Raw genomic sequence first — 142,862 nt, 5'->3', positions numbered from 1 at the left:
AACACATACATCTAAATGCCCTCATGAGCCTCCAGAACTATCTCAAGAGTTGGTTATTCTAACAGGAGGTTGCTCAGGCTTAGGGAACATTAGCACTCTGGTAGATGTCTTAGCTTCTCGTCACTGATACCTGAGGAAAACAGCTCAGAAGGGGAAAGCTTGATTTGTCACAGTCTCCGGTTTCAAAAGTTGGCCGCTTGCATGTGGCAGAGGCTGCCTGCCTCAGGGTGGAGAAGCAGGGAGAGAACAACCAAGGATAGATATATCTTAGGTATATATCTTGGGTATGCCTGCTGACCTACTTCCTTCAACAAGAACCCATCTCAAATAGTCCATTCAACTTTGAATTCATCAATGGATTTTGCCATCAGTGAGCTTGGTATCCACAAGGTCCAGTCACCTGCCAGTAGCACTACCAGCTAGGGACCAGTCCCTTAACACACAATCATTGAGAGACATCCTAGATTCAAACAATACAGTTGTCCAACAAGGATGTGGCAGAGCCAGGACTACTCTACCAGATATCAAAGCCTTGCTTGTAAGCACATCCTCCAAGGAACTACTTCTGATGCTCGCCAACTTCTGATAGCATGGTGTCACAACAGAAGACTCTATCCAGTCCATGATTACATGACTGAAGAACGTGTGTAATGTGGAAGGCTACAATGCAGCACGGCAGTATGAACTTATACTATGAGAGCTTCTCTCATAGATTAGTATTGGGCTACACATTTTCACCATTGGGTATACTATGCATTGGGAATATTCTGAGGTGATATGTTGTCTTAGTTAAGGTTTCTATTGCTGTGAAGAGATACCATGACCATGGCAAGTCTTGTAAAGGAAAGTATGGGTGGCTTACAGGTTCAGAGGTTTAGTCCATTATCACGGTGAGACATGGCGGCATGCAGGCAGGTACAGTGCTGGAGAAGGAGGTGAGAATTCTACGTCTTTGATCCTCAGCTAACAGAAAGTGAACTGAGACACTGGGTGTAGCTTGAGCATATGAGACCTCAATGCCTACCACCACAGTAACACGCTTCCTCCAACAAGGCCATACTTACCTCCAACAAAGCTACACCTCCTAATAATGCCACTCCCTATGAGCTTATGGGGGCCAATTACATTCAAGCTAGTACATATTGTTAAAACCAGAAGAGCACCAAACGTTTTTCAAAATTTGCTTAATTTTATATGTATGGGAATTTTGCTGGCATATATGTTTGTATATCATGTGCTTACAGTGCCTAAAGAGACCAGAAGAGGACATTGGGTCCTCTGGGACTAGAGTTACAGATGGCTGAGCTGCCATGTGGCTGCTGAGACTCAAACCCAGGTCCTCTGGAAGCACAGTCAGTGCTCTTAACTGCTGAGCCATCTCTCCAGCTCCCAAAACAGTGGTTTTTTTTTAGCAAAATCAAAGCATGATAAGTACAGATCTTTGAGGAAACTTGGTGCCATGGATGGAGACAGATACTTTGACTGCAGACAAGCCTGTACTTCTGTAACTTTGAGTTCCCATGTGCAGGAATGGAAAGAAGGCAGTCTCCATGGGGTAGTGTGAAAAGATAAGAACCTTCGCACATGGACATTTCAGTTAGTAAAAGACTGGATTTGTTTGTGGGGTTTAGGCTTAGATGGACATTATCACTGTCCTGGTTAAACTTAGTTCTTCATGTATTTTCGTAGTATTTGTACTATATTTTCTCTCAATATTTCATGCATGTTGTATACATACAGTATGTATATTAATCATATCCACCACCAATGCTTCTTTTTCAGCTTCACCCAGAACCCCCAAATCATTTCCTCCTGGCTTCATGTTCTTCATTATTTATGTTACTAATGCTGACCTCCTTGCCATTTTCCAGCTCTCACATTCTTCACCCTCCCTTCTGAGGACTGAGAGCCTTCGATGGAGGTGGCGGAAGGCTGGTATAGATGACCTGTTCTGCCACTGACCACTCAGTCACTTAAACCCAGCTTTGACCAGTTAGTTATCAAGGCCCTGCATTAGCCATTATCACTGAAAAACAAGCAGACAGACCTCTGGCCAAGGTTGAGAGCAGCAGAGTTCTGTGGGTGCACACATCAATTTTAGAATGTAGTTTCCTTTTCTTTCTGGATGGAGAGGAATACAGGAAAATGATATAGCAGAATGGCATGAGACAGCTAGCAAGTAGGATCACTGTTGTCACACTGTGAAAGGCAAACAGTCTAATTGTTCTCAACATTTGTGATTGCAGTTGGCAGGAAGGGATTCCCCAATAAGGCCAGAAATGCCAGGAAATCTTCAACACTACGGAAGGTAGGACTTTCATTGTTTGGTTTCATTATCTCTTCTGGTAAAGATAAAGTCATGAGCATTGAATTGCCCTACCAGCAATAACACAAAAAGGAAATTCTATTGTCTCCAGTGACATGAAACTGTTCCTTTATTGTATTCTGATTTGGTGTTTACCAATGGCATCTAGCATCAACAGCACATTGATAGCCTTTGACTAGGAATGTGTTCTATTTATGTTGTGTTTACAGTTTACCTCATTGAGTTGAGTCATCTCTGTGTTTACTTTTAAGATTTCTTACTGGACCCTTGAACCTTAATGATCCAGAAGCAAAATGCAGATTCCCCAAAATTTTTGTAAATACAGATGACACTTATGAAGAGCTCCATTTAATTGTTTATAAGGTAACAACTGTTTTCCCTCCAGTGTTACAGATGACTACTAAAGCAAACCTCCTTTGCATGTGTAGACCAGCACCACGTTACACCTCTTAAATGTTTCTTGGAAAAGGGGTTGCAAACTCTGATTTCTGTAAAACTCAAAACGGGTGCTCTTCTGCAGTAGGAAGTTTGCTTTCAGTCCTTTTAGACGATTTTGCTACTAGTGAAAGAATTTCTGGCTAAGGTGGTATATTCAAGTTTCCAAAGTCCCGAATGCCCACAGACCAAAGGCTGTGAGAGGTGGTGCCCACGGAGCACAAATGCCTCCCATCTGTTCGCTGTGGCCGTGCTCCATGAATTCTGCTTTTGCTCCGAAATCTAAAGCTTTAGGCTGACTGATTGTAAGGGCAGTATTTTGTTTTATGATACTTCCTTGTGAGAATATGTGTGTATGTTAGGTTGAGTTTTCTTTTCACTTTGGAGTGAGGCTTTATTGTTTGCCCAGTCTGGTCTTCATCTCGACTCAAGCAGTCTTTACTTCTGCCTCTTGGTAACTGGGACTGCTGGTGTATGCCACACCTGGTTAGTGCTTCTCCCTGCCTCCTTTCTCCCTCTCTCTCCCCCTCCCTCCCCTCCCCTTCCATCCCCTCTTCCTCTATCCTCCTCTCTCTCTCCTCCCTCTAGTCAGTTGTGGTACAAGAAAGAAAACTGGTCACAGGTCTATCTTCTTCCATACCTGAAACTACAGATACATTTTCATTCAAAGGCTTAAAACTTATGACACAGGAAAACGGGAAAAAGGATGACCAGTTTGAGGGACTCCTGTCATTGTCTGGATAATAGAAAGATTAAAAGCAATGTCTGAGCCAGGTGGTAGTGTGTGCCTTAAATCCCAGCACTCAGGAGGCAGAGGCAGGTGGATCTCTGTGAGTTTGGGGCCAGCCTGGTCTACAGAAGGAGTTTCAGAACAGCCAGGACTACAGAGAGAACCCGGTTTTGAAAAACAAAAACAAACAGCAACAACCAGAATCCTGAGAGAATTCTGAGAGGAGAGGAGGCTCCAGTCTGGGCTGGTGCAGGTGAGCACTGTTTTCGGAGCACACAGAACCCCCAGCTCAGCAATGGCCTGCATAAGCCAGGTGTGGGAAGTGGGCTTGGAAAGAGAGAAGTAGGGCTGTTGCCTTTGTTAGTAGATCCTCCCCTTCCTGTCCTTGCTCACAGCTGTAGCTGAACCTGCAGCAGGCTGAGACAGAGTCTGTTTAAAAGACAGTACTGGTTCGAGACCAGCCTGGTCTACAAGAGCTAGTGCCAGGACAGGCTCCAAAGCCACAGAGAAACCCTGTCTCAAAAAAACCAAAAAAAAAAAAAAAAAAAAAAAAAAAAAAAAAAAAAAAAAAAAAGACAGTACTGAAGGAGAGACAAGCTGGCTGGGTGAGCATGTGTGCCAAGAAGCCGGACTCACCCTGGAGTCCATCCCATGGCATGGCCGCCTCTCTCGTCCTGTACCACACAGAAAGCCGCCATCCCTCAGCAGCTTTGGGTCCTCTTACACTTAAGTATGACAAAAATCCCAAACCCCCAAAGACCCTACAAGCCCTAGAAGGGGAAAACTGATTCTGGGGATAGACGAGGACTTTAAGAAATTAGTATACATAAAGCTGAAGAGGCGACTCAGCGGCTTTGAGCCCTGGATACTCTGGCAGAGGACCTGAGTTTGGCTCCCAGCACCCAGGTTATACAGCATCTCACAGCTGTGTGCAACTCTAGCTCCAGGGGGCTAATGTCCTCTGACTCTGTGGGCACCAGGTTCACGTGTGGTGCACAAACATTCGTGCAGGCAGTAAAATAAAAGTGGCAGTGTGCAGTGATTAGAGAAGTTGTGTGCATTAAGGTGAAGCAGGATGATATGAAAGGGCCCAGGCAACCCAGTGGAATGGCTCAGGACTATAACTAGAGCATTCAGGAGGCCCAGGCAGAAAGGTCATAAGGTCAAGGTCATCTTAGCATTTAGAGTGGGAGTATTGTCCCCCTGACGAAAAGCAAAACAAAACAAAAAACCACATTATAGTAAACACAATTTAATTAAAGCTATCACTTAATTTTTTTTTTATTGTGGCTGAGTGTGGTGGTGCACGCCTTTGATCCCAGCACTAGGAAGGCAGAGGCAGGTGAATCTCTGAATTTGAGGCCAGCCTGGTCTACATAATGAGTTCCAAGCTAGCCGGAGCTACACAGTATGACTCTGTCTCAAAAATATTGTTTTATTGTGATAAAATATGCACTGTTAACAGCATCTCTTTCAAGAACTCTTTGTCCTTTATACAGTAACTCTCCATTTCTCTACCCTGAAAATACAATTTTTAAAAGGGTTTTAATTTTAAAAAGTTTCTTATTTATATGTGCATGTGTGTGTGTGTGTGTGTGTGTGTGTGTGTGCACGCGTGCATGCATGTGTGTGTGTGTACATGCAAGGGTACCTGTGGAGGCCATAGTAGGATACCAGAACCCCTAGAGCTGGAGTTAGAGGCAGCTGTGGGCCACCCAAGAGTGTTGGAAATTGAATTCCAACACTGCAAGAGTAGCTAATACTTTTAATTGCTGAGCCATCTCTCCAGACCCACTGAAAATATAGCTTTTAAAAGATGAAATTCATTAGAAGGGTCAAGGTAAGTTGCCCCATCCTGGGTATCTCCCAAGAGATATGCTCATGGGAGGAAGTAGCATGCACAAAGCCCTTGTGTCTTAGTTAGGGTTTTTATTGCTGTCATAAAACACTATGACCAGAAGTAAATTGGGGACGAAGGGTTATTTTAGCTTACAAGTCTATATCCCAGTCCATCATCCAGGGAAGTCAGGGCAGGAGCCGATTGAGGCCGTGGAGACAGCGGAAGACTTGCAGGGCGTAGCTCAGTAGAGCACGTGTGTGGCGTGTGTGACACCTGGCTTCAATGCAGTGTCTCCCAAGCAGTCTGAAGTTGTGAGAGGGAGTGGTTTTGGTGTAGGCATTGATGTTGATGATGATGACAATGATAATGTTTGTTTTTTTGGTACCAGGTCGCAAACCCAGGGTCTCGTGTACGTTAGACAAGGACCCGACCACTGAGCAGCATCCCAGCCCCACTGTAGATCACAAATGAAACAGAAAACAGACAAACTTAGTAGAGTCTCGCTGCACCCTGACATCCTCTTGGTGTACTGCATAGCTGTGTGGCAGCGGCCTGAGGAGGGTAAACTGCGAGAACACCCTAGAACCCACCCCAGCAGGTCTGACCCAGAGCGGTACTGAGGCCTACTTTAAGGCAGCAATTGGAGTAGGGGAAAGTCTGTCGTCTGCCAGACTAGAATCCTGGTGTGTTCACAGACAAGGGTTCGCTCACTGAGCCAACACTAACTGGCTTTCCACCTCTTGACTCTGTCTATAGATACAGTTTAAGGTGCGATGTTAACTTGTGTTGTGTAGAGCCCTTATCTTTTTAAATAGCCTTTTGGGGATGTAATTTATTCATTAGTGTAGTCAAGGGTCAGTTCAGTGGCCTCAGGAGTTCAGGAGCTCCCAGGACTATCTTCACTTTGGACATCAACTGCTTTTTGGGGTGACATTTAAAGTCATTAGTTCATGGGAAAAACAGAACCCTGAAAGGCCTTTATGTTTATAGGTTACCTTGTAACAGTGATGGAGCAGATAGATGGAAGTCAGTCCAGGACTGAAGTGGTTAAGAGCACTTGCTGCACAGGAGTGAGGACCTGAATGCTGACCTCAGCACCACCACAACAAGCATGGTCTCACATGCACCTGTGTCTCCAGCTCTGGGGGGAGTGCAGTGGGGTGTTCTGAGAAAGGAGGGTTGCTGGGGCTTGCTAGCTGCCAGTTTAGTTGAGAGACAACAAAACCCCATGAACTCCAGGTTTAGGAGAAGACCCTGCTTCAAAGGAACAGGGCAGAGATGATGGATTCCTTCCCCTGGTCTTCATGCAGGTGCACACACACACACACGTACACACACACACACACACACATACATACACAGTACACACAATCAAGAATCACCAGACTGGCACACTTCAGACAGCACAGCCCCGATTTCTGCAGTAACGAAGGAAGTGTGTGCAGTGATGCCCTCTAGGGAAGTTGTCTGGCTACCATGCCCAAAACTTTATCAGGGATTGGTCATGTTGACCTTCTCACCAGTCCTGCATCTGTCAGGCTGATTCCAGAGGATGCTTTTTTTGTTGTTGAGATTCCTGTGTCTAGTATAGGTGTGAGGGTAGTGCCATCATGGGATGATTTGAGAAGTCTGTTTTTGAAAGACTTTAGAGATTGGTGCTAACTCTTTAAATGTTTGCTGGAATTCCCAGTAGAACTCTCTGTACATGGGTGTTTTTGTGTGAGTATTTGTTTTTTTTTTTTTTTTATTTTAATGTAGTCCTGGCTGTCCTGGAACTCATCTATAGACCGGAATGGCCTTGAACTCACAGACATCCTCCTGCCTCTGTCTCCCAAGTGCTGGGATTTAAAGTGTGTGCCACCACACCTGACTTCGTGTAAGCTTTTGAATTATGAATTTCTTGTTGTCAGCTTATCTTGTTCCATTTCTTCTCGAGGGAGTTTCAGTAGTTTCTGTCTTCCTCGGCCATTTATGAATTCCAGTAAGCTAGTTAGCTTGTTGGCATACACATTTTCACGGTACTTATGTGTTGCTTTTTCCTCCTCTTCCTGTAGAGCCATGGTGATGTCTCCTTTTGATTGCTGATTTACCTGGAGTTCTTCTCTGTCATTTTTTTTTATTCCAGTATGAGAAGAGGGTTTGCAGTCTTGTGTTGTCTTTTTCCCTGGAAGCCAGTGCTGGCTTTGTGCGTTTTCTCTCTTGTTCCCTGTTGGGGGTCACTACTGCTTTGATTATTGCGACTCCTTCCTTCTGTTGGCTTCAGGTTCAGTGTGCCCCTTTTTTCCAGTATCTTCAGATGGGACCTTAGGCCATCAGTTTTAACTCTTCATTTTAATTTATTTGTAGTTATAAAGACTATCCGTGTAACACTGTGTGTGTGTGGTGTGTGCACGTGAGTACGGCTGCCTTTAGAGGTTGGAGCTGCCAGATTCCCCTGTGTCTGGAGTTTTGTGAACTGCCCAACCTGGGTGCTAGGAACTAAGCTCAGGTCCTGTGCAAGGGCAGTGCGTGCGCCTCACTATGAGCCATCTCTACAGCTCCTGTTTGGTTTCTTTTGAGACAGGTCTCAGGTAGCTCAGGCTGACCTTGAATTTGCTGTGTAACTGAGACTGCCCTTGAACTCCTGATCCTCTTTCCTCTTTATCTCCTGAGTACTAATATTACAAGCCTGTACCACTACACTTGGCAATTTTAGGGTTTTTTTTTGAGGGGGGGGCGGTTTTTGAGACAGGGTTTCTTCTCTGTGGCTTTGGAGCCTGTCCTGGAACTAGCTCTGTCGACCAGGCTGATCTCGAACTTACAGAGATCCGCCTGCCTCTGCCTCCCGAGTGCTGGGATTAAAGGCGTGCGCCACCATCGCCCGGCTGGCAATTTTAGTTTTACCTATGGTCTTGGTTGTTGTTACTTGCTGATGTCATAACTGCAATTATTTGGCAAGATTTTAGCAACATGTAGTCTCTTTTAAGTTGATTTTTTTTTTAATGGAAATTGTCAAGTGTACACAGAGAGACTAGAACAATGAAATCCGAGGCATCCATCAAAGTTGAATTAATAAGATGCCAAGTCTTATTTTTAAGGTAGGGTTTCTCTGTGTAGCCCTGGTTGTCCTGGAGCCCTCGCTATAGACCAGGTTGGCTTCGAACTCAGAGATTCAGCTGCTCCTGACTCCTGAGTGCCAGGATTAAAGCTTGCACCACCACGCTCAGCTTCAGATGCCAGCCTTTTGTCTGTCCATTGTGCTGTTTTGTTTTGAGAGCATTTTAAATTACGCCACTTCATCTTTAAATCCTTTGTGTCCCTGACTGATGAGGCCACGCACCATAGCATAAGTACCATACCATACCAAACAAGCCAGCCCCCTTCATATGAGCCTCCGCACTGTCTGGTTGACAGAGCAGTATCTTCCTACAGTTGGTTTGTTGAAATCAAGACAAGCTCACCACATTTGCTTACAGCCCTTATTCTGCCTCTCTGTACCAGTTGTAATCTCTGGTTTGTCTCCCCACAGGCCATGAGCGCAGCTGTGTGCTTTATGATTGATGGTAGGTGTCCTCGTGGGTCTGCTTGCAGCCTGTCTGGGTCAGATCTCTGCAGTTTGCTGGGTTCTGTCCTTAAATGATCAATATGTTGTCACAAGCCATGGAGAGGCTGTTTTAATCACTGCTCCCCATTTGGAACCTCTGCCACCTTCATTGATCCCTATTACATTTAAAGTCCAGCAGTAGGACCAGTGCCTTTCTGTGCTCACTGACTGTGGTGGGTGGCAGTGGTGCCTGCCCTCTAAGGACTCAGGATTAAATGAGGTATGTTTGAGATGAATCAAACAGCCGGTGACTCTGAGTGCTGTGTCCTGTGTGTTAAATAATACTTGACCTTGGGTATTTCTGGGGTGGGCAGCGCGTTTGCCACTACTTGAGGTATCTAAAGCCTCCCTCATAGTGAAGAGGCTTCCCTTTTCATGTTAGCTGTAACCAACTCTTTTTATTTCTGTTCAGTTTGGGAGGAAGGGGCATCTGATTGTTTTGTTCCCTAGTTGTCTTTATCTCATTCAGTTGGTCAGTAGATTTTTCACTGGAGACTGTCAAGTATTGAACTGTAGAATGAGTAGGAACTGTTGGACACAACGTACTGTAGCACTGAGTGCTGTTTCTCAAACTCCCGCCAGCCTCCACGCAGCTGACACTGGAGTTTTGCCGAAGATTGGACAGTATTGTTGGGCCCCAGCTTACAGTGCTGGCATCTGACATCTGTGAGCAGTTTAATATCAACAAGAGAATATCCGGGTTTGTATCTGTGTCATGTTTACGCTCATACACTAAGTGCTTAGGTCAAGTGGCAGTGGCTTTCACTGACGGGTGTGAGCAGTGTTAGCGCTGCAGCGTGTCCTGGAGCCTAGGAAGCAGTGTCTGCTGTTCCGTCCTATCTGTGATGTCCCGAGGAAAGGAGAAGGTATTTCCCCATTTGAGTTTCATCTTCAGTGGAAGAGGCTGATGCAGCTTGACAGATCTCACTGGGATAGTGGAAAGTTACATAGTGAGCTGCAGTCCCGTGACTACTTCACATGGAACACATTCATTCCCAGCACTGGAGATAAACGAAATGTTAGTCTCCTAAGTCGGGGCCAGCAGAGATCAGTTCTTTCTGTGACAGAACAGGTAGTAAGTCAGACTTCATGGACGATATACTTTCATTTAGAAAAAAATCACATAGCAGGGAAAATATTTTTGTTAAAGTAGACCAGCTCTCTGGAAAATTTTTATCATATTAGATATCATATGTTATTATTATTGGATGAAGCATTGGTTACAGCTGAGATTTTTTAAATTTGTATTAAAGGTTTATTTATTTTATGTACATGGGTGCTTTATCTCCATGTACATATGTAGGCCAGAAGAGAGCATCAGATCCCATTATAGATGGGTGTGAGCCACTATATGGTTGCTGGGAATTAAACTCAGGACCTCTTATCTGCTGAGCATCTCTCCAGACCCCCTCACTGAGATCCTTGACTTGAACACCCAGCCATGGAAAACACAAGACCTTTATACAGTGTGTCTAGGTCAGAGGGTGCTCTTCAGGAGGCAGTTCTCCTCTTCCATCACGTGCATCCTGGCTTCAACTCAGGTCTTCTTGGTGGCGAGTGCCTTTCCTTTCTGGGTCACCGTGCCAGCCCTGCCATACAGTTTTAGTTCACGAATGTTGTGTTCAAAATTCTTTTGGGTTTTGTTTGTTTACTGAGACAAGGCCACATGACACTTTGAAAGTTTCACACTGTGGCTGTGCAGTTGGGTAATTATTCTTTCAGATTGTTACACCGCGGTGTCTTGTTTGGACAGGTCTGAGAAAGAACCCCAGTTTAAGTTCATCTACTTCAACCACATGAATTTAGCAGAGAAAAGCACGATTCACATGAGGAAAACGCCCAGTGTGTCGCTCACGTCCGTCCATCCAGAGCTGATGAAGATTCTAGGTGACATCAACAGTGACTTCACCAGGTGATTCCAGCCGCTTCTCAAAGTGGTGCTGTCTTTCTGAGAATAGATTTGAAAGGAATTGTATTTGTTTTTTATTTGTTTGTTTACACAAATTTCACTCTGTAGCCTGGGTAGTACTCAAGATCCCCCTGCCTCAGCCTTCCCAGTGACGCAGATCCCCTGGGAAGGGCTCAGGCTCAACCCACTCATGGATGTTATTCCCACATCACACGAAGTTGCCTTCATTCACACATAACTCTTGACTGTTTGTGAAGACAGTTTAGTGCCATTTCTTGTCTTGAGTTCTTTTTCCCCCACAGTAGAGCTGAGTATATAAAACTATCCCATCTGAAACTCTTACAGAGCAGATGAAGATGAAGAAATCATTGTGAAAGCCATGAGCGATTACTGGGTTGTTGGGAAGAAGTCTGACCAGCGGGAGCTGTATGTAATTCTGAATCAAAAAAACGCAAACCTGATTGAAGTCAATGGTAACTAAGATTTGATATTTCAATGGAATTTTAATGCCACTGATATTTCAAAATGATCTTTTCCCTGTACTGAGAAATATTATAGAACCTGCACACGGTGGTTCACACCTGCAGTTCCAGCTCTCAGGAGGACGAGGCAGGAGGATCAGGAGTTCAATATCATCTTCAGATACATAGTGAGTTCGAGGTCTGCCTGGGCTACGGGTGACCCTGACTCAAAAAAGTAAATAGGGCCTGAAATGGCTTAGTGGGTGCAGGAACATGCTGCCAAGCTTGACGACATGAGATTGATCCCCGAGACACACAAGTAGTCCTCTGATCTCCACACGTGTGCCATGGCGCACACATACATGGCCATGTTCACGTACGCGCATGCACACACACAAATAAATAAATATGTAGTCCTAAACATAATAATGCCTTAAAAGAAAATTGTTTTTGCCGTGCAGTGTGGTGCACGCCTTTAATCCCAGCACTTTTTGGGAGGCAGAGGCAGGCGGATCTCTATATTCAAGGCCACTCTGGTCTACAGGATGGGAGCCAGGGCTACACAGAGAAACTCTTCAAAAAACCAAAAAAAAAAAAAAAAAAAGAAGAAGAAAGAAAAATAAATCAACACCCACAGCCCCACAGCTGTGCACACTGTGTACAGCTGTCCTTTCATATGTCTGTGATGAGAACACGTCTCTCTAAACAGGCTGCCAGATTGACACGCTACCTCCAGCTGTCACCCTTTGCACATGGGCTGGGTCTGGCTGTTTGCACAGTGTGTCCAGCAGCTGCTTTGTGGTCTTAATGAATGTTGTCCTGAAGCAAGGGTGGCGTTGGGCCTCTCCGGTGCTTAGCTGTAGAATGGCACTAGCAGCAGCACGGTTCGGGGACATAGCCCATTAAGCACACTGTAAAGGAAATTGAGGGGCTTACATCTTTACTTTTGCCTATTTGTTTGGGGGTTTTTGTTTTATTTTTTTGAGACAAGATCTCCTGTCTGTCTGGCCTGAAAGTTACTATGTAGACCAGTCTGAAGATGAACTGAAAAACCATCCTCTGGCCTTTCTCCTAAAGAACGTGATTACAGGCAGCCTCACCATGCCCAACCTTAAGACATTTTATATCTGTGTTTGTGTTAATATTTGTGTACTGAAAAGCATCAGTTAGTGCAGGCCTGAAATAAAAACAGGAATTTAGAGGAGTGGGCATGTAGCTCTGGTCCAGAGTTTGCCTGGCAAACTCAAGGCTCTGGGCTCCAAGTGAAGTGGGGGTGGAGTAGAGTCGAGGCCATGGTCTCTGTGAAGCACTTGCTGTACATCCCTAGTTGTAGCCAGAGTTTCTGTGCACCCCATCCGCTTCTACAGAGCGCCACCCTTCTAATGCCCCGACTGTGGGTGTCTCAGGCACTCCTCACACTGCTTCTTCCTGACCCCTAGAAGTGGTATTTCTAGTGTGCTTAGGAGTTTGTTAGTTGTTTCCCAGGCTGCCTTCCTGTTGGCTAATCTTGTTATTGCTTAGGCTTTTGGAATTTAAAGTCAACATTAGTGCAGACTTACTTATTTCCTAACTGTATCCCCAAAGAACCGAATGTCCTGACTAAACATCTAACCTTTAAGGAGAGAAGCTGTGTTCCTTGATACACCGTTTTCTGTTCTTTTGCAGAAGAGGTGAAAAAACTCTGCGCCACACAGTTCAACAACATCTTCTTCTTGGACTGACCCCGCTGGCTCCCTGGGGCCTCTTTAAAAGCCTCAGCAAACCTTTTGTTTACCGCTACAACTTACTGGTCATGACACTGACTGGATTAGTGACGAGAGTAAAGCAATACCTGCTTTGAAAAATCAATTTCTACTTGATCTGATGATTCCCTGAGGTTTTTAGATGCTGATTATTTATGTGGAATTAATTAAAGGTAGTCAGCTGAATATCATTCCATTCTTCTGACATTATGTGGATATTTTACTGGGAAATAAGACTAATAAATTGTTAAAGTTTTTAAAAATTCTGGTTTCCTGTTGAGTCTTCTGTTGCTGGTTGTTTGACTGCACTGGCCAGTGGGGCTCATGGTCAGGGTCCAGAGCCACAGCTTGGCTGTTAGGAGCACTGGCTGCTCTGGTGGAGCACTTTGGTCTGATTCTCAGCACCGATACTGGGTGGCTCCCAACCTCCTGTAACTCAAGCTCTAGGACAGTGGTTCCCAGGCGTCCTAATGCCACTCTCCTTTAGTACAACTCTTCATGTTGTGGTGACCCCAACCATAAGATTATTCTCAGTGCTACTCCCTCACTGTAATTGTGCTGTTGTTATGAATCATAATGTAAATATTTATATTCAGGATATCTGATGTGTGACCCCTGTGAAAGGGTCATTCAACCCACAGATTGAGAACCACTGTCCTAGGGTGGTTTCGGTCTCCTGGGGTACCTGAACTCACATGTACATATGTGCACATATACAGTTAAAAGCAAAAGTCTTAAAAAAAAAACAGTCAGTATTCTGACAGTGTGGGATGCTCAGCATTGGGGTCTGCCTGTTCATGAGAGCAGAACAGTGAGGTACTGATCACCCCAGAGTGGTCTAGCCAGAAACTGTTCCGCTTTGTCATGAGGCCCCCCTAAAAGCCATGACACCCTGCATCTCTGCACAGCTGGGGTGAAATATGGCTGAATTTGAGTGGTCTGAAAAACATAATCTTTCCCAGCCCCCAAAGCAACTCTGCAATCAGCTTATAACCTCCATGAACCTACTGTGTTTGGGGTGAGGAAGCAGCTTCATCAGTTTGTACTGGCCTCATTGTTCCTCGGTTCAGAATAATTCACAGTTGCCATTATGACTGGTTTTCTCTGCCCAAGCATAGCCTGAGACTGTGGGTTTTAGTTCCCCACCACACTAGGCTTTCCTGAGTGTCCCTGAAGAGATTGCGGTTGCATCTCGATTAGATCATGGTTGTCTGTGACGTGTTATTTCGAGTTGCACACGTTTGTTTCAGTCAGCATTTATTCTCTGTTGCATTCTGGCTCCAGAGTCTGTGTATTAATTCGGACTTCTAGTTGAGTTGTTTTGTTATTTTGCTAATTTCAGGTTTTTTGTTTCTCTGGTCAAGATGGTAATCTTCCCCGGAACTCTGTCAGTTTTGCAGGGCTAATATGTAGATTCAAATATGGAATACTTCCTTTGGGTCTTGACTCCTTTGCCATTATCTTAATTTGTGTGTGTATGGGTGGGTTATAATCATGGGTATGTATTTATGTTTATGCAAATGTGTGTGCAGGTGTGCAAAGCACATACGAGTGTATGAGTATGAAGGTCAGAGGTCAACATTGCTATCTTCCTATATTTCTCTCCATCCTTGTGTGTGTGCTTATGGTGTTTGGGTATATGTCTGTGCATGTGTGTGTGGTATGCATGTGTCTACATGTGGATGGGTATGCTTACTTACCTGTGTATGCTTACATGGAAGCCAGGGATAGATCTTGGATGTCTTCTATCACTCACTACCTTGTTTTTATTTATTCATTTATTTATTTTTGTGTGTACATGTTTCTCATATCCACAAATTCCAGAAGATGGTTCCAGATCCCTTGGAGCTGCAGTTACAGACTATCGAAAGCTGCCCCATTGTGAGTGCTGGGAACCAAACTTGGGTCCTCTGTAAAAGCAGCACGTGCTTTGAAGCACCGAGTGAGCTCTCTAACCCCTATTTTTGTTTCTTTGAGATAGGGTCTTGCTATGTCATCTGGCTGACCTGATCTTGCAGCAGTCTCCTGCCTGTATCTCCTGAGTGCTGGGATGGGCCTCTTGGTTCAGCTAACGTTGATTTACAAAAATATATTTAATACACATTTACTAATATATGCATGTCTGCATAGTCATTTAGTTTAGTTTTTGCAAATGCAACCATACAAGAAACTTCACATGTGGACCCAAGTAGAGCACCTCAGAAACTCTATCAGAAGCTAAGCTCAAACCCTTTATTTTATGGGACACTCATCACAGAGCTCATATGTCTGCTGTCCTTGCAGCTCAGCCTTGACTCCCAGTACCTTTACTTCTTCTTCTTCTTGCCAGGGCTGGTCTTGCTGGTCTGGGTGGAAACTAAGTCCTCTTTAGGAGGGCTGGGTGTGAGTGGTAGCGAAGATGGAGCTTCCAATGGCTCCTTTAACACAGTGATGTCAATATCGAAGTCTTGTCTCTTGGCCTCTTCTTCCCGTAGGATGTTCAGCCTAAAAATCAAAATGGGAACTTAGCTATTTTTTTTCTGTGACACTTGTGAGACAGGGTTTCTCTGTGCAACAGTTTGCTGTCCTGGAACTAGCTCTGTAGACCAGGCTGGCCTCAAAATCACAGAGATCCACCCACCTCTGCCTCCTAAGTGCTGGAATTAAAGGTGTGCACCACCACTGCCTGGCTGAAACCAGTTTTAGTTATTTATTTTTTTACTTTTTAAAAAATTATGTGATAGCTGGATGTGTTGGTGCACACCTTTAATCCCAGCACTTGGGAACAGTGGCAGGTGTATCCTTCTGAGTTCAAGGCCAGCCTGGTCTATATAGTGAGTCCCAAACCAATCAGAGAGCTATACAGTGAGACTCTGTCTCAAGAAACAAGCAAAATTATGTTTACTTGTGTGCATGGCGTGGGAGGTTATGTGCACACGTGTGAAGGCGCCTTTGGAGTCCAAAAAGTGTCTGATCCCCTGGAGCACAAATTGCAGGTGCTTGTGAGCCACCTGACGTGGTTGCTAGGCATTGAACTCAGGTCTTCTGTTAGAGCAGTACACACCTTTATCCCCTAAACTATCTAGCTAGCTCTAAAGCCAGTTTTCCTGCTGTTTCATCAGTGCTTGTAATAAAATGGTCTATTGTATTGAGAGTGCTCCAGGTAATACTTTCATGATGATCATGTGACCAGGGGGTGCTTTTCTCTGCAGCTAAATGTCGAAAGCCATGTCATAGGAACAGCAGATGACAATATTTAAGGCGTCAGCCCACCAGGAGGAAAACCCTCTGATGGGAAACCTCACTAAGGAAAGGCAATGAAACTGTAGACTCTGGAATATCTTTTGCTTCGGTCTGTAACTTCACATTTGCTATGCAGATTTCCCTTAGTGGCTATGGGGAGTTCCCCTCTGCCTGTGTTGTAGTGTGTTTATCTCATAGATACATCCCGATCTACTGGGCATTTGTGGATTGTCTAGAAGGTGACTCCTTCTTAAGCTGTACTGTCTAATTGATATCAAGAATCTTACCTTCTACAGTTTTAATATTTAATAAAAATGAATACAAAGCAATGCTACATAGTCCCATTGCCAGGACAGTTGTGCCCTATCTTCAAAGTAGCTTTAGACTAGACCAGGTACCTTGCTAATGGTTTTAAAGATAAATTATTCCCAGCTCACAAGGACATAATAGCCAGCTGTTGTTGACCTAAGACTAAAGGTGCAAAGCTGCCTAACTGCTGTGCCAGTCTCTCTTGCTAGGTCTGCCAATAACCCGGGACAGTGATTAATTCTCTGCACAAATTCCTAACCTCAGTTCTATGATACAGATGTGTAACCTGAAGACGCAGTGCTCAGCCGCTTATGTTGGGTCCTGAAATTGCTCAGAGGAAGCCTCAGACGTATGGGACACAGTACACAATTCCTTATTTTTCTTAGATGCCTTGCTGGTCTAGTGTTATAGCTCCTTTGAACCTTTATAGACTTCTCTAGATAGATAACAAAATGACTGATTCTTTCTGTGCAGCTGACTGAGAAAAAGTGTTCGTTCCTCGCTCTGAAACAAGTTACTTAGACTTATTGCATGTGAGTTGTCAGGGTGACATTATTATTATTATTATTATTATTATTATTATTATCATCATCATCATCATCATCATTTACTTAAGAAATGAAATGTGACCTTAAAATGTGACTCCTATACTGCCTGAAAGTTTTTGCTGGGTATTTTAAGCTGCAAAGAACGGAGAAAGATCGTGAGAACAACTTGAGAGAGTAAAGAAGGAATCCATCAGGAAAGTGTGTGAGTATCTTTCCCCATAATCCCCTCAGATAAAAAGGTCTCAGTTTGCACTGTGCTGTGGACTTTCCCTCAGCCCTGTCCGCAGTCTGGAAGCTGTTCTTCTGGGCTCTGATAGCTGAGCAGCTAGAAAGCAGCCTGTTGATGAGGTCATGATATCTCCTGTCCCACCTGAGTACTGAGCTTGTAGGCTTCATCATACTCAGCTGCACAATACACAAAAGTTTTCAAAGCTCTGGGAAGAGCAGATGTCTTTTTTAAAAATATTTTCCCAGTGCTAGGGACCAAACTCAAGCCTCACGTATTAGGTAAGCGTCTACCACTGAGCTACATCTCCAGCCCCCAGGTCTTTCCCTTTTGTGCCATTGGAGACTGGGGCATTGTAAGTTTCACAGTCAACCTGTGGTCCAAGGATAGTGTGCTTTACTGTAAGCCTGTGGTCCTGGGATACTGTGTCTCACTGTAAGCCTGTGGTCCTGGGATACTGTGTGTCTCACTGTAAGCCTGTGGTCCTGGGATACTGTGTCTCACTGTAAGCCTGTGGTCCTGGGATACTGTGTCTCACTGTAAGCCTGTGGTCCTAGAATACTATGTCTCACTGTAAGCCTGTGGTACTGCCTTGAGTAGCTCCTGAGACTTGAAAGAAACCCGAGCACGCCCTATGGAGGACAGGCGGGACCATGTCCTACCTGGCTTCCAGCTCTTCATCCTCTATCTGCCTCTGCTGAGCCAGTGCTGCTTGCTCCAGCCGGTTCTCCTTTATCTTCCCCTTGAGCATCTCCTCACGTTTGTAGGCGCTGAAAAGCACACTCACAAAGAAGACATAGAGGTTGTTCACCCATATGTTGAGTTTCTCTTTCTGTTCATCTTTGGGTTTTTCATATTTCTCTGCAATGGAGTGAGTTAATATAGACATTAGGATGTGTGCCGATGCAGAGCCATGGCACCAAGGAAACTGCAGAACGCATCTGCAATAGCTGGGAGGAGCAAGTCAAGTGCACAGCGGCCCAGGGCGACTGTCAGTCCTGCTTTTCTGCCACCTCCCGCGTCTTTCTTTTTCTTGAACAGCAGAAATGTGTTGTTGTTGTTTATTTTGTTTTGTTTGAGATTGAGTTTTACTGTGTAGCGCTGGCTGGTCTGGAACTCACTCTGTAGACCAGGCTGGCCTTAAACTCACAGGGATCTGCCTGCCTCTGCCTCCCAAGTGCTGTGGTATTAAAGGTATGTATCATCATGCCAAACACACACATACACACACACGATCTATACGGGGGAGGGGTGTGTGTACATGTGAGGGGCCTGCAGCGTACAGAATTGGGTGTAACAATCCCTGGAGCTGGAGTTACAGGCAGCTGTTTGTGGAACTCTACTCTGGTCCTCTGGCAGAGCAATATATGCTTTAAAACTTTTTTTTAGAAGATTTAATTCCTATTAGATTTATTTGTTTTATGTGTAAGTGTTTTATCTGAACGTATGTGCACCACATGAGTGTGTGGTGTCCACAGAGGTCTGAAGAGGGCTTTGCGTCCCTGGGGCTGGAGTTACAGGTGACTGTGAACCACCACGTGGATGCTGGGAATTGAACTCGGATCCTCTGTAACCGCAATAAGTGTTCTTCACCATTGAGCCATCTCTCCAATCCTGAGATGTGTGCTTTTAACCCAGGAGCTCTCCCTGCCGCTCCCCTGCTCTTTGGTAAGAATGTCTTCATCAACGTGTGGCCGGATCACTTTTCACATTCACTTTTGAGACTTTCCAAAAACTTTCCAGACCTGAGTTTGCACCAAATGCAAATGCATACTTCAGGTTACAACTTAGTAAGTTTCATATTTATGAAATTATTGTGTTACTCAAGAATAACAATGCATTCTTTTGACAACATGAATGCCATTTTTTTGTATCATCTATTGAAATGAAGACCTATCAAGTTAGACATGTAAAACATGTGAGAAGAAATCAGATTCCCAGACAGTACTCCTCAGCCCTCATGAAGTGAGCGGGCTGGACAGGCAGAACTGCGAGAGGCTCTCTAGTGGCACCTCCATTCTCAGCCAGACTGGCATTTAGATATCTGGGACAAGTCCACGATACCATCTGGTTCCCGCTTATTCAGAGCCTGAGTGTCACTAAGATAGGAACAGCTTTGTTTCCAAGTGAGCTCTGGCTTCTAGAGAACCGCAAACCAAACGCTTCCCAGGACCAGACATCTTTCTTCCCTTTCTTTCTAAAATAATATCTGATTCTTTCCGATCATCATAATTTTTCTGGTCTTTTTAGTGTGGGGTTGAGATGGTTGTGTAGGCCAGGCTGGTTGCAAACTCAGCGTGGTACTGCAAAGGACTGTGAAGTCCTGGTTCTCCTGCCCACATCTACCGAGTGCCGAGACCACAGGTGTGCCCCGCCATACCTGATCACTTTCATAGCTTTGAAACAATCCTAACTTGTCAGTTGGCAAATTTTAAAATTTAAAGAGTTGGTGCTGGGCTTATGGCTCAGTGCAATAGTAGGCATTTGCTAGCTCACATGACAGCTTGATCCCATCCCAAGAGTGGCAAAAACTAAAAGATAATGCAGAGAATGGAATTATCAAATTACTAAAGTCAAAACAAGTCTGAAAATGAAGAATTATTGCTTCTTATATTCCCACTCAACTGAGAAGCCTAGCTCGCAAACATTAGTCACAAACATGCAAATGAGGTCATCAGATGAAGTGGAATTATGTGGGCCAAGAGACTGCTTTGACAGCAGACAAACCAGTAGCCATACAGGAGCCGGCACACAGTGGGCAGAGGTGCAGGGCAAACCAAGACACAGCTAGAGCTGAAGACCAGTTGCCAGCAAGTACTATAGCAGTACAGAGCAGAGACACTGTTTCAAAGACGAAAAACCAAAGTAGATATGACGAGGGCAAAGATGCTTGCCACCTAGCCAGACAACTTCCGATTAATCCCTGGAACCTACACGGAAGGAGAGAGATAAGTCATCCTGACCTCCACACACACTGTGAAACACTCAGGCCTACATACACAAGATAGACACAAGACAAAATTTTTAAAAAGGCATTAATTAGGTTTCCCTTTAGAACTTTCTGTTCTGGAACTGTTTCTTGGTCTGGGAAAGGTTCTCACTAGGTATAGTCCTCAGAGAGGATGGTGACCACCATAGGAGAAACGTTTGCTGGCCTTTCTGGTTCATCCCAAAGACAAAGGAAACAAAGAGGGGGTGATGCCCAGAGGGCAGATTTCTGGAGGCTGCTCCGTCCCGAACACAGGCTTGATGGAGGCACAGAACAGCCACCATGAGGGCCAGCAGCAGGTGAGCAGCCGTGACCTAAGGGAGAGCACGGGAGGAGACGGGGCAGCCTTGCATCAGCAAACACAGAGGCAGCACCTGAGTCTGGGGGAAACACTTACTGGACAAAAGAGAGCACGTGTGACTTGTAGCAGGGGAGATGCGTGTGTGCACATGGCTGGGAATGAGTCATTGATGAAGGAAGAGACAGCCTGATCTCCACATATGCAAAGCCATAAACCAAGAGAACAGAGCCATAAGAGAGTTCCATGCGGTGTGCAGTCTGCTACAGAGTACAGTCAGGAAGGGAGGGACCGCAGGGCCTGCAGTGCCATGGGACCTAGGCTAGAGGCAGCTGTGTGGCTCAAGGACACAGTGGAAGAAAATCCTCAGAGCTGTGTCCACACAACAGAGCTAGGGAGGAGGAGGCTGGAAGCCCCCAAGAGTGCTTGTCCAGCATGCACGAAGCCCTGAGTTTGATCCTCAGTGCCACATAAAACAGGTATAGTGGCATATGCCTCTTAGCCTAGGAATTGAGAGATGGAGGAGGAAGAAGGGTCAGAAATTCAAAGTCATCCTTAGCTAGCTATAAGGTTAGAGACCAGCCTGGGGTACACAAAACCAACTCTCAATAAGTACATTTTAAAGAGGGTGCAGGAGGCTGTGGGGGTGAACAACCTTAATCAGAGCACTCAGGAGGCAGAAGCAGGTGGCTCTCTGTGAGTCTGAGGCCAGCCTGGGCTGCACAGTTGAACTCTGTCTCAGAGCGGGAATGGGGTGAGACTGTGTCTAGGGAGACAAGCTGACCGCTGTGGTGTAGCCAGCAGTGCAGCCCTGGGCTAAGAGGGAGCTTCTCAGGCCTGAGGAGGCCAGGAGGGAGCCGAACCAGAACCATAGAGCTGGCACTGTAGCTTGTGTTAGAGTATGTGTCCAGTTCACGTGAAGCTCAAGGTTCAATCCTGAGTATTGTCCCCTGACCCCCAGAGCCAGAAGCTGCTATTCCCTGCCCGCCCCCAGAGCCAGAAGCTGCCATTCCCTGCCCCCCCCCCCGCCCCCCCCGAGCCAGAAGCTGCCATAATGGTGCAACCGGGAGCAATGGGTAGTGAGCGCAATGTGCTCGGTTGCAGCACTCACCCTGCGGGGACATAAACACCAGCCCTCTTCCTTGGTTCTTGAGGTTCATTTTGGAGTCTTTGTCTTTGTCCTCACTTAGGGATTTCTTGAGCTTGGGCTTTAAAAAAAAAAAAAGAAAGAAAGACAGAAAAACTAGGAAAAAGTTATTCTGCAGCATTATACACTAAAACCAGTCTTCTATGTTGTACATATTCAGGGGACTATTGAGAGGCTCTTCCTATTTGCTTCTGCTGTGTTTAGAGGCATTCCAGACTAGCCCTAGACTTGCAATCCTCCCGCCACAGCTCGCAGAGAGCTGGGCTTCAGGTAGGCACCAACTCGCAGAGCTGTAGAGTTTTAGTCTCCTTTGTTTGCTCTCTCCAACTCAATACGACAGCCCACGCTAGGGTGAGGCTAATCTTGTTGCTGTGTTGAGCTAACTTAGCTTTTATTTTTTTGAGGCAAAATCTCAGTGTGTAGCCCCGGCTGGCCTTGAAATCTCTGTGCAGACCACTCCTCTCTGCCTCCCAGGTACTGGAGTTAAATGTGCGTATCACCACACCTGCTTCATCTTTTGTTTCTGAAATTATAAAATATCTTATTTGGGCTTGGGCTCTATACCAAGGTCAAGGTTCAACCTGGCAATAGTCTGCTTGTTGACAGAGTCTTAAGATGGCCTGGGCATCACATGGTGAGGGACAAGGAGCTAATTTGGCTGTTTTTTTCACTGAATAAAATATTGTGGTTTGGAGTCAGAGAGCTGACCCAAAGGTCAGGAGCACTTGCGGCTCTTGTGGAGGATCTGAATTTAGTTCTGAACATCATATTAGCTACAGGACATCCAGCACTCTCTTCTGGCCTTCCGTGGGCACCCACACTCACAAGTGCACACACACATAACTTTAAAATAGTGCATTTTGGGGTGGGGGTTGGAGAGATAGAACAGCACTTGTGAGTCTTTCAAAGGACTGAGCACACACTTGGTGCTCATAACATCTATAACTCCAGACCTAGGACTCCAGTTCCCTCTTCTGGCTTGTGTAGGCACCGAGAACATACAAACACACATGCAGGTGAAATACTCATACACATAAAAATAAATTAAAAACTTTCAGTTTGGGCAGGTGTGGTGGTACATGCCTGGACTCTAAGCATTTATTTGGGAGGTAGAGGCAGAAAGACCATGAGTTCACAACCATCCTTTCTCACATAGGGAACTTGAGGCCACCCTGGGACAGACCTTCTTGAGTAAATCAAACATACCTACTCACCTGTAGTGATGTTTTGTTTGTATTTTAACAAATAAAGCTTGCCTGAAGATCAGAGTGCAGAGTTAAACCACTAGAGGCCAGGTGATGGTGACACACACCTTTAATCCCAGCACTAGGGAGACAGGAGTGATATGGTTGGGTGGAGAGAGGAGTATAAGGCGGGAGGAGACAAGAGCTCAGTGCAGTTTGAGGACAGGATTGCCCCTTCGATATGAGCATTGGTAGAGGTGAAAGATCTTTCTAGTGGCTGGCCGCACCCTTTTCTGATCCTTCAGCTTTCACCACCTAATATCTGACTCTGGTTTTATTTATTAGGGCCAATTAGAATTCATGTTACACCCACCCCTATATAATATAGCTCAGTGGCAGAGTGCTTGCTAGCATGGACTAGGCCTGTGTTCAAGTGCCAGCACCACAAAATGAATATAAAAAGCATCAACAAATAATTAGGTAAAGTGAAGTGTTTAAGACAACCACACCGACCAACCAAACAACAGCTCAATTTGTATCTTTGAAGGAACAAGCTCAGTTCCAGCACCTACTGGAAAGTTGTGTGCACGTGGGTGGAGACCAGAAGACGCCTGGTAGGAATCATGCCTCTTCCCACCATGTGGGACTAGGGCAGCTCAGGCAGTTGGCTTGGCTGCAGCACTGTCCCTGCTGAGCACCCGCTCCCCAGAGTGTTAGCGGTCACATACGTGTGGGAGCACACATGCTTCTGTCTCCATCTAAAATTCACCCCTGCCCCTTGCTTGCTGCTGTGGTCGCTTGCGTGTTTTACCAGGCACTTGAAGCATGGCCATAATCAAGCTGTAACTTCCCCCTCCAATCTCAGCTCTGAAGAGTCTGGTCTTCAACATTATACTAAAGCGTAACTTTATTCTCCTAGGCATGCAAGCCAAAGCTCGCAGCTCACCCTCACCTTCTCTTTCCCTCCGAAGCCCCTTGGTCCCGAGCCCTCCTCCCATCCTTTACCATGATGCTTCTGAGAGCTTCCCAACTGGTGTGTCAACGGGGAAGCCAAAGAGTCTGCTAAAGGCTGTGCTCCTCCAATGGCTTCCCACCCATCTCACGCTGACCTAGCCAGACCTTTACATACTCCTGAGTGGGAGCCGTCCGGCTCACAATGACAGATACAGATTCTAGAATCAAACTGCTGAGGCACAAGCCCCCAGCTCCACAGCTTGCTGGGGCTGCGACCACAGGCAATGATGTAACCTTTTTCATTCCTAGAAGTAACAACCAGTCCAGAGGTTCATCTGAGGCTTCTAAGTGAGCTGATCCCTAGGAAGTGTTGGGCAGCTGGCAGGGCCCTGAAAATGAGGGTTGCTGCTATTCACTTCCTCTACTCAACAGCAGCCTGTGAGGTCAGCGGAAGATGGAATTCCTGCCCAGGGTTGTCCTCAAAACACGGAAGGGTGCTCTTCACATAATGGCCATGTGGTCAGGACATGGTAAACTGTAAATACTCACCTCTGTCTTCTTGATTTTACTGTCAGGCAAAACTCCTGTCTTGTCAGAAGACGACTTGGTGCTGCTGAAGTGGACTTCGGAATCATGGCTCGTGATCGCACTTGGGCTCCTGTGGTTGCTCTGAGGGAGGAGAAGCGTGTGAGCTTATGGTTTCCCTGGACGCGTGCACACAAGTGCACACATACACGTGTGATCCTTTAGTGAGGTGTCACTGATGCACCACAAGCTCACTCTGAGCATGTATCCACATCTGGGAAACATCACCTCAGACAAGACAGTGAACACACCCACCACATCCAACTTCCCGGACCTCACTCCTCAATCCATCCCATGACACTTGGCACTCTCTACTTTTATATAAATGTGATCGTACGTTATGCATGCTCTTCCTTTTGAGGCAGGATCTCATGTAGCCCAGGCTGATCTTGGACTCAATATATAGCAGAGGAGAACCCTGAAGTTCTGATTCTCCTGAATGTTGGGAATAGTCATGCTCCACCGTGTCTGATAATAGAAAGTGCTGTCAGCATGGGACACCAAGCCCTCTGCTTCCCCTTTCACCTATCCACATCTTAATAGTTATGGCTGGCTCACTGCTGCAGCATCTGACAAGGCTGGTGCGTGCCTCTGTCTGGGATGTGTAGGGTTAAGCCAGCCCCTTTAGGAAGCGGATTTGCCTCGGGCGAATGCATATGGATAAATGGGCGCATGCGCGCCCATGCAGAAGTCGGCTCCTCCCTTTTCTTTCCTACCTCCTGTGCTACGAGGGAACCTCGGTTCTGTAAGTTTTATTTAATCATTAAATTTGTATATATTCTTTAATATTTGCCTGCGTTTATTCACGCCAATACATTTGGCGCCCGCCCCGTGGGGCTTTGCGGATACCCGCCCCAACTCGGAGGCTCCTGGGGGCGACTGCTCCCAGTGGCTCCTCCCCCTGGAGGTCTCCCTGGGCGCACAGACTGTACCCTTTCAGCACTGCGCCTTTGCTGGTCCAACTACTACGACTGCGGCTGCGGACGCAGCTGAGATTCTGAGCGACTCGATCTTTCCCGGTGCCTGCTAAAAAGTCAAACGGGGACAGGAGTAGCACTCCCCAGCCCCGCCCTGCCTGACAGTGGCACAAGCGCCTCTGTAACAGCGTGATCAGTCTCTGTTTCCCTCCCACCTCCACCTGCGCTCGGGTCACATGACGGCGGCCCTGCGAGCCGGCTCAAACACACCGGTCCCTTTGATTTGTTCACTTTGGCGGCTTTCTCTCTGTTCCTTTTCCGGCCCAATTGCTATTAATCAGCCTGGTGTCTGCTGCAATTTTGTTTTTGAGTCATTTATTTCAGACTTAGGCCACGTGGACTCAAGTGGACTCTTTCGCCACCACTGGCAGGAACCGGTCATTGCAGGTAAAAGAATTTTTTCTTTTATAAATAAAATGTCTGAGAACGTGACTGTTTCAGATTTCAACAGCTTTTTTGAGTGTACCATGTGGGAGATTTTACAAGAGGTGTCTATCACTCCACATCTATGGATATTTCTGGGATTCTTAATTTTCCTTAGCACTATCTGGTTTGATAATAGGAAAATGATAAAATCTCTTAAGGCAGAGGTTGAAAGTTTGAAAACTATTGAGAATGACAACAATCTTCTCAAGAATCAGTTTGAAGTTCTCCAGGAAGAAAACAGATCTTTGTTTAACATGACTCAGTTAACTGAGCAAAATTTAGAAAAGGTACAGGCTGATGTTAAGGAGAAATTCATTACTATGGAAGAAGGAACAGCTGAATTAAATCGTAAGTTCCAGCAGTCCCTTTCTGTAGGAACTGAAACATTAACTGAGAGAATCAAAACTGCTGAATGTGACAATCGAATTTTGTCTAAAGCTTATGACAGTTTGGCGGAAAGATTATCAATATAAGAAGGCACAGTTTATGCCATAAAAATTATGTCCAAAGATGACAAGTTATCTCTAGTGGACAAATTTCATACTTTAGAATCCTCAATGAAGGCTTTGGAACATAATTCTGGACAGGAGATGGTGAATAGAATTGAAAAGATTGAGGAATTTCTAAATTCTGATGAAGAAGAGCAAAGGGTAGAAAGGCAAATTTTAACTACATCTGTGGATAAATCCCTCTGGGACAATTTCCACAAAGCTCTACCTACAGCTCTACTTGCCTTTCCAGTAATAACAACAGAAAAGGTGACTGGTTCCAGAAACCCTAGGGTCATCAAGGAAGATACATGGGAGCCTTTCCTTATGAATGATCTCAAAGAAATTAAACAGGCTGTCATGACTTTTGGGATGCATGCCTCTTTTGTTAAAGAGATGCTAAAATCTTGGGCCACAACAAGCAGAGCAACCCCCTCGGACTGGCTCCAGCTGAGCTCCGTGGTCCTTGAGAGTGGACCGCAATTGAAATGGAAATGCTTATTCAGGCAAGAAGCTAGACTTTTAGAACAGCAGGAAAAGGTGAAGGGAATTGACATTTCCCTAGATAAAATTCTAGGTGAAGGGCTCTTTTCTGACCCTCAAGAACAAGCTAATTTGGATGAAAACACACTCTCCATGTGTACTACAGCAGCCTTAAGGGCTTGGGACAGGGTACAAGACCCAGGACAGAGAATGGAATCATTTGTCAGAGTTAAACAGAGTCAGAGAGAAACCTTTAGTGACTTTTTGCAAAGACTAACTAAGGCTGTACAAATAGGGATATCTGACCCAGAAGCAAGACGTATAATGATTGAGTCTTTGGCTTACGAAAATGCAAATGTGGAATGCAAAAAAGATCTTGGGGCCTTTAAAGTTCAGATCAGCGCCCTTGGAAGAATGGGTCTTGCATACACTGAATGTTGACACATTTGACTATGGCACTGAAGCATGGGTAGAAGAAGCAATTTCCAATGGTAAAAGGAGACACCAGAATACCAAATGTTTTAATTGTGGCAAAACGGGTCATATGAAAAGGAATTGTAAACAACGGATTTTCAGAAATAATAATAATGCATCTTCTAGAAATAACAGAAATAGAAGGACTCAGCCTTCAGGTTTATGTAGAAGATGTGGAAAAGGCAGACACTGGACGAATGAATGCAGGTCTACAAGAGATAGACAAGGCAATCTGATACAGATGGGAAACGTGAGAGGGGGGGCCTCACAGGCCCCCATGGCAAACATAGTTCAGTCATTTCCAGTTTCTACAGAGAACATGCCTCATCAGGACAATTAGGAAGCCACATGCCTACTGTTACAAGCAATAGTGATCAGAAAGATGAGTTACGTGCGTTTTGGCAAACTTCTACAAATGATCAAAGACCTAAGCTGAGAGTGTGTATAAATGGCATTTTTATTACTGGCCTGCTGGACACAAAGGTGCTGATGTAAGTATCATTACCCCAGAATCTTGGCATCCATATTGGCCTCTTCAGAATGTAAATGTTCAGCTCCTGGGAATTGGAACCCTATCTCGAGTAAGGCAGAGCATGAGATGGGTTGAATGTATAGGGCCAGAGGGACAAATAGGAAAATTAAGGCCATATGTAGCCAATATCGCAATGAATTTATGGGGTCGTGACCTATTACAACAATGGAATACCCAAATTAACATTCCTGCTACTTCTAGAGCCTATATTTCTGAGAATAATATTAAAAGATATTACAAACGGAGAAAACCAGCCATTAGGGCTGTACAAGAACAAGCAATTGATGTCCCTTCAGAGATACCAACAGCCTTGCCTCTAAAATGGTTGACTGAGAAACCAATATGGACAAAGCAATGGCCTTTAGCTGAGGAAAAGTTACAGGCTTTACAATAGCTGGTACAAGAACAATTAGATGCTGGACATATAGAAGAATCTACCAGCCCTTGGAATTCTCCTGTATTTGTGGTTAAGAAAAAATCAGGTAAATGGAGAATGGTGACAGATCTCAGGGCCATCAACAAGGTTATTCAACCTATGGGCCCTCTGTAATCTGGAATTCCTTTGCCCTCTTTATTACCAAAAGGATGGCCTCTCATAGTTATTGATTTAAAGGATTGTTTTTTCACTATACCTTTGCAAAAAGAAGATAGAGAAAAATTTGCCTTCACAGTGCCTACTTATAACAATTCTCAACCTTTGAGGAGGTACCATTGGGCCGTCCTCCCCCAGGGTATGTTAAATAGCCCCTCCCTGTGCCAATATTTTGTGAAACAATCATTGCAAATAATATGCAAGAAATTTCCCAAATCTATAGTATACCATAACATGGATGACATTTTGTTATCCGATTCAAACATAGATACCTTGAACAGACTGTTTGAAGAAATACAGATACTTTTACCCAAATGGGGATTGCAAATTGCTCCTGAAAAGATTCAGAAGGGAGATTCTGTTAATTATTTAGGTTATAGAATAGGTTTGCAAAAAAATTAAGACACAAAAGGCACAAATTCGGAGAGATCGCCTACAGACTCTTAATGACTTTCAAAGACTGTTAGGAGACATTTCCAGTCTACGACCAGCTATTGGGATAACACCTGATCTAATAATTCATTTGAACAAAAGCTTGGATGGTGATAAAGATTTAAACAGTCCCAGAGAATTAACAGCTGAAGCAGAAAAGCAACTGACAATGATTGAGGAGAAATTACAACAGGCACATGTGGACAGAGTGAATCCAGAGCTCAATTGTATTCTCGTCATATTACCATCAAAAATTTCTCCTACAGGAATTTTAATGCAGAGAGATGATATTATCTTGGAATGGATCTTTTTACCACATAAACCAAGTAAGAAACTGAAAACTTATGTGGAAAAAGTCTCTGAGTTAATTATAAAAGGCAAGCTGAGACTTCGTCAACTAGCAGGCATAGACCCAGCAGAAATTATAGTGCCTTTCACTGCTGATGAACTAAAGAAATTATGGGAAGATAATGAAGCATGGCAAAGAGCTTGTGCTAATTTTTTGGGAGACATTAATAACAACTATCCAAAAAGCAAGCGGCTTAACTTCATAAAGAGAACTTCTTGGATCCTTCCTCGAATCGTCCGTGATGCTCCAATAACTGGAGCCCGTACATTCTATACTGATGCCAATAAATCAGGGAAGGCAGGTTACAAATCAGAAGACTTGGGTAAGATGGAACAAAGTCCTTATGATTCTGTCCAGAAGGCAGAATTATATGCCATTCTTATGGTACTAAGAGATTTTAAAGAACCTATTAATATAGTTACTGATTCACAATACGCAGAAAGAGTTATTTTACATATTGAAACTGCTGAATTTATACCTGATGATACAGAACTAACCTCATTGTTTATCCAGGTTCAAGATTTGATCAGGAACAGGCTTTGTCCTATGTACATAACACACATCCAATCCCATATGGGTCTGTCAGGTCCTCTAGCACAAGGTAATGCAGAAATTGATCAATTATTGATTGGTAGTGTGCTACAAGCCTCTGAATTTCATAAAAAACATCATGTTAATAGCAAAGGTTTGAAGAAAGAGTTTTCTATTACATGGCAACAAGCTAAGGAGATTGTGAAGAAATGCCCTACCTGCTCTTTCTATAACCAAACACCACTGCCAGCAGGGGCTAATCCGAAGGGCACTCATAGGAATGAAATCTGGCAGATGGATGTGTTCCACTTTGCAGAATTTGGCAAATTGAAGTATGTTCATCATACCATTGACACTTATTCAGGCTTTCAGTGGGCAACTGCTTTAAGTTCAGAAAAAGCTGATTCAGTAATCACTCATTTATTAGAAGTCATGGCTATCATGGGTATACCTACACAAATAAAGACAGATAATGGTCCTGCTTATGTCTCTAGGAAAATGAAACGGTTTTTTGATTATTACAATATCAAGCATGTTACAGGTATACCATACAATCCTACAGGTCAAGCAGTCATAGAAAGATCAAATCGAACTATAAAGGATATGTTGAACAAACGGAAAGGGGTGGAAAACACCCCCAGAAATAGGTTACATAATGCTTTGTTAACCTTGAATTTTCTCAATGCTAATGAGAAGGGAACGACGGCTGCAGAAAGACATTGGATAATGGAAAAGTCTGCTGAACTAAATCAACCAGTTTATTTCAAGGATGTGCTGACCTCACAATGGAAGCCAGGAGATGTGCTGTGTTGGGGAAGGGGTTTTGCTCTTATCTCCACAGGTGAGGAAAAATTATGGATACTGTCGAAATTAATAAAGGTTCAGTTTGAAGAAGAGAAGTCACTTGGAAAAGATAAATAACAATTCATTCACAAGGATGGCGAGCATACTGAGGGTAAGGTTTACAGATAGGTTGGGGGCAGGGTTCTTTTCTTATCTCCACAGGAAAATACTCATCTTCAAAGAATGTAAGGGACCCTGAATATTTAATTACTGATGGATGGAAAATAGTTATGACCCACTAAGTATCAACAATAAGATTCTATACATACTGTAAGTATTGATTTTTATATATATTTATATGTTTTATTGAACACTTCTTTATAAATGTGTAGAGCTGGTTTTGGAGTTGGACTATGGCTCAGTCCCTCTTCAATTCCAATCCTGTTGATAAGAGTTATTTCAGAGTTTCTGTCTCAGGTCAGGAGCCATGAAATGGGACAGAATAAGAATAATTTTACACTTGATAAACTTTCTTTGCCTTTCCTCATATCTGTGTCTTTCTTTATATGTCAGTATATGTCCTTGTTGTTAATGTTTAAATTTCCCATAACAAGCAACAAATTTTCCTACAGTAATCTTTGAAGTTTCCAGGATGAAGATGGGACCCCACAACATCAACTCAATCTGGTTTTTATGACGTCATGAATTTTTTTTTTAAGCGCTAATATTAGACCTGTTTTTTGGTACCAACTGCAGGAGACAATTTCGAATGATGCACATTTTTGACAACATTCTGGCCGGACCTTCTCAAAACGCTCAGAGACTAGTTATAATTTCTTAGGTCAAAGGTTAATTTGGGAATTTTACCATCATTTGCTTTCACAGGGGCCCCTAAGAAGAACGTCGCCCCCATGTCAGCTAGAAGCAATCTAAGAGGACGATGTCCCTTCTCCCAACAGAGTTTGCCCACAGGGTTAGGGACATCTTTTAGTGGTTGGTTTAGGGTTGAGGGGATGGGGAGATATTGTATGGAATTAGGGGTATATTAAAAAAAAGGGGGGGGATTAACTGGTTTGATGGGATGATTGGTATTTGTGACTTACTGTTTTTAGAAAATTATATTGGTACTGTTTCTTGTATATTGATATATTGAATATTGAATGTGAGTGTTCCTACCTCTCTTTTTGTATAAGAGTATGCTTATATTGTATTGATACATCTACCATATCACAATGTACATTTCTACCTCTGATACTATTTATGTAATAACATTGTTTACATTTGATATGTAAAGACATTGTTTACAGGTGAAGATCATTGTCTTCATATTTTGCACAGTTGTTTATTCTCTTAGTTTTCAAATTAGATAGGTATTGAGAATTTTATGTTTGTCATATTTATTTTTAGGTTAATCAGGTCTTTTAGATACATAGAGATTATTTTTAGTATAGATAGTATAATCTTCAGCCTCTTTGAAGATCTGTAGAAAATGGCCTTTAATCTAACCTAGAATTCTGTGCCAACGAGACACAATTACTCCTGGCAACACCACTCTACTCCCGAGAGAACGTTGAGCACCAAAGACACTCCACTGGGAGCTTGTCTTCTTGGCAGAACTGGCCTTTGGGTTAAGAAAATCCCATACCTCAACTACTAACTAAGATATGAAACAGGATTGTCTTATCTTGCCAAGACAGGGTAGGATAATTCTAAGAAAGTTCCTTGCATTTGATGTTAGGCCTTAGCCAAAGTTGGTTGATTCAACATTGCAAAGGAGACTTTGGGTGATTTTCCAGGTAGTCAGTTGTCTCTGTCATTTGTTGCACATTTTGGATATCTCTCATTTGTTAAGTAATATTTATTCCCTTCTCAGATTTTTGATGGAGTTGAAGATTATTTAATTGTAGTTACTCTCTACATTATTTAGACTCCTTGAGATAGAATGTCTAGCAAAACTTTTGTTCTCAATATTGTTTGTTATATTTATCATTTGTTATTATTGTTTATAGTTATATTTGGTTTACTTCTGTCTTATTTAGACAAAAGGGGGAGATGTAGGGTTAAGCCAGCCCCTTTAGGAGGCGGGTTTGCCTCGGGTGAATGCGTACCGATAAGTGGGCACGCGGGAGGCGGCTCCTCCCTTTTCTTTCCTACCTCTGTGCTACGAGGGAACCTCGGTTCTGTAAGTTTTATTTAATCATTAAATTTGTATATATTCTTTAATATTTGCCTGCGTTTATTCACGCCAATACAGGGATGTAGCTCATAGGCATTTGTGGTGATTAACTACATTCCGCTGTTTGTTCTGGTCTTGATTTTCATTTTCTTTTCTTGCCATCTTTTTTTTTTATAATTTATTTAACTTTATTTTATGTGGATTGTCGTGAAGGTATCTGGATCCCCAGAAACTGGAGTTACAGACAGTTGTTAGCTGTCATGTGGGTGCTGGGAATTGAACCTGGGTCCTCTGGAAGAACAGCCTGTGCTCCCAACTGCTGAGCCATCTCTCCAGCCCCACATCTTTTTAGATGAAGCATTTTTTAGAAGATTTATTTTCAAGCATGTGTGTACATGTCTGTGTTTGTACGTGCTGTGTCTATGAAACCAGAAGAATGTTGTAATAGGAGCGGCGGGGCTGAGTCCCCAGCACCCCGGCCACCTGCTAGCTTATGCCCCAAAATAATTACACGGACACTGTATTCTTTTAAACACTGCTTGGCCCATTAGCTCTAGCCCTTACTGGCTAATTCTGATACCCCGATCAACCCATCTCTAATAAACTGTGTAGCACTGTCTTATCGGGAAAGATTCAGCATGTCTGACCTGGCGGCTTGCTTCATCGCGTGCATCTGCCCGGGAGAGGGGAGCATGGCCTCTGAGCTCACTTCCTCTTCCTCCCAGCATTCTGTTCTGTTTACTCCTCCCACCTATGTTTTAACCTATGAGGGCCAGCCAAGCAGTTTCTTTATTTTTTAACCAATGACCTTCCTCCATCATTTCCCCTTTTTCTGTTTAAACAAAAAAAGGAAGGCTTTAACTTTAACATAGCAAAATTACATATAACAAAATGGTTATCAAGTAAAAATTACAATATTTACATCTATTTTATCTTTATCATAACTAAGGAAAACTATAACTAACTATTCTTCAACTCCATCAAAGACTCCAGAAAGATACAATATTACCTAAGCAAACAAGAAATACGCAACTTTCAAACTCTAGAAATGACAGAGACATCTCGCTGCCTGGACAATCACCCAAAGTTCCTTTGTACCATTGGGGTATCCATCTTCAGCCTTCAGGCCCATAGTATCCAGAGACATTTCCATGAAGCAGGAAATTTCAAAGTCAGTTCAGTCACTATCTGTTGTGTCCTGCAGAATGTCTCATAGACTCTTTCATGAATCAGGAACCCCGAAAGATCATCTCACCTTTAGGCAAGTTCAGCAGTCCTCTCTCTGCGGGTTCTCTGTGTCCAGTTTATGCAATAGTCCAGGCTAGAGCAGTTTCTTGCCCAAATGGCTATCAAACTCCATAAGGATCCTCTTCTATGCCTATCTTCCTCTTGAAATAGATTGGTGCTGCCAGGAGCAGAGTGTCTCATTGTCATGAAAAACCCTAAGCTATTAAAACATTTAAAATGCCAAATTCTCTAGCCTTTGAAAGATATGAAGAATGCCTATCTGAAATATATCCATGAACATCTAGAAAATCTAACTAACATGACTCCAAACTTGACTATTATTAATGATTATCCATTAACAACCTATATACATTACATTTTTAAATGAACTACACAATCACAATACCTTAATCAAGATCAGAAACACATATACATATAATAAAATTGACCTTAAATTAATATCAGTAAACCAAGATTCATATCAGTGCAAATTATTCACATCTATATCATCTCCCCCTTTAAATGTAAAAGAACATTTATAAACAATATTTGGGCATATGGGCACAGTTTTTTCTCTCCAAACTGCTTCCTGCTGTATGGGGGCGCTGTTAATCAGGTATTTCAGGGTATAACCTGTGTGCTAGATTCATCTCAGTCAGCAGTTGAGTGAAGTAATTTTTTGAAGGTTTTCACAGCAACCCTTCAGGAGGGCGTGGTCCATCATACCATATTAGGATAGAAGCAATCCACAGACTCTCACCCTCTATGAAAACAAAATAAGAAACTCCTTTCCAAAGCATCATGTCCTTAGATCCAAATTTCGAAGTCAAGGCATTTTTAAAATATCTATGTTAGATTAGTTCAGCAGCATTTATAAACAAATATCTTTTAGCAGCTGTTGCTCTTTTCTCAGCATTCAAACAATTCAAACAGAGCATAATAGCATACAGTATCAAAATTCTCTGTGTATTTTCCATCTTTGTGCGTTTTATTTTAACTTCTATTTTGTTTATTTTTATTTTTTGCTTTTTGAGACAGGTTCTCTGTATCTTCGACCTGGAATAACTCTGTAGACCAGGCTGTCCTTGAACTCTCAGAGATCCGCCTGTCTCTGCCTCCCAGGTATTGGGATTAAAGGCGTTTGCTACCACACCTAGAAGTCACAGAGGTCAATCTCCCTCTGCCTTCCAAGTGTTGGGATTAAAGGTGTGTACTACCACACCCAACAACTCTCTTCCTTTTTTTTTTACTTTAAGAACTTCAACTTTTAGCCTGCATATATTTTTAACACACAGTAAACCATTTAGAAATTTTCTTTGTCTTTGAATCTCTCTTTACTGTATATCTCTCTTTTTCTGACCACACGAGCCTTTAAATTTCTGAGCAATATGGGTGGGATTAAAGCTGTGGCTTTGGCAGCTAGATCCAGCCCATTCCTTAGCTTTCCAGCCTCATGGCTGAAGTACTGGCTGTAGCCATGTTTACTGCCACAACTCTATGGCATTTCAAGGTCCCTGCCAGCAAGCAAGCTTCAGCAGCCTGTGCTTGCAAACCGCACGAACCGCCTGCGTAAAAGAGTCAGAGTTTGCCCTGGCAGGACAGCCCAGAAAGCCAGCATTTTTAAACGGCGCAGCTTTTTTCCTGCTATGGCTGAAAACCGAAAAGCATGCGTTCATTTTTCGTCAACACCGTTTAAGTGTTTCGTGGCAGGACCTCTTAATGAGCTACAGGGTTTTGCAGCTAAAGCTGAGTCAGGAAGCCTCTTTTAGATGAGAGTGCTTGCTTGCCTCTAGCAAGTAGAGTAGATCCGAGAAATTGTTGCTACCAAGAAAACATGCTTTACTCTTTCCCAAGCTTTCTCAGGCTTTCAGTGGATTCAGCTGTCCACACGTCTGGGCGCCATTCTGTTGTAATAGGAGCGGCGGGGCTGCGTCCCCAGCACCCCGGCTGCCTGCTAGCTTATGCCCCAAAATAATTACACGGACACTGTATTCTTTTAAACACTGCTTGGCCCATTAGCTCTAGCCCTTACTGGCTAATTCTGATATCCCGATCAACCCATCTCTAATAAACTGTGTAGCACCGGTCTTACCGGGAAAGATTCAGCATGTCTGACCTGGCGGCTTGCTTCATCGCGTGCATCTGCCCGGGAGAGGGGAGCATGGCCTCTGAGCTCACTTCCTCTTCTTCCCAGCATTCTGTTCTGTTTACTCCTCCCACCTATGTTTTAACCTATGAGGGCCAGCCAAGCAGTTTCTTTATTTTTTTAACCAATGACCTTCCTCCATCAGAAGAAGGAGTGGGATCCCCTGGAACTGGAGTTACAGGTGGCTGTGAGCTGCCTGTCATGGGTCTGAGAACCCAGGTTCTCTGAAAGAGAAGCAAACATTCTTAACCTCTGGGTCCATCTCTTCAACCCCTGGACTTTTTTTTTTTTTAAAAAAAAAACAACTCTGTTTTATCTCCCTTATTTTTACTTTACCTTCATTGGTGTTTTGCCTGCAGGTATGTCTGTGTGAGGGTGTCAGAAGCCCTGGAACTGGGGTTACAGACAGGTATGAGCTGGCATGTGGTTGCTGGGAATTGAACTTGGGTCTTCTGGAAGAGCAGCTAGTGCTCTTGTCCATGGAGCCATCTCTCCAGCCCCATACCCTTCTGGTTTTAATTACAGGTCGTTGTTATTAGGGTGGTTTACAGTAGGGTTCTTTAATTTGGCAAATCTACCATCAAGGTATATCATGCCACTTAAAGTGACAGAACTTTAATAATTGTTACTTTTTATTTGTGCACATATATGACACGTATGGGTTCTAAGGATCAAAGACCTCAGGTCATTAGGCTTGGTGGCAAGTGCTTTTAACTGTGGAGCCATCTCAGCGGGCCTGTGCTAGAACTTCAATATTCTATTCCCAGCTCCTCCTTTCCAACCCTCAGGCTGTGCTCATCTTTCTCATGAGTATGTTACTGTTGCTTTGGACTGTCAATTATCCTTTGAAGAGATGTTTGGAAACAGAGGAATCCACAGTTCTTTACGACATGGCTTTTCCATATGAAGTTGAGTATTGTTCTTTCGAGGTCTGTGAAGAAGTTTGCTGGGATTTTGATGGGTATTTGATGGGAATCTGTAGATTGCCTTTGGCAAGATTGCCATTTTTACTATGTTAATTCTACCTACCCAAGAGCATGGGAGATCTTTCCATTTTCTGGTGTCTTCTTCAATTTCTTTCTTCAAAGATTTAAAGTTCTTGTCATAGAGGTCTTCCTCTTGTTTGGTTAGTTACTCCAAGATATTTTTTGTTATTTGTGGCTATTGTGAAGTGTTATGTTTCTCTGATTTCTTTCTCAGCCCATTTATCATCTGTGTAAAGGAGGGCTACTGATTTTTTTTTCTGAATTAATCTTGTATCCTGCTACATTGCTGAAAGTGTTTATGAGTTGTAGAAGTTCCTTGGTAGAATTTTTGGGATCACTTATGTAAACTATCATATCATCAGCAAACAGTGAGAGTTTGACTTCTTTTCCAATTTGTATCCCCTTGATCTCCCTTTGGTGTCTTATTGCTCTAGCTAGGACCTCAAGAATTATATTGAATAGGTATGGAGAGAGTGGACAACCTTGTCTTGTTCCTGATTTTAGTGGGATCACTTTAAATTTCTCTCTATTTAGTTTGATGTTGGCTGTTGGCTTGTTGTATATTGTCTTTATTATGTTTAGGTATGTTCCTTGTATCCCTGCTCTCTCCAAGACCTTTATCATGAAGGGATGTTGTATTTTGTTGAAAGCTTTTTAAGCATCTAATAAAATGATCATGTGTGTGTGTGTTTCAGTTTGTTTATGTGGTGGATTACATTGACAGATTTTTGGATGTTGAACCATCCTTGCATTTCTGGGATGAAGCCTACTTGGTCATGGTAAATGATTTTTCTGATGTGTTCTTGGATTCAGTTTGCCAGTATTTTATTGAGTATTTTTGCATCAATGTTACAGATATTGGTCTGTAATTCTCTTTCTTAGTAATGTCGTTATGTGGTTTGGGTGCCAGGGTAATTGTAGCCTCGTAAGAAGAGTTGGGTAATTTTCCTTCTGTTCTATTGTGTGGAACAATTTGGGGAGTATTGGTATTAGTTCTTTTTGAAAATCTTATAGAATTCTGCACTGAAACCATCTCATCCTGGGCTTTGTTTTTGGAGGGAGACTTTTGATGACTATTTCTATTTCTTTAGCAATTATAGGTTTATTTAATTTGCTTATCTGGTCTTGATTTAATTTTCAGAAGTGATATTTATCCAGAAAGCTGTCCATTTCCTTTAAGTTTTCCAATTTTGTGGAGTACAGGTTTTTGAAGTATGACCTGATGATTCTCTGGATTTCTTCCAGTCTGTTGTTATGTCCCCCTTTTCATTCCTGATTTTGTTAATTTGGATATTCTCTCTCTGCCTTTTGGTTACTTTGGACAAAGGTTTGTCTATTTTGTTGATTTTCTCGAAGAACCAACTCTTTGTCTCACTGATTCCTTGTATTGTTTCTTTTGTTTCTATTTTGTTGATTTCAGCTCTCAATTTGATTATTTCCTGCCGTCTAGTCCTCCTGGGTGAGTTTGCTTCTTTTTGTTCTAGAGTTTTCAGGTGTTCTGTTAACTCACTAGTGTGGGATTTTTCCCAGCTTCTTTATGTAGGCATTTAGTACTATGAATTTTCCTCTTAACACTGCTTTCATTGTGTCCCATAAATTTAGGTATGTTTTGTGATCATTTTCATTGATTTTAGGAAGTCTTTGATTTCTTCCTTTATTTCTTCCTTGACCCATTGATGATTCAGGTGAGCACTGTTTAATTTCTGTGTGTTTCTGGGCTTTCTGGAATCAGTGTTGCTGTTGAATTCTAATTTTAAGCTATGATGATTTGATAGGACACACGGGCTATTCCAATTGTTTTGTATCTGTTGAGGTTTGTTTTGTTACCTAGTATGTGGTCAGTTTTTGAGAAGGTTCCATGAGGTGCTGAGAAGAAGGTATATTCTTTTATGTTTGGATGGAATGTTCTATAAATGTCTGTTGAGTCATAACATCTGTTAGTTCCCTTATTCCTCTGTTAATTTTCTGTCTGCCTGACCTGCCCAGTGGTGAGAGTGGAGTGTTGAAGTCTCCCACTATTATAGTGTGTGGGGTTTAATGTGTGATTTAAGCTTTAGAAGTGTTTCTTTTACATATGAGGGTGCCCTTGTATTTGGGGCATAGATGATCAGTATTGAGATTTCCTCTTGGTGGATTTTTCTTCTGACTTATATGAAATGTCCTTCTTTGTCTCTTTTGATTTATTTTAGTTTGAAGTTTATTTTGTTAGATATTAGGATAGCTACATCAGCTTGTTTCTTAGGTCCATTTGATTGGAATTTTTTCCCCCAACCCTTTACTCTGGGTGATACCTGTCTTTGAGGTTAAGGTATGTTTCTTGTATGCAGCAGAAGGATGGATTCTGTTTTCATATCCAATCTGTTAGCCTGTGTCTTTTAATAGGTGAGTTGAGTCCATTTATGTTAAGGGATATTAATGACCACTGATTGTTACTTCCTGTTATTTTAATTTTCATTGTTGGTGATGTTATTGTGTGTGTTTTTCTTTTCTTTGGGATTTGCTGCTGTGAGATCAGATCATCTGTTGTTTGTGTTTTTGTGAATGTAGCCAACTTCCTTGGGTTGGAGTTTTTCTTCTAATACTTTGTGTAGGGCTGGGTTAGTGGCTAGGTATCGGTTAAATCTGGTTCTGTTACAGAATATCTTATTTTGTCTGTCTATGGTAATTAAAAGTTTTGCTGGGTATAGTCATCTGGGCTGGCATCCCTGGTCTCTTAATGTCTGCATAACGCCTGACCATGACCTTCTGGCTTTGACTGTTTCCATTGAGAAATAAGGTGTAATTCTGATAGGTCTGCCTTTATATGTTACTTAGCCTTTTTCCTTTGTAGCTCTTAATATTCTTTCTTTATTCTGTGTTTTGATTATTATGTGGCAAGGGGATTCTATTTTTGATCCAGTCTATTTGGTGTTCTGTAAGCTTCTTGTATCTTCATATGCATTCTTTCTTTAGTTTGAGAAAGTTTTCTTCTATGATTTTGTTAAATAAATTTTCTGTGCTTTTGAGTTGGACTTCTCCTTCTTCTATCCCTATTATTCTTAGGTTTTGTATTTTCATAGTGTTCCATATTTCCTGGATATTTTGTGGTAAGCTTTTGTTAGATTTAAAGTTTTCTTTGATCAATGAGTCTGTTTCCTCTACTGTATCTTCAGTGCTTGAGATTCTCTCTTCCAAGCTGGGTGTGGTGGTGAATATCTTTAATCCCACCACCGGGGAGGCAGAGCAGGGGGAGTTCTGTGAGGTCGAGTCAGCCAGGATACATAGTGAGACCCTGTCTCAAAATAAATAAATAAAAGACGCTAGTGGGCTCAGTGAACCACTAGACTGTCTCTTGTGGCTCCAAGTGAATGTCTCAAATGTCAGAAACCCTTCAAGTCCACTAACATGCAACCCCCACTAAAAATATGTTATATAGCTGGGCAGTGGTGGTGCATGCCTTAAATTCCCGCACTCAGGAGGCAGAGGCAGGTGGATCTCTGTGAGTTCGAGGCTAACCTGGTCTACAGAGTGAGTTCCAGGATAGGCTTCAAAGCTACGGAGAAAAAAAAAAAGCTACAGAGAAACCCTGTCTCGAAAAACAAAAACAAAAAAAAAAAAGAAAGAAAGAAATTGTTATATCTCAATTTCCATGGATGTCCCTATGCTCAGGGGGCTGCTCAGTGTTACATGCACACCCAGGACCTGTTTCTTGGCATCTTTGTTGTCGGGTGGGCTTTCCCCTCGGCACACCAAGCTTGCCTCAGATTTTCTCAGCTGTCCAGCTGCTTTCCATACTGACCTTCACTGTGCTATTTTCACTATTGTGGCTAACACCAAGAAACAGATTTCTGCTAACTTGACAACAAAACCACGCACTCCTTCCAACAGTGAAAGACAATGTACATGTTCCCAGTCCTCAGTTATCTCTGGGAAGTATATATATGTTAGAAACTTGAGACAGTTTTGGTGAGAGTCTAGCTGCTCCAGGTTGAAGTCATCCCCTGCTTTATAAACTCTACCATATTGTCTGTCACCTGGTTGAGTATTGTGTGAATGCTGCCGTATCGGTTTCCAGTAGCATCATCATATGGAACTTTTAAATAGGATCTAGTCATCCGGTCAAAAATGCAGCAGAGTGAGAAGCATAAGAGAGCTTCAAAGAATTCCAGGAAAACCAGCTGCAACGATAGGAAGCATAGGGAGGTCTCATTGACTCTGACACTCCAGAGTGCACCAGGGATTGACTGGCGATTTCTTATTTGTTATTCCTTCTGCATATGTGCATATGTGTACCACAACACATAGATGAGTGGGAAGGCCAGAGGATGACACGGGGTGTCTTTCTTTACTGCTCCCCACCTTGCTCTTTGAAATGGGGTCTCTCATTGGCTCGCTGATTCAGTTAGGCTGGCTGACCAGCAAGCGCTAGGGATCCTCCTGTTTCCCCCTCCCCAGCACTGGTATCACAAGCATGCACCACCACACCTGGCCTTTTTATGTGGGCGCTGGAGACAGGATCTGAACTCAGGCCCTCACGCTTGCACAGCAAGCACGGCACCAATGCAGCCGTCTCCCCAGGCCCTTTCTAATATTAGTCTCTGGTTTTTGAAAAGGTAACTGTATATACGCATATCCCACTTTTTTTATATACATAAAGCATAAGACACATGCAGCTTAAACTGGATCTGCACCATTTGTAGCAATGGTTTACAAACCTCAAGTTCAAAGTTGCTGTCAGTTCCGTCATACACAAAAGGGTTGTCCTCTGCTATCACAGTCATAAATTTGGTCGCGGTTAAGTCCTTGTTTATCATCCTAAAGTCCTGTGAAAAGATGGCACCAAACAGATGCCTATAAGTGCACGTGGGTATAGATTTTAATGTCCATGACAGCAACATAACACCTTGAGAAAAATGTATCCAGAAGTCAGTAGCTTAAAAACTGATTCTTTTGGAGGTTGAGGTACGAGGATCTGAGGCCAGCCTGGGGTACAAAGAAAGACCCTTCTTTAGATAAGAATTATAGGGAGGCTGGGGAGATGGCTCTGTCAGTAACATGCTTGCTGTGCAAGCGTGAGGACCTGAGCTCCATCCCTACCATCCATGTAAAAAGCCAGCACACAGCGGCATATAATCCCAGTGTAGGGACATGGAGGAGGGTAGATCCCTGAGGCTTGCTGGCCGGCACCCATATTACATGGCTTAATCACTTGTGACTCCAGCTCCAGTCTTTTGGCCTTCAAGGGCACATGCATGCAATGCCATATACTCACACACAGGTACACACATGTATACCTAGATCTAAAAAATTCTTAACCAATGTAAAAGAAATGATACAGAAAGTTATCATTGTACTGTCTCTAGCGAAACAGTGGACATTATTTAGCCAGTGAGGTATGACCACGGGGGCTGCGAAGGCCACCAGTAAAGGTTTATGGAAAACAAAGGATCAGTGGCATGAGCCACTGATGAATCCCTCAGCACTAACAGGAAACATAATGGGAAAGACTAGTAACCCCTGTGGCTTTGCAGAACACAAACATCTGAACCTAAGCAAGTCTCTGTTTCTAGCTGCCACTTTCGTGGACTTGTGGGGAAAAGAAGATGCTGAACCTGACTGTGAGGACACAGTCATCAAGCCAGCGTGCCCACCTCTGCAGGGACGAATGACTGCTTCTTCAGAAAAAAGGAACACAGGAAAGAAGGGAACAAACAGCAGCATAATATTTTACCCCAAAACATATATTTTAAACACATTTCCCTAAATTTAGACAATAGGATTTTGTCACTTTTCATATATATATAATTCTGTTAAGTTCCTAAATACTCTCTCACTAACATTTATTTCCAACTCATTATTTATATTCCCACAAGTACAAATTTAAAATATTTTGGAACAAAGCTAGCAGCAGTCAGTTTGAGAACATGTATACAAAACATGTCAATTGTTTTTCAAACTAATGACTTTGTTTTCTGTTGTTTTGACACAGGATCTTACTAGGTAGTATAGACTGATCTTGAACTCCTGATCTTCCTGCCTTGGCCTCCCAAGTGCTGAGATTATAGGAATTTAACACCATGCTTGGCTTCCAAAGTAATACATTTTAAAACTACTGTTTGATGAGCAACAATTTTTGTTTTGCAGTGCTGGGAACTGTTTTGCCATAGGCAAATATTCCATGGACAAGGTACATTCCAGTTCTGACCAGCTAAAATTTTTATATTTATTTTATTTTCTGTATATGAGTGTTTTGTCTGCATGAATGTATTGCACCATAGCCACACCTGATGCCCAGGGAGGAGGTCAAGAGAAGGCATCAGATCCCATGGAACTGGAGCTACAGATGACTGTGAGCTGCTGTGTGAGTGCTGAGAACTGAACTCAGGCCCCTCTGCAGAAGCAGCCAGTGCTCTGTCACTGAGCTATATCTACAGCCCTAGTGTTGTCTCTTTAGTGATAATTAGGGCTGACAAGATGCCTGAGTGGTAAATGTGCTTGCTAACACACACACACACACACACACACACACACACACACACACACACACCCTGAATCAATAGTAGATACGATGCTTTTTGTCCCTTCCTCTGCATGGCCACATGTGCTCAGGGCTTCCTCTTCCCTGTTCTGGGAGCACGCCAGGCACACACCCCTGGGCCCTTACCTTTGCTATCTGTCTCCTTCTGTGAAAGGAGACTTGTAAGCATTTGGTGGCCCTGAACCGTCACCCCAGATCTTCACCTCTTTAATTATGCAGCATTGATTTATTTTAATTAAAATCAAAGTGCCTATCAACATAAAGGCAACATCAACCCTGAGAGTTATTAAGCTCACTTTCAGCATCCAGAGGAAATACCTCATCTTCATTGTTAGCTCATAGGGCGGGGCTTCGTTTTGTCTGCAGTAGGTCGTGTAAATCTCCCAACACTTATCGATATAATTCATTGAGTAGAGCGTCCGCTGTTGCTCACTGAATAAATGACCTAAAAATACAACATCCAGAAGTGATTACAGGGCTGGGGAGATGGCTCAGTGGAAAAAAAACTCTGTTGTGCAAACATGAGGACCCTAGTACCCAAAAAGCATATGACATAGAAACCTGCCTAAAACCCTAGAGGCAGATGGAACTCTCGGGCAAGCTGGCTAGCTAGATTAGAATAAATATAATCCTATTATTTTTGTATTTACCTTTTACCTGGCAGGCATGTGGATGAATGTTCTCAGTCATCAGTTTTGTAAAACACAAAAAGAGTGATGGGCTTCTGTTCCTATGATGAAAAAGATACCATAATTAATTATTCCAGGAGATGGAGCTTACCTTCCCTCTTCTGAAGAGTGGGCTAGACGTGACAAAACTGGCTTCTAACAAATAGAACTAAGAGCCGGGCGGTGGTGGCGCACTCCTTTAATCCCAGCACTCAGGAGGCAGAGGCGGGCGGATCTCTGTGAGTTTGAGGCCAGCCTGGTCTACAAGAGCTAGCTCCAGGATAGGCTCCAAAGCTACAGAAAAACCCTGTCTCGAAAAACCAAAAAAAAAAAAAAAACCCCAAATAGAATTAAGAAAGGGAAATAGAATAAGTTTATAGCAGAGAAATCTACTGGCAACACTTCACTCTGTGAGCACTAGTCATAAGTCATAGTGAAGTTAGGTGCTGCCAATACTGTTTTGTGAGGAGAAGGTAGGTTCGGTTGGAAAAGCACTTGCTGTGCAAGCCCAAGGACCTGGAATGTACAGAGCTGATGTAAAAGCATGTGTCTGAAATTCCAGAGCTCTACAGATGGGGGACAGTAACAGGAGGATCCCCGGAATCCTGCAGGCCAGCTAGTGTGTGTACACACTGGCAATGACAAAGGGATCTGTGTCAAACAAGGTGGGAAGTGAGGACTGGTACATGAGATGGTCCTCTGACTGTCACATGCATGCCTTGACACACTTGTGCCTGCACACACACACACACACACACACACACACTACACACATACCATAAACATGCACAAAATGATCTAAAAAGTTCAAATCTAGTATTCTGCCCCAAATCTTTCACCTCACCTCAGTGTAATTGTGGGAAACCCAAACTGTGAGACACTTCACAAAATAACCAATGAGCATTTTTTTTTAAGATGGGGAGGTTGTGAAAGACTGTGTAACTGTCACAGACTGACATACTGAGATACTTTGGAGGCAAAATGTAGTGTGAGCTCCTGGGATAGAAAAGGGACCATGGAAAAGGGCAACTTTTGGCTGGGGATGCAGCTCAATAGTAGAATTCTGCCTAGCATGCGTGGTCTCAGGTTTCAGTCCGCACCTTCCATCATGTTTGAGAGGAGGCTCTGAATTCAATGACACTGTGCAGTGCTGGGTCCTTGCTCTGGATGCATCGACTATGGTAAGAGGTTGGTGCTAGGGAAACCCGGGTGCAGGATACATAGGAATTCAATGTACTTAATGCCAACACTTCTGAAAATCTAGTTATGTAGTTATAAGGCTATGTTAATATACATACAAACACATAGAAAGACCAAGAAAGAGAGACAGGCTCTTATGTAGCTCAGGCTGGCCTTGAACTCATTAAGGATGATCTTAATTTCTTTTTTTAAAAAAATAATTTATTTTGCCGGGTGGTGGTGGCTCACGCCTTTAATCCCAGCACTCGGGAGGAAGAGGCAGGCAGATCTCTGTGAGTTCGAGGCCAGCCTGGTCTACAAGAGCTAGTTCCAGGACAGGCACCAAAGCTACAGAAAAACCTTGTCTCGAAAAAATAAAAAAAATTATTTTTATGAGCAGTGATTGGTATTTTGCTTAATGGTATGCCTGTGTGAAGATTTTGGATTCTCTGGAACTGGAGTTACAGACAGTTGTGAGCTGCCATGTGGGGGACAGTGGCTCACACCTTTAATCCCAGCGTTTGGGAGTCACATGCCTTTATAATCTCAGCACTAGGGAGGTGGCGACAGGAGTGATATGGCTGGGCAGAGAGAAAAGTATAAAGGGAAGAGACAGGAACTGAGCATGGAGTCCTCAGGATTCCTGGAGACAGGATCTCGCCCACTTCTGTCTGAGGTAGAGGTAAGAGCCAGTGGCTAGCTGTTTTGCTTTTCTGATCTTTAGGTTGAACACCAATATCTGTCTCTGGTTTTTATTATTTGTGCTACATTTACAGAACTAAAACAACTCAGATGGGGGTTCCCAACTCCATCCTGCACCCAGGCATTGCAGTTGAACTCAATAGAAAAGCTTTGTGAAAACGACCATGGCTACTGTTGAAAAGAGGGTCCACTGGGTCCCCTGGCAGGAACACAGATGTGGCACTTACTGGGTCCCTATGCAGTGCAGGAACGTGCAGGGATGTGCAGATATGGCACTTACTGGGTTCCCTGCAGGGATGTGCAGGGACACAGATGTGGCCCTTACTGGGTCCTCGTGCATGAATGCAGACGTGGCACTTACTGGGTCCCTGTGCAGGGATGCAGATGTGGCACTTACTGGGTCCCTGTTCACTGCAGGGATGTGCAGGGATGCAGATGTGGCACTTACTGGGTCCCCATACAGTGCAGGGAAGTGCAGGGATGCAGAAGTGGCACTTACTGGGTCCCCATGCAAGGATATACAGAGACACAGACATGGCACTTACTGGAACTCTTTGTGATGGATGTGGTGAGCCAACTGGAGGAGGTAATTGAGGAATGTTCTTAAGAGTATAGTTCTGAATGGAGAGTGGATTTCTTCGATTGGTATGCCATTATAGACTGAAAGAAAACTGTTGGTGAGATCGCTACTGTGCAGAAGAGCTCCAGTTACATTATGAGACATTTACAAGAGGCAGGTGGATCTCAGGGAGTTCCAGGCCAGACAGGGCTGTTACACAGAAAGACCCTGTCTTGAAAGACTCCTCCAAAAGATAATTTCATGCATGTATATAATGTGCTTCATCAAACACATACCCTTATTTCCTGCCCTCCAATTCCTCTCCTATTATCCCCATCACCAACTTCATGTGCTTCTTTTTAAAACCCACTGAGTTCCCTTAATGCTGCCTCTATGTGAGTGGGAATAAGACCATCTACTTGACTATGGTTAGCTGGTCAAGGACCACATCCCTGAAGCAAACTGACTCTCCCTCCTTCAGCAGCCATCAGTTGCTAACGGCTCTTCAGCTAGGGGTGAGATTTCATGGGCCCCTCCCCATCTGTGTTGGAATCTGGGCTGGCTTGGCCTTATGCAGGTCTTGCCATGCAGTTGCAGCTGCTGTGAGTTTGCATGTGCAGTGGCCCTATCATGCCTGGCAAATTCCTTTTCACTATAGATGTCCACTACCTTTGGCTCTCGGAATCTTTCCATTCCCTCTTTTACAATGACCCATAAGAACAGATACCCAATCTTGCAAGATTGTTATTAAAAGCCTCACGTCCACTGTATCCTTTTGTCTCTATGTCTATTGGTTTGGGTTTGGGCAGACGCGTTTGTTCCTCACACTGAGCCATCTCCCCATATTCTCTCTCACCACTTCTTGGCTTGTTTCCAGGTAGCAGTAACCGAGAGAGGACGAGAACCCGGGATACTCACCACTTAGCACCCTGTCCATATCTGCAAGGGTGATATTGTGATGGTGAAACCTACAGTCTTTCAGAAATCTCCAGAAGTGAAGCTTGGTCATGAGAAAGGTGTTATCCAGAGAGTGGTCACACCCGAGGCCGCTGTAGAAGCAGTAGATTCTCCTTAACTCTGAAATGTTCCTCAGGACTGCGTATTCCACCTGAAAAGGAGGTCGCGCATGGGACCCAACTGTGCCTCATTAGAACAAAACTAAGAGGCTGGAGAGATGGCTCAGAGGGTAAGGGGGCCTGAGCTCAGTTCCTAGCACCCACATTGGCTGGGATTACAGTATTTGCCATCATGCACAGTGGGTCTCTTTTCTTTTTTAGATTTTTAAATGTTTACGTGTATAGATGTTTTCCTGAACATATGTCAGTACACCATAAGCACACAGCACCAGTGGAGCTAGAAGGTATTGGAGCCCCTGTAACTGGAGTTACAGCTGCTTGTTAGCTACTGTGTAGGTGCTGGGAATTGAACCTGGGGCTTCTGGAAGAGCAGCTCTTAACCACTGGGCTATCTCTCATATCCAGCATAGTAGGCTTCTTTCTCCTGCCTCTTTTATTATTTTTAGATTTATTTATTCTATTTTTCATGTATTAAGTGTTTTGCCTGCATGTACCTATGTGTAACATGTATGTGACTAGTCCAAAGGCACAGAATCCCCTGGAACTGAGTTACAGATGGTTATGAGCCACCATGTTAGTGCTAGGAACCAAAGCCAGGTTCTCTCCAAAAGCAACAAATACTCCTCACAGAGCCATCTCTCCAGTCCCACAATAGGTTTCTTGATTCCTAGGGAGTCCAGAATTTTCTGACCCCACCTTCCATGAATGGGAGGTGATCACAGTCCTGGGCTTCAGTTGGCTCTGAGGCCCTAGGCAATGCCACTGAGTGCTTCCCTCTCACAAAACCTGCTCACTACAGGGTTCCTGTGCAGATTGAGATGGTCTAGAGAGAGCATCCCCCAGGAACGCAGCAGACAGAAACAGTGCCTAAAATGTATAATGGTAAAGGGGATTTTACCTGCTTCTTTTCTTCTTCTTGGGTTTCCTCAGGGTACATGTCCAGTAACAAATTTAAGTCCAGTTCAATACTGGATCCTAACACAGAATGGCTTTTGCTGCCGTCCAACTTTCGCAGGGTCTCTAATGAATGAAGCAAATATGGGGGAAGACTGTGAAAAGCAATGATAATGTGGGCTGGAAAGAAGGCAGCTCAAGGATTTGGCTGCTCTTCGGAGGACCTGAGTTTAGTTCCTAGCACCCATGACAGGCCACTCATGACTGTCTGTAGCTCCAGCTCTAGGGGGTCCAGCAATTTCTTCTGGTCTCTGAGAGCACCACAGACATGGACATGTACATAAATATAAATAAATCTTTCAAAGAAATCCTTTCGTTGTCACATCAGAATGGTTGTTTATCAAAATGTGATTGAAGAGTGCTCAACAACCATGCATTGCGGCACAGGCTATGCACCAGCCGCCAAGGAAGCTGAGGCAGGAGGATTCTATGTTCAAGACCAGCCTGTGCTACAGAGAAACTTTAAGGACAGCCTGGACAGCTTATACTCCTTTTCAAAATTAAAAAATAAGGGTCACTGTGATGGCTCAGTAAGGAAAGATGTTTACTGCCAAAGTGAATGACCTGTGTTTGATCCCTGGGACCTACGGGGTGAAAGGACAAATGGGCTTCCCCAAGTTGTCCTCTGATGACCACATGCATACACACAAACAGCAAATAGAGACATTTTTAGATGAAAAGTTCAAAAGGAGGGCGTGGAAACAGTTCAGTGGTAGAGCACTAGCAGTTCCCACAGTAATGCAGCTCAGCTGGTAGAGGGCTTAGCTCACACACATAAAGCCCTGGTGCCATCTCCAGCACCACATAAACTGGGCACAGTGGTGCACTCCTGCCATCCTGCACTTGGGAGGTGGAGGATGGAGGGTCAGGAGTTCAAGGTCATTCTTGGCTAGTCAGTGAGTTCAAGGCCAGCCTGGACTACAAAAGTGACTTCCAGGATAGCCAGGACTGTTACACAGAGAAACTCTGTCTCAAAAAGAAAAGCAAACAAATAAATACATAAATAAAAGATATTAGTTTACTTTCACCCACCAGGCTCCCTATCAGTACTGGCAGAAGATCCCCGAGGCGGCCGGCTCCTTTGGGAGACATCTGACCGACGGTCCAGGCTGCGTGTGTAATCGATTTCATTTTCAAGGTACTGTGCAATGTGGTCATTGGAAAACAGACCTTCATACACTCGTCCGTTCTTGAAAGTTATCTTGCCCTATGGAACACAATGTCAGATGGTGCGGGAGAGGTATTATTCAGTGTTCATCAGGGGAGTTTTCAAGGGTTTGGATGTTTTGAAGATATGTACTTAGATCACGAAGAATCATCGTCCATTGGGTTTCATATCAGGGTTCCTCCTTCTCTCCTCCTCTTCCTCTTTTTCCAATCTCTCCCCAAGTTTAATCACCTCCAGGCCACAGAATAAACTTATTAACTTTCTGAACGGCCAGCAGAGGGCCCATCTCAGTAGGTACCAACTTCCCTGCTATCTGTCAACCCCAGGATGGTAAGCACTGAGTGAGGTGGACAGACGACCCAGTTCAGCTCTGGGAAATGAGTTGCTTTTCCTTTTCTTAGTGGGTGTGCAATGTGAAGCCTGGAATCATGGGAGAGGGGCAACACAAGGGTAAAGCTGTCAAGTGGGTAGATAGGAAGTGCTGACGTCACTAAGTTAATAGTGCAAGCCAGCCCCAAAGCCCACCTTGCCATTATATATGAAAATTTAAGCTAGATGGTAACTTGCAACTAGCACCCTCATTTATTTGTATACACATATAACAAAAACTGATTAATTCATTTCTGATACCCAGGAAGTAGGTGTTATAAGTAGCTCTAAATGCATGTCATCACCTAACTAAAATAGTTATCTTTACAAAATGAAATGCAGCTTACCAGACACACCCTCACCATATTTCACCAGCTATGCTCACCCTGCCATGCTTTTTGTTGGAAACCCATTCTCCCTCATACATTGCTCCACTGGCATAGTAAAACTTCCCATGTCCGTGACGGAATCCGTTTACAAATGCTCCTATGTATTCGTTTCTCAAAGGATACTGAGAGTTGGGGATTCTCTTTAGAAACCATGTGTATGTTCCAAAGCCGTTCTGAAAAGGAAACACCTTGTCAGCATACAATCCTCAGAATGCCCCCCCTTTACCTACACTCAGATTATGGCAAAGACACTGATAATTTGAAGGGGTAGAGCACACGGACCTAGAACCAGGGCTGGGCTCAGCTTCAGCTCAGCCAACTACTAGCTGTCTTTAGACCTATGGCAAATGGTTTGAGCCCTTTATAAAATTGTAAAAAGGAAATAGCATCTATCTTGTAGGCTGGATCAAAGAAAGCTGCATGAGACCATTACAGAAGACTAAATAATAGATAGAACAGCGACTACCAAGTGTGGTGGAGGGCAGTAAATCGCAACTTTGGGTTTTGTTCTAGCTTCTCCTCTGTTGCTGAGATAAAACACCCCGATGGAAATAGAAAACACTATCCTGAGTGAGGTATCCCAGACCCAAAAAAGATGATCATGGGATGTACTCACTCATAATTGGTTTCTAGCCATAAATAAGGGTCACGGAGTCTACAATAGGTGAATCTAAAGAAGCTAAGTAAGAAGGGGAACCCAAGGAAAAACATATAGTTATCCTCTTGGCTAAGGGAAGTAGACAAAATTGCCGGGGAGAAAATTGGGATCTTGGGGGTGGGGTGGGATGGGGGTAAGGGGAGATGGGGCGAGAAAAGGGAGAAGGGAAGGAGGTCGGGCCTTGGGAAAACAGGAGGATTGGGATAAAGGAAGGTTGGACAGGGAAGCACGGAACCACAATTCTTAGTTAAGGGAGCCACTTTAGGGTTGGCAAGAGACCTGACCCTAGAGGGGCTCCCAGGTGCCCAAGCTGAGGTCCCCAGTTAGTTCCTTGGGCAGTTGAGGAAAGGGAACCTGAAATGACCCTATCCTAGAGCAATACTGACGAATATCTTGCATATCATCATAGAACCTTCATCTGGTGATGGATGGAGATAGAGACAGAGACCCACACTGGAGCACTGGACTGAGCTCCCAAGGTCCCAATGAGGAGCAGAAGGAGGGAGAACATGAGCAAAGAAGTCGGGACCACGAGGGATGCACCCACCCACTGAGACAGTGGAGCTGATCTACTGAGAGCTCACCAAGACCAGCTGGACTGTGACTGAAAAAGCATGGGATAAAACTGGACTCTCTGAACATGGCGAACAATGAGGGCTGATGAGACGCAAAGGACAATGGCATGGGGGTTTGATCCTACGTAATGTGATGGCTTTGTGGGAGCCTAGCCAGTTTGGATGTTCACCTTCCTAGATATGGACGGAGGTGGGAGGTCCTAGGTCTTAACACAGGGCAGAAAACCCTGACTGCTCTTTGGACTGGAGAGGGAGGGGGAAAGGAGTGGGGGGAGGGGGACAAGGGTGGGAGGATGGGGCGTAGGGTGGGAGGAGGGGGAGGGAAATGGGAGGCTGGGAGGAGGTGGAAACTTGTTTTTGTTTTTTTTTCTCCTTTTCTCAATAAAAAAAGAAAAGAAAGAAAAAAAAGAAGCACAGAATTTGAAAGACAGAAAGGATTGGTATATGAGAGGGTTTGGAGGGAGAAAAGAAAAGGAAGATATGGTGTCATTATATTGCAATCTCTTTAAAAAAATATTAAAATGTTTTCATCTTTTCCTTAAAAAAAAAAAAACCGACAAAAGCACCCTGGGGGAGGAGGAGGGTTTGGACGACGTCACTCCAGGGAGGCTACAGTGGCAGAAGCTTGAGACAGCGGGTCACACTGCATCCCTAGTCAAGGCAGAGCGCAATGGATGCGTGCACAGCTAGCTTTCTCCAGTTAATAGAGTACAGATCCTTGGCCAGGGAACGGTCCCTTCCACAATTAAGATAGGTGTTCCCACATCAATGAAAGTATCAAAATAGTGTATCCCAGGCTCTCCCAGAGGCCCATCTCACAGGTGACTCTAGATCCTGCGAGCCAGCAGGCAGTTAACACTATCCATTACGAGTTTCTTAGAGAAGCTGTGTTTAAATGTCAGCTGCCACACGGTATGACTCTGGTCAGCCCCGCCCACCTCAGGCTGCGACCCAGGCGATGGGCAGGTGCCTACCTGGATCCCCTTCTCCCAGTGGCCAGTGTACTCCTCGTTTGTGGTCAGCCACCTCATTCTGCCTTCCCCATGACGCATATTGTTTTCCCACTGGCCTTCATATATGTTTCCTGACTTGTAGCTGGGACCAAAGAAGCCAATGATGAACAACTAGTTCACACAGACAACATTTGCCTTTAATGCCCTTCAACTCACCCCTAAAACCACTTCTCAGAAAATACAACCCAGGACACTGTTCTCAGTACTGACAACTAGCAGTACCTGGTTGGCAAAAAATATTCATATTAGGGAGTGAAATGATTCCCTTTATTAAAGAGTGAGGATTTACATCTTTTAGAAACAACTCTTATTGTTTTGTGATTAATTAACATTTCATCACTAAATACTATCAATTTTGGGCATGTATGTGGTATGTGCACTTGTGCGAGTGGAGACCCAAGGCTGACACCAGGTGTATTTCCTCTGTTGTTTTTCATCTTTATTCTTTGAGACAGGATCTCTCGCTGAACCTGAAGCTCACCAATTTGGTGGGATAGGGTGTTTTTAATAAGTTTTAAGGATCCTCCTCTGCTCCCCTGTGCTGAGGTTACAGGCACATGCTACTATACCCAGCATTTTTTTAAGATTTATTTATTTATTCATGTGTATGAGTGCTCTGTCTCCATGTATGACTCTATGCCAGAAGAGAACATCAGATCCCACTATGGATGGTTATGAGCCATCATGTGGGTGCTGGAAATTGAACTCAGGACCCCTGGAAGAGCAGCCAGTGCTCTTGACTGCTGAGTTATTCTCTCCCTCCCCCTCTCCCACTTTCCTTTGAGACAGGGTTTCACTGTGTAGCCCTGGCTAGCCTCGAACTCACTCTGTAGACCAGGCTAGCCTCGAGCTCAGAGATGCACCTGCCTCTGCCTTCCGAGTGCTTGGATTAAAGGTGTGTGCCATCACTGCCTGGCTATTCCCGGCATCTTATGTGAGTGCTGGGGATTTGTTAGACCCCATGCTTTCCTGGCATGACCATTACCAACTGATGCACCTCCCTAGCCCAGTAATTAAGAGCACTTGCTACTCTTCCACAGGACCAGGGTTCCATTCCCCAGCATCCCCGATGGACAATTCACAACCACCTGTAATTCCAGCTTGAGGAGACCTGACACACCCCTCTGGATTCAAAGGCACCAATACATATGTGCAAACACATATACACATAAATAAAAAAAATCTTAAAAAAACATATAGCCCTGCTGGGCATGAGGTACAGGTTTGTAATTACAACCCTTGGGAGGCAGAAAAAGGAGACTCTGGAGTTCACGGTCAGCAAGAACTTGTACATAAAGAGCCAACAGGGCAGGGGCTGTAGCTCAGTGGTAGAGGGCTTGCTCAGCATGTCCAGGCCTTGGGTTCAATCCCTAGCACTGCCAAAACGAAAATAACAACAACAAATGACTATCAGCTCACTCCAAAACCAAGCAAAAAATATTGCTGTTCCTCAGAAAACATTCAGGAATGTGATCTGTGATGAATGCAGAGGACAGAGGAAGGCAATTTCTACTTATAACTGAGTGAAATGTACCATCAGACGCTTAGTATGTTTTTACGAGTTTCCCACAGGACGTTTTCATTATTATGGAGAGTCTACCTGGAGTAATTGAAATCTCCACTGTACTTGGACGGAAAATGTGTTCTCCGTCGTTTCTGCACCTTATCTTTAGCCTGGGTGAGAATGAAGTGAGCCTCTAAAAGCTTTTCGCCCACAACCCAAATGTGGAGGGAAAGGTTGCACCTACCATCTTATTCCCCAGCCCTTTTTGATGTTGTATACCCAGTCTCCCTCATACCAAGAGGTTCCCTCTTGATTGTAATAGATGGAGCCCTAAAACAAACAATATTAGGAGAAATCAAGACTCATGATGCAAATCCTCTTGGAAACATAAAGATCAGACATGCAAATCTAAGAACTATAAACTATGCAGAAGTCAATATCACAGTTGCCAAGACACATAACCCATAATGCTTTGGTTTTGCAGACCAAGTGAGCTAGGGAAATGTGGGTAAAAGTGCTTCTTATGCAAGCAGGAGGATCTGAGTTCAGATTCCAGAATCCACAGAAACAAGCTGGACACCCAGTGTAAACAACTGCCATCCCAGCACTCCTGCTAGGAAATGGGAGATGGAGACAGGGGACCCTCCAGGAGCACAGGGCTGCAGCTAGCACTCTGTACACATCCGTGAATAACAAGAGACCTGCTGCAAATGAGGTGAAAGAGGAGGACATGCACCCGAGGTTGTCCTCTGACCTTCATATGCACACCATGAAGAAGCACACGAACACTCATAAAGTGTGTACACCAACATCACAAGTCAGCCACTTCTTGTGCGAGTCAGACATATGTTTTTAGGGGAGAAACACCTTGCAGAAACAACTCAATGGAGGGATTACTTATTTTGGTTTGTGGTTTCAGAGATTTCAGTCCATCTGCCTCAGTTCTGTTAGTCAGGGGCCAGTGGAGAGGCAGAGTGTCATGGCAGTAATCATTTGGCAGGAGCAGCTCATCTGTGACAGACAGGAAGTACAGAGGAGCAGGAAAGGGCCAGGGACAAGCTAGTTCCCAAATTGCCAGCTCCCAGTACCTGCTTTCTCAAGCTAGGTCTCACCTCCTGTCAGGGCCATCCAACCCTTTGACATTGAGACTTGATATTGCTATCTATAAGTATGTTAGGTCTTATTCATGGTATCTGGGGATAAATAGGGCCCAAAGTTCACACATTGACCATGCCTGTTTTCCAGAAACTCCCAATTAGGACCATCAGCTAGAGGCCAAGTCCCTCACACATGAGCCTATGAGGAACATTTCCTAGTCACACCAATACATGTCTGAATAATAAAATGTTCTAAGAAGGCATGGATCAGATAGAGAATCCCATCTTCAGTTAGGCATGGTGGCTCATACCTATAATCCCCACACTTAGGCAGTGAGGCAGAAAGATCACCCCCCAAGTTGGAGACCAGCCTGGGATACAGGGTAAGAGCCTGTTTCAAAACAAACAAAGGTAACTCATCAGGGAAAAGGTGCTTTCCTCCTAGTCCTGTGACCTTAGACCCACATGGTAGAGAGAATCAACGTCTACAAACTGTCTTCCGACCTCCACATGCACATCATGGAGTGCGTATGTGTGTCTGTGTGTGTACTTGCACATGTGTACACACACATATAATTAAATGTAATAAAAAGATGAAAATAGCTCAAATGTCCATTAACAGATGAATAGACAAATTATAGTACATATTTACAATCAACTATTACCAACACAAGTCACAACTTAGATGAATCTTGAAAATATTATGCTTAGTGAAACAGCTAGGCACAAAAGGTCACATATTATTTGATTCCATTTATACAAAAATGACTGTTATAGTTTGGATATAAAATGTCCCCGACAAGTTCAGTGCTTAATACTTAGTTTCCAGTTGCCAGTGTTATTTTGGAAGGTTCTGGAAACTTTAGAAGATTGGGGCCTATGGGGAGGAGTAGGTCACTGAGGGGTGCATTCTTGGGGGCTGTTGCATCTTGTGCTGGCTCCATCTCTCTTCCTCCTGTCTACCATGAGGCAGCAGTCTCTACAGGCTTCCACCACTGTCATATGTGATAGGCCAGGAACAGCACCATTGGCCATGGACTGAACCCTCTGAAACTGTGAGCCAAAAGCTATCTTTTCCTTCCTCGGTTGATTCTGTTAAGTTGTTATTGCTGGTAGTAGTGGTGGGTTGTTTTGTTTTCTTTTGAGACAAGGTTTCCCTATGTCCTTTGGCTGGCCTGGAACTCGCTCTGTAGATCAGGTTGACCTCAAACTCACAGACATATACCTGCCTTTGCCTCACAAATGCTGGGATTAAAGGTGTGCCACCCGAGCAAGGAACTCAGGACCGTGAGGGGTGCACCCACACACTGAGACAATGGGGATGTTCTATCGGGAACTCACCAAGGCCAGCTGGCCTGGGTCTGAAAAAGCATGGGATAAAACCGGACTCACTGAACATAGCGGATAATGAGGACTACTGGAGAACTCAAGAACAATGGCACTGGGTTTTTGATCCTACTGCACGTACTGGCTTTGTGGGAGCTTAGGCAGTTTGGATGCTCACCTTACTAGACCTGGATGGAGGTGGGTAGTCCTTGGACTTCCCACAGGGCAGGGAACCCTGATTGCTGTTCGGGCTGATGGAGGGAGGGGGATTTGATTGGGGGAGGGGGAGGGAAATGGAAGGCGGTGGCAGGGAGGAGGCAGAAATCTTAAATAAATAAATAAATAAATAAAATAAATAAATAAAGGTGTGCCACCATGCCTGTCAAGGGTTTGTGTCACAGTGCCAAAACGTCTGACTGACACAATGTCTAAGAGGTAAACCCATACATATAGCAAGTAGATTGGTAAGCAATTGCTAGGGGTGTGGAGTGGGAGGGATGAGGGATGACTTCCTAATGTATATGTTTCATTTCATGGTGCTGAAAATGTTTTTAGTGATTATGGTTGTACAATGCTATGAATGGTTAAGTTTACATCACGTAGACATTTACATGGACGGGATTCTTTCACGGGTACACCTCACCTACCTTCCCATGTCTCTTGCCGTGACACCAGTGGCCTATGTAGGACACAGGCTGTGTGCCACACTTGAACATACCAAATCCATTCCTCATGCCGTTGATCACTTCTCCTTCGTATGTGCTGCCATCTGGCCATGTGTACACGCCATGGTTCATGGGGATATTCTTCACAAAGTCCCCCTAAAACAAAATGGCCACCAGAGTGACAGGAGAGGACAATGAAGGGACTCCACACCCAGGGGCTGTTTGAGAGTCTCCTGACCACTACTGACTGCCCCTGGTTCTTCTGTGGAAGTGGTGGGTGTGGCCTTCACATCCTCTTCTCCGTGTTCCCCATCCTCTCTCACCCTGTTCTTTCAGTGCATGGATGTTCAGGAAGAAGAAAGCTCTGAGAAGCAAGCAGGTGACCTGGTAATGTGGTGGCTGCCAATCCTGACCTTAACTTTAGTCTGTCAGGATCTACCTTGGAGAGGTCTGGATGACCATCCAGGTATTGATCACCCGTGGAAAACCTCTGTCTCACCATGGTTCACCAAAACATCCTGCAGATGTGTTCGTCAAGGGCCCACCTTACGAGCATCTTCTGAAAACCTCACTGTGTGCTGGTGGAGGGTGCCTCATTGTGAGCAGCTCATGGTGATGTGCGCCATGGCCCAAAGATGTGAGGTTCTCTCCCAGAGCGGTTCTGTTGGTAATGTTGGTAGTGGTGCTGGGAATGAACGTGGGCTCCCCACGTGCTAAGCTGGTGCTCTGCCACAACTCTAAGACTAGGAATTCACTAGATAATCATCAGTCACTAGAGGACACAGCCATTGGCGTTGGCCATTGGCCAAATAGCATATTGGTGCTCCCTGGCTCAATAAACCTGAGAATGTCTCAAGAGCCACCATCTTACCCATGAACTCCCTTTGCTGGGCTGATCGTGGAGGATTCTGTGCTTGCAAAGGAGAACCCTCAACCTCCAGAGAACTTCCAGAGACAGTGAAGCAGAAGGACCTGCCTGGCAAAACCACCACTCAGGGCTCAGAAACCTTGAGTGCTGGTTGCAGGCTAGGTGGGTGTGTCATGGAAAGGGAGTTCTCTCAGAAAGCCAGGCCCTAACACACTGCCCTCCTGTGCCCATTCCTCTGCAGCTCCTGTCCCACTGCCCAGCTGTCATTTGAATGCATGTGCTATATGCATGTGCCTTAAATATCTCTGCTACCATTTACGAACACCATGACATTAGTAACTCTGCGGTAGACATTTCTAGAACAGCACTTCAGGCACTCACAGGCTTTGTGGGTGGGAGCTGAAACTGGCACTGTCTCTTGGAGGGCAAATCTGTTCTCAGTTCTCACAGTCAGTTTAAAAATACCCACTTCCCCTCAGCCCAGCAACCCAGATGGTCTTTGTGAAACCCCCATAATGGAATACGTGCAGTCAGTATAAACAGATCTCTGTGGATGGGTACGGCTTACTTAGGAAAGAATAAAGGAATAAAAGAGACTATGTAAACTGTGCCTATACAAAGCATGAGGGAATTAAACATACATCTGTGTGCTATACATGCAGAGAACATATAGATTACCACCAAACTCCATCCATGTGTGTTGCACACACACAGGACACCTCTAGAACAACAAATAACCAGCTACAGTGATTTCCAGACACCTGATGCAGTCATTAAGTCACTACACTGAACACCCAGGTTAGTCTCTGTACCCTTCTGTGCTCGGCACTTTGGTTCTGGGTTAACCCTAACCTTCTCATTTGTTTTTCTTTTTCTGAAATAGGGTCTTACTGTGCAGACTCAGGATGGCATGGAATTCAAAATCTCCTACCTCAACTTCCCAAGTGCTGGAATTACATGACACCAGTTCTGTCTGTGCTAACTTACTTGTTTTGTTTGTTGGCTTTTTTGTGACAGGGTCTCATTATATAGTTCTAGCTGTCCTGGAACTCACTATGTAGACCAGGCTGACCTCAAACCCACAGATATCTGCCTGCCTTCAAAACGCTGGAATTAAAGGTGTGCACCAACATGCCTAACCTAACTTACTTTTTGTTTGTTTGTTTTGCTTTTTGAAACAGGGTTTCCCTGTGTAGCCTTAGCTGTCCTGGAACTCACTCTGTAGACCAAGCTGGCCTTGAACTCACAGAGATCTACCTGCCTCTGTCTCCTGAGTGTTGGGATTAAAGGCGTGCACCACCACTGCCTGGCCTAACTTACTTTTGTAAAAATAGTATTATCTAGATGGCTAGAGAGATAGTTCAACAGTTAAGAGCATGTATTGCTCTTTTAGAGAACATGAGTGCAGTTACCAGTATTCATATCATATCATCCCAATTGCATGTGACTCCATCTCCAGAGGAATCAATAGCCTCTTCTGGCCTCTGAGAGGACTTGAACTCACTGGACATAGCAACATGCAGACAAGCGCTCTCTCTCTCTCTCTCTCTCTCTCTCTCTCTCTCTCTCTCTCACACACACACACACACACACACACACACAATTTAAAAAATAAAAGTGAATTCTTTAAAAATAGTGTAGTACATTGACCATTAAACTCTACAGTTGACTCTAACCCATGATGCTGCTTTACCTCATATTTCAGTCCATCAGCCCAGATATAAGTCCCTTGTCCATGCATCAGCCCTTCTGAAAACATACCCTAAGAAAGAAACAACAGTGGACCTTAGACGGGAGCTGCGGCTCATCGGAGACTGGAATTCTGTTCATCCCTTTACCCACGGGAGTGTGCTGGCTGCCTGGGACAGCAGCAGGGTGACTGCTCTGAGCATACACCGCACGGTGATCCAGCCCAGCCAGGAAGGATCCCAGGAGGCGTTTAAAACACTCTTAAAACTCAGATCTGATCACCAGAGGCATTTTCTCCTAAGTAAGTGCCTGGAAAATATCTGAACTGTGGCCCAAAAGAATCCAAATACCTTTGATTTTGCACTTTGATCCTTCAGGATTGGGGCTGAGGATGAAGTTCAATGGTTGAATGACTGACTAGCATGTTCAAGGCCCTGGGCCCTATCCCCTACATTGTAAAAATAAAACCAAACCGAAGCCATATATATGTGTGTGTGTGTGTGTGTGTGTGTGTGTGTGTGTAATTTATATATATATATATTACATACATATATATGTATATATATTACATACATATACTCTTACTGGAAATGATCAGTGTTCATGTGCACATGTCTGTGTCCTGACAGACACATACATGTATGGCTATGTATGTACGTGTGCATAATTTAGGCTCAAGGGGATCCAGTGCTCTCTTTTGGCCTCCATGGGCATCTGCTCACATACACATAAGATTTAAAAATCTTTAAGAAGTATTCTACCATAATAAACACCTATTTCTGATAATCTGAATGAATGAAAACGAATATCTTAATTGTGTCCTACAAATAATGTGGATATGTTCAAGGCCACTAGACTGTCTACTTAAAAGGGTTAAAATAACAAATGTTGGGTATGCTTCAAGTTTTTTAAAAATTTGTCTTGTATTTTGGTGTGGGTCCTACAATGATGAAAGTCATAGAGTAATACATAAAAATTTATAAGTGAAAGCAGTTCCAACTGTACTCTATCATTGTGTGGTTAACATGTAAGAATCGATGGACCTGTTCAAAGAACAGAAGAAACCATGCTACCTGAGTGTGTTTATAGCAAAATGACAGTGAGACTGAGGGTGCTCTTTAGGGTTCATCGGTTTTTATTTTCGCAGTGCCAGGCATGGAGCCAGGGGTTTGTGCACGTTCGGCAAGTGCTCTACCATTGTGCTACCCTACCCCAGGCCTGAGGCTCTGCTCATCGCAGTAGGCCTGAGTTCCATCTCTGTTGTTGTGATAAAGCAACTTGGAGAGAGGATTGATTTGGCTCACACTTCCAGCTCACAGTCCACTGAGTCAGGACAGAACTCGAGAGGGAACTTGAAGCAGAAACCACGAAGGAATGCTGATGGCTTTTACTTATCTAGCTTCCTTTATTTTCTGTTTTTAAGAGACAGGGATTCTCTGTAGCTTTGGAGCCTGTCTTGGAACTAGCTCTTGTAGACCAGGCTGGCTTCGAACTCACAGAGATCTGCCTGCCTCTGCCTCCTGAGTGCTGGGATTAAAGGTATGTGCCACCATCTCCTGGATTATCTAGCTTTCTTATACCACTCAGGACCACCTGCCTAGGGGATAACACCACCTAATATATCAAATATATGGTCCCTCCTACATCAGTCAACGATCAACACAATCCCCCACATACATGCCTATAAGCCAAATTGATCTGGATGATCCCTCAACTGAGACTTCCTTCTTAGGTGACTCTAGGCTATGTCAAGTTAACAATTAAAACTAGAGCAACCTCTGTGTTAAATCTGTAGACCGAACCAAATACAGATAAAAGACATTTGGGGGAAAGAAGTCAGACTGTACTATGTAAGTTAGGACTACAACAACTGCATCTGTACTAGACACGTACTTTTTAAAAAAAGATCATCTCCCCTGAAAGGTACAGTCTAACAACTATTTCCATAGAATCTGGATTATATTCAGTATTGTAAATTGTGCAGACATTGTCAAGGAATATGTGAGGGCAGTGGGTGCAGGTTGGTGGCAGGGCACTTGGGTAGCACACCCAGGTCGCTATAGGCCCTGGATTCCATCCTCAGTACACCACAAGGACAAGCGACAACAAAATACTTGGGAGGATATGCATAGGCTCTTTTTTTTTTTAAAAGATTTTTTTTTGTTTTGTTTTTTCAAGACAGGGTTTCTCTGTGGTTTTGGAGCCTGTCCTGGAACTAGCTCTTGTAGACCAGGCTGGTCTCGAACTCACAGAGATCTGCCTGCCTCTGCCTCCTGAGTGCTGGGACTAAAGGCGTGCGCCACCACCGCACGGCCAAGATTTATTTTTATCTGTGTGCATGTGTGGCACACAGAAAGCGCAGTGCTTCCAGAGGCCAGAAGGGAGAATCACATCCCCTGGATTTGGAGGTACAGGTAGTTGTGAGCTGTCATTCTGATGCTGGGAAACAAACACTGGTCCTCTTCTACAAGAGCAACAAACGTTCTTAACTGTTGAGCCACCTCTCTAGCCCCAGTGGTATGTGCAGGGTCTATGCAAACACGACAGCATTTTGTGGGGGGGACTTAAGCATCCAACTTTGGCATTGAGCCTATGGATGATAGTTTTTTACCTAGTGACATATCTATGCCTTGCCAATAGTTGAAAATCAGGGAAAACACCCTAAAATAAGTCAGTTATACTGAGTCATACTTTACCTTAGGCAGGAGGGAGGGGTTCAGAATAAAAACAGTCTGTGGTAGTTCTGATGGTTTTAGAGGAATCGGAGGAATTCACTCAAGCCCTGAAAATCTAAGACTTTCAGCTCCCCCTTCCCCCAGCCTTCCTGGCTCCAGTAATTATGACTTACATGGTAGGTGTTTCCACCTTGAAAGACAGCGAAGCCTTCTCCCTCATACAGTCCTCGGATTTTCTCTCCTTCATAGCTACAAAGAAATAGAGTTCAAACTCATAAGTGGTGTGGGTAGAGCACATGGTACATCAGGGTCACGCAGCTGTCGGTGTGGTACATGGGTTCTGTCTGGGAAGAGGGACAGGATATTCTGGAGACAGAACCCAATGCTAGCTTTAAAACACTGTGAGTGGCTGGGCGGTGGTGGCACACGCCTTTAATCCCAGCACTCGGGAGGCAGAGGCAGACGGATCTCTGTGAGTTCGAGACCAGCCTGGTCTACAAGAGCTAGTTCCAGGACAGGCTCCAAAACCACAGAGAAACCCTGTCTCGAAAAAAACCAAAAAACCAAAACCAAAAACAAAAAACAACACTGTGAGTGCATTTAATACCCCAAACTATACATCTTATTTATTTCAATTTTTAAAAAAACTCTCTGTTTTTACAGAGAGATGGTTTATGTGTGCACATGAAAGTGATCTGGACTCGTCCTTTACTGCTCTTCCACCTCACCCATGAGGCAGGGTCTCTCAATCAAACCCTGAGCTTGCCGGTATGGCTAGTCTTCCTAGCCAGTTTGCTCTAGGGATTCCCTGTCTCTATCTTCCAAAGCCTGAATTATAGACTGGTGGACCACATGTTCACCTGGCGTTTACCTAAGTTTCTAGGATCTGACTTTGGTCCTTACGTTTGTATGGTCAGCAATTCAGCTACTGGGCCATCTTATTAGTCCCTGAATTATACATTTTAAATGGTCAAAATAGCAAATTTTATGTATTTTTACTGAAAACAAATTGTTCTTTGGGCTGCTAGCTCACAAAAAAATGACATGAATTAATTATGAAAAGCTCAATCTATAGCTTAGGCATGTCCCATTAGCCCTTATAACTTAAACTATCCCATTTGTATTTTTCTACATTTTGATTTGTGGCTTTTTATCTCTATTTCATCTTGCACCTCCTGTTTCTTCTCTGTGTCCTCTGGCATCTCTCTTGCTGCTTAGATTCATCTCTCTCTCTCTCTCTTTCTCTCTCTCTCTGCCCAGAAGTCCCACCTAACCTCTTCCTGCCTAGTTATTGGCCATTCAGCTATTTATTTATTTGTTTTTTTTTTTTTTTTTGATTTTCGAGACAGGGTTTCTCCGTAGCTTTTTGGTTCCTGTCCTGGAACTAGCTCTTGTAGACCAGGCTGGTCTCGAACTCACAGAGATCCGCCTGCCTCTGTGTCCTGAGTGCTGGGATTAAAGGCGTGCGCCACCACCACCCGGCTATCAGCTCTTTATTAAACCAAGCAGAAGGTGCCTTGGCAAAGATACATTTTCACAGTATACAAAAAGATTTTTCTACATTTTACTATGATAAAAACATTCTTGAAGGACTGGAGTGATGGTTCAGTGGTTGCTCTTGCAGAGAACCTGGGTTGGATTCCCAGGTGGTGGCTCACAACCACCTGTAACTCCAGTTCTAGGGGATCTGACGCTCTCTTCTGGCTTCTGTGGGCACTGCACACATGTGCACAGACAGACATGCAAGCAAACACTCATATACATAAAGATTAGAAAGAAATACATCTTTAAGAACCGTTTTTAAAAGGTTTTTAGGGAGCTGGGAAAATGACTCAGTTGATAAAATACCTGACACATAAACCTAAGGACCCGAGTTCAGATCCCCCGTGCCCACTTCGAGTCAGGTGCAAGAGCACACATCAGTCAGTAAACACACACCATGAAAATATAATGACCGAGTTCAGAGATCAACACCCATATTACAAAAATTTAAAAAAAGAAAGAACGGAAAGAAAAGCTAGGCATTGCTGTACACCTGTGTAATTCCAGCATCCCAGTGCTGGGGAGACAGAGTCAAGGATCTCTGGAGCTTGCTGGCCAGACCATCCAACCAAATCAGTGAGTTCCACACTCACACACAAAAGTGTTTTTGGAGGTAGAGAATTGCAGGATCATAAAACTGTATGTGCTAGGTGGTGGTGATGGTAGAGGTGCAGGCCTTTAATCCCAGCACTCAGGAGGCAGAGGCAGGCGAATCTCTGAGTTCAAAGCCAGTCTGGTTTACAGAGTGAGTTCCAGGATGACCAGGGATACACAGAGAAACCATGTCTCAAACAGACAAAACCACCACCACCACCACCAACAACAACAATAAAACACACTTCCATGTGACATTTGGCTAACAGAGACTGGCCCTGTCAGCCCCAAGAAAGTTACCTTTCCACAATGAGTTTTGTCAGGATGGGCTCTTCATACTGGGTTTCATCTTCATTCTGATACATATTTGCAGAGTCTCTTTTGGGAGCCAACTGCTTGAGTGGCATTTCCAATACTGGGAGGGCACCAGCAGGTACTTCTTGCTTCCCAGCGCCATCTTTGAAAGCCTCTGGGTTTTCCGAATTGGAGGACGGAGACCGGGCCGACTTATCGCCTTTCTTGTCTGCTTTTTTCTTTTCTTTCACCATGGCCTTTGGAAGAGGTAGAGTTTACCTTAGATACAGAGTTAGCCAACGATTCCTTTGGTAGGCTGAAGTGTTATTTCAAAGCATGCACGGGTTTTACCTGAAAAATTATGTCTATAAATACTTGGTTGTTTCAATCGTAAAAATTATTATCATTGTACTAAAGCCTGTGTAACAACAAATATCATTCATTTAGGTAAATAATTCAATTTCAATGTTGTATGACTGTTTAAACATGTTTAATATTAGAACCATTATAAAACATTATTTATTTCATTTACAATTTTATTGCATTTATTTATCTGTTAACTTTGTGCATATGGGTATGTGTGGGGGTACCTGTGTGCCATGGCACGGGTGTGGAAGATAAACCACAGTTTTCTGCAGGTGCTTCTCTCCCGTCATAATGAGTGTCCTGGGGATCAAACTCAGCTTGTCTGGCTTGGCAGCAAGCACCTTTAACCACTGAGCCACTTTTGACAGCCAATGAAATATTGTCTTTTCAGACAGTGCTGTAGTTAGAAATGGTAATCCTCAGTAGGTAAAGCAGGTAGGCCTGAGTTCAGATCACCATCGCCCATGTACAAGCTAATGCAATGGCATGCATCTGTAACGCCAGCAGTAGGGAGGTGGAGACAGGAGGATTCCTACCGCTCACTCACAGTTTAGATCACACAGGAGCTCCAGGTTCAGCGGCGGACCTTGTCCAAGAAAATAAGGTTGGTGTGGGAGAGAGGACTCTGTAGGCAAAGGTTCTTGCTACAAGTCTGACAACCTGGGCTCAATCTTTTAAACCTGCATGGAGGAAGGAGAGCACTGACTCCTGCAAGTTGACCTCTGACCTCCACCAGTGAGCCATGGCAGTTGCACACACGCACACACACACACACACACACACACACACACACACCATACACAATAAAAATAATAAATAACAACACATAAATCACACAGAATAATAATTTAAAAATAAAATACAAATGAAACCATCACGTCCATAAGAACAAAAGGCTATTGCATGTTTGCATGAAGCAAACTGCTTTCTGCCTCAGATATCAAACAGAAATAGTATCTTATGTCAAGATTCGGGTGACAGGAAAAAATCCAGAAGTATGCAGTGCAGATCAATAGATACAGAGTGACTTCATGCTTTTGAATTTTAAATCAATGACTGCGTAGGCTCTAGAGCACAATGGCAACTTCCTGTTGTACATGTGGTTCATACATGTTTGTGTGTGAGGGTATGTGCATGTGGAGGGCTGAGCTCAGCACTGGGTCTTCCTTTGTCTCGTTGCGTCTCATTTTTTTGAGTCAGGGTTTCTTACTGAACTTTGAGGCCACCAGTCAGGTAAAGCTAGCTAGTCAGGGAGCCCCAGGGAGCCTCCTGTGCTTGCTTCTCAAGTACTAGGATTATCGATGCATGTCACATTAAAAATATTTTAAAATATTTTTGTTTGTTTGGTTTTTTGTTTTGTTTTTTGAGACAGGGTTTCTCTGTGGCTTTGGAGCCTGTCCTGGCACTAGCTCTTGTAGACCAGGCTGGTCTCAAACTCACAGAGATCCGCCTGCCTCTGCCTCCCGAGTGTTGGGATTAAAGGCATGCGCCACCACCGCCCGGCTTAAAAATATTTTTGAACATTTCATTATTTCTGTGTTTATGGGTGTTTTGTCTGCATGTATGTCTGGGAAACACATGCATGCAGTACCAACATTTCACTATTTTTGTGTTTATGGGTGTTTTGTCTGCATGTATGTCTGGGCAACAAATGCATGCAGTACCCAGGAAGACCAGAAGAGGCATCAGATCCTTCTGAATTGGAGTTAAAGACAGTTGTGGGCTGCCATTTGGATGTTGGGAATTGAACTCTGGTCATGAAAATCTGACAACAGGAAAAGGTTTCTGAATGTACTACCAAAAATGAATTCAAAATCAAATGCATAATGAATCCAACATATTTCTGGCATAACTCTCCTGGGTTGTATCAGATAACTCCACTGTCTTGGTTCTTTGCCCTTTAAGGTTTCTTGGTTTGTTTTAAAATTATGTGTATTTATGTGTGTGTGTGTGTGGGGGGCTATGTGCATGTGAGCACAGGTGCCCTCAGAAGAGGATCCTCAGAATCTGGAGATAGAGGTGGCTATGAGCCACTTGACACGTGTGTTGGGAACTGAACTCGGGAACCTTTGCTCCAGCTCCATCTTGGTTTTTAACACTCAACCTGTACACTTTGTACCGTGTATGCCATCATGCCATGCAATGCTACTTGAAACACCTCAGCTCAGATATGACTATTACATTATACGAATTGTAGGGTTTTCACTGTACAGTTTCCTACTTTTATAAAACTATGATTTAATTACAGAAAAAGGCAATATTTTCCTATTGTCATTCCTCAGTGTGTATATCTTTGTATGAATTGTGTTAGAATGTTTACAATTTTTAATTTTGTGTGTGCATGAGAGTCATGATGATCACAAAGCAGGCACTCAACTGCTGAGCCAGCTCTAAAGCCCAAGACCTAATTTTATATGGATATAAACAAGCAGGCTAGCAAGATGACGTCACAGGAAAAGGCATTTGCCCAAAAGCCTGAAGACCTGAGTTCAACTCCCCGAATCCACAGGATGAAAGAGAATTGATTTCTGCAAGCTGTCTTCTGACCTCCATAAATAAAATGGGAAAAACTGAAGCACTAAGAGCATTTGCTGCTCTTGTAGAGGATCTGAGTTCAGGCCCCAGCATTTATGTTGGATGGCTCACAGCCACTTGTAACTTCAACTCTAGGGCATCCAACACTGCCTTTGGCCTCCATGAGTGTATATATATATATATATTCACACATAAATAAATCTTAAAAACACAAAATTGCTTTATTTAACAAATGGTAATTTAACTGTATCCCAAAATTGTTTTGAAATAAAGTACTATTTACAATCAGTAAATATTTGTTGTGCACACCTATTTTATATACTAAAACCTGAGTCATGCAAAAAATTTCTTGGGCAGAAAGGGGTGGAGTGGCAAACGTGCAAGTAGCCCTGTTGTAAAGATTCATGGCTGGGTGGCGCTCATCCCCACGGGGGTCAGAGGGGAGAGGGTGAGCTGCAGTGCTGAGAGCAAAGCTCCAAAGCCACTCTGATGCTGATCTCATTCATTGTGCGCTACTGTGTTAGCCAAGCAAGACATAAAGAAATCCTGGGGAGCAAAGAAGTCTGGTCCACCAACTTGCCCAAGCACCCGATGCCTATCAGCTGCCCTCCACCTCCATTCTCAACTTGAACAGGCAATTACTTACCTTTGTCTTTTTTTTTTTTTGGTCCTCTACTAGTGAAATTCAAACTACAGCTAAAACTAACTTGCTTCTTATAGTGATATCCCGACCCCCATTCTTACAAAATCGCCGTATTATTGCACAAGTACACTGCAAACCGGCTTTTTCTCTGGGCATGGGTCCCAGCACCACTCCCCCCAGCTGCAGGATCCCCTGCATTCATCAATCAAGCACCGGCTTAAGTCTTGGAAGACTAAGGAAGGAACTCGTCCAAGACTTTAAGTTGTTGCTGCACACACAGGACTACCTTAGGGTGCTCACCCACTTGTTCTGGTCAGGCCTGCAGATTGAAGGAAAACCTTGCGTCCTGAGAGCTAGGTGGTTTCCAAGCAACTGCCATAAGCACCGCCTCCTGAGGTCTTAAAGGGGCCGCGACACAAATACAAAGCTGTAGAGCAGTTTTACCATGCTTAGTCTCAAGAGGAACTGGGCACTTGAGCTGGATATACTTGGCCTGGATTTCTCCAGTTCTAACTGCAAAGCGTATGACCCCTCTTAACAGGTTTCCTCATAATAAAACAGAATAATGCAGGCTTTTGTTTTCCACCACTGCCTTAACCCAAACAATGGTTTGAAGTCACACAATCTTAACAGCTGTAAGTTGCAGGTCTGGCTTGGAGGCCTCCAGGGAGTCTGCATACTTGTGCTCCACACTGAAGAACTTATGTGACAGAGCCCACCATACCACAGAAGACAATCTCCCCATCACTAGGATCTGTAATCCCTTCTGGAGTCCCCCTTGTCCTGTATGAGGTGAAGCACAGGTTCTGGTGACCAGAAACAGACATTGTTGAGGGCCATTACTGTACCTCCTACAACTCCCAACTTGCACTGGTCCAAACCTTAAATGAGACCTTGCAGACCTGCAGCAGCAGTCTGTTTGGAGACGTAGCCCTGGCTGGCCTGGAACCATGTATCAGCTCAGGCTGACCTTAAACTTAGAGATCAGCCTGCCTCTGCTTTGCTACCTCGCCCAGCAACAGAAGGTGAAGAGCTGTGCCTCCACCACCTCACTGCACCTGAGCCAAGGCAAACCTCTTTTCCAGGAGGCCCACACCTGTCATCACCGTGCGCTAACTACCAGCTAGGCTCTAACGAGGCGTTTTTATTTTTATTTGTAGCACAGCCCAAGTGGCCGAGATTCCAAGGAAACAAAAAAACCCCATAGTTCACACCCCAAGGAAATCAAATTATAGCACTGAACTATAGAAACTCAGATGTTTTTATTTCACTCCCTGCCCCAGCCTCTACTTTCCACTCTCCTTGCACTAAGGAACATTTAAAAATAGTGATCCCAGTAAGGGTGATGGTGCATGTCTTTAATCCCAGAACTCAAGAGGCAGAGGCAGGAGAATCTCTGTAAGTTCAAGGCTAGCCTGCTCTATATAGCAAGGTCCAGGTCAGCCAAGGCTCATTCCTTCCCATTCCCACCCTGCAAAAGTGACCCCAGTACTATTCAGTATTCTTTCCAACCAGGTAAAGAATCCGCCCCCCCTTTCTTCATTTAATATGAGTCAGGATTGAGAACTACTAATTTTAAAAGACCATAATTTTTTATTTGGGTGTGTGACACACATGTAATCCTAGCACTTCGGAGGTGGAGGCAAGATCAGTTTAAGGGCAGCCTTGGCTACAAAACAAGTTTAAGACAAGTCTGAGTTTCATAAAACTGTCTCAAAACACAGGGGGTAGGAGTGGGAGAGAACAAGAAAGTAAACAACATGAATTCAACTGTCATCGAGGGCTGAAAGCCGCAGACTATAATACCCCCAGTCAGGAGAAAGATTGCCAACTTCCAAAGGGCTCTCTGTTGTGGAGTATTATCTTAAGATGTATTACATTTGTTTATACTGTGGAGCATTTGCTTTAATGATGCAAAGATGTGCTGCATTCTTTTATGTTACGTTTGTTTAACTCTGTGAAGCTGTGATTCTTTGTCTAAAATACCTGATGGGCTAATGAAGCGCTGAAAAGCCAAGAGCGAGGCAGGAGAAAGGATAGGTGGGGCTGGCAGGCAAAGAGAATAAGTAGGAGAAATCTGGGAGGAGAGGAAGAAGGAGCAAGATAGAACAAGGAGAGGAGGACATCAGGGTCCAGCCACCCAGCCAGCCACAGAGTTAATAGTGAAAGTAAGATATACAGAAGAAAAGGAAAAAGCCCAGAGGCAAAATGTAGTTGGGGATAATTTAAGAAAAGCTGGCAAGAAACAAACCAAGCTAAAGCCGGGCTTTTATAAATAACAATAAGACAACGTGTGTGATTTATTTGGGAGCTGGGTGACGGCCCCCCCAAAAGAATAAAACAACCAACAACATTTTGGCATTCCAACGTAGGGCTAGAATAAAAAAAAATTAACAACAGCTCTCCTTGTTTTCTAAGGCATATTTTTGCACACCACTTCTAAACACACACATACCACACACATACACCACACACATACACATACACCACATGCATACTTAAATTTCAAGGCAATAACAGTAGACATGATGAAAAGGCTTCATTTTCTTTTCTCTTTGGAATGGAGTCTGATTAATGTAGCTCAGGGTGGTCTCAAACCCCTGGCCTCAAGTGAGCCTCCCACTTGGGTCTCCCAAGTAGCTGGGCTAGCGGCACACATGCCACTATGCCTGGCTTAACACTGTTTTCAAGTGGATCCGAAGCATTAAAATAGCAGAGAATAATCTGCAGTGAACTCTACCCTACAAGCATCAGTTCTGGGAAATGATGTCCAGATTTGCAATGTGCCTCATGGTTGGCCTTCCATGGGGACAGTTCCAGGGGTGGTCCATCTCACCCATGTGAGTGATGAGCTTCTTCATCTCGCTTATGTTGAGAGCGGTTCCAATCATCACCTGAGTACGAGACAACAGTGGAGTTTAACTAGACTTTATCACAACAGTCTTCAGAAGCACAGCGCTAGGATGAGACCAGACAAAATCACAGCTTAAAACATTTCCTGAAGAATCTTCCCCCAGAGTCCCTTTTCACGGTGCTCCACATTTCTGTTGAGCTTCCAGCCTTCATGGCTCAGGTTTGACCTCTCAAGAAGTGGATCAGCACCCCCTTCTCTCAACAGTTCCACATGACTTTACTTTTCTCCTCTCACACTGGCAACCAGAGTGGTCCAGAGTGCCTCTCTCCACTCAGCAGGGAGCAAGGAATTTTATTACTTGTTTATTTTACTTTTTGATGCGCATGTGTATGCAAGTGTTCGTGTGTGTGTGTGTGTGTGTGTGCGCGCGCGCACACTGCATGTGAGCATATATGTGTGCACGCATGTGCATGCTTGCTCCTATCTGAGTGCATGGAGGCCAAAAGTATACACTAATGTCTATCATGATCTACCTTAGTTTTTGAGACAGGATTCTGTCATCAAACCCTTATCTCATTATTTTGGCTAGACTAGCCAGCTAGGGAGCCCCCGGGATTCATAGGTGTCTCCACTTCCCCAGAGCAGGGATTACAAATATGCACCACAACTTGCTTTTTAATTTGAATGCTGGAGATTTGTATTCAGGTCCTCATGCTTGTACAGAAAGTACTTTACGTGCAGAGCCATCATCCCAATCCCTAATTTTTTACTTTCCCTTGAAGACAGGGTCTCACTAGAGTTAACCCTGGCTGGCCTGGAACTCACTATGGACCAGGCCAGCCTTTGCAATGAACCTCTTGCCTCTGCCTCCTGAGTCCAGGGTTACAGATTTGAGTCACCATGCCAGAACAACAGGTCTTCTAAAAAGTCTGTCAGGTCACACTACTCCTTCCAGCTCTTCCTTCACCCAAGTAAAAGCCTAGGTCCTTGCTCAATGTGCCAGCATATCTGTGGTGGTTTGGATGAGAATGGCTCTTGTAGGCTCTTATGTTTGAAGGGTTGGTTCCCAGTTGGTGTTCAGGAAGGACTAGGAGGTGTGGTGTTATTGGAGGTGTGTCTCTGGAGGTGGGCTTTGAGTTTTCCCCATGCCAGGTCCAGTCTCTCCTCTTTCCTCTCTCCCTACCTTCTCTCTGTGGCCTATAGATCTGTATGTAAGCTGTTAGCTACTGCTCCAATGCCATTTTCCCACCATGATGATCATAGACTCATCCTCTCAAACTGCAAACAAGCCCCCTGTAGAGAGCAGCGTGGAGCCACATCTGATAATCAGTTCCTAATTATGGCTAAGACCTGACTTATGCTGTGATCACGCAATGATTGTCAGCTGCTTGCATATGCGTGAACCTATGGGCAGTGCCCACCTGGCAATCCGGGGTTGGCAGCCTGTGCCTTTTTAAGGGCTGGGAGAGGTTTGCCCACAGAGAGAGAGGAGGAGAGAGAGGGAAAAGGAGAGAGAGAGAGAGGGGAAGAGAAAAAAAGAGAAAAAAGGTCCTGAATAAACTGCTAGCAAGAAGAGCTCCGGGTGTTGCGTCTTCCTTGCGGGACGAGGCTGGACGTGACAGCCCCCAATTAAATACTTTCTCTTACAAGTTGGCTTGACCATTGTGTCTCGTCACAGCAATACAATAATAACTAAGGTAACATCCTTGTTTGCAACCATCTTCTCTGCCACACTGGCACACCATCTCCGTGTGCACATGCACAAACCAAGTTTCAGAATCAGAGAACTAGCTGTCCCTGTGCTTGGGACTTGCTTTCCCCGTATCTTTATCGCAAGTGCTCCCTCCTTCAGGCTCCTGCTCAAATGCCCTGCGTACTCTCAGTGAAACAGCACGCTCTCTAGAGCATGAAGAGCTTGGTGACATGTATGTGACAAGTAGATGCTATAGCATACCCGATATTCTGAGATTCTGAGAAATAGGTAGAGATGGGGATGCAGAGAGGCCTAAACCCCTCTGTTGTTATCTTTCTTCTGATTGTAGCACATGAAGTGTCCACTAGGTGTCAGCATAGTCCTACAGCTAGGGACAGAGCACTGCTTGGGGAGGGGGCAGAAAGACAATAAGCAAGTTAGCAAATGTCATTTATGAGGTGATTGCAGACTGGAGGGAGCCAGGCAAAGAGCAGTGAGGGTGGATCCAGGTGGGGAATGGCAGGTAGAAAGAGTCTGAGGTGACAGGAGAGGATGAGTGCAACCGTTTGGCTGTGGCTGGAGCAAAGTGAAGGAAAAAGGGCTGGAAAGACAAGTAGGGACGGGAATATATTACATGAACAGCAGGAGACAGAAGATCCCATGAAGGTCAGTCAGTGCTAGAGACAGGGGAGCTATAACAGTGTGTCTGCACTCTATGGCTCCACAGGCCTCCACATCACAGGTACACAGAAGGGTAAAGAGGTCGGCATGACTTGTGGCACACCTGCTCTGACACTTTCACTACAAGATAGGATTGTTTTCATCAACCAAGGATTTGTGACTAGAAATCAGAGCCAACAAGATCCTGAGCACTCGCTTGTGCTGTGTTTGTGTGAGTCTATGAGTGTGTGTGTGTGTACACATGTGCGTGCTTCTGCTTACATACTAGGCAAGTGCTCTACAACTAAAGCCACACCAGCAGTCCACAAACAAAACTTTTCTGAGGGCTGGCTAAATGGCTCAGAGGGTAAAGGGCTTGCTGCACAAGCCTGTCAACCTGAGTTTGACCCTTAGAACTCACATAAAGGAAGAACTAACTCTCCATAATATTGTCCTCTGACCCCCATAGAAGCTCTAAGGCATGTACACACTCCTCCTCCCAGTTCTACACTATAACAAAACAAAACTTGTCTTTGGAGTGATTTCACACTGTCCTAGTCAGGGGGGTTATCGCTGATGTAATGAAGCACCATGATCAAAAGCAACTTGGGGAGGAAAGGGTTTATTTCACTCACAGTTCCATATAAAACATCATCAGAAGCAGTGAGGGCAGGAAATCAAACAAGGCAGGAACCGGGAGGCAGGAGCTGATGCATAGGCCACGGAGTGGTGTTGCTTACTGGCTTGCTCATCATGGCCTGCTCAGCCTGCTTTCTTATAAACCCAGGACCACTAGCCCAGGGATAGCACCACCCCTAATGGACTGGGCCCTCTCCCATCAATCACTAATTTGAAAAATGCCCACAGACTTGCCTACAGCCTGATATTATGGAGGCATTTTCTTAATTTCTCTCTCAGATGACTTTAGCTTGTCTCAAGCTGACATTAGAAGTCTAGCAAATAACTTCAGCCCAGACATCTCCTGAAGCCCTGTCACGTGCTGCTTTTCAACACTGTTCACTGAACAATGGGCCTCACATACAGCAAGTCTACAGCATAGCTCCTAACCCTGTTAGCTCCCCACCCAGGTCTGCACTCTCTCACTATAAAGCAGTATGACTATGGGCTGTCCTCTAGGTGCTGTTCTGTTCTTCAGGTTTGTGTGGTCACTATTTTTTCTGTCAAGAGCATTCTTACCCATGGAGGCTTTATCTCACCCGTTAAGGGAGCTCAGATGGCACCCATCTCCTTGCCATCACGTTTTTCTGTGGCCACATGCTATTTGAGTTTCTGCACTTACTGGCATCAAAAGGGTCATTTTTTTGTTTATGTCTATTTCTCTAATCCACCTTACTTCTGTATTCCCATACATGGAACGAACAGAACAGGTTATACTACATGGGAGAGGAGCTTATTTTACTTACAGACTTCCGACAGGCTCGGGAAGCAAACATCTGCCTGACTCTTGAGGGCCGGCACATGACCCCAGGGCTGTCACTTAGCATGAAGATCAGTTCATCTATATCTTGGGGTCCAAAGGTCCAGTTTTTACTAGTTGGCAAGGAAATCAATTTAGCCCTTTCAGTGACTGGAGCTAAAAGAAGAAAGAATCGAGGAAAATCCATTATTGGAGAAAAACATTTTAGTTTATGGCTATTTATAATGAAGACCCACGCACTCAAAGTAAGAGCTAGCATAAATACTTCCGAGTTAAACTATACAGTCCGACAGTCCTAATGGTTAACTTACCCTCCTCATCAATAATGAAATCAAAGCCATTCTTTCTGAATATTTCCAGATTTTCTATCAGCACAGCTTCATTGACAGCAGTTAAGTTCAGAGTCTGGGGCCTGAAATACAGGAGACTCAAACTATAATCCAAGGCAAACATTTACCTACAGAGCAGAAAGGAAATCAAAAAGCACTATTTTTGGTTTATAAGCTGCCCCTTAGAAAGGCCCACATGGACAAGACACGGTGCACAAACCTTTAATCCCAGCATTCAGGAGGCAGAGGCCAGTAGACTTTTGTGAGTCTGATGCCAGTCAAGGCTACATAGTGAGACTCTGTCTCAGTAAAACAAAAAGGCCCACACATATAAGGCTTCATAAGTGTGCACCACTCTATAGCAGACCAACTATGTTCAGTTACCCTTCACCAACAGGATTTTCTGGCCACTCAGTGAACACCATTTAATAAAGCTAAAAAGAGCTAAGACCTAGAGAAATTTGAGGTGTGAGAGCTCAGGCAAGTTGATTAACATCTCTGGGTGTGTGCCATCTTATTATGATGAGCTAGTGATGGCAGCTACAGCTCCCTTGTACATTTGCTTGGCTTAAATGAATAATTTGCTTCAACACAGTTTACAACATAATAGGTACTCAATAAATGGGAGCCATGACTATTACTATGTGAAAAGCATAAAAATGTGTTGCACAGATTATAGCAGAAACCCCACATTTATACATACACACATACAGATAATGGTATAAAGCTATTTCATCTCAAAGGGCGGGAGGGATGTGAGAAACAGCACTGAAAATCCCGAAGCCTCTGTGAACTCACGTGATGAGCCTTTGCATCTGGAGCACAGTGTGCTGCTGCAGCATCTCAAAGTTGTACTTCTCATCTGCAGCATGCTGGTCCACCAGGAAGAGGTCCTCCTTCAGTTTGGTTATTATAAATCCCAGGTTAAACTGACCCAGGATCTCCATCTCAGCAAACATCGATTTACTGCAATATAGAACATTATTTGAAGATTATTTCTGATTATAAAACAGAACAATTTAACTAAAAAAGTGCTACAAAAGCATAAAATAGAAAAGGTGACAACTGTACTTTCTTTATAAACATCACATTAATATCCATACGTTCAGAGTTCCAGAGATGGCCTTAGTGACATCTATTAATAATCTGACATGTGTGCCTCTACATCCTTGCTCGTACATGAATTTCATTTTTAAAAATGAAAACAGAACTATGCATCTTCATTCCACTCTACTGTTATCACTTAATACATCATAGGTTTCTACAATTTTTTTCCTCGAGATGGTTCTGACTGTATTGTCTAGGCTTTGGAACTCTCCTTCTTCAGCCTGCTAAGTAGCTGAAATTACAGGTGCATGCCAACAACCCCCAACTTTACATCTACATCTGTTACTCATCCTGACCGCAGCATCATAGTCCTCCTGCTTCACGGTCCTTCATTCTCAATGACTGTACTGGAGTTCAATATGTGTGTACTATAGCTCACCTTATAAATTCTCTCCTGAAAGATATTTAATTGTTTCTAATCTCATAATATGTACAAGGCGACAACAAAACCCAGGAGAAATGCTCATATGGTCCAGCTTTCAGAGCAAACCACAGTGAGGATAGTCACATGGCATCAACACTTGATCAACAAATGACTAGCAAGATGCCATGGGGAACAAAAAAGAAAAAAAAAACAATCAAGAAAGAAAATTTACAGCACACACCTGTAAACCCAGCAATTGGGAGGCAAAAGCAAGACAATCATGAGTTCAAGGTCATCTTTAGCTACACAGTGAGTTTTGGGCCAGCCTAGATTATATGAGACCCTGTCTCAAAACACAAAAAGCAGGAAAACTGACATTAAATATGTGAAAGGCAAGGAGAAATTAGTGAACAGAAAAATCTGTGGGGTCAAAATCAATCCCAAATTCAATATCAGAATTGGAGGAAGGGAGCAATGAGGAAGGAGGGAGGCAGAGAGAGAATGAAACACTGATCAATCTATGGGGGGCCTGTGATTGTGGAGAAGCCCATGTTGTTGGACTGTCTCCACAGGAATCTCAAGCCATAGGACAGATCCTGGTGCAAGAAAGGATGATATCGGGCTGGAGAGATGGCTCAGAGGTTAAGAGCAATGGCTGCTCTTCCAGAGGTCCTGAGTTCAATTCCCAGCACCCACATGGTGGCTCACAGCCATCTGTAATTCAATCTGGTTTCCTCTTCTGGCGTGCAGACAGAACACTGTATACATAATAAACAAATTAATTAAAAATAAATAAAATAGAATAATCAGTCTCCCCCCCCCCAAAAAAAAAGAGAAAAGGGCGATATCATCTACACAGTGCAAGGAACAAGACATCCAAGATACTGAGAGGAGCCAACACTGACTCTCTATAAAATCAGCCACCGGCTCAGTCAAAATAACCAACCACAAGCCTTACCAAAACATCATTAAGAACAAACAGTACCTAATCTCTTTTCTGAGTTCATCTTCTGCTGCTTGGTTTTCTCCAGGGCAAATCTTGGCTCTAAATTTCCTGTAGCTCTGCTCACTTTCATTCCGCTGCTTCTGTTGCTGTAACCGCCTCACCCTGTTAGCTAAAGAACTCATAGAAAAGTCAAGGGGCACTATTTTCTTATGAATCTTCACAGCCACATCAACCTGAGCTGCTGAGGTGTTCCGAGCATCAAGCAACTTTGGAGGAACGCCAGTATTTAAAGGTCTTTTTTCTGTCTTGACACGCTTAGCGTTTGAGGAAGAGAGAGGACTTGGTGGAGGCAGAACCGTACCTTCTTGCTTCAGATGGTGTCCTGTACCTGAAGGAGGGCAGTCCATGTTTTCCTGTGAAGATCTGTTTTCTGGAGAGCTCACTGCATAGTCACTGCTAAAGTTACTGGCCATTTCTGGGGTGCTAAGCCCGTCTTCAGAGCTGGCTGAGGTGTTGCTGAGCCCCGAGTCTTTTTCTAGTTTCACTCTGTCCATACAGTCTTCAGGGCTTTCCTTGGGGCTCACCACTTTGTCCTGGGAGCCACACAGACCTCTAGGAGAGATGAGATTCGAAGGACAAGAAGATGGTACACCCCTTTTCTGACTTGGATAATTTTGCCTCAGTTCAGGGGTCTCTGTGCCCCAAGGCTTGAGCTCTGTGTTGGGATGAAGAGAAAAGGCCTCTCTCAGTCTGGAGATGGATGCTGCCCTTTTCTCATGCGCTGTGATCGTCAATGAAGGTGAACTGTCTTGCTTTCCCGACACAGGCTTTTCTATTTCTGCTGTGCGCATCTTTACTAAGTTACCTAAACAGACGGGAACAAAGAAGAGTATCAGCGAGGGTACTCAAGAGGAACAAAGGATTATTCTTATATGAACAGGCATTTCACAAACAAAGAGGCCAAACTGCACACAAAATAATGCAACACTGGCTAGAACCCATCTTAAAGGGGATATAAAGAAACCTAAATGTATGCACATCTGTGACCCAGCTCCGCTCCTCCATCAGAAATGTCTACCCACGCTGAGCATGATACCCCACACCTATGATCCCTGCACTGAGGCAGCTCCGGTAAGAAGACATGGAATTCCAGCCTTTTGTGTGGGATATAGAGAGACTCTATCTCAGAGAAACAAAATCAGAAGATAGAGAGACGGTTCAATAGTTAGAGTGCTTGCTGACTTTCTAGAGGATTTGAATTCAGTTCCTAGCAACTGTGAGGGCATCTCACAACTATCTGTTAATTCTAGCTCTGAAGACTCTACTGGACTCTCTGCGTATCTGCACAAACATGGCATACACACATGCACACAGATAATTTTTTTTTAATCTTAAAAAAAATAAAAACCAACAGGAAGATGTCCGAGGACGCTCATGACAACTCCTTACCACAGCCCCACACTGGAAGCAATTTGAATACCCCCACACCCACAATAATTGTTAATATTTGACTTGAGTGGAATATTGTATATCAATGAAAATGAATGATTGAAAGAATGGCCACATATGACTTTGATGGACCCTATACAATAATCACAGGACAGAACAGACTAGATGACTTCCTGTCTCCCAGTCTCAGTTTGTCTCTCTTCCTTCCTCTCGATATGGAGCCATAGCTAAGATAGAATTTATTGTGTAGACCAGCAACTGTGAAGATCTTCTTGCTTCAGTTTCACAAATGCTGGGTTTACAGGCATGTGTCACTACACCTGGCCTTCATAAACTTAAAAAAAATGTTTGTGTGACAGTGTGTGCGTGCACATGCTATGAGTAAGGAGGTCAGAACAACCTCAAGTGACAATCCTCACCTTCTACCTTGAGACTTTCATTTATTCATTTATTGTTTGGTTTTTCAAGACAGGGTTTCCCTGTGTAACAATCCTGGTTGTCCTGGAACTACCTCTGGTAGACCAGGGTAGCCTCTAACTTAAGAGAGATCCACCTGCCTCTGCCTCCCGAGTGCTAGGATTAAAGGTGTGCACCACCACCGCATAGCTCAAGACTTTTAAGACTGGGCCTCACTATGTCTCCCTGGTTGGTGTGGAACTTGCTATGAAGACCAGGTTGGCCTTGAACCCACAGAGATCTGCCTGTCTCTTCCTCCTGAGTGCTGGGATTAAAATTGTGCGTCACCATTCACAGCCTCTAATTTTCTACTGTGACATTTTCTCTTACCAGAAAGATTCTACTTCATGTCAAAAGTCACCGTGAGGGAAAAAGAGTTGGTATCACAACAACTAAAACTTTCAGGTTACATCACTGTGCTTTCCTTACCTTCAATGTCCAGCAGCGGCTGCTGGCTGACAGTAAGCTTGGTTGCGTCGTTGTCGAACATTCCTATCAAGGAGGTCTTTAAAATCGCCAGCAAAAGCTTCTCCTCCTGTAGTAAAATCTGTCTTTTATCTGGAGTCACATTAATATCAACACATTCTAAAACAAAGAATAACACACATGCTTGAGCTCGCCTTTAGCAATAAGATTTTAGCCATTAACTATTTCATTCATTTGTACTATTAATTAAAACCAGTCAAGATTAAAATAATGGTGTCCAGATTAGTATTCATAAATTATAAAATTACTTCTTTGAGACTATGCATGTGTATGTGTGTGCGCACAAATATGTGGCTAGACATACATGTGTGTGTATGGAGGCCAGAGGTTGACATCAATTGCTTCTCCACCTTATTTTCAAGATAGGGAGGGGATCTGCCTGAACCTGTGGCTCACCAATTTGGCTATACTCCCCCAGATATCCTCCTGCAGCCTCCCAGCACTGGGATTACAGGCATGCGCTGCTGTTCTCAGCTCTTTACATGTGAACTGGGGAGCTGAACTATGGCCCTCACACTTGCCCATGAAGCACTTCACCTACTGAGCCATCTCCTCAGTCTATAAAGTTACCTTTTAAATAAATGAGGAAAATAATAATAACCTTATTTTTATTTTTAAAGTTTTATTAATATATCATCATCATGTTAAGACAGAGTCTCACGTAGCCCAGGCTAACCTTGAACCCACTATGTAGCTAAGGATTATGGGATAGCTATCCTGGAGTATGAAGTGCAGCAACAGAAACGAGAGACTACCTCAAGCTGAAGAGAAAGCTTAGAGGTTAAGAGCATGTACTCTTCCAGAACCCACATCAGGTGACTCGAAGACACCTGTAATTTGAGCTCCATCAAGACCTAACACCTCTGACCTCTGTAGGTAACTGCATCATGTGTGTGCACACGCAAGTGTAAACATGTGCCCATTGGGGCAGGAGAGGGTGCTAGATTTCCTGGAGCTGAAGTTACAGGCACCAATCTCCAGGGCTCCAGAAGGGCAGCAAGAGTTCCTACCTACCTTTTCCGTCCTACAAACTATGGTGGGTTTGTTTTTTTTTTGAGATACTTTTTAATGACACGGAAAATAAAATGTTCACATCTACAAATAAAAATTATTTCCTTTCACAAATGCTAATGTGTATGAGTGCATGTTTGCACATGTGAGCATGGACATGTCTATTTCAAGAAAGACTTATACATATACAAAAGTATCTAGAAAATGTGGATCTAAGTAAGTAAAAATTTGACAGTAAAAAAGAAAAAAATACATATGAAATTAATTTTTCAAAATCAAGGAGAACCTGTAAGTTTACTTATACTTTCTCCCTTTGTTCAAGTTTAAAGCTACATTTCCTAATAATACAATAACACTGTTTCAAACAGAATGCAGAATGGTCATTATAGAAAGTAAAATTTCAGGATTATCAGTTGTTTTCTATTTAGTCATATCAGAACTTTATAATTTCATTTTATTAGGAATAGTCCAAAATTTTTATTGAAACCTCAATAGAACTTACCCGAATCAACAGAAATGTTAAGAACAACACATGGATACTGATGTCGATTATACATGTGATAAACCTCATTTACAAGTTTAGAGACCTGTACAAGAAACAAAGAAGAGAAAAGAATAAATGTTCTAACAACATGCTCTTCTAACCTATCAGCAAAGCAACCTATTTGTATTAAGCTTTATTAAACTCGCACAGCATTAAAGCACTTTTTTCCCACAGAGGGTTTCATGTTGCCTACCTAAGGAGACCTCTGAACTCTGACCCTCCTGCCCTCACTGTAAGTGCTGGGATTATAGTCATACCCCACCACTCCCAGTTTAAAGCAGGGCTAGAGACAGAACCAGGGCTTTGTGCAGGCAGGCAAGCACTCTATAAACCGAGGTATAAACCCAACTCTCTATACAACTTTATTAATGTATGAATGGTATGCACTATAAAATTTAGCTAGACCTTAACATACAGACCCCCAAACAAGAGGCTGAGGTAGGAAGATGGAAAGTTCAAGACTAGCATGGGTTACAGAGTAAGTTCAATGTCAACAAGAAAAATTTAACGAGACCTTGTCTAGTTTCACAGAAAAAACAAAAAATGGAAAAAGAGGGGTGGGGAAATGGCTCAGTGACACAACTCCTGCCTGGAATTGTGAGGTTCAATATTCAGCACTGATAAAACAACAAAAAACTTTGCAATTTGATATCTTAAGACACGTGCAAGTATAGACATACACACACATGCACACCTGTGAAGGTATTCTACAATCAAAACAACAAATATGTGCGCTATTGGAAAAGTTTCCTCATCTTCAAAGGGATTTGTTTGTATAGGGGCTTGCTATGTAGCTCAAGCTGTTCTCAAACTCTTTATCTTCTTACCTCAACCTTCCCCATACTAGAATTTCAGGCAATAACAAACACATCTTGCTAAATGGCTCAGTAGGTAAAGAGACCAGATGAATAAACTCTGAGAACTGAATCTTTCCAATCCAAAGATGTTCTTCAGGAAATTTGTGCCAGGTTTGGTGGTGGACACTTAGAACGCCAGTATTTTAGAAGTTGAGGCAGGAAGACTGAGAGGTAGGTAGGTAGGTAGGTGAGACGGACAGAAGGCAAGCACGATTCAATGTGTGTAAAGCATGCTCAAATGTACTCAGGTGCACAGTTATGTGATATTATAATGATTATTAAATCACATAAATTAGAGACAAATCACACTAATTTTAAAATGTAGATATTGGGTCACACTCAAAAAGAATGCAATCAAATTTTAAGATGGCACTAGGAAACAAAACATCACCAAGGTCACTGCTGCCTGCTGCTGAGAATGCAAAGTCAGAGCCGAGTCATTAAAGCCTCATAAGGACATTGGATAATTGGTTCAGTCTAAGGCACAGCTAAACCTGGGCTCTTATTTTCCTGTAAAATTGACAAAAGGAAGAGAAAACACACAAACAAATGCATGTTGTCAGTCTGCAATAAGAAGTTTAGATAAATGTCTTAGAATGTCTACTTGCTTCCAGAAGTGATAGTAATTTTTTTCTTTCTGGTTTTTCAAGGCAGTGTTTCTCTGTGTAACAGATAGTTTTAACGGTAGTAACTATATTAATAAGTACTTTTATACACATATGAAATTTAAATAACTGTAGGTTTTCCTAAATTCGTAAGATAAGTTAATTTGAAAAAGTTATCAATCATTTTCATGTGTATGGATGTTTTGCCTGCATTATGTCTATGTATCGCATAAATAAATGCCTATTGTCTGAAGAGGCCAGAAGAGGGCACCAGATCCTTAGAGAGTGAAGAACAGACAGTTTTGAGCCGCTATGTAGGTTTGGCCAAATGAACCTAGGAATTGAACCCTGGCTGCTCTTAAGCACTGAGTCATTTCTCCAGTCCTCAAGTAAGATCATTTTAAAGGCATGTTTCTGAGTCAGCTCCAAGTTTCATGTAAACTGTCTGTATCAGCTAGTCATGACGGTTTAGGGAGACAGCTCAGTCAGTATAATGTTTGTCTTGCGTGCATGAAGCCCTGGGTTCTGCTATGGGACAATAGTCTGTACACTGTCAGTTGTATTTTAATAAAATGCTGATTGGCCAGTAGCCAGGCAGGAAGTATAGGCAGGGTGACCAGGCAGGAAGTAGAGGCAGGGCAACGAGAACAGAATTCTGGGAAGAGGAAAGATGCAGTCTGCAGTCATGACCCAGACACAGAGGAAATAAGATGAGAATCCCTCGCTGACAAAGGTACCAAGCCACATGGCTAACACAGACAAGAATAATGGGTTAATATAAGATGTAAGAATTAGTTAATAAGAAGCCTGAGCTAATAGGCCAACCAGCTTATAATTAATGTAGATCTCTGTGTATTTCTTTGGGACTGAACAACTGTGGGACCGGGTGGGACAGAAACCTCTGTCAACAGGGTTCAAATACTAGTACCACATAAACCAGACATGATGATCCAAACCTGTAATCCCAGCACCCAGAAGGTGGAGGCAGAGCATGTTCAAGGCCAGTCTGGCTACACAGTGAAGTTTGAGGCCATATAGGGTTACATGAGTCTCAAAACAAGTAAGCAAACAAGCAAACAATGAAAAATACCTTTGCTGGGTCACAAGGACGCTGATTGATGAAGAAAAACTGTCTGTCTGTTGAGCTCCTCCCACTACCATGTGTACAGTGTGAAATGAAGCCTGAAATGCTGTCAAGAGGAATACAGGAATGACAGTTCTGGCATGAAAAAGTTTCTAACAGCACAGGACACTTTCTTCTTCCTTTTTGAGGCAGAGTCTCATGATCTCATGATCCTCTTGCCTCAGTCCCGATCGCCAGGACTGCATGTATGCCATGGAGTCCTTATCACAGGGCACAGAGCAGCTGGTGGTGACTCCACATGATAACCAGCCATACATCCTGTCCTTGTAAAAATCATCCTCAGGGCAAGGAGGATAGCTCGGTTGGTAAAGTACTTGCTGTAAGCACTTAGACCTGATTAGATACCAGAATCCACATTTAAAAATAAAATCCAAGCATTGTGGTACACACTTGGAAATTCCAGTGCAGGGGAAGTAGAGACAGGCATATATCTGGAGCTCACTGGCCAGTCACCCTAGCCTACTTGAGGAATTCCAGGCCACCGAGAGAGCTCCTATCTCAAAAACTAGGTGGGTGGATGGTACATGAACAATGACTAGAGTTGGATCTTTGTCCTCCACATGAACTTTTATGTAAGCACTTAAGGCGTTGGTAAGTTTCTTGTTCAGCATGAGTCCCATCCCAGGATTGTGAACACCTTTACATATAGGCATGTCCATCTGTGCTAGGGAGTTTTTCTCAATTTGACACAAATTCGTATCACTTGAAAAGAGGGAATCTCAGTTGAGAACCTGCTTCCATCAGATTGGCCTGTGGGCAAGTCTGTGGGGCACTTCTTGATTGACATGGGAGGGCTCAGCCCACTACGGTTAATGCCACTCCAGGCAGGTAGGTCTGGGTTGTAAAGACTGAGCCTTGGGAAGCCAGCCAGTAAGCAGCATTCCTCTGTGGTCTCCACTTCAGTTCCTGCCTTGGCATCCCTGGATAACCGTAAGCTGTAAGGAGAAACAGGTCCTTTCCTCTCCAGGCTGCTTTTGGCCAGGCTGTTTATCACAGCAACAGAAAGCAAACTAGAACACCATCTAGCAATTTCATGATAAGCCAAAAAAACAAGTGTAGAAATAAACAATACAGATCTTCATGGGGCAATCCTCCTTACAGAAGTTCTATATTTCATACACTAAACACAACATAGCTGGGCAACTTTAATAGATCCCAAAGGTCAAACACTAGACATAGAATAATTAAGAAACTATTTTAACTAAAGTAGAGTAATTTAACAGAAAACCCTCTTAAAGGTCCCAGTCACCCAGCTGCTGTTTGAATTAAGTTAAGCCACTGTCTGTCTGTCTTTTTTATGCATTCTTCTTAGCAGCACACAATCACTTTACACCTTACAATCACTATTCAAACACACAAACACAAACATCATGACCTCAGGGAAACTGGCTGTAGTTTTCCTGACAGCAATCAGTGTACTCACCAGAAAAGATTACATGGCTTGTTAGAAGAGCTCAGGCCGTACTCTTCACAAACAGAGTCACTAGGGGGCAGCTGAACAAAAGGAATGAGGCTCTGCAACTGAAAGAGACAAGAGTAAGGGTATTTCCTAAGACAGAGGCACCAAACTTCAGGGAAAATAGAGGATATTTTCTTCCCAGGTCAAGCCATGCCTCATTAAGAGCACAAAATAACAACAACAAAACCCCAAAGCAAAACAAACAAAAGAAACAATGAATGTTGACAGCTACTTTGTAGTGCTGTAATGACAACAATTTGTTTACCAGAAAAAGAAATCACCTGAGCTCCTATTTTATGACATTATGTTTTTCAGAAAGAGAGACAAGGCATATTAAAGGATTCAGTATTTCATTCTCTAAGAATAAAATTTAAGCCAGGCACTCGCAGCACTCGGGAGGCAAAGGCAGGCAGATCTCTATGGGTTCAAGACCAGCCTGGTCTATAGGTTCCAAAGCTACAAAGAAACCCTGTCCTGAAAAACCAAAAAAAGGAAAAAGAATAAAATTTAAAAAATCTCCAGCTCCCAGACATTAACTTTAGCTATGGGGTACTGAAATATCTTGCTTTGAGTTTTAGTCTCTGTGAATGACAATAAAACCTGCTGCAATCACTAGAGCAAAAGAACATTTCTCAGGGGCTCAGGGGTTAAGAGCACAGCAGTCCTGGGTTCAGTTCCCAGCACCCATGTCAGGTGGCTCACAACCACCTGTAACTCCAGCTCCAGGAGGATTCTATACCTCTGGCAGGCACCAGCAGTGTGCACACCCACTCCCTACACACATAGACATAATTAAAGCAATAAATCTAAAAACCAAAACATTTTTCAGCAGCTGGCCAGCCCCTACCTGCTTCTGGCCAAACACAGAGCTGATATTTTCCTTCATGCTGGAACTTCCGCTTGTGCACACCACAGGCTGCCGTTTTCCTTGTCCAAGCTGGTTAGTGCAACTTACACGGACGCCTGTTGAAATGATACAGTATGCCTGTAAGACCTGGATCATTTTGGCATACTCCTGTTTGAGAAACACAAATACAAGATTACTTTGATCCTACAGGAATTGCATGGTATTCTTAAAAACATACAACTCAAGGTTCTACATAGCCTTGAAAACAAAACAAGGGGAAGAATCCTCCCCACCTATGCTGTGAAATGAAACAGAGGCCGCTAGCCATTGGCCTCTCATTTGTGTTGGTGAATCACCATCAAGAAGTACATTCTAGGGGCTGGGGAGCTAACTCGGTAAATTGCTTTCTAGGCAAGCATGTGTACAATCCCAAACTCATGTAAAACAGCTCGGTGTGGTGGCACACAACTGTAATTGCAGCACTGGCAAGGGGGGAAGGGAGGATCTCTGGCCAGCAAGTCTAGTAAAACTTGTGAGCTCCAGGGCTAGGAAGACTTAGACTACAAACATGAGCTAGAACGTGACAGAAGACACAAGATGCTGACCTCTGGCCTCCACATGTATATAAACACATACATACAAAACACATTTCTAAGCCAGGTATGGTGGGTGCATGAGTATAATCTTAAAAATTCATGAGGGTTAAGTAGGAAGAGCATGTGGTCCAGGCCAACCTTGACAATGAAGTAGAACCTTCTCTCAGAAACTAAAACAAGTGCATGCCCTCTGAACTTAGAATGCTTCACTTAGAAATTTATTCTTGCTTTTTAAGACATGCATTCCCTATGTAATTCAAGATAGCCTTCAATTTTCTCCACATCTCTTGAATCATGTGCCACCATCCTGGTTCCTTTGTTTAACTTGTTTTATAAGAAATTTTATTCTTTTATAAAGGCTAGCATAAACAAAGACATATTAAAAAAATTATTCACTAGTTGGGCATACTAGCTATCATGGATACTAATGACTTCTGTTCTGTAAGGTCTCTGTCGACTTGACACAGTCTAGAAGCATTTGGGAAGAGGCAACTCCAACTGAGAAAATGCCCCCAGCATACTGGCCTGTGGGAGCATTTTCTTGGTTAATAATTGATGTGTGAGGGCCCATCTCCCTGGGGATGGTGCCACCTCTGGGCAGGTGGCGCTGGATGGTATGAGAAAGCAGGCTGATCGAGCTATGGGGACCAAGCCAGGAAGCAGTATTCCTCCATGGTCTTTGCTTTAGTTTCTGCTTTCAGGTTCCTTGAGTTTCTGAGCTGACTTCCCTTCATAATGGACTTAATCAGGGCATATAAGCTGAAATAAACCCTTTCCTCCCCAAGTTGCTTTTGATCATAGTGTTCTATCTCAGCAATAGAAAGCTTAACTAAGACAGTGGCCCACATCTGTAATCCTAGCCTTTAGGAAGCTGAGTCAGGGGATCATCTTGTGTTTGAGGCCAGTCTGGGCTATAGAGTGAGTTTAAGGTAAGCCTATACTGTTTCAAACTTGAAAAAAACAAAAAACTAAAACTAAACCAAAAAGAGGTTAACTAAATATAAAGTAAAAAAAAAAAGTGTTTGTTGAAATAACAAGTAACTTTAAAGACTTAGAAACAGGGCTGAAGAGTTGGCTCAGTTAAGAGCACTTGTTGAGACCTATATGGCTTCTCACAATCTTTTATAACTTCAGTCCCAGGAGACCTAATGCTTCCTTCTGACCTCAGAGGGCATCAGCCATATATGTGGTGCACAGACATATATGCAGGTAAAATATTCATACACATAAAATAAAAAAAACTAAAGCAAATAAACAAACCCTTGGGAACAATTTAAGCAATCATTAGCAAGGAGCTAATTAAGTATATTTATATCATGGAAGAACGATGAAAAGGTAGTATAAAGTTACCAATGGAAAAAAAAAGATAATTACAATATGTGAAAAGTAGTTATACAACAGTGTACATGGCATGATCCTAAATGTTTCAATAAACCATAGCTGGGCATGATGGCACACACCTGTAATCCGCCACTCAGGAGACGGAGGTAGGAATTGACAAGTAAGGGCCAGAACATACACATTGAGACCAGTCTCAAAAAAAAAAAAAAATTATTTTTTTTTTACATTTTTAAATTAAAGAAAGAAAATCAACTGAAAAACATCTTCAATTAATTTCTTACTCATATACTACATTAGAAAAACTCCTGAAGGCTGGGATTGTGAATTTACCAATACCTTTTTAATATTCCTTTGAAATTCTTTGTGACGCACTGGTAGTGTATAAAATAAGTGCTGCACGCTGACTGTTGTGCCTTTGGGTCGGGGGTAGGGAATTCTCTGGGTGATTTTCCCATTGTGGTCCAACACCAGTCGGGTGCCAATGCTTGCAGACACGTGGCAGGTAGATATAGTGACATCACTGAAAGAGAATGCCAGGGACGGCATGTCCAGTTAGAGATGAAGCTCGGAGCAGAACACTTGCCTAGCACTTGTTTTGAACTCGGAGTTCAGTCCCTAGCACTGCAAGGGGCCTGCGTGTGGAGAAACCTAAGGAACTCACGAGGGTTAGATATGGAAAACCTTCTCCCACTTTCCTTTCTCTCAGAACTTTCTTTTTTTTTTTTTTTTTTTTTTTTTTTGAGATAGGGTTTCTTTGTAGCTTTGGAGCCTGTCCTGGCACTAGCTCTTGTAGACCAGGCTGGCTTCGAACTCACAGAGATCCGCCTGCCTCTGCCTCCCTAGTGAAGGGATTAAAGGTGTGCGCCACCACCGCCTGGCCTCTCAGAACTTTCTTGAGCAGGTGATTCTTCCGAGACAATTTACGATTTCAATAAGTAAGGCCATCTACCGTATCATCTAAAGTTGGGGCCCCAAAGGATGGTGAGACAGTTTTATAAACACTTTGTTCTTGTGAATGATCTCAGTTTTTAGGCTGAGTTGCAAAACAACGAAGTATCTCCAGTTCTACTCCCAAAACTTTCTTTCTCAATTTAGTTACTAACAAAACTTTCACAAAGAATCCAAAAGACATAATTCAAATACATAATTATAAAAATTTATAACTTCACTGTAATTAAGTAGGGCTTTCATTAGATCTTTTCCTAAAAACTGAAAAACTAGCTGGGCGGTGGTGGCGCACGCCTTTAATCCCAGCACTTGGGAGGCAGAGGCAGGCGGATCTCGGTGAGTTCGAAACCAGCCTGGTTTACAAGAGCTAGTTCCAGGACAGGCTCCAAAACCACAGAGAAACCCTGTCTCAAAAAAAACAAAACAAAACAAAACAAAAAAAAACAACTGAAAAACTAAAACTAATGGTACTCACAATTTGTCATCTTTCATTATTTTTTTTATTTTTGCAGTGCTTCTGATTGACCCTAGGCAGCAAGATTCATAGGTAAGTAGGCTGCTGCTAAGTCACACCCCCAGCCTCTGTGGTACTTTAATAACTGTTTTAAGACAGGCAGTGGCTTTTTTTTTTTAACAATACTATTTTCTTTATTTAATTCCTTTATTTCTTACATTTCAGAAATAATATTACTTAGATTGGTAGTCAGATAAAACAGCATTCAGAAGTTAGGGTCAAGATAACTTGATATTCCAATAGTAAAGTGAAAACCACAATGATTCTAACCATGCTTATAAATTTTCAGAAGCTTTTACATAGAGCATCAAATTGATGAGTATAATAAACATCACCTCAGTGCACAGAGTGAGCTCAGAGCTTCCCCCCGAAAGCCAAAAGTTTCAACATGAATCAGGTCAGCAAATTCTTGGATCTTAGAAGTGTGATGTTTCAGAGCTGAAAGAGAATGGAAAGGAAGACTAAAAATGTCTTAAGTGATAGACCAAAGGACATATACAATATGTGGTTTAAAACAGTGTTACTCAAACTTCTAAGATACACGGAAATGATTACTTTATTATTTGGAACATTCATCTTACCTAGACCTTCAAAGTTTTCTTCTTCTACCCCACATCCATTGTCTGAAACTTCAATGAGGTCCACCCCATAGTCTTTAAGCCTTAGATCTAAAAAAGTCAACATATTTACTTCTCAATAATTAATCAATGCTAAAAGCTTTTATGTTGACAATATTCATAACACAGAATGCAAACTTAGCAATTATGTCTACACTTTTACTTAAAAATATTGCTATCATTCTGAGGGATGTATGTACATGTATGTATGTAGCACTGAGGATCAAGCCTAGGAAGCTATAAATGCTAGGCAAGCACTCTACAATGGAGCCACAACCCTAGCTATGCATGCTTGCTTTATTTATTTATTGATTGATTGATTGTTTTTTTTTTTTGTTTTTGTTTTTGTTTTTTTTAGTTTTTCGAGACAGGGTTTCTCTGTAGCTTTGGAGCCTGTCCTGGCACTACCTCTTGTAGACCAGGCTGGCCTCGAACTCACAGAGATCTGCCTGCCTCTGCCTCCCGAGTGCTGGTGGAGCCTGTCCTGGAACTAGCTCTTGTAGACCAGGTTAGCCTCGAACTCACAGAGATCCACCTGCCTCTGCCTCCCTAGTGCTGGGATTAAAAGCGTGTGCCACCACCGCCTGGCATGTTTTACTTTTGAAAGTCCTTCTGGATTATTTGTCATCCCAGATTAAATAGTTGGTTTATAGTATTATTTCAAAAGGAGTGCTTTTTAATATTGTCACGATGAATAGGCTCAGGTTGGAGGGATGGCTCAGCAAGGCTAGGCTCACAACCGAAAAAATATAACAGGCTCTGCAATCAGAGTTCCTAGATCATATTTTATGAGCTTTATAGCCTCAATAAAACCAAATTCCTGGCACTTCATTTTCCTCATCTCTATAAGAGAGATAGTAACTCCCAAATCATAATAGTCTATATACTAAATAAGACTATAAATCTTAGCACAATGCCTACACACAATGTAATTTAATTCTTATTCCATAGTTAAATATTAGACACGGAATTGTTGTATAACGGTTTTCTCTGGTTTGAAAGATTCCCTCCAGGATGGAGGAGGCACAAGAGATTCCAGAGGTCAATAAATGTCACAAGTCTGGGAAAGCTGAAACTCCAAGGCTGGCAGAGTTCCTAGGATGCAGACTTCAGGGATCACCCTCAAGCTGGGGCAGGTGTTTTGGAAATAAAAGCTGCTTTTGAATCATTCTGATCCTGTAAACAACCCCCCCCCCCCATATTTGTTAGGAACATCAATAAAAAACTCATTGACTCACCAAGTTGGAACGCCGCACACCTATTGCTTTGGTGTGCCAGAGTCCCCAACAATGGTGAGTGGACCTGTGTGTGTTGCATTCCCCCAGGAGAATTCTCTCACACAATAACTAGGTGCTACCTTCAAAATAACAATTACTGGTATGGCAGTTTTGATTGCTTTCTAATAGTCCAGGGATGTTTCTTAAAACTTTTTTAAACTTACCAATACTGGTAGCACCAGCATCCACGCTATTTTCTATCAACTCCTTCACAGCAGTGCTTAAACTGAGGACCACTTGCCCAGAGCAAATTTGATGGACTGACTTCCCATCAATGGGCTTGATAGCCTTAGCAAGTTCTGTACTGAAAAAAAGTCATACAAAACACAATGCAAATATTTAGACAAAGCAGATGAATTTATTTTTACTATGGTAAATGATTTATCTGTTACTGTTAGCCTAACCCATTCATTCACCTTCCTTCCTTCTCTTCCCTCCCCTCTCGTCCCTTTCTTTCTTTCTTTGAAACAGTGTTTCTCTGTGTAACAACCCTGGCTGTCCTGGAACTGGCTTTGTAGAGCATTTTGGCCTAGAACTCACAGAGTTCACCTGCTTCTTCTTCCTAAATGCTGGGATTAAATACATGTGCCACCACTGCCTGGCCGTCCCCATTCATTCTTTATATGAACACACTCATTACACTTGCAGATATGAATGTTCTACAATCTTTAAAAAATCTGCTAACCAATATTTAAAACTATCATGTTGAAATTCTAATAATACATGGATCTACCTGGAGGAGACATGATCTATCCCTTAAGTTATAGATCAATAAGCTTTTACAACGAAAATTTTCATTCTTGAAAAGCGACTTTTTTTTTCTCTTTATACAATTTGTAAAAAGTTACAGTTGCTTTTGGAAATTGAATCCAAATCCAAGCTGCCTTCACTGTTGCTAGGAAAGTCCTCAAAGCTCATGTTTGAGATAAAGGCTCTCTACATAGCCCAGACTGGCCTAAAATTCAAGCTCCTCATCTCGGCCTCCGGGATGATAGGATTCCGGACCTGTTCCAGGTTCTTACTGCTTGTTCTGACCTGCCTCCAGTTTATCCTTGTTACCACCCCTTTTGGTTTGCTTTCTTTTCTTTTCTTTTGACAGCCTCAAACTCCCTACATAGTCAAGTGTAACTATGAACTCCTGATCTTCCCATTTCTACCCCACCAGCGCTAGGATTACAGGTGTGGGCCAGTGTGCTTGGTTCCCATCAATTATTTTTGTAATCGCAAATCCAGCCAAACAATCTTTAAGCTTAAATTCTTAGTGGTGCCCATTGTCTATCATATGAAAGTCTAGTCATGCCTAGGTTCCAATTTACCACCATTAATTCTCTTATGGTTTAGTCACAGGAAAGAATGGCTACCTGGCTATAAAAAGCTCCAGTAAAGTATAATGGAACAGAGGTTCTTCCTTGAGGGGAGAGATCTTTGGGTATCTGTCAGATCTTAGGGCCTGACACATACTAGATTTCCAAAAACCCGGATGAAATAAACAATTCTTTTCATTCTACCTTGCTATCTCACTTGTTCAGCCTGGGGATGGAAGGTTTAATCACAGCACTGAGGTGTCTGAGGGAGGAGCCTGAGTTCAAAGCCCTACCTCACCAAAACAAAACAAAACATTTCACTTGTCTGTAACATCTAACTGCTGAGGATCTCACATGAAATTCAAACTACCTAAAATTCGTTTATTCTGCAACAGGTCTATTTCTGGAACTTAGAGTGTGGGGAAATGACAATATTTGTATTTTACAGACAGCAAATTTGCATCGACAAATCTGTCACTGAATGTAACTGTGCTGGTTTTCGAAGATATGCTTCACTGACTTTAAAGCCTAAAGAGAACAAGATATTAAATACACAGAAACACGGCAACTTAGTAAAATCTAAAAAAATAAAATAAACACTATTGACTACAAAATTAGCCTTTGTCTCACTCTCTAAGTCCTCAATTGTAAAAAGTCAAAAAAAGAAAAGAAAAACCGCCTAGAGCCGAATTCAGTCGACAAGAATGGATTTCCACGCTCGGTTTCAAGTCCGCGGCCTGTGGCTTTCAGCTTCCCGATAGCAGCAGGCCCAGCGCGAGCAGAACGCCGCTCAGGGTCCGCGAACTTGGCCCGCGCCTCAGCTACTTCCGGTCCTCTCACGGAGGCCGAATACCGGGAACTCCAGGGACTGCGCCCCAAGGGGAGACCGCAAGCCCGGCTCACCTCGCGCCCACGCTTGGCTCCATGGACTTAGCACTCTTCCAGCCTCAGGCACCGCGGGAGAGCTCGCGCCGCGGCTCTCGCGGAGACGCACCTTCTGGGACAGCCATTGGCTGCTTTTGACATATAGCTCCGCCCCTCCCTGGAGGGATGGCGAAGGCGTGCCAAGACTTCCTTACCATCGATTGGCTACTTCAAAGGTCGAGTCGGTGACGTCATGACACCCGGCCAATCAAGGCTCACGGACTTCATTTTTCCGGAGCGCCAGCAGCAGGGGCAGAAAGAAGGTGGCTACTGTCTGAGGTGGCCTTGGGCGGCCTCGGAGCGTTTGTGTCCCTCGCCCGCTACCTTCCTTCCTTTGGTTCCCACCATGCCGATGTACCAGGTAAAGTCCTATCATGGAGGCAGCGCACCTCTGCGTGTAGAGCTTCCAACCTGCATGTACCGGCTCCCCAACGTGCACAGCAAGACCGCCAGCCCCGCCACCGACGCGGGCCACGTGCAGGTAGGAGCGTGCGGCCCCGGCCTAGTGCGCAGGCGCTCAGCGCGCCGCGCCCTGTCCCAGTCCTTGTCCAGCCTAGTGCGCCGGCGCTGCGGTGCTGTGGGTCCCTTCTTAGGCTGGGTCAGTGCTACTGTAGGTTCCTGTCGCGATGGCCAGCCACATTGAAAAGCGAGCAACACCAAAAATGATCCTTCCGAGGAATTGACAGAGCGATCCCAGGGACACCATAACTCAGTGTAACAATTTTAATGACCCATCCTTCCCATTGCAACTTTTCCCTCAGAGGTCCTGACATTTGCTGTAGTTGGGTGTTGGTTTTCGCGATTAGGTTGTCGAGTATGTATCCCCAAGCTCTGTAATCTTGATGCACTGGACGCAGATCGCATGTGTTCTCTTGTCTGGCATGCTGTACAAGAGTTTCAGTCTTTTTTGTTGCAACAACGAAAGTGATAGTGTTTCTTTACGCTGCCTGGCCGCACTCCACCTGTTTATCTGCCCTGCCCCCACCCATGGGCACTGGTATTTATAGACTGGTATAAATAGGCGGTAGAGGAATTCCTGGTCTAGTGGGCAGGACTTTCTTCCACTTTACCTGGATAAATGGTTTTCTAAAGTGGTTATACCGGTTTATGCTGTCACTAGCAGGATAATGTAGGCATCCTAATGTAGTTTTAATTTGGGTTTCTCCAATTTCTAAGTAAGTTGAGGTCCTTTTTCATGTTTCCTGGTGGGGTGGCGGGGTTGGGACAGAAACGGGCCTTTGAACAGGGCTGTCTGGACTCCTGTAGCCAAAGATGGCCTTCAGCCCCTTCTTTGGCCTCCACCTCCCAAGTGCTGGGATTAGAAGGATGTACCTCTTTGCCTAATTCAAAGTGATGATCTTACCATGTTTATTTTATCACTACTTTTTGATCTCTTTTCTAAAGACTTATTCAAATTCTCTACTCTTAATGATGACACACAGCCCAAATTTCCAGCAGGCAGAAATTCTGGCATTCTGGACAGATGTGTGCTGTTGTGGTCCACTTTCTTGTTACTGTCATCCTTTATTTTAGCTAGCCTGGAAGAGAAGCGGTTAACCCCAAACCTAGTGATCTTAGCAGCTAACTGCAGAGCTATGAAAATAGCAGCAGACATGGTTCAGCGGCCCTTCAACTAGAGACTGTCATAGAGGCATGCTCAAATGCACCTCCGGCCGTGTATTCCCGGGGAACGACAAAGAACCCAGGGTAGGGTTGTCACGTCATTCACCCACATAGGTCTGTCTGTCTGTGCTGGAAATGGAATCCAGGCCTTTGCCTATGATAAGTGAGTACTACCAGTGAGCTACATCTCCAGCCCTGCCTAGTCTAAGTCTGCCTTACTTCCTTTAAACTTTGACAAGTGTCTTTCCTGGGAAGCTCTGAACAAACATCTATTTGCCTCAGGGCAGAAGTGAAAAACAGACCAAAAGAATTCCACCAAAAGTCTAGCTTGGTGAGTCCTGAGTTTAATCACAGTTATTTATGGGCAGTACAAGCAGCGACACCACTATAGAAAACACGCCCAGCAAATATTAATTGCTTGTATATCTTCAGGGGAGGGTGTTCCTGCTCAGCCTCACAAGCCCTCTGCCCCTTCCATGCTAGTGAACCCAGTCTTATGAGGATACCATGGGGTATGGGGCCCCTCTGACTGCAAGATGACAAGAGTATGTCGTGCTCAGCTTCATGAACATCTCTGAACTGTGATTTAGATGACACACTTCCTGCTGCAGGACCAACTCCTCCAGCAGAGGAGAACAACATGAATGGACAAGTAATTAGAAATCAGAACCACACAAAGAATTGACTGCTTTACATAAAATGAAGCCAGTGGATACTAGATCACAATTACTCTCAGCATTGGAGGTAGTGATGAGGTGTAAAGGTGAAATACTCAGATCCTGAGTATTTCGGTGTTACTCAGGAGAACCTAGATCAAGCTGGACTAGAATTCAGAAATCACAGTCCTGTTAGATTCACAGTTTCTACCTCAGTCTTCAGTGAGTGCTGATTCAATTTTGGATCTAGTAGCTGCTAATTTGGCCCTGGTGGGATAATTCCTATTGCTGTTTTTAAAAATAAGTAAGACTGCGCACTCGTGCACATACCCCTCTCCTCCCCCCCCACACACAGCTACAAGCTTTTAAAGGAGATTTGAGTGCTGAGCATGGGGCATGGCACCACTACTACCCAACATTTGGGAGATTGTGTTTAAGGTCATGTGGTTCTTTCTCTCTGTCACTCTCTACGCTCTCTCCATATATATATGTATATATATATGTGTGTGTGTGTGTGTGTCTATGCACAGAAATACATGCAAACACAACACCCATACTCATAAAAATAATAAATCTTAAAAAAGTGAGTTCCTTTCTCCCCTTAATTTGTATAAATTATTTTCTGTTTTTTACATATCATTTCTTTGTTCATTCAGGCATGGTCTTTGGGGGTATTCTGGGAATATGTGGTTGAGACAGCATTTCATATAATCCATGCTAGCCTTAAACTTGTTTTGTAACAGTTAAGGCTGTCCTTAAACTCCTCATCTTTCTGCCACAACCTCCCAGATGTTGAAATTACAGGTGTGCATCACTATGGCTGTTATTAAGAATAAAGGATTCTGACTACAATGAGAAGCTCACCTGAGTCCAGAAGTTCAAGGCCATCCTGGAAAGCACAGAGCAAAAACCCTTCTATTTTAAAAAAGTTGTTTGTTTGGGTTTTTTGTTGTTGTTGTTTCTTTTAGGCGTGGTGGTGCACACCTGTAATCCTAGCTCACTGGAAACTGAAACAGGATTGTGAATTCCAGGCCAGTTCAGTCTGGAAACCCTGTCTTAAAGTGGGGAAGAAAAAAAAAAAAAAGGACTAGGGGAGGAATAATGTTTTGTTTTTATTTTCTTACCTAAATAACTGAAATAGGAAATCAACTATTTCTTTAAGATTAATTTTATTCTTATTTATGTGCATGTGTGTATGTCTGAATGAATGAATGCTATGTGTATAGTACCTGCAGAAGCCAGAAGAGGGTGCCAGATCTCTTAGACCTGGAGTTACTAACAGTCAGTGATGAGCTTCCTGATGTAGGTGCTGGGAACCAAACAACCCTTTGGAAGAGCAACAAGTACTCCTAACTGGTGAGACATCTTTCCAGCCCCCAAATAGGACCATTTTAGTCGTGGTCAGTCTTGTTTCTTCATTGTTATAGAGCATTGTGCAGGACCCTTTGGCCTGGAGGAAAGGAGTTGGTTTTGTTCTTTCAGAGAGTCTTAATTTTTATTATTTAAATCCATTTATTTTGGTGGGGAGGAGTGTGCCTACTATGGCATTCATGTGGAGGTCACTGGACAGCTGGTTCTCTTTCTACCATGTGGGTCTGGGAGATAGAACTCAAATTTCAGGATTGCCAGCCAGCACCTTATATACTGAGCCATCCTACTGGTCTGTTGCAAATTAGCTCAATATGGGAAATTACCAGGCCAGGTTAAGGATAACAATTATATTTTTAATTGTTATAATGGGAAAACTCAAGCCACAAGAATGGGAAACCCGACTTGCTCTGTCTGGTGCCCAGCGAGAGCGCACACCTGGTCCCTCTCTGTTTTTCTTCCTGGGTTCCAGGTAGCCATGCCTTAACTGGGTGTGATTGTTTAACAGAGCTTCTCCATCATCTCCCCCTTTTGTCTAAACAAGATCGATCCAAACCCAATACAACTATATACAATAGGAACAGATAGCAAATATAAAATTACAAACAATAAACAATATTAAGCAAGGAATGTGTAACGAAAGTTTTACTAAACATTCTATTTCAAGAAGTCTAAATCTTACCTTGAAATTAAGCTTGGCTAAATTATGAGGAAGGTAACTACAACTATCTAATCTTCAACCCCATTGAAGATCTGAGAAGGGAAACAATATTACTTGAGTAAACAGGAAGTGCAATCGAGAAACTTCCAAAATGTGCAACAAATGACAGAGACAACTGGCTACCTGGGCAGTCACCCAAAGTCTCATTTGCAATGTTGAAGCAACCAACTTTGGCTAGGGCCTAATGTAACTGACATACCATTTTCAAAGGCAAGAAACTTTTCAAAACTATCTTACCCTGTCTTGGTAGGATATGACAGTCCTGTTTTTTCCATTTACGGATACTCTGTATCTCTGTCAGTGGTTGAGGTATGGGCATTTCTTTGCCCAAAGGCCAGTTCTGCCAAGAAGAAAACAAGCTCCCAGTGGAGTGTCTTTGGTGCTCAACATTCTCTCGGGAATAGATCAGTGTTGCCAGGAGTGATTGTGTCTCACCACCACAGAACTCTAAGTTAAATTAAATGCTATTTTCTACAGTTCTTTGAAGAGGTTGAAGATTATCTATCTATACAGAATATAATCTCTATGTATCTAAAGAACCTGATTAATCTAACTATAAATATGACAAACATAGATGACTATTGATCTGCAATTCCTGATACCTATCTAACTTAAAGACTAAGACAATAAACAACTGTGCAATAAATGAGGACAATAACCTCCAAATGTAAACAATGTATAAGTATCTTGATCAGAGGTAGAAATGTACACTGCAATATGGTAAATATATATATCAATACATAAACAATGTTTTAAACAGAGGTAGAAGCATATGTGCATACAATATTCAATATAATTTAACTTTGTATCAACATACAAGAATCTATACCAATGTAATTATCCATAAACAACTCACAAATACCAATCTATTATCCCATCATCCAATTCCCCCCCCCCTTTTTTTTCAAAAAGATCGCTGAGCTTATAAAATTACTCCCCCAACTCTCAACTGTATACCAATTATAATCAACCCCTAAATGATGTCCCTAAGCCTTGTGGAAAACTTGTTTTTAAAATTTATTTATTTATTTTAGTTTTTCGAGACAGGGTTTCTCTGTGGTTTTGGAGCCTGTCCTGGAACTAGCTCTTGTAGACCAGGCTGGTTTCGAACTCACAGAGATCCGCCTGCCTCTGCCTCCCGAGTGCTGGGATTAAAGGCGTGCGCCACCACCGCCCGGCCTCCTTGTGGAAAACTTAAAGCATTATTTATATAGACATATACAGACATATATATTCAGTGAAAGGTATGATAAAGACAAAAATAGATATGAAGAAAAGTAAAGATCTTTTCTAAATTCTTTTTCTGTCCCATATCATGGCTCCTGATATGAGACAGAAACTCCAGGGTTTTCTCTTAACAACAGGCTTGGAATTAGAGAGGGACCAAGCCAGAGTCCAACTTCAAAACCAGCTCTATATGAATATATAGCTCTCTCTCTCTCTCTCTCTCTCTCTCTCTCTATATATATATATATATATATATATATATATATATACACACACACACACACACACACACACACACATAAATATATATTTGGAATATTTTTACTTATGGAACCTATTCGATTTTCTTGCTGATCCTTATTGGATAGTAATTTTTTCCATCTGTCAGTATTCAAACATGCAGGGACCCTTGAATTTTTTAAAGATGAGTGTTTTCCTGCGGATATAAGAACAGAACCCTGCCCCCATCCTATATGTTTTTCTTACCCCTGTATGATTATCATCATTGTGGATGAGCTACCATTTCTCCTTTCCAAGAGGTTTTTCCTCTTCAAACCGAACCTTTATTAATTTTGATGGTATCTGCAATTTTTATTCTCTTGTGGAAATAAGAGCAAAACCCCTTCCCCAACGCAGCACATCTCCTGGCTTCCATTACAAGGTCAGCGCATCCTTGAAATACACCAGTTGATTTAATTCAGCAGACTTTTCCATTATCCAATGTCTTTCTGCTGCTGTTGTCCCTTTCTCATTAGCGTTAAGAAAATTCAAGATTAATAAGGCATTATGTAATCTATTTCTGGGGGCATTTTGTACCCCTTTCTGTTTGTTTTGATCTTTCTATGACTGCTTGACCTGTAGGATTGTGTGGTATACCTGTAACATGCTTAATATTATAATAGGCGAAAAACCGTTTCATTTTCCTAGAGACATAAGCTGGGCCATTATCTGTCTTTATTTGTGCAGGTATACTCATGATGGCCATAACTTCTAATAGATGTGTGATTACTGAATCAGCAGCCTTTTCTGAGCTTAAAACAGCTGCCCACTGAAAACCTGAATAAGTGTCAATGGTGTGGTATACATATTTTAATTTGCAAAGTGGAACACATCCGTCTGCCAGATTTCATTCCTTTGAGTACCCTTTGGGATAGTCCCTGCAGGTAGCGGTGTTTGGTTATAGAAAGAGCAAGTAGGGCATCTCTTTATAATCAATCTTCTTAGCTTGTTGCCATATAATAGAAAAGTCTTTCTTTAAACCTTTGCTATTGATGTGATTTTTTTTATGAAATTCAGAGGCCTGCAATACGCTTCCAATAATAATTGATCAATTTGTGCATTACCTTGTGCTAGAGCCGTATGGATCGGATGTGTGTTTTGTACATAGGATAAAGCCTATTCCTGATCTGTCACTGGTCCCATGGTGTGTTTTTAGAAGGTGGAAGTTTGATTGGCAAAGTAAAAGCTAAGTGATCTAATTTAAGGTGAACTCTATAATGTGAGAGGAAGTGGCCACTGAGATGTTGGCTTCTTTAGGAAACATCGGAGCCATCTTTGCAAGCCCTTGAATCCCGCCAAGATGATATTTTAAAGCGCCTGTATGAGTTGAAGGCAGCAGTTGATGGCCTTTCAAAGATGATTCACACTCCAGATGCGGACTTGGATGTAACCAACATCCTGCAAGCTGATGAGCCCACGCCTTTAACCACAAATGCACTGGACTTGAATTTGGTGCTTGGAAAGGTAAGAAACCAGATGTCTATGGTTCCAGTAGCTTGGCATTCTAGTTTTCAGAGGTGATGCAGAGTTTGTTTCCTTTATTCTTCCTCTGAATGACTGCATCTAGAGCTGGGTAGTGGCTCACTCCTGTGATCCCAGCACTTGGGGGCTGGGCTAAGAGGGTCACAAATTACAGACTACAGGGACCCTGTTTCAAAAAAATAAATAAAACGAACGATTATATCTGGATCAAAGGTCAGATTTACAGAGTGAAGAGTGAAGTAATCTCCAAAGCCTCTTCTTATGGTGAGGGGTGGACAGGAGAGGATGGGGAAGGGAGTTGGGAGCCCCAGTTTCCTGTAGTCCCAACTGTGTCAGCAACCTCTCAGCCCTGGAAGGGGAGGGCATCTCAGCTAATTCTAGATGCCACTTGGCGGAGGAGAGGTCTCCTCAACTCTAGCTGAGAAAATGCCCTGGCCACACAGATAAAAATCTCACCACCCGTCAAAACTCTTTGCTACAAGCCAGTTCCAGTCTTGCACTTCAAATGTACGTCGTGTAAGTTTGCTGTATTAAGAGTAAGCTGTGGGGGCTGGAGAGATGGGGCAGCATTGACTGTGTTACTACTACAAAAAATAAATGATCTCCACTTACCTGGGGGATCAGTCCATGTGCAAGGCTGTTCCGTTTGTTCATAAATGATGGTGGAGTCGTCCAGGATCCTGCACTAGTAATCTCATTGGAAAGACCTAAAAAGCCTAAGTGTCATGTAGTGACTCTCCAGGGCTTTAGTTAACCGTGAAGCCCCTGCCTTAGCTCTCATATGTCCTGCTTACTTTCATTCACTGAGGAAGCAACTGAGACCTGACCAGGCCCCCAGAGAGCTAGAGTATCCAAGGTGAGTCAGGAAACACGCACAACCAGGGTGCCGACTTCTTAATGTGCTGGAAGGCTTTTCAGCACACACGGTGCTCAGGATGAAGTCATGCCTCTGAACAGGTAGCCTACGTCCCACACTTTCTGGTGCCTTTGTGTGTATGTGCAGGTTCATGTGCACCGTGTGTAAGTGCATGTGAAGGCCAGAGAACAAGCTGAAATATTTTCTCAGGCAATGCTCTTTTGTTTTGAGACAGGATCTCACTGACCCAGGGCTCACCAAATAGCCTGGAGCCAATTCTGGGACTAAAGCACAATTTGCACCTGGGTTTTGAAGAATGAACTCAAGTCCTTGTGTTTTAAGGCAAGCAGTTTACAGACTGAGCTATCTTCCCATTTGTTGTTTTTGAGGTTTTTTGGTTTTTTTTTCTTTTCTTTTTATGAGATAGGTTCTCATGTGGCTCAGGCTGGCCCCAGACCCTTTATAGCCGAATGTTTCAAATTCCTGATCCTCTTACCCCTTAGAAAGTGAATTACAGGCTTGTGTCCAGCTGTATTTCCTGCTGAGCTCAGTGGCTTTGGATAACCTGCTTGCCTCCCCAGGACTCAAGTTTTTCCAGCTGTAAGAGGGGTCACAGCAGCATCTTTAAGTAGGAGTTGAATCAATTAGACCCAGGAAAGTTCTTGGGGGAGCACCTGGTCCATTTGTACACACAGAGGGCACTTTTGTTTCAAGCTAGGTTTTTCTGTATAGCCCTGGCTGTTCTAGAGCTATATGTAGACCAGGCTGGCCTCACCCACCGGCCTGGCCTCCGCCTCCAAAGTGCTAGGATTAAAGGTGTGTGCCACCATACCGGGCTGGATGGCTTGTTTGCTTCAGTGTTTTTGTCTCTCCCTCAGGATTACGGGGCACTGAAAGATATCGTGATCAATGCAAACCCAGCCTCCCCACCCCTCTCCCTGCTTGTGCTGCACAGACTGCTCTGTGAGCGATACAGGGTCCTGTCCACGGTGCACACGCATTCGTCAGTCAAGAATGTACCCGAGAATCTTCTCAAGTGCTTCGGGGAGCAGGCTAGAAAACAGCCCCGCCATGAATATCAGCTGGGCTTCACTTTGATTTGGAAGAACGGTAAATAGTGGGCCTGGGTTGAACTTACTTGTGCTGCAAAGGGGTGGGACAGTCCACAGCACTGACTACAGCTGTTTGTTGTTGAGTGAAATCCTCTCCAAGTTTAGCAGGCAATTTAAGAAGGAGGTAAGAATTGGCACCAGAGTGCCAACCCTCTGGAGAGGTTGTGGTTTCTCAGTGAGATAATTACAGGGGAACTGAGCCTTGGAGGAAGGGGTTCTCCTGTGCAGCCTGACAAAGCAAGAGAGTAGTGGCTATCCCCACTGGTCATGACACTCTAAAAACTCATTCAGGGAACACTAACAGTATCTTTGTTTGGCCTGCGAGGCAGTAGGGGATCATTTATTCATCATCCAAAACACATTAATGCCATCCATCCAGTGATACCTGTTGAGAAAGTAGCCTAAGCTAGCTTCAAATCTAGTCTTTGGTTTTCTTGTCTCATCTTCCAAAGAGAGAGAATTACGGACACATGCCACTATGCCTGGCCATCCGGTAGCACCTTAATAACCTTCAGCTTCACATTCAAAGGAGAGATCCTTGCCTGGACAATGGAACATCTGGTTCCTGGTTGGAAGCCTCCAAGTTTAATGTCAAGGAGTTGGAATAGATGGTTTAATAGCTTGATGACCATTATAAACAAAATAGCAAAAAGGAAAGGGCTACTTGGTTACTTCTAAATTCTCTTAAAACATACCTGTGTGTGCGTGTGGTTGCAGGGGAACATGCTTGTAGAGGTCAGGGACAAGTGCAGAAGTTGACCTGTAGAAGTTATACCTTCTGCTGAAAGTACTGGGGGCTGTGATAAGTGCTGGACATGGGGGCAGATGCCTTTACCCACTGAGTCATCTCACTAGCCCTCAGTTACTTTTTTGTTTGTTTGTTTGTTTTGGTTTTTCGAGACAGGGTTTCTCTGTGGCTGTGGAGCCTGTCCTGGAACGAGCTCTGTAGACCAGGCTAGTCTCGAACTCACAGAGATCTGCCTTCATCTGCCTCCCGAATGCTGGGATTAAAGGCGTGCGCCACCATCGCCCGGCCCTCAGTTACTTTTTTAAGGAAATAGTTGCATTTAAAGACTCTTGAAAGCCTAGTGTGGTTGAGTACACTTTTAATTTCAGCACTTGAGGCAGAGGCAGGTGGGTCTCTAAGTCCAGGCTAGCGTGATCTACCTAACAAGCTCCAGGGCAGCCAAGGATACACAGTTGAGACCCTATCTCAAAAACAACAAAAATTAACTAAAAGCTAAAGGTTCTTGAAAATTGTCTTGCCATCAATTCATGAATGAATTCTCCCTTTCACATAGCACAAGGCTGTCACTTTGACTCTACATGGTGCTTTTTTTTCCTTTCCAGTGACCAAGACACAGATGAAGTTCAGCGTACAGACAATGTGCCCCATCGAAGGAGAAGGGAACATTGCACGTTTCTTGTTCTCTCTGTTTGGCCAGAAGCATAATACTGTCACCTCAACCCTCATCGACAGCTGGGTGGACATTGCCATGTTTCAGCTGAAAGAAGGGAGCAGTAAAGAGAAGGCAGCCGTTTTCCGCTCTATGAACTCTGCTCTGGGGAAGAGCCCGTGGCTTGTTGGGAACGAGCTCACCGTGGCAGATGTGGTGCTGTGGTCAGTGCTCCAGCAGACTGGGGGTGGCAGCGGGGCAGCACCAGCCAATGTGCAGCGGTGGTTGAAGTCCTGTGGGAACCTGGGCCCCTTCAGCACTGCCCTCCAGCTCCTTAAGTAAATTCTAGCAGCTTGTCTTGCAGATTTCAATAAAAGAATGATACGGCTTCAAACTGATTGTCAGGAGAGGGACTTGTACTAGAATCACAGTCTTTTCACTAAGCCATTTGTCGAGAGTCAATAAACATATAATCTGTGGATTTTATTTTATTTAAATCAGTAAACCAAGTACAATGCACTGAGATGATCACCAGCCAGGGGCAGGCACTTTATGGCATCAGAGACTGCTGTCTGAAGAATGCTCAGGTGGTTGGGGAGTTGAGGACTTTAAAAAGGAAATGGATCATGGGACACAGTGTCAGATAAAGGCAGAAAACATGAGATTCTCAGCTGCTTAGGTCACTTGAGGGCAAGGAGTTCAAAGCTTGAGAGGAGCAAGCTGAGGGTGACGCCATGTTGAAAGATGGAACAGAAAGGTTGGGGGTGGTGCCCTGTGCAAAGAAGCTCAACTCTGATCTTCCAGGCAGTGCATAGCCCAGAGTTTTGAGCCAAGGAGTGATTAAGTGTGTGTTTGGTAACTGGCCTGAGCAGCAGCAGTATGAAAGGTCCAGGGAAGACTTGCAGCTGTCACAGTAACAGTAGCTCAGCTGGCATACAGCCTGAAGACAAGCAGCTGTGGGGGAAGGGAGCACTGATTTTTGTAGTAGAACCTTCTGGAAGACAGATGGTCAACAGGCAGGGCTTAAAGAAAGTAACGGAATGGTACCTTAAGTTTAATATTTAAGTAGGAAATTCAGGATTCAAAACGTGGAGAGGATAGGAGGAACAGGCTCAATTTTCTGGGGTCATGAAAGGGTTCCTTGAAGAAAAGGAAGCTGGGGGTCCTTTTGTACTTTCCACAAGTTTGCTAAGTACAATTGGGAATAACACCATCTGTCCCCAGCTAAAGGTTGAAGATTACATTCCTGTTGACTTTTTAAGAGTGTCAGTCCACTCTCAGGTGGACAGCATAATTCATGTCCCTCATCGCTGCATTCCTTTGTCCTGGGAAAGGACGCTTAGTTGCCTCTTTAGTTCTTCAATTTCCTTCTCTTGTTCTATTATCTTCATCTGCAATGTGAGATTAACCTAGAAAGAAAACATTTTAAGCTACATCAAAATGGCCTGGCCTTTGAGGTGTTGATATATCCTGGCTGTACCTGAACAGCAGCTATCACAGCCCAGTCATCACTAGTCACCCCTGCAAGGGTGAAGTTGCCACAGTACTGACTATAATTATGTGATACTTCTAGCCTGCAAATGCTCCATTAACAGATGCAGGTGTCTTCCTTCAAAGTCTGTCAGTCCATGATGGTGGGACATCTATCTCCTAGTTTACAAGGCATTAACTTGGAACTTCATTTGCCAAAATAGCTGGCTTGTGAACTGCCAGGGATCTGCCTCTTCACCTCAACATCATTGAGATTACAGGTGATGCCATCAAACTTGGGTATTTAAAATTTTTTTATATTTAGAAATTAGATCTTAACATTTATTTATGTGTGTGGGTGTGCACATGTACCATGATGCACGTGTGGTGGTCAAAAGTTCCACTGTGAGTGCTCCAAGGATTGAAATGACTACCAGGCTTGGCAGTAAGTGCCCATACCCACTGACCTGTTTTGACAACCTTGATGTTTTTGAGGCCAGCACCTTTCTTAATGAACCACTTTCCTAGCCTCCTAGCTGGTGCCAATCAGAATCACTTCTGAGATCCATAAAGTGCAGACATCCAGTCCTTGTCTTCCCAGAATTTGTTAGTAGGTTAGGGGAGTGGAGAAGAGAAGGCCAGAGAATGTTGTCATATTCTCACACTACATTCTGACCTGGGGACTACACCTGGAAAGTCTTGACACTTGTGCTATTCAAATACTGAACATATCCTGGAAATCCTGCTCCAATGCAGATTCTGACTCTTGGTAGGCTGGCTGCTGATTTAGAGGTCATACTCTAAGTAGCACTAGGCATCCAGGACCAACCTAGGGCCCACAGGCCACATGTGACTGATTACATGAGGTGGTGGTGGCTTAACACAGAACTATAACCTGATTAAAATTTGAGTGTATGTGTATATATACAATCACACATTTGTCACTTGGTTCCATGGTTCTCAAGTGTAAACTTCTGTTGCAGTGTCAAAGCTGGCCAGGCTCGCTAAATAATATATCTTGAATCAACCTTTAATGAAGCCTTAGGTGTCTAGACCAAGAGAAGGATGAATCACCTATTGTTTCCACAAGTAGAGGAAACACTATCTTGGCACCATAGCCATATGGCAGGAGAAAACCAGTTTCAGATGGTGGCATGCTGAAAGACATGCAGAGGACATCCCTACCACTACTGCCCATTTCTGCTTAGAACCACTGCCCTTTTTATTACAATTGTTTAAAAATCCCAGGTTAGGAAGGAAAAACTAAAACCTACTCCTGACTTAGCAAGATGAGGACAGAAAAGAAGCTATAGCCTAGGCTACAATTAGAACAGCTGCTTGGCAGTTTGCCCTTGCGTACCTGGACTATGGATATGCCTTTGTGATTTGTATAAAGTCAATACCTGAACTCTTAGGGAACTATGAGTATATACTTAACTATTCTGTTGCCATAAACCCTAAAACTCAAATATTTGTGAAGTGGAATTCACAACTAAAACAAATTCTATTTTGAGTTTCATATTTTCTTCAGCATGAAAAAAAGAAATGTTAGATTTCACTGGCTACCACGAAACAAAGATGTTGGTTTGAAGATCTGTACTTCTGTGTAAAATAATCTGCCCCAGTACAGGACAGACTTTTATTTTTATTTATTGTTAGGTGTGTGTTTATGATTGGAGGAGGTGCTCATGCCATAAACCATATATTGGGGGCAGTGTCAGGGAACAATTCTGTGGGGGTGCTCTGTGTTCTCCACCTTTCTATGGGTTCTAGGGAATCCAACTTGGGGTGTCAGACTTGCCTTTACCTGTAGAGCAAGGCTTCTGTCAAGGAATTTCCAACATACAGAACAGCCTGGAAGCTAAGGGTGTACAGGATTCAAGATGGACAGCTAGGTTTCTAAATAACGAGCATACTGCACTTGGTAATAATATCTATCACTGTTTATGTGACAAATTACTTCCTTAAGTCTTCCTCATCTGTGAAAGGGAGCTTAGCAATGTCAGCCTCAGCTGTGAGCCCCCTGAAAGACAAGCTTATCTAAAGCTCTTGAAGTTGATAACTCACACCTGCAATACTAGCACTCCAGAGCCTGCGACAGGACTGCTGTGAGTTCAAGGTCAGACTGGGCTACAGTGTGAGACCCTATCGATAAATAAGTATATAAGCAAGCTCTTGGGACCATACCCAACCCAAAGTGAATGTTCAGTAACATTATAAAAATAATATTAGTAATATTTAAAAAGTAATATTAAATTAGTAATACTAAAAAAGAAAAAGTTACGTACATTGCCAGCTGTCTGGAAAAGCTCACTCTGCAGCAGCTGAAGAGCAGACGGCCTCTGCGATGCATTCTTTCCGGTTAGGAGCTGGATATACTTGGCTTGCACTGGACACCTTTTACTAAGGGATTCAGGTATCCGACCAGTCCTTAAGCCTGTCAAGACTGCTGCTCGCTCCATTTCTGTCCCGAAAGGCTGAAAGAGCTCGAGCAGGATCACACCCAAGCTATACATATCCGACTGCAGAGGAGGAAATGGGCATGCAAAGGTTTGTTACAAAGTTAGGGGAGCACTTCTGACAGCAGAACCTCCCAAGTAAGGATGCCCAAGAGTGAGGCTTTACAGGATGAGCAAAGAAAAACACAGCAGGAAGTCTGCCTCAACAGCAGATATCTGCCTCAGGTACGACACATCTGGGACTTTTCTAAGTCCATCTGTTTATACCCAGAGAGGGCATCCATTAACCTGGAGGACAATAGCTAGCTAAAGCGCAGGGATATCTCCCAACAGACACAGCAGTCATTACTCTAAAGTAGGGACATCTTCCCACCAGCCCACCATAATCCAGACCTGATAGAGTGACCCGGGCAAAATGACTAAACTCACAACTCCTACTATTAGCAACAGGAGATTGTCACCAGGTCCTAGTAAGGCTAGCCTCTGCCTCTATTCATAATTGAGTACTTTTCCTTTTCAAGAACACCCCCCCCCCTTTTTTTTTAATGTGAGTGAGTGCCACATATGTGAGGGTACCACAAAGACCAGAAGAGGGCGTGAGATTCCTTGGAAGTGGAATCCACACAACTGTGCAGCCTGATGTGGGTGCTGGGAACCAAACTTTGTTTCTGAAAGAGCAGCAAAAACTCTTAGCCACTGAGTCAGCTCTCCAGTCTAAGCACTCTTGTCAATATTTATAAACCACATAAAAACCTCTTCTGTTTTGCCTAAAGCAGTTCATTAGGAAGTCAGGATCTTAAGGATAGCAATGGATTTTTCCGGAAACTCTTCCAGTCACTGATGTATTAAAAGGATCATTGACTAGGCGGCTACACTGACAACGGGTTTGTTGTAAGAACCAGAAATGGCAGCCCACACCTGTAATAATGCCAGCATAATTTAGGAGGCTGCGGTGGGAAGATCATGAGGTGGAAGTCAGCCTGGGCCATACAGACCCCTTCTTAAAAAAGTAAAAAGGAGCCGGAGGAGGTGGCATACTCCTTTAATGCCAGCACTAGGGAAGCAGAGGCAGGTGGATCTCTGAGTTCCAGCATGTTCTACAGAGCTAGTTCCAGGACAGCTAGGGCTACACAGAAAAACCCTCGAAAAAAAAAAAATTAAAAAGGACCTTGGAATATAGCTCACGTGGCTAGGAATGTAAGGCCCTGGTTTCAGTCCTCAACACCATGAAAACTAAAACCAGTAAAGTACCAGAGGAAAGTATAGAATGTTTTAAAAATTAAAATAAAACTGAAAAGGCATTTAACACTTTTCAAGGAACAAAGAGTTAAAAGTTTACAGTGTCTATTCCCTTTCAAGGATAGTCAGGTGGCACACTGCCCAATACCATTTGTTTACCTAAGCTGGAAAGCCGAGGAACGAAAGGCTGAAGGGACCTCCATGAAGTCTAGCCTCCGGAGGCGAATGGTGACATTTTAAATGGAAGGCTGACTTCAACATTTAGTGACATCCATGGATTTTGAAATAGTCAAGTAGCCTAAAGGCAACATGCATGCAGTTAGCTGAATAGGGAATCTCTTTTATTGATTTCATTATTTAGTTGTGTGTGTCTGACGTGACAGATCCCCGCCTGGAGCACTCTCCCACAGAACTGCACTCACTGCTCTACTTGACAAGCTGAGGAAAGGGGGGAAACAAACACTACCTTGGCATCATATTCAGACCCCTCCAACTGTTCAGGTGACGCGTACAGACAGGTCCCCACTCTGGACGTGTGTGCTGCTGTTCCTGCGATGGAAAAGGTCATTAAGCCATGGTTGTGACCAGAGCACTGCGGCTCCTGGGAGAACGGCTGCCTCTTGGCCTCAGCTGAGCTTTGCTATGACAGTTCTGATTTGTTGTATGTAAGGCCATGTTCAACTATGTCTCTCTCTATATATTTTTAAGTGCAAAAAGAAACAACATAAGTAAACAAATAAATCCTTACCCTTTCCATTTCGGTCGGTCCAATCTGAGCTCTTGTGTATGATGTCTGCACAGGCCAGACCAAAGTCTCCTATTTTTACTTGCTGATCAGGACCGTGAAGGAAAATATTTCTAGGCTATAATAAACAGGAAAAGTCAACTCAGTGTTCTTAAAACAAACATGGACCTTGTGTTAAGAGCTGTCAGGCATGCAGGTTCATACCTGGAATGTAAGAACTTGGGAGGCAGAGGCAGGAGGACCAAATGTGAATATAATGCCAATCGGGTTTACATTGTAAGTCATCAAGGACCATATGACAAAACTCTCTCTCAAAAAAGGCTAAGTAGGTGGCTCATTGAGTAGAGTGTTGGCTGTGCAGGCAAGAGGAGCTGAGTTCAAGTCCCCAGCACTAAAGTAAAAAGTTGAGTGTGACTGCAGGAGTGCCTAACCCCAGCATTACACAAGAGGAGCACTGGCGCTTGTCGGCTGTCAGTCACTTAGCTCCAGGTTTAGCGAGAGACACTGTACCAAGGGAATAAAGTAGAGAGTGATGAAGCAGGACACCCAAAATCCTCTTTGGTACATACACGCTGAGCACACCACATACATACACACACACACACCCCAAACTGAAAAAGCTGGCCACTCAGGAACCAGTTTTAATTTAAAAAAATAAAACTTAGAAGAGGCAGGGATGTAGTTCAGCTGGCAGAGTGCTTGCCTGAATAACAAAGCACTGTGTTCTAACTCCAGCAATGCATAAAGTAACATGCGTCTGCAACCCAGCACTAGAGGTGGAGGCAAGATCGCAAGTTCAAGGTCATCCTCAGTTACCTAGCCAGTTTGAAGCAAGCCAGAGCTACCTGCTTCAAATAACAACAGCAGCAGCATTACCATCTAACGGGGAGAAAAAAAGTTTACTAAAATGAAAACAGATTAAAAGTTGCAATCTTCCACTAAGTATAATTTACTTTTGTTAATAAATGACCCACTGTGTTTTGGTCCTGCTAAGAGTTCTGCTTCTTTAAAAAACTGTGTATCAAGCACTGAGAGAAACAATTAATAAATGGGACTTCCTGAAACTGAAAAGCTTTTGTAAAGCAAAGGACACGGTCAACAAGACAAAACAAGAGCCTACAGAATGGAAAAAGATCTTCACTAACCCCACATCAGACAGAGGTCTGATCTCCAAAATATATATATATATAAAAAAAACTCAAGAAATTGGACACTAAAAGAACACATAATCCAATAAAAAAAAATGGAGTACAGACCTAAACAGAGAACTCTCAGCAGAGGTATCTAAAGGAAATGTTCAACATCCTTAGTCATCAGAGAAATAATCAAAACAACTCTGAGATTCCATCTTACATCTGTAAGAATGGCCAAGATCAAAAACACTGATGACAACTCATGCTGGAGAGGATGTGGGGAAAGGGAACACTTCTGCATTGCTGGTGGGAATGCAAGCTGGTACAACCCCTTTGGATGTCAGTGTGGCGATTTCTCAGAAAATTAGGAAACAACCTTCCTCAAGACCCAGTAATACCACATTTGGGTATATATCCAAAGGATGCTCAATCGTGCCACACGGACATGTGCTCAACTATGTTCATAGCAGCTTTGTTTGTCATAGCCAGGACCTGGAAACAACCTAAATGCCCCTCGGCTGATGTGGGACAGTCACTTGTCAATCTGTTGTTTCATTGGTTAATCAATAAAGAAAACTGCTTGTCCTGATAGGTCAGAAAATTAGGTAGGTGGAGTGGACAGAACAGAATGCTGGGCAGAAGGGAAGTGAGCCAGACGCCATGCCTCTCCTCTCTGGACAGACGCGATGGAGCCAGGTCAGACATACTGAATCTTTCCTGGTAAGACACCACCTTATGGTACTACACAGATAATTAGAAATGGGTTAGGCAAGATATGAGAGTTAGCCAAGAAGAGGCTAGAACTAACGGGCCAGGCAGTGTTTAAATGAATACAGTTTCCGTGTAATTATTTTTGGTAAAGCTAGCCGGCGGCTGGGAGCTGAGTGGGATGAAAAGCAGGCCTGCCGGCAGCTCCTTCTACACTCGGCCAAAGAATGGATAAGGAAAATTTACACAATGGAGTACTACACAGAAGAAAAAAATAATGACATCTTGAATTTTGCAGGAAAATGGATGGCGCTAGAAAACATTATTTTGAGTGAGGTAACCCAGACACAGAAGGACTATTATCACATGTACTCACTCATAGGTGGCTTTAAAACATAAAGCAAAGAAAGACAGCCTACAAACCATAATCCCAGAGAATTTAGACAACAATGAGGACACTAAGAGAGACTTACACAGATCTAATCTACATGGGAAGTAGAAAGTAGAAAAAGACAGGATCTCCTGAGTAAAATGGGAGCATGGGGACCTTGGGGGAAGGTTGTGGGGGGGAGGGGACAGGCAGAGAGGGGAGCAAAAAAAAAATGTAGAGCTCAATAAATATCAAGTAAAAAAAATCTCTGTGTGTGCATGCACACCAAGGCATGAGGATGGGGGTCAGAGGACAAGTTGCAGCACTCTTACCATGCGGATCCCCAGGATACAGCTCAGGTTGTCATGCTTGGTGCTAGACATCTAACCCCTAGCCAGCTCACTGGCCCTGTTAGATTTAGTTGCAGCTGATGCAAAAAAGGGGAAATGATTTTAGCTATAAGATGCCAGTTTGGAGGTTTCTGTTTTGTTTGCTAATAACTGAGTAGAAAAGCGGAGAAACTGTGCTTGCTCTTAGCACCAGGAACCAAGTCTCATGAGGGCTGGCTCCAGGATAGAAAGGGATTCTGTTGACATACACAATTCTAACAGAGTTCTAGAACTCAGCTGAGGGGGTCATCGTCATAAGAGTCAGAAAGTGACCAATTCCATAGCAGTATCCGCTCACCTTGTAAACCCCTATTCTAGAGACACCCTCATGGGGAACATAACCAAGAGGGGAAGCAAAGAGCTCGTGGCTGACGCTGCCACACCGCAGGATGACACCTCGGTCACCACACTGCACTCTAGACTCTATGGGGCTATAATCAAGGAAGACTGTAACACAATCAAGAAACTTCTCAGGACCCACCCTGTCAACCAGCCCTTGAACATCCTGGTCAACCCCACCAGCTGCAGACTACTTCTGAACCAGGTACTCCCTCTCAGGCATTTTAAAACAACAGAGCTGGAAGTGGAAGTAACCCTTCTAATCCCAGCACTTTGGCGGCTGAGGCAAGAGGACGGCCTCAAGTTCAAGGCTAGAGCGGGATACATAGTAAATCCTAGGTTTGCCTGAGCTATAGCGTGAGGTCATGTCTCAAGAACAAAACAAAACAAAGTAAACGAACAAAAAACCCGCCAAAACCAGTCAGAAGTTTTGGGAAGAACTACCCCCAGTGCCCTGGGGACTCCCTGAGCCCCTCCATAGCTTCACAACACATAGGTCAGCACCCAGGTCCAATACACCCCAGTCTGCAACTGGCCCTTCCACTCTCCCCACACAAATGGACAGGAAAAACACACCATCCTCTCCAAATATGCCCACAGTGATTACGTCACGTAGACTGGGTTTTCACTTCTGATGCAAACACACTTTCCTACATGTTTTGTCTTGTTTGAGGCAGGGTTTTACTCTATAGTCCAGGCTGGCCTAGAACTCACCAACTTCCCCAAGCTGGCCTAAAGCACATAACAGTCCTTTGATCTCTGCCTCCCACGTGCTGGAATTGCAGGGATAAAGCGCCAAGGTTGCTGCTTGATTACTGCTTTTGTAATTAGTGTTCCTTTTTTCTCCCCAGGCCCCAAAATAAGCCAGCCCCTCCTTTTTCACTTGTGGTCTCTCTCTCATCTTGCAGTCCAGGCATAAAGCTTCCATATGTATTTTAAGACCTAGTATAAGCAGCTGAGCTAATCACAGTAAGAATATGCACTGCCTTATCTGAAAACCTTGGAAATGCAAGTTTCACAGCTGATAAAGGCTTTGGCAAGAAGCATAAAATATAACATGTTCTTGTTAATCAACCTGTGGGTTAATTTAAGGACAAAATTACTTCAAAGCAATTTGCTTTAAACCAAGAATTCTTTATAAGAATTAATTTTCAAAGCTTTATTTCAACTGCCCTGAGAATTCACTGGGGGGGGGGGCAGGATACAGAGTTTATGTACAAAGATGGCCTTGCATTCTTGACCCACCTCCACCTTCTAGGTGCTATTTACAGGTGTGTACCAACATGCCTAGCTCTAAAACACAAATTCTGTAATTTAAAATTCACCAGCTATGGGTCATTTAAAACAAGCAACAGGGGGATGGAGAGATGGCTCAGTGGTTCAGAGAACTGGATGCTCTTTCAGAGGACCCGGGTTCAATTCCCAGCACCCATATGGCAGCACAACAGTCTGTAACTCCAGTTCCAGGGAATCTGACACTCTCACACAAACACACATGTAGGGAAAACACCAATGTACATACAATACAAATAAATAAATTAAAAACTATATTTTTAAAAAGAAACAAAAAAGGGCAACAGAAAAGGGAATTCTTTAGCCAGGAATGGTGGCTTTACTCTCAGCACTTGAGAGGCAGAGACAGGTGGCTTTCTCTGTGAAATCCAGGCTAGGTTGGTCTACATAGAGAGACTACCCCCACCCCCCCAAAAAAGAAAAGAAAAGCAAAAATCACCATGCACAAACTGAAGAAATGCCAATCAAATGCTTAGTACTTAGCCGTGCTGAGTGGCACTGTGTATGTAAGCCATGTTTGTTGTGGTTTCCCAACAGCACGCTCATGATATCTTCCCTATCCATCTGGCCGCCCAATACCACAAGCCACAAAGTTTGCTTTGCTTGTTACAACATGGGGCTAACCCAGAAGTAAGGTAAGTTAACTTAACGTGCCTAAGTGAGGGTGTGCACTGTGTGATTCAGATATGTGTCCCACGCTGGGTACAGACTATGTTAGCATGGATTGTACTTTACTGACAGGGTGAGAGACTGAACAGCTGGGACGAAGCACAGGCATACTAACCAGTCAGGTAAATGAACACATAGGAAGTGGGGGCTCAGCTGTAATCTGGACTACAGCACTCAGGACACTGGACAAGAGGAAAAGAAAGGGAAAATAAACAACAGGTGATGGGCTGCCTGTGCATGACCCTCTAGTGACCTTCGCTTCAGCCAAGAGAGGCCACCTTGCTCACCTCTTATCTCTGATTCTTGAACACTATGGCCCAATGGATACATTTGGATAAATCAAACAATTATATATATGATATAAAAATAATACAACTCAGGGTACAGTCCTCATCCTGCTCAGAAAATCCACCCAGTAGATCTTGTGTTTGCACCCTCTTTTGGCACCACCAGCTCCAGTTTGGCAAAGCTTCTCCATGGCTGGCCCGTCTCGGCCTGAGCCATCATCTCATCCTGTCTCTTCAGGGGCTCCTCAAAGGCATGTTCCTGCCCTAGAACCCCCTCATGAGGTTCTGCACCTATCCAGAACCTTGCCCACATGCACCATTCAGTTAGCCTGCCAGCTTTCCATGCCAGACTACGCATGCCCTCAGGAGGCCAAGATGCCCTGCTGTTTCTCCAAACCGCAGCCTTGGGCCTTCTCACAAATAAGTCTGGGTAAACTGAACAGCAGCTCCTAATGTCAGGGAAGCAGTCTAGTTCTCAGGATAAACCTTCCCTTTTCACTGCCACAACATAGACATTTTGCAGGCAATCCTGAGATGAGGGCCCACTCATTCCACCTGGGTTGAAGCAGGATGTGTGGCTTCAATGGCTTCAGAAAAATGCAGGTGTCCAGATTCAAGTCGTGCCACTGACTCTCCTCCACTTGTGAATGAATGTGTCAGGGAGAGGACAGACAAAAAGCAGGAAACCGAGGGAATGGAAGTTCTGGCCCGTTAGCGTTCACTGTTGGGACAGTCATAGCTCATACCTAAGTCCACACATTTTTACTAAATACCCAGGGAACCAGCCCAGAGCCATGCATGATTCTGGGAATATAGGAGAAACAACCAAGGAACAGCCTTAAAGGAACCACAGTTCCAGATGGAGCAACCAAGCTTAAATAGGCTTCTCTAAGAACCTAAGACCCACTCAGCAGGGACTAAAAAGAGCTTTCAGGCATCCAGCAACACAGACTGCCACCACTTCTTTAAAGTAACTAACGGGCTTAGGGAGACAGCCGAGTCAGTAAAGTACCTGAGCTCACTCCCCAGCACTGATATAAAAGCCGAGTGCACAAGTGCCTGGTGGGAGTGTGGGGGAGGGAACACATGGATCGCTAGAGCTCACTTGCTAGCCAGGCTAGCAGAGTCAGTGAGGTCCAGATTCAGTCAAGAGACCCTGTCTCAAAAAATAAAGTGGAGCCGGGTGGTGGTGGCGCACGTCTTTAATCCCAGCACTCGGGAGGCAGATGGATCTCTGGGAGTTCGAGGCCTGCCTGGTCTACAAGAGCTAGTTCCAGGACAGGCACCAAAGCTACAGAGAAACCCTGTCTCGAAAAACCAAAAAAAAAAAAAAAATTAAAGTGGAGAACAATCAAGAAATACACTTATTATTGACCTCTGACCTCCACATGTACATGAGTTCATATGTATTTGAGCATGTACACACACACACACACACACATCAATTTATATCTACAGCATCCTCACAGGGGGGGATGAATTAGAAGGGGTTACTTGCGGTCAATGTTGCCTTCCTGAGCATTAATTCTTCATGGGGAAGAGTCCCTTTGTGGAATGTAACTGGCTTAACCTGTGATAAATCCCTTCCAGAGATGCTCAAGGCTTCAACACTCTTCACCAGCTGCTGCTAAACTGGCCAGTCACTTTGACCACGTGGTCTAAAACAAACACTCTGATCCAAAAGCTCCTGGCAGACATTCAAAACAAAGCTGTCACATGTCTACGCATTTTGTGTGAACACGGAGTTCAAGTGAATGCCCAGGCAGACAAGGACGACAAACATTCACCCCTCCACCTGGCCATAAAGCATGGGACCTATCCAGTTCTTGCCCTTTTGGTCCAAAATGGTGCCCGGGTCAATGCTATGAACAGAGCCAGCATGACGCCCCTCCACATGGCTGCAGAAATACTGGACAAAAACATGATAGAGACACTCATTGCCTGCGGGGCCAATGTGAACTGCGCCACCTCAAATACTGGAAACACAGCTCTGAAGCTAGCTGTGCGCACCGCGTCAAGCAAAGCTGGCCAGCTGCTGGCAGCGGGGGTGGGCTGCATCCGTCTGCTGCTAAATCATGGAGCCCAGGTCAATGCCCAAGACCACAAAGGCCAAACAGCTCTGCACAAGGCATGTTTTGGAGGCAGAGAGGTAATAATCAATCTCTTGCTGGAATTTGAAGCAGACGTGAACATCTTAACAAGAAATGGGGAGTCTGCAATATATATGTACCTTCAGCGCAGTTCCAATATCAGAGATGCATCGCTTCTGGCTAGGCTACTTTATTACTCTTACCCTTTAAGACTGAGAAATAAACAAGGGCTTCTACCTGCAGGAATCATGCAACCAGAATTCCACCTCTTAAGGAAAACTCTAATAAAACTAATGAAAAAACCTTTATCCCTAGAGGCCATCTGTAAGAGAAATATCAGAAATATTTATGGTGAGAAGTACAAGTTCTACCTGAGGCAGCATCTCCCTGAGAAGCTATGGAAATCCGTATATGTCTTTTATGACTTTGACTACCTGTTGAAATGAGAACTCCACAGCCTCTGTGCCAGAGAGCCTCAGCAACTCAAACTGTGTTTTCTGGCTGGATGTGGACCAGAAAACACTTCAACTTAACTTTACATTGCAATGTACAAACTACTGGTCCTTAATCCCTTTCCAAAAAATTAAAGTGACCAGCACGTTAACTCTCATTGTCTTCTAAAGTTTCATTTAGATGCCTTTCCCATGATTTAATTTTGGCTTGAAAAGTGGGCTAATTGCTTTAAGATTTATCAACCATAAAAGAAAGTATATTTTGTCTTTTCTTGATAGTCTTTTATGAAATAAAACTAAAACAGTTCCTATGGGGCTTTCTCTTTTTTTTGTGGGGTGATTTATTTTTGGTTTTATGAGATGAGGTAGTGGTGTAGGAGGTCCTTTCGTCATTGTGTTGCTTTCACTGGTTAATAAAGAAACTGCTTTGGGCCCTTGACAGGGCAGAACTTAGGTAGGTGGGGAAAATTAAATGGAATGCTGGGAGGAAGAAGGCAGAGTCAGAGAGCCGCCATGGAGCCACCAGAGACAGACATGCTGAATATTTCCCAGTAAGCTACTGTCATGTGGCGATACACAGATTAATAGAAATAGGTTAAATTAAGATGTAAGAATTAGTCAATAAGAAACTAGAGCTAACGGGCCAAGCAGTGATTTAATTAATACAGTTTCTGTGTGGTTATTTTGGGGCTAAGCTAGCCGGGCAGCCAGGACAAACAAGTGGGCCTGCCCGCTCCAACAAGGTAGTAGTCCAGGCTAACCTCAAGCTAACTGATCCTCCTGTCTGCTAGAGTTGTATTTTCAGTGTGGTTTGGTTTGAAGGACCTGGGGATTTGATTTTAGTTTGGGTCCTTGAGACATGACTCAATACAGAGCCCTGAAAAGCTCTAGACTTGCCTAAGCCTCCTGCGCTGGAATAAAAGGTGTATGCTAAAAGAATTGCTGCTGTTGTTATTTTTGTTTTTATTTGAGAAAGGGTTTTTCTTTGTGTAGCTCCAACTGTCCAGGAACTTGCTCTGTATACCAGACCGGCCTGAAACTCAGAGATCCACCTGCCTCTGCCTCCCGAGCACTAGGCTTCAAGGTGTGTGCACTACCACAACCAGCAGCAGCAACTTTTTTTTTTTTGATATGGAAAAAAAAAAAACTGGGCAGTAGTGGCACACACCTTTAATCCCAGCACTCGGAAGACAGGCAGGTGGATCTCTGTGAGTTAGAGGCCAGCCTGGTCTACAAGAGCTAGTTCCAAGCCACAGAGAAACCTTGTCTTGAAAAAACAAACAGCAACAACAACAAAACCCAAAACAAACCATTTCCTGAAACAGACTTTAATTTCTAAGGCTGCACTTCTACCGACACTGAGTGTATTTACCATCACCAATTATATTAGTAATCAGTATCCCTACGCCTTACTGTGTTCACACTTCAAAGTCAAGGTTCAAATGACACCAAATCAAATTCAATTAAGGATTTCTTTTTAAGCATGGGGGGACTGTTTTGGAAGGGTGTGTGTACACACGAGTATGCTTATGCATTCAGAGGCAAAAGTTAACATTGGGCATCTTTCTTAACTAATCCCCCGGACTAGCTGGCCAGAGAAACCCAGGAGTCCTCGTGTCTGTTTCTGCTTCCCCAGCACTGAGGTTACGGGCACAGGCTGCTGCACGCAGCTTTCTATGCAGATCCTGGAGATACAAAAGCAGGTCCTCATGCTTACCCAATAAACACTTTATTGACTGAGTCATCTTCCAGTCAAGAGTTCTGAGCCTCTGGAATAACAATTTACAAGACAGCAAAACAATAAATGACAACCCTCCTAAACAGAAGGATGAGGGTACATCACCTCATTGTACTCTATGAACTCACATCGAGTCACCCCTGTGAGACACCATTGCTGTGTTCACAGGTGTGGTCGTCTGGCTTACCTTCAGATCTCTGTGGACAATGCCCATGTTATGTATGTAAAAGACACCTTCCACCAATTCTTGAAAAATTTTTGTTGCAACACTGGCCATAACATAGGGACCTGGAATTTAAGAAAAAATGGTCTCATCCCTATTTCTCTGAACTCATTAAATGACATTAACATTTAAATGTTAAATGTTCTCAACAAATTAATTTTAGACACTTCAACATTCAAACACTCCAAAATGGTCTAAAACATAGAATTAAGGAAGAAGGATTCTTTGCTAGCAAAGAAGAAACATCACAGACTGAAAGTCAATGCTGACACCATGTTTCCAAAAAGGTACTAAGCTCAGCCAGGAACTGTTAGCGACTTTCTAAACAATTACCAGGCATTGAGTGATCAAATTACAGCTTCAGTCTTCTTTGGCTCTTAACACGCTGGTGTCAAAGGCCTAGTCCATACTGGATTAAGACATTATTACAAACACTGGAGTAAGAAAACACAAATTACCGAGGCACGGCAGCTCAGGTTTATAATCCTGTAACACCTGGAGGTTGTAACAAGAGGACCAACCTAAGCTACACAGTGAGACCCTGTCTCAAAAAGGAAGTGAGGGAGATAAATTCTGTTCAAGGCAGAAGTTTCTATCCATCACTTGTCAGATCTGCTAAAAATGACTGGATAATGAAGAATACAGTCTAAACTTTCCCTAACAAGTTCAATAACATGGTAATAGGAGGAGGGGTTGAGCTTTTAATTTTTAAATCCTTACTTATGTGCACACATACATATAAACACACACACACATATATATTAAATTATGTGTATGAATTATATACATGTGCCACATGCATCCATGTGCCAAAAGCAGGTGTGAAGGTCAGAGACAACTTGTGGAGTCAGTTTTCTCCAAGGGATCCACCTCAGATTGTCAGGCTTAGAGGAGAAGCCCACTTACCACTGAGCCTCCTCACCAACCCTTTTTCTGTCATTGTTGAGTCTCATACTGTAGCCTGGAACTCTGGACAGCCTTTGATTTCAACCAGAGTCCTGGGCTGGAGGGTATGAGCCCCCAACCACAACGGCTACAGTAAGAGCTCAAAGCAAGGGCAGGCATGGCTGGTTTATGTCTGTAATCCCAACCGTCATTACCATAATTCCTCTCGCTGGACACAACTATTCAGTTTTCTCTCATCTCTAAGGACACTACTGTTTTGGAAGGACCTGTCGGTTACTTTTCTGAAACAGGCAGAGCTTTGGAGCTCATTGGCCAGCCAACCCAGACAAATCAGTGAGCTGTAGGGTTAGTGAAGACACAGTCCCAAAAATAAGGTAGGGGATGACTGAGGAAGACACCTAAAATCAACCTCTGGTCTCCACAACACGCAAATGTGCATGCACCCGCACAAATACGTGCATTTTAGCACGTAAAATACCAAAAATAGTCTATCCAAAATCATTGGCCTAAACTCCATATTACTATTTAAATATGGTCCTTGTTTCTTTTCCTGCTGCCATCATAAAGTACCTTGAGAGAAGCAACTCAAGGGAGAAAAATCAAGTTCAAATTCACAGTCGGTGAGGCTGGACAAATCCAGGTGATTCTAAATCCTGTCAAGCTGACAACTAACGTCAACCATCATCAATACAAACAAACACCTTATCACAGATAATTGTCAAACTCACAGCTGGTTTTGAAAAATACAGAAAGAAACAGATTTACAGACGGTACTTACAGGCAGCTTCATCTACATACTCCTGGCTCCGCTTGTTCCTCTCGGCTATCCAGTCCCACAGGGAGAGCTCACACAGCTGCATCTGGATGTGCACCATCAGGTGGTAGCGAACCTGGAAGATACACAGCATACGCCCACCTGCCAAGTCGCACCATCTTCATTTGTCAACAAATACTGGCCCACTCTAGGTCAAACACCATGACTAACTGCGGCCTAGAGTCTCCTACAGGAGTCACTTGAGGCTGGAGATGCCGCTCAGTGGGTAAAGTGCTTGCTTTGCATGCAGGAAACCTAAGTAACCTATTCTGGTTTGCTTATTTTCATTTTGTTACATCATCAACATCATCATTATTATTATTTGGTTTTTCGAGACAGGGTTTCTCTGTAGCTTTAGTGCCTGTCCTGCACTAGCTCCTGTAGACCAGACTGGCCTCGAACTCACAAAGATCTGCCTGCCTCTGCCTCCAGAGTGTTGGGATTAAAGGTGTGTGCCGCCACCACCCAGCCTATTATTTTTTTTTTAGATGCCTGTTTGTATTCTGAGAGAAAGAGAAAGGGTATGCATATGGGTGGGTGTGGAGTTGGCAGAGGGGAAATGGTAATCAGAATATAGTGTATAAAAAAAAAAAACTATTTAAAAAAAAAAAAGCTGAGCTCCCTGCTACTGCTCCAACACCCTGCCTGCCTGCCTGCCTGCCTGCCTGCCTGCCAACATGCTCCCTGCCATGAAGGTCCTGGACTCTAACCCCATAAAACTGTTTGCCCCAAATAACTTTTTCTTCTGTGAGTTGCCTTGGTCAGGGTGTCCTATCACAGCAATAAAAGAGTAACTAAGACAGCTGGCCTCTTTACATTGTGTCTTGTTGTTAGATATTTGTACACTGTGTGAAAATGTACTGTGATTGATATAATAAAAAGCTGAACAGCCAATAGCTTCTGGACAAAGAGAAAACTCTGGGAAGAAGGCAGAGTCACAAGCCAGAGTGGAGGAAGCAGCGTGAGCAGTATGGAGAGATGAGGTAACAAGAACATAGATTAAAATAAATAGATATTTAAGTTTCAAGAGCTAGTGGGACAAGCCTAAGCTAAGGTTAAGCTGAGCACAGTGCCTGGCTAAAGAGAGAACATTAAGCTGATGGCAGACGACTGGATTCAGCATTAAGGAAGATGTTCCACTAAGAAAAAAGTAGCGCGCGCACATACACACACACAAACACACACACACACACACACACACACACATACACATACACACACACACACACATATACACACAGATTTTCAGTCCTACTCTGACAGATTGTAATCTGTCATGTAGACTCCATTAATGTTCAAGTTTTGTGTGTGCATGCAAGGGGGTCTGTGGATGTTCATGTGTGCATACAATATGCATTTCTATGTAAAGGCCAGAATTCAACCTCAGGTGTTGTTTCTTGGGAGCTGTCCATCTTGTTTTCAGAGACAGAGTCTCTGACCGGGGTGGCAGGGTTTACCAGTTAGGACAGACTAGCTGGCTAGGGATCCACCTCTCTTCACCTCCCCAGCGCTGGCATTAAAAGTATGGGATTACAAGTATGCACCACCACACCCAAACTTTTATATAAGTTCTGGGGATCAAACTCAGGTCAGGCTTACATGGCAAGCATTTTACAACTGAGCTATCCCTCCAGCTCCTAATGTTCTGGTTCTCTAAATACTAGCAATACTGATGAGAGTCTGACACACATATTAGCAAACTTACCACAGTAAAGTTTGCTGACAACTAACCTAGTAATCTTACAGGAGTCACCAAAAGTAACACTCCAAAAATATAAAATTGTTCTGCATGAATATATGTATATATTTATGGTATAATGCTAGCATGTACTAGAAAGAGATGGTGAATGAAGCTTCCAACTTCAGGCAGGGCACACCATTGAGAATATGTAGGGATGCACTGGTCAATGGGAAGATGAGTAAAAGGTTACTAGCAGCTAAGTGAATGAGGAAAGCTAACTACTAAGGCTACAGCAGGGCCGGAATGGGTTAGTAGTGTTCTTGCCAGCAAGCACAAAGCCCTGGGCTTGATTCTCAGATTGGCATTAACACCTGGAATTCCAGCATTCTAGAGGTGGGGCAGGAGGATCAGAAGTCCAAGGTCATCTGTGACTACACAGCTCATTCCAAGTCAGACTGGGCTACGTGAAACCCTGTGTTCAGGAGGAGATGGGGGACCCAAACCTGAGAAATACCTTACAGCTAACAGGAGCACAGTAAGTCCATGAAATAAACAGAAGAAAACCACAAGGAAAGATGGAGCACCACCAGAAGTCAGCCAAGGAAGAAGGAGGCTACACACAGGCAAACTCCTGACACAGCGGTGAGTGGGGAAAGCATGTTACCTCTGTCTGCTCCAGCAGGCTCAAATGGCCTTCAGAAGACTCATCTGTGGATGTAGAATTCCCTTCCAAGCCCGAGTTATGCCCCGGCGGCAGATGACGCTTGACAATTGGTCCGATAGACAAATCGGTCAAGCCATTATCTTGGAGCTCAACGGACGACCCGAATTCACTGCTGTTCCTGATCACTAAATCGGCAGTGTAGCTCACCAGGTTGTTATTCTCATTTTTAATGTCAGATTTGCCAAGAGGTTTTTCTTTTTCTGAAGTGAGTTCAGCAAAGATAATGGATGAGCTGCTTTCATTATCTTTGACACCTTGATCTCTAGAAGTAAAAATACAGTAACACAAAAGTGAACGTAAATGGCGAGAGTATCTAAACCATTCTTTTAAGCAGGATGAACCGTTCAAATGTCTAAATAAATAGCACCAGGCAGGTCTTTTTGGCATAAGCCTGTAATCTCAGTTCCCAGCATCAAAGCACTGGGAACTGAAGGAAGGAGATCAGTAGTTCAAGGTCATCCTCAGCTAGTTCTAGGCAAGCTTGGGCTACATAAAACTCTGTCTTAAATTTTAAAAAAGAGTATCAAATATGTCTAGCATTAACTATGATTTAAAGTATTACTGGAGGGTCAGAAATGGTGGTCCACACCTATAATCCCAAGACCCAGGAAGCTGAGGAAGGAGGATTTGAAGCTACCCTGGGCTACAAAGTAACGAGCAGTCTAAGCTGCACAGCAAGACCCTGTACCAAATAAGTCAAGTCAATACAACTGTCACAGGAGAAAGTAATTTAGTATTTTGTAGGGAAAATAAACACAATTACGAAAGGATAAAAAAAAGAAAAGAAAACCAGGTGGTGGCAGTGCAGGCCTTTAATCCCAGCACTTGGGAGGCAGAGGGAGGTGGGTCTCTGTGAGTTCTAGGCCAGCCTGGTCTACAAGAGCTAGTTCCAGGACAGGCTCCAAAGCTACAGAGAAACCCTGTCTCGAAAAACAAAAACAAAACAAAACAACAACAACCTTCCCACCCTCCCCCCCCACCAAAAAAAAAGAAAGCAAAGAGAAAATAAGCAGAAAGTAAGTCAACATTCCTCCCAAGTTCCTAGTAGCAGTGACAAAAGCAAGTCATTGCAGGTGACAGAAAACAATGGTTTATGTGCCAAGTAACATCAATCCACATACCTGTCCCCTTCGTGCTCCGCTAGCACTTCAAGAGAGGGCAGCTGAATGGGAGCTCTGCCTGCCAAACAGAAATAAACACAAACAGCTGTACCTATCTGTAAGCAGCCATGATGTTCAATGTACAGTCAAATTCAGAGCTAAAACAGACAGACAGCACCCATGAAGCTGCAAGTCAAAAGGAGCAGAGTGAGTCTAAGAAATGGAGACACCGCAGTAACGCAAAGACAGTCCCAGTAACTGAGATCACCACGGTTCTAGAGATCTGAGAGTAAACAGTAGGTTGAAGGACTCATGGACTCAGACGAAGTTCTGCTGTGGTGAAAAGCAACTCCAGGCAAGAGGTGAGTAAGCTGGGGCCAGAGCGATGGCTCAGCAATGAAGGGCACTTGCTGCTCCCACTGAGGACTTGAATTCAGTTCCCAGCGCCCACATCAGGCAGCTTACAAACATTGGTCACTCCATCCAGTTTCAGGACATCTGAAGTCCTCTTTGGGCTTCCATGGGCACTGCATACACATGATAAACATACATATACTCAAACACATACATACACACAAAATAAATCTTTAAAGTAAGTTCATGTTCTAATAAATTTGATTAAACTATAATTTGAATTTCATACTTTTTTCCATAAAATATTCTTCTGCCAGCTCCTTGCATTCGTGTGTTGTGTCTGTATGGTGACAGGTGGCTTTATGTGAGTGTATGCACCTGTGCATGTGGGTGTTAGTGTGCATGTGTGCTATACTTGCCTATGGAGAACAGAGATCAACGTCTTATTTATTGTCTTTCATTCGTTACCTTCTTTTTTGATTCAAAGTCTCTCATTGAATCTGGACCTCATCAACTTGGAGAGGCTGGCCGGCCTACGGTCTCCAGGGATCCCCAGTGCTAGGACTGGGGATGCACACTGCAGTGTGTTTGCATGATTTCTAGGGATCCAAACTCAGGTCCTCCTGCTGACATGGCAGGCATTTTTACCAACTGAACCATCTCCAAGCCCCTCCTTCTGATGATTTAAAAGTAAAAAACCTGGGGCTGGGGACACAGCTCAATAGGAGACTGCTTGCCTAGCATCTTTAATCCTCAGCACTGACAGAAAAGCAAAACCCAAACTAAGAAGAAATTAATGCTGTGTGTGTACAAGCATATGCTTGTAATCTCAGTCCTCAGGAGGCTGAGATAAGATCTTGATTTAAAGGCCAACTTGAGCTAATTAATTTTGAGACTAATTTGGGCTTGTTAACAGTATAGACCTTGTCTCAAAAAAAATTTAAAGTAAATAAAAACAAAACCATTCTCCACCTGTGTATGCAAGGACAGGGCAGATTTGGCTCAAGAACAGAAGCTCACTAGATATTTATGCACAGATTGAGTACACATAGTAGTAGGTGGAGACCAAAGCTCTTCAGATTTTGTAGAATGTATGTACAGAATACCAGAGGGCTTTCCCATCCTAAAACTTTAAAAAAAAAAAAGTGTGCTTTTATGCTGTGGGATAATGTTCTTGTACCCTGTAAAGATTTGTCACTCATATCGGTTTAATAAAATGCTGACTGGCCAGTAGCCAGGCAGGAAGTACAGGCCGGTGACCAGACTAGGTCTTCTCTGACAAGAGAAAAGGCAGAGATGCAGTTGCAAGCCAGATGCAGAGGAAGCAAGATGAGAGTGCCTCACTAAGAAAAGTTACCAAGCCACATGGCTAAATATAGATCAAAGTTGTGGGTTAATTTAAGTAGTAACAGCCAATAAGTAATAAGCCAAACAGTTTATAATTAATATAAGCCTCTGTGTGTTTACTTAGGACTGAATGGCTATGGGACCTGGTGGGACAGAAACTTTCATCAAAACTTTTATGAGGTTCTAAAAGTTTCAGATTTGGGAACTTTTTGGATTTTCAAGTTTTAGCCTAGGGATGATCGATCTATATCAACAAACATTACTTCCCTTAGCCAAGCATGTTGGCATGCTAGCAACCCTAGCACTCTAGGAGCATAGGCAGAAGAACTACAGGAAGTTTGAGACCAGCATGGAGAGAATACCAGGCTACTTAGGACTACATAGTAAAACCCTGTCTCAAAAAACCAACCCAGGGGCTGCAGAGACAGCTCAGCAGTTAAGAGCATATATTGCTTTTGCAGAGGACAACCGAACTTCTGTTCCCTGCACCCACATCAGGTAGCTGACAACTTACTAATTCCAGATCCAGGGATCCAATACCCTCTTCTGGACTCTAAGGGCACCAATAAGCATGTGTGTACATTCCCCCACAAAGAAACATACTTATACACACAATTAAAAGTAAATAAGCTAGGCAGTAGATGTGGTGGCACTGTCTTTAACCCCCACACTTGGGCGGTAGAGGCAGGTAGGTCTCCATGAGTTCAAGGTTAGCCAGGGCTACACTGATTCTGTCTCAAAAAAGTAAAGTAAAACTTAGAAAGTCTTTGTTAACCAGGCAGTGGTGGCATACGCCTTTAATCTCAGCACTTGGGAGGCAGAGGCAGGTGGATTTCTGTAAGTTTGAGGCCAGCCTGGTCTACAAAGTGAGTTCCAGGACATCCAGGACATTTACATAGAGAAATCCCATCTAAAACAAAACAAAACAACAACAACAACAACAAAAATGAGTCTTTTTAAAAAAGCTGGGTATAGTGGCACAATCTTTTTAGTCCCAGCACTCAGGAAGCAGAGGCAGGTAGACCTCTGTAAGTTCAAGACCAGTCTGTTCTACATAGGGAGTTCTAAAACAGCTAGGGCTATACAGAGAAACCCTGTCTCAAAAAACAACCCCTCTCCAAGAAAAAAAAAAAAATACATAAATGAAATCAAAAGCAACTTACCTTGTGGCCGAACCACATGAACGTGCTCTATCCACGCAGTGTGATAGCCAACAATGTTGGGGTGCTGGAGACCTGCCAGAACCTTTACTTCTCGGAGCACCTAAACAAAATTAGAATTGCTTTTTATTGGCTACTGGTTACCCAATACAACTCGCCCTGGAAGAAAAATAGTAACTCTTCTAGAAAAGAAAATAAACTACATAGAAATAATAGGAACAATCCTGTGTAAGACAAACAGTAATTTTTTGTTGTTATTTTTGAGACAGGATCTCTCTATACAGTACTGGCTGTCCTGGACCTGACTGTGTAACTCAGGCTGGCTTCAAACTCACAGAGATCGTCTTGCCTTTGCTTCTCATGGGCTGAATCCTGCCTCGTAAAGGCAGGCACCATCATGCCCAGCCAAACAGCAATTGTTCCAGCAACTCCACATCTACGTCATGTCCTGATACTTCATTTGATTCCTGCATCCCTCCCCACTGCAACCAAGCAAGACCACTAGTCTTCCTCCGATTGTCTTATCTTCATCTTTTTTCCTTTTCTAAAATGCTGCTGAGAATCTAAGAGCCTTGAGCATGCTACATAACCTCTCTCCACTGAACTTCACCCCAGCCTCTGGGAAGTGGTTTTGTTTGCTTCTATGTTTGTTTTGATAGTGACTCACAATGCCGCACAGCCTGGCAGCTCCTCCTGCTCAGTATTCTGAGCACTGGGGTGACAGCTGTGCCATGATGGGGTTGTCACTGTTATTTAAACAGACACCGTGAGGTGGAAGGGAAGGAAATTTATCCAGGACCACACAGCATGTCTCTAAGAGATGGTCCTGTACGAGACCTATTCTTTCAAGGAAAAAGCTGCACAGTATGGTAACCAAGTACTTAGAAACTTAATTTTTCACCAGTGAAACAGCTCAGAAGACAAAGGCACTGTGCTGCCAAGCCTGATAACCTGGATCCGGTGCCTGGGATCCACATGGTAGAAGGAAGAGAACCAACTCCCATGAGTTGTTCTCTGACCCCACACAAGCACTGTGGGCACACATTCATGTACAGTCATGTACACAGTCCGTCACATGAATTATTCTTAGCATTTGGGAGACAGAGGCAGGCTGAGTTTGAGGCGAGCCTGGTCTACGTAGTGAAACATAATCTCAAAACTAAAACAAACACATGAAATAAAATAGAAAAATATAAAACTTTTAAAATTACATCAAATAAAAATTTAGTTTTCATGTTTACTGATAAAACCTACTATTTAGCAAATAAATATGTATAAATGCAGATCTAACTCTTTCAAAACAAATCACACAACTATTGTGTCCCTCCTAACTCCCTCCTGGGCTGCCCTCTCTCTTACTATAGCAGAACGAGAGCCTTTTACATGGAGGCAAGCACTCCTGCTCCGCGCTCTATCCCCAGCCTCCCCACTACTTTTTGAGAAAAGGTCTTACTAAGGTACCGAGATGTGAATTCACTCTGAAGCCCTGGTAGACCTGGAATTTTCCATTCTCCAGCTTCACCCTGAGAAGTGGGATTACATACCCGACTTGCTAGGCATCCTCCCCCATTTTTTTTTTTTAACAATGAGGTTTTATTATATAGCCCTGGCTAGTCTCAAGTGATCATCCCATCTCACCTTCCCAGTAGAGTTTAGACTTCTGGTTCATGTAGCAAGTCCAGCTCAAATCATATTATTTTTTGATGGGTTTTATGATTGGATCTGAGACATCCAGTCTAGCCTGCAACTTGTTTCATAACACAGGCAGACCTTGAACCGATCCTCCTACCTCTGCTTAGCACCACCATGCCTGGGCTAGCTCAAATCATTTTCTGAAACTCCACTTTCAGGGTTAGGGAGATAGCTTGGCCAGTAAAGTGCTCAATATGCCGAGGAGGAAGACTTGAGTTTGATGGTCAGAATTTACATTAATAATAATAATAATGATGATGATGATGATGATGATGATGATGATGATGATGAAGGACTGGGCATGTCCCATGCCTGTAATCCCAACCCTGGAGGTTGAGATGAGGATCCCTGGGTTCACTGGCCCACCAATCCTGCTCACTTAGTGAGCAGCTGCAGTATAGTGGGAGACCTTGACTGGAAATTGCCTAAGGATCATCACTCACAAGCACTCATGGCACTGGCACCCTCACACACAAACTGCGTGTGAACCTGCACACACTCGTCCAAAATCGCACCTTCATACAGTCTGTTTTCGTTGCACTGTTAATCAGGATTTTCTTAATTGCATAATGCTGACCATCTAGTTTGTTCCGGACCTAAAGAGCCAGAAGAAAGAAAAAGTATTAAATTCCATCACAAATCCAAGTGAATAAAGGAATTTACATCATGTGAACTTTGATAACCCAAACCGCCAAAGATCAAATAAGGCTTAAGCCATTCTTCCCACAAGGGGGAATCAGCCCTAGTCTTCTGGAGCAGGACCTTGGCAAACTAAACTGTCCAAGCCCAGGCTGCAGCCTAAGATGTGGAACGCTAGCATAGCTGTACGCACAGTCCCAGATAGAAGAGCAGCATGTTTTCAGTAACGCAAACTTTTTCATTCTTTCTGAGCCCGGGTCTCAGGTGGCCCAGGCTGGCCTCAAGCTCATCTGTAGCCAAGGATGACTCTGAACTTTTGATCCTCCTGTTGTGTGTCCTGGCATACAACACTGTGGATTTGTGTGGTGCTGGTGGTCAGGCCCAGGGATTTGAGTATGCCAGGCAAGAGCGCTACCAACTGCGGTGTATCTGTGGCAGCACAGCTTCTTTTTGGTTTTTGTTTTTTTAGCTTTGACTGTCCTGGAACTTGCTCTATGGACCAGGCTAGCCTCGAACTCACAGAGATCTGCCTGCCTCTTCCTCTCAAGAGCTGAGATTAAAGGTGTGTGCTACCACCACCCGGCTCAGCACATTGTTTTCAAGTTTCAACTTCTAATTTGAGTAAGGCCAATTCCTTATCATTCTGCTGAATAATCTTTAACCTATGGGTTGAAAACACTAAATTGAAAATATTCTTAAACTATATTTTTATTAAGTTTGTTCTTTGATGTTGTTATATGTATTGGGTGGTTTTGTGTGTTAACTTGACACAAGCTAGAGTCATTGGAGAGGAAGGAGCATCAGCTGAGGAAATGCCCAATGAGATCCAGTAGTAAGGTATTTTCTCTTTTAGTGATCAATGGGGGAGGGCCCAGACCGTTGTGGATGGTGCCATCCTTGGGCTGCTGGTTCTGAGTTCTACAAGGTGGGCTGAGCAAGCCATAAGAAGCAAGTCAGTAAGCAGCTCCCCTCCACGGCCTCTGTATCAGCCCTGACTTCCTTCAATGATGAACAGCAATGCTTAAGTGTAAGCCAAATAAATAAACCCTTCCCTCCCCAACTTGCTCTTTGGCCGTGGTGTTTCGTTGCAGCCACAGAAACCCCAGCTAAGACAGGGGAGAGTGTGCCCAGAGAACAGACAAGGGCTGGGACAGATCTCCTGGGGTGAGGATGGCTCCAGATGGGTTGGTTTTCAGTGTCCCCTATTAACTGCCTGCAAATGATAAATGATAAATGGAAATGATAACACATGGGTTTATGAATCTATGTGTACTTCTAATCATAATAATGAAAATAACTTCTCAAAATACACAACTTACTGCATAATAGGTTAAAATGAGCTAACAGCAAAAAACAAAAAAAAAAAAAATAAAAAAAAATAAAACAAACCTTGTACACTCTTCCATATCCTCCTTTTCCTAAGATGGCAAGCTCTTCAAATTCGTTTAAGTAGCGTGAGGTCTGTGCTTCAAAAGCTATCTCCCTGGATCTAAAAGGAAAGTACAAACAGAGCATCAATGTGAAGATGTGTCCATCAACCATACACACTGTTTTGCCAACCTGCTGGGACTCATTGATCAGTAAACTGCAAGGTAGACAGAATCAGCTAAAAGGACATTTCTAATTTCCCCTGGGAAGAAAATGGCTAGGTGAATTACGGGTATATTAAAAATAGCAAGAGGGCTCACTGCATTTAGTAATCAGCATCCCAGCAGCAATCAGTAGCAAGGCTTTAGATGCAGCAGAAACAGGACAGAAGCGATCGCTACTGAAGACCCTGCCTCTCAGCAAGAAAGAGAAAGCTCACTAATGACTCACAGCGATCACCTTGGCCTCTTGAGTGCTGGGATTAAAGGTGTGTGCACCGCCCAGCAAGAAATATTTATAAAATATTTGGATTTCTTTTAATTTAGTTTAGTTTGTGGAAAAGTATTGGATACATACCTGATTTTCTTCATGTAAGATTTATCTTCACAAGGATCCTAAAACCAAAACAATGATCTCTAAGAACCATTTGAAACATCTGACAAGCAAGGAATCAAATTCAACATAACAATAATCCAAATGCTCACATACCTAAAACAAGACCATGGTCTAGCATTTTACTTATTTACTATGCTTTTTGTGAAACTGGTTTACTATATAGCAAAACTCGGCCTTGGACTGAATCTTCTCGCCACAACCTGTTGGGTGCTTGAGTCTCAAACGAGAGCCATCAGGATAAGAATAACCTTTTCTTGCTTTTGTTGTTGTTCCTGATACAGGGTATTGATGTAGTCGTGGCTAGCCTAGAAGTCACCATGTAAACCAAGCTGCTCTCAAACTTGCAGCAATCCTCTTGCCTCTGCCTGAGTCCTGGGATTACAGGACTGAGCCACATGTCCAGCTTGAAAACATTTTAGTATTACTTAACAGTTTATGGTTAAAAATATTTCAGAGCTGAGAACGTTTTTGTAAGGAGCTCCATGAGTAAAAACCGAATCGCTTCAAATATCTATATAGAAATCGACTAGTCTCATCCCCACAGCTACCACCCCATTTGCAGCCACCCCATCTTTTTGCCCATATCCTTGCACCTGCCTCCCTGCCCTTGAGCCTCTCCATCTATTTCCATCACAGTAGCAGGTGTGAACATGTTAAAATGTTCTTCTGCTTAAAATCCTGCAATGTTTCCAGTATCCACTCCTGTGTCCATTCAAATGGTCTCGAGATCCTACTCCAAGTGGCCGTGATGACTCATATTTGTAATCCCATCACTTAGGAGGCTTCAAGCGAAGTGTGGAGAATTTGAGGCCAGCATGGGCTACACAGAGTTCTAAAACCGTCTGGGCTACAGGGTAAGATTCTGTCCAAAAAAAAGAGTAAAGAAGGAAACAGTAGCAGGCAATAGTACTGCTGCTACTGCCCCGCCTGTTGCCCCTGTAATGGATTCAGTGAGGAAGGAGAGGGGAGGGAACAATCCCACACCCCCACAGTCCCTCCCCATGCTCTTCCACTCCTCCCTTTACCTGCTCCACCTAGATGCAAGGCAGCCTTGCAGAACTGAGCAGCACACTACCCCCAGCACACACCCAGCAAGGGTACTTGCTAACATGTACCTCTGTCTGAAATTCCCCTCCTCCCACCTGCAGGTGACTGTCTCTCAGCTCTGGGCTTGACCACTTTCCCAGGCAGGACTGCCATGGCTGTTGTACCTGGCAGTCACATGATCCAGCACTCCCTGATCGCCTTCACTACCTATGTGCCATCCACATTTGTTTTCATTTTGCTTATTGTTACTGCCCCCTGCATCAGAACATAAGCTTCATGAGGTTATAGGGTTTTGGCTATTTTCTTCCATTTTTTTCCCCCAGCACCCATAAAATGGTAATAAGAACTAATACTGTCAACGTGACCAAGTTTCTATTTTTAAGAACCAACTCATATAATTAAAATTAAGTAATGCTTTAAAAAATACAGGTCTAACTGGGCAGGGGTGGCACACACCTTTAATCCCAGCACTCAGGAGGCAGAGGCAGTGAATCTCTGTGAATTTGAGGCCAGCTAGTCTACAGAGCGAGTTCCAGGACAGCCAAGACTATACAGAGAAACCCTATCTTGAACCCCCCCAAATATATATATATACACACATATAGTTCTCTTTCTCTACTGCTTTTTTGTTTTGTTTTGAGCCCTGGAAATACAACACAGCACTAGGCACAATAGGCAAATGCCCTGCCACTGAGCCACACACCCTACAAAGCACAGTGTTCTTTCCTTCCTTCCTTCTCTAATGTATTTTACACATATGAGTGTTTTTGCCTACATGCACTTACCTTATTTGGTGCCTGGTGCCCATGGTGGTCACTCCACAGAGTTACCAATGATGAACCACCATGGAGATGCTAAAAACCAAACCTGGGTCCTGTGCAAGTGTTCTTAAGAGCTGAGCCATCTCATCAGCCCCCACATATGGTTCTTGGAAGACTCAAGTTGACTTGTCACACAGAGCACACGTGGGAGGGCTTACCTGCCGGACTCTCTCTTTGGCAGACCTCATTAAGTGAGTGATGGCTCGGTTGTGGTGTAATCTCAGAGAGCTAAACTCATCACTGCAGGTAAATGAAGACAGCAGCCCCATCTTGATAAAAGTCTGGCAGAGTACTATAAAAAATATGATAAGCTCTTATTAGAAAAATTGACAGCAGGCAGGGCAAGGTGGACAAACCTATGACTCTAGCATGCAGGCTGGTTAAGAAAGGAGGATCTGCAGTCCACGGTCACCTATCAGCACCCAGAAAGTCTGAGGCTAGCCTGGGCTAAACAAGACCCTGTTTCAAAGGGGAATGGGGACATCGCAGATAGATATACAGACTGTGCACCAGGTGCCTCAGAAAAAGTTGCTTCTCTAGAAATGTCCTTAATTTGTACATAAATACAGACAGGACCAAGTGTGGTGGCTCACACCACACTGGAAATGGAACAGGAGGGAGAGGAAAAAAAAGAAGTCAAGATGGAGAGGGAACAGGGGAAGAGGGAGAGAACAAGAAAAATGGAGAGAAGCCAGGGAGAGGCACAAAGAAGAAAGGGTAGGGAAGGTGTGCTGGCGAACATCTTTGACCCTTTCAAACAAGAGGCAGAGGAAGGTGGATCTCTGTGAGTATGAGGTATGAGGCCATCCTGGTCTACATATCTGTACAGTGAGTTCCAGGCCAGCCAAGGATACACAATGAGACTATTAAAAAAAAAAAAACATGCCTTTAACCCCAGCATTTGGGAGGCAGAAGCAGACAGATCTCTGTGAGTTAAAGGCCAGCCTGGTCTACAGAGCAAGTTCTAGGACAGTAGCCAAAGAGAGACCCTGTTTGGACAAACCAAAAAGAAAAAAAAGGAGGAGAAGGAATTGGTAGAGGTGGAGAACGAGAAGGAGAAGGAAAAAAAAAAGAAAGAAGAAGAGGAGGAGAAAGAGGGCTAGAGAGCCGGCTCAGTGGTTAAGAGTGCTGGTTGCTTTTCCATAGGACTTCGGTTAGATTCCAGCCTATCCTCTGGCCTCTGCAGGCAGGCACTAGGCACCCACATATCACACAGACACATATGTAGGCAAAACCCTAAACATATAAAATAATTTTATTTTTAAAAGGAAAGAAAGAAGAGGGAGAAAGGGACAGAGAGAAAGGCGAGAGAAAAGAAGAGGGGACAGAAGGAAAGAAAGGAGAAAGGGAGGAGAGAGGGAAAAGAGAATCAGCAGACAGAAGATAGAGAAAAGAGAGAGGGAAGGAGAAGAAGAAAGGGGTAAGGAAGAGGAAGAGGAGATAAAAAGAGAAACAGATAGGGTTGAGGATATACCTCAGTAGTAAAAGCTCCCCTCTTCCGGGCAGACGCATGCGATGAAGCAAGCCGCCAGGTCAGACATGCTGAATCTTTCCCAGTAAGACCGGTGCTACACAGTTTATTAGAAATGGGTTGATTGGGATATCAGAATTAACCAGTAAGGGCTAAAGCTAATGGGCCAAGCAGTGTTTAAAAGAATACAGTGTCCGTGTAATTATTTCGGGGCATAAGCTAGCAGGCAGCCGGGGTGCTGGGGACGCAGCCCCGCCGCTCCTATTACTACAGAATGGCGCCCAATGTGGGGCTCAAACCCATGACCCTGAGATTAAGAGTCTCATGCTCTACCGATTGATTTCACAGCAGTAAGAGCTCTTTAGTGGCTTGGCTGCTTTGCATATCTGATCTTGAGGTTGAACCCCAATATCTGTCTTTGGGTTTTTATTATTCATGCTACACAGATCTGCTTTTTATAAGTTAAGATTCTCATAGCAAAATTCTAACTTTTCAAAGCCACAAACCTAACACAGCAGTGCAGTACTTTGGAGCTAGGAGCACCCCTTTGTAAGCCTCATCCTCCACACACAAAGCTGCCTACATGCTCCAGTATGAGATCTCTTTATTCAAGATAAAAGATACTGCCATGAGGGCTCTGCCCATGCACACCTGTCAAACTCAGCTTGATCCCCAGTGGAAGAAGAACCAACGGCTGAAAGCCACCCTGACCTCCACATGAAAGCAGTAACACACATGTACCCACACTCACACACAAACATCATCATCAAGCACACCATGAAAGATTTGTTAGCAAATATTTTACTCATTCTTCATGTCCATTTCTTTATTCAAATGACATTATATCCTTAACTACTAAAACATGCCACTTTTTTTTTCTGGTTTTTCGAGACAGGGTTTCTTTGTAGCTTTGGAGTCTGTCCTGAACTAGCTCTTGTAGACCAGGCTGACCTCAAACCCAGAGATCCACCTGTCTCTGTCTCCCGAATGCTGGGATTAAAGGTGTGCGCCACCACCGCCCGGAAAACGAGCCACTTTCGAAGACCACGTAAAGACATCTATCTTTAGTGAGGACATCTAGGACTTGGAAAGGAACTTGAATCTACAGCTGAGGATAAAGAAGCTGGTCTTGGTCAATAACACAAAACCAGACCATAACATATAATTCTGCAAACTTTGGAGCTCACGTTTCTAAAATACAAATATCCTAAACAGGAAAAACAAAATTCAACATTTTCAAGAACGTGGTATGGAACTCCTCCAGTCTTCCAGTCAGGGACTGAGGCAGTGTCTGGGGTTGGTGGTAGATTCTCTGCCTGTATACAAGAAGTCCTGGGTTGAATCATATAAATTAGGTGTGCTAGCACACTGTCAGTACTCCAGTACTTGGGAGGTGGACGGAGGAGGAGTTCAAGGTCAGCCTCTGATACACTATTAGCACCTGAGGCTAAAGAATGAGATGAATATCATATTATTGCTGCAAAACCATTTTTTAATGTATTGGATCACATGCAATTTTATATTTACAAGGAATTACGCAAAGGAAAGTTGAAATGAATTTAAGGAATGGGGAATCATTCACACTTATTTTGCACCCACTATCTATACACCAGCTGCTTCTCAGAAACACAGCTAAAGGCAGTATTTTTTACAAGCTTTACTTAAGAACACCCATGTAGTCTTACTCACATTTAAACACCTGTTGTGAATGAAGCGGGTTTGGCTCATGAACGTGGCTCAAGTGTTCCAGCAAGGAGACGAGCAGTAGCTGGTTTGCCACTATGAAAGGGAACGTGGGCTGCTGGAGGGGTTCTTTTAACACTTGGAGTTCTGCTGGGACATCAGACTCTAAAAATAAAAGAAGAGGGAAACATTACTGGTAAGTGTGTCTTATAATGACAAATAGCATGCTTTAATTAAGACAACAGAATGAAGTAACCAAGGGAGATAACAGAGTCAAAGCGTAATTGCGGTGAGTCAGGTTAGGAAAGGTTTCCTGGGGCTGGGGAGATGGCTCAGTGGATAATGTGCCTACTGTGTAAGCGTCAGGTCCGGAGTTTGGGTCCCCAGCACTCACATTAAGTCAAGCAGGTTCAGCAACACCCCCTGCAATTCCAGTGCCTCAAATAGGACACAGGGGTCCCCTGAGGAAACCCAGCTAGCTAGACTAGCCAAGTCTGCAAGTTCCAGGTTCAGTGAAGGAGCACACACTTTAGTGAAGCGTGAAAAGTGACGAGGAAGACACTTGAGCCCACACACAAATGAACAAGAATGCGCACAAATGCACATACCACATATAGATACTTAAACAACAACAAAAAGACGTAAGATTTTTTCTGGAGATGAATTTGAGTTGACGCTGAAAGCTGGAGGACCAGGGTGGCCTCAAACTTAGAGCAGTCCTCCTGTCTCTGTCTCCAGTGCTGGATTAGTTACTGCCACCATTGACCTTCAGGTTTCTTTATACTTATTATTTCCTCTTTTCTGCAATGAGAAAGTCTAATTCTTCAGGTCTTTTTGGGGGGGATGGGAATTAGATTAGCTCTAGGGCTGCAAACATGATATGAAGTGCTCTTACTGCTTGAGCTACACAACCAGCCTAGATAAAAATTCTACTTTTGAATATGAAAAAAAATAACCAAGTCAATTTTTAAGAATTTAAGAGGCCTGGCCAGTGGTGGTGTATGTCTTTAATCTAGCACTTGGGAGGCAGAGGCAGGCAAATCTCTGTGAGTTCGAGGCCAGCCTGGTCTACAGAGTGAGTTCCAGGACTGCCAGATCCACACAGAGAAACGCTGTCTTGAAAAACTAAAAAACAAAACCAAACAAAATACATACACTATACACAAAGAACTTAAGAAATGGCTGAGGTTCTGGCTTAGTTGATAGAGTGCTCGCCTAGCATACACAAAGCCCTGGGTTCAGCCCCCAGCACCACATAAAACTAGACACAATCACACTTATGTACCTGTGATTTCAGCAATGGGGAGGTCGAGGCAAGAGGCGCATAAAGTTTAAGGTTATCTTTGGCTGCCTAGCAAGTTAGAGGCTAGCTTAGAACACATGAAACCCTAATGCTAGTAAAATACTATAAAATAATTTAAGAAAATAATAACTTTTAAAAGGTCTATATAGGCTAGTATGATGACTTGGCAGTTAAAAAGAAAACAGGATTTGGTTCCCAGCACCCACATCAGGAGACTCGGAACTGCTTGTCAGTCCGGCTCCAGGAGGAGTCCATGCCTCTGGCCTCTGCAGGCACCTGCACACACATGCACATACCTGCACAGATTCACATGCACATACGCAGTTAAAAATAACTTTTAAAAGGCCAATAAACAACAGATAGACTTAGTAGGGGGAAAAAAAGGCCAAAAAGTTCCAACTTAAAAAAAAGTTCCAACTTCCTGGTCTCAGTCCCAAGGAAAAGAGCAAACAACTAAAACAGAAAATGACTCCAAGTTCTCAAAAGTAGCAGGAAGTCAGATGCAGGTGCAGCTAAATTAAAGAGTTCCAGACATTTGCCAGCAGGATGTCGGTAAACATACAAGAAAGAGATAATCAGATCCAATCTCAGGAAAACATGCTCCACACAGCCCATCGGTAAGAGAAGGGCCAAGCCTGGTGGTACAGTCCTTTAAGGCCAGCTTCTTGGGAGGCTAAGGCAAGTTCAAAACCAGACCGGCAGCAGTGAATTCAACAGGCAACTTAATAACAGGGGGCTGGCTGGGAGGGTAAGTCAGTGGCAGAGCACTTGACTAGCTTATTCAAGACCCTACATTCAATCCCCAGTTTAAAAAAAAAAAAAAGTGTGTGTGTGTGTGTGTGCGCGCGCGCGCGCGCGCACGCGGGTAAACCAGCTTGAAAGATTAATCCAAGAGAATACTTTTGAAAAACTGGTGACGCCTGAAAGAAAACAACTTGGAAAACAGTCTCATTAACACATTCTGTCCCATACACAGCACCTAAAGTAACTAGGTCCAAGACTGTTGTTGGCTCTAGAATTCCTACAATGAACTGCCAAAGACACATTGAGGTTTTGAATTTTCTGACTTTCCCATTAACCGGCAGACTGGCAAATCGTCCAGACTACCTGTGAAATGCCATTTAACTCCTGGCCTTACACCTATTCAAGGTGAAACTGCACGTTCCACAGACCTTTATATATTTTAAAAAAATTAACTGTGTCTGGGCACTCTAAGCCTCTTTAGAAGAAATGACAATATGTAAGCAGCACAATATTATTAACAGAAGAAGGAAAAAAAAGTCTTAAAGCGTGTTCAAGATCACTCCCTTCCAGAATAATCTCTGGTTTGCAGAAACCCTTATCACCATGTCACAGAAAAGACAGACTTGCATGTTTACGGCTGAGACCTGTCCCATGACATATGCTTTCTTTGCTGAGTTACAATAAATACCACTTGGTGTGTGGGAAAATCTGCATATCCATTTAAAAAGTTACCTTACAAACTGTCCTCTATAAAGCCTACCCGAGTCACCAGCAAGGTCTGTTTTTGTTTCTCATTGTGCTCAATTATAGGAAGTATTTAAGAATGAAAATGGGGAAACGTGCATTTGATTTACACCTTTAACTCCACTACAACATACTTATTTCAAGCTTCAACCGAATATGTAAATCTTTGCAATTATTCTATGAGATAGTATACAGTTAAAACCTCCTCGAATGCTGGAAGATGAACCCAGAATCTCACTCGTCCTAAAACACCCCTCTGTCACTGAGCAACAGTCCCTGCTCCGCTGCAATCATTCTTTTTTGTTAGAGACGCAGTCTTAGGTACTGCAATGTGGCCTGGAACCCAACATGAAGCTCAGGCTGGCCTTCAACTCCTGATCCTCCAGCCTTACTTTCCTCACCTTCTAAGTGTTTGAATTGCAAGTGTGCACACTACTCACTGTATCCACTATCGGGAGCACAACTTCATTTTTAACACTGCCAAAGCAACTGGTAGCAACCCTCTGCACTCTCCGTAGAATACTAGAACTTTGACCTACGTGGATGTTTTTAACACCGCTTACCTTAGCTTACATAATTTGATTTACGTGTGTTAAAAGCCTCAAGAAAATGTAAGCGTTCCCACACTGCCTCGCTAGGAGAAATCATTAGTTATTCACGAAGCAGGTCTCCCACCCGCAGTGAACAAAGATTACAATCAGCAGCAAAAAAAAAAAAAAAAAACAAGTCAAGGCGTGGAAGTGAAATGCGGCCTCTGGACAGTGGCGCAGAACGGAGGCCAAAGACTATAAATGCCCACAAGCGGTTAGATCGTAGACGCTCTTGGAATAAATATTGACCTAACCCTTGACAACCCGTCCGCAGCCTCCCGGTGCCCTCCAGGTCTGGGCCCGAGTTCGAACACCAAGGCGGCCTGGGGCCTCAGGTGGCTCTCGGGGACCACTAGCGCGGGGGAACCCAGGCGGACAGCGAGCCCTGGGACTGCGCGAGCCATCCCCGTCTCACCATCATACTTGGGGTCCGAGACCTCCGCGGGGAAGTCGATGGCAGGGGGCGCGCCCACCGCCCCCGCCGCGTCGTCGTCTGCGTCGCTCTCGCCACCCCCCGCCATCGCCGCCGCGAGCGGACAGCAGCCGTCCTCTGCTTCTCCGCTGACGCTGTCCGCCGCGATTACTTCCCCCGAGCCGGAAGTAACCCTAGAACAGACGGAAGTCCTGTCTCGAGACCGGGGGAACCTCTGTTAGGGGAGGGTTATCCTTGCCCCGCCCCCTTTTTCCGGCAAGAACACGATTGGCTGATCCAGTGCGGGCGCGCCCCGAGTGGGCGTGACAAGCAGGGGTGGGCTTGCGAGGCGCCGCTCCGGTGCAGGAAGCCTTTCCTCCCTGACTCAGGTGGACAGTTCTTTGTCCTCCTCTGACCATCCCAAGTTATTCCTGTAGACTTCTGTAAGCTCCCAAAAATCGCGCCTGCAGCTTCGATCTAGAAAGTATAGTAAGCGATGTGATCCAAACTCGGAAAAACAAAGACTGCATATTTCTCACTCAGGTGCAGATCCTCCTAGTCTGTAATGGACATAATGGGAGTAAGTGTGGGTAAAGCCTAACTAGAAAGGAGACCAAGAGAGGGTAAAAAGAGTTGTTGAGGAAAGAGCAGGGTAAACGGACAGAGGAAAGAAATCGGGGGGTAGGGGGGGAGCAGAAGAGACTGGAAAAGCGGTGAGGAAGAAGAAGCAGTATTTTTTTTTTTAAATCGATTTTGGTCTACTAAACTAACTTTGTCACTTTGTCTTCGTGTGTGCCTGTGGAGGCCAGAAGAGGACATCGAATTCCCTGGGACTGG

General features: G+C 43.7%; 6 protein-coding genes across 10 annotated transcripts in view; 3 read left to right on the top strand and 3 right to left on the bottom strand.

Moving 5' to 3' along the window:
• Positions 1-13,289, top strand: part of Ccz1 (CCZ1 homolog, vacuolar protein trafficking and biogenesis associated) — a 22,407-nt gene extending 9,118 nt beyond the window's left edge. Inside the window, exons 9-15 of the mRNA XM_041678362.1 lie at positions 2,247-2,308; positions 2,578-2,689; positions 8,840-8,873; positions 9,497-9,614; positions 10,668-10,826; positions 11,169-11,296; positions 12,950-13,289. Of these exons, the coding sequence (XP_041534296.1) occupies positions 2,247-2,308; positions 2,578-2,689; positions 8,840-8,873; positions 9,497-9,614; positions 10,668-10,826; positions 11,169-11,296; positions 12,950-13,005 (669 nt within the window). The 3' untranslated portion in view covers positions 13,006-13,289. The remainder of the gene's footprint in view (positions 1-2,246; positions 2,309-2,577; positions 2,690-8,839; positions 8,874-9,496; positions 9,615-10,667; positions 10,827-11,168; positions 11,297-12,949) is intronic.
• Positions 13,290-15,300: 2,011 nt separating this feature from the next.
• On the bottom strand, positions 15,301-65,425 carry LOC121465104 (radial spoke head 10 homolog B). Its single transcript, XM_041678284.1, has 20 exons — positions 65,178-65,425; positions 62,915-62,990; positions 60,071-60,139; positions 57,492-57,665; positions 54,666-54,751; positions 52,879-52,999; positions 50,668-50,844; positions 49,838-49,952; positions 48,690-48,841; positions 47,634-47,823; positions 46,702-46,816; positions 44,258-44,337; positions 43,904-44,052; positions 41,785-41,892; positions 41,104-41,247; positions 31,085-31,098; positions 24,453-24,561; positions 21,730-21,826; positions 17,994-18,192; positions 15,301-15,510 (listed from the first exon to the last, which is right to left on the bottom strand). The coding sequence occupies exons 1-20, from the start codon at positions 65,423-65,425 to the stop codon at positions 15,333-15,335; spliced, it is 2,601 nt and encodes an 866-aa protein (XP_041534218.1). The 3' UTR covers positions 15,301-15,332.
• Positions 65,426-70,945: 5,520 nt separating this feature from the next.
• Pms2 (PMS1 homolog 2, mismatch repair system component) lies at positions 70,946-94,601 on the bottom strand. Of its 4 annotated transcripts, XM_041677820.1 has the most exons (15): positions 94,465-94,601; positions 92,422-92,561; positions 90,945-91,031; positions 90,699-90,801; positions 89,238-89,421; positions 86,965-87,132; positions 86,082-86,179; positions 84,605-84,704; positions 82,011-82,095; positions 80,441-80,596; positions 78,146-78,971; positions 76,488-76,655; positions 75,672-75,772; positions 75,347-75,516; positions 70,946-71,609 (listed from the first exon to the last, which is right to left on the bottom strand). In XM_041677820.1, the coding sequence occupies exons 1-15, from the start codon at positions 94,485-94,487 to the stop codon at positions 71,466-71,468; spliced, it is 2,553 nt and encodes an 850-aa protein (XP_041533754.1). In that variant the 5' UTR covers positions 94,488-94,601; the 3' UTR covers positions 70,946-71,465. The 4 variants fall into 4 exon arrangements, with proteins under 4 accessions (XP_041533754.1, XP_041533755.1, XP_041533756.1 ...); XM_041677821.1 differs by lacking the exons at positions 90,945-91,031; positions 92,422-92,561; positions 94,465-94,601 and adding an exon at positions 90,325-90,376 and having other exon boundaries at positions 90,699-90,771; XM_041677822.1 differs by lacking the exons at positions 90,699-90,801; positions 90,945-91,031; positions 92,422-92,561; positions 94,465-94,601 and having other exon boundaries at positions 86,965-87,080; positions 89,238-89,342.
• Positions 94,602-94,709: 108 nt separating this feature from the next.
• Aimp2 (aminoacyl tRNA synthetase complex interacting multifunctional protein 2) lies at positions 94,710-105,600 on the top strand. Of its 2 annotated transcripts, none has more exons than XM_041677826.1 (4): positions 94,710-94,966; positions 101,617-101,823; positions 103,576-103,807; positions 105,160-105,600. In XM_041677826.1, the coding sequence occupies exons 1-4, from the start codon at positions 94,832-94,834 to the stop codon at positions 105,546-105,548; spliced, it is 963 nt and encodes a 320-aa protein (XP_041533760.1). In that variant the 5' UTR covers positions 94,710-94,831; the 3' UTR covers positions 105,549-105,600. The 2 variants fall into 2 exon arrangements, with proteins under 2 accessions (XP_041533760.1, XP_041533761.1); XM_041677827.1 differs by having other exon boundaries at positions 94,715-94,846.
• Positions 105,601-105,674: 74 nt separating this feature from the next.
• Positions 105,675-142,241, bottom strand: Eif2ak1 (eukaryotic translation initiation factor 2 alpha kinase 1). The gene is made up of 15 exons (XM_041677824.1): positions 142,029-142,241; positions 138,239-138,397; positions 135,237-135,370; positions 133,172-133,209; positions 132,617-132,716; positions 131,104-131,184; positions 128,900-128,999; positions 126,057-126,114; positions 124,876-125,197; positions 122,495-122,606; positions 120,775-120,875; positions 111,123-111,237; positions 110,841-110,923; positions 108,965-109,198; positions 105,675-106,615 (listed from the first exon to the last, which is right to left on the bottom strand). Exons 1-15 carry the CDS (start codon positions 142,132-142,134, stop codon positions 106,511-106,513), a joined length of 1,848 nt encoding a protein of 615 aa, XP_041533758.1. The 5' UTR covers positions 142,135-142,241; the 3' UTR covers positions 105,675-106,510.
• Ankrd61 (ankyrin repeat domain 61) lies at positions 113,679-118,843 on the top strand. Its single transcript, XM_041677825.1, has 3 exons — positions 113,679-114,263; positions 115,889-115,986; positions 117,898-118,843. Exons 1-3 carry the CDS (start codon positions 114,048-114,050, stop codon positions 118,841-118,843), a joined length of 1,260 nt encoding a protein of 419 aa, XP_041533759.1. The 5' UTR covers positions 113,679-114,047.
• Positions 142,242-142,862: the final 621 nt, after the last annotated feature.

This window comes from Microtus oregoni, unplaced genomic scaffold, assembly GCF_018167655.1.
Source record: "Microtus oregoni isolate MIOR12 unplaced genomic scaffold, Mior012 000029F_ref0000214, whole genome shotgun sequence".
NCBI classification, from domain to species: Eukaryota; Metazoa; Chordata; class Mammalia; order Rodentia; family Cricetidae; genus Microtus; species Microtus oregoni.
Note: the sequence above shows the minus strand (reverse complement) of the source record. Positions and strands in the feature narration are given on the sequence as shown.

Excerpts from the sequence above, each read along its gene's own strand:
- Aimp2 (XM_041677826.1), top strand. The coding sequence starts at position 94,832 with ATGCCGATGTACCAGGTAAAGTCCTATCATGGAGGCAGCGCACCTCTG. Across the intron at positions 94,967-101,616 it reads CCGACGCGGGCCACGTGCAG|GAAACATCGGAGCCATCTTT; the intron begins GTAGGAGCGTGC and ends TGGCTTCTTTAG. Across the intron at positions 101,824-103,575 it reads TGAATTTGGTGCTTGGAAAG|GATTACGGGGCACTGAAAGA; the intron begins GTAAGAAACCAG and ends TCTCTCCCTCAG.
- Ankrd61 (XM_041677825.1), top strand. The coding sequence starts at position 114,048 with ATGGGGAACATAACCAAGAGGGGAAGCAAAGAGCTCGTGGCTGACGCT. Across the intron at positions 114,264-115,888 it reads GCAGACTACTTCTGAACCAG|CACGCTCATGATATCTTCCC; the intron begins GTACTCCCTCTC and ends GTTTCCCAACAG. Across the intron at positions 115,987-117,897 it reads GGGGCTAACCCAGAAGTAAG|AGATGCTCAAGGCTTCAACA; the intron begins GTAAGTTAACTT and ends AATCCCTTCCAG.
- Pms2 (XM_041677820.1), bottom strand. The coding sequence starts at position 94,487 with ATGGAGCCAAGCGTGGGCGCGAG. Across the intron at positions 92,562-94,464 it reads GAGCCAAGCGTGGGCGCGAG|TACAGAACTTGCTAAGGCTA; the intron begins GTGAGCCGGGCT and ends ACTTTTTTTCAG. Across the intron at positions 78,972-80,440 it reads GCCGCTGCTGGACATTGAAG|GTAACTTAGTAAAGATGCGC; the intron begins GTAAGGAAAGCA and ends CCGTCTGTTTAG.
- Eif2ak1 (XM_041677824.1), bottom strand. The coding sequence starts at position 142,134 with ATGGCGGGGGGTGGCGAGAGCGACGCAGACGACGACGCGGCGGGGGCG. Across the intron at positions 132,717-133,171 it reads TCTTACATGAAGAAAATCAG|ATCCAGGGAGATAGCTTTTG; the intron begins GTATGTATCCAA and ends CTTTCCTTTTAG. Across the intron at positions 122,607-124,875 it reads GCCTGCTGGAGCAGACAGAG|GTTCGCTACCACCTGATGGT; the intron begins GTAACATGCTTT and ends TGTATCTTCCAG.
- LOC121465104 (XM_041678284.1), bottom strand. The coding sequence starts at position 65,425 with ATGGTGAAAGAAAAGAAAAAAGCAGACAAGAAAGGCGATAAGTCGGCC. Across the intron at positions 50,845-52,878 it reads ACTGGGAGAAGGGGATCCAG|AACGGCTTTGGAACATACAC; the intron begins GTAGGCACCTGC and ends TTTCCTTTTCAG. Across the intron at positions 15,511-17,993 it reads GATGAAGAGCTGGAAGCCAG|GCTGAACATCCTACGGGAAG; the intron begins GTAGGACATGGT and ends TTTGATTTTTAG.